The sequence below is a fragment of the Epinephelus lanceolatus genome, chromosome 3, assembly GCF_041903045.1.
Source record: "Epinephelus lanceolatus isolate andai-2023 chromosome 3, ASM4190304v1, whole genome shotgun sequence".
Lineage (NCBI taxonomy): Eukaryota > Metazoa > Chordata > Actinopteri > Perciformes > Serranidae > Epinephelus > Epinephelus lanceolatus.
The window spans coordinates 20605959-20750137 of record NC_135736.1 but is presented as its reverse complement, the minus strand read 5'-3'; the positions used below and the strand labels follow the sequence as shown (position 1 = coordinate 20750137).

The 144179-nt window shown below is 40.7% G+C and overlaps 7 protein-coding genes across 9 annotated transcripts; 2 read left to right on the top strand and 5 right to left on the bottom strand.

Annotated features, from left to right (window-relative positions):
• Positions 1-1220: 1220 nt before the first annotated feature.
• nt5c2b (5'-nucleotidase, cytosolic IIb) lies at positions 1221-26248 on the top strand. Of its 2 annotated transcripts, XM_033623874.2 has the most exons (18): positions 1221-1359; positions 4683-4802; positions 10251-10324; positions 16968-17085; positions 17436-17531; positions 17622-17713; positions 17914-17971; positions 18579-18672; positions 20311-20364; positions 20489-20572; positions 20761-20802; positions 20965-21072; positions 22326-22392; positions 22487-22657; positions 23043-23094; positions 23432-23492; positions 23776-23952; positions 25613-26248. In XM_033623874.2, exons 2-18 carry the CDS (start codon positions 4690-4692, stop codon positions 25880-25882), a joined length of 1731 nt encoding a protein of 576 aa, XP_033479765.1. In that variant the 5' UTR covers positions 1221-1359; positions 4683-4689; the 3' UTR covers positions 25883-26248. The 2 variants fall into 2 exon arrangements, with proteins under 2 accessions (XP_033479765.1, XP_033479766.1); XM_033623875.2 differs by lacking the exons at positions 1221-1359; positions 4683-4802; positions 10251-10324; ... (1 more) ...; positions 17436-17531; positions 17622-17713 and having other exon boundaries at positions 17915-17971; positions 18417-18672.
• An 8206-nt stretch (positions 26249-34454) lies between these two features.
• cnnm2b (cyclin and CBS domain divalent metal cation transport mediator 2b) lies at positions 34455-91150 on the bottom strand. Its single transcript, XM_033622998.2, has 8 exons — positions 89469-91150; positions 49824-49967; positions 47278-47415; positions 44778-44947; positions 43332-43425; positions 39542-39604; positions 36526-36704; positions 34455-35082 (listed from the first exon to the last, which is right to left on the bottom strand). The coding sequence occupies exons 1-8, from the start codon at positions 90952-90954 to the stop codon at positions 34801-34803; spliced, it is 2556 nt and encodes an 851-aa protein (XP_033478889.1). The 5' UTR covers positions 90955-91150; the 3' UTR covers positions 34455-34800.
• Positions 91151-92014: 864 nt separating this feature from the next.
• On the bottom strand, positions 92015-97579 carry as3mt (arsenite methyltransferase). Its single transcript, XM_033622995.2, has 11 exons — positions 97445-97579; positions 97091-97139; positions 96641-96768; positions 96399-96549; positions 96104-96240; positions 95935-96004; positions 95723-95804; positions 95512-95643; positions 93831-93970; positions 93619-93741; positions 92015-92730 (listed from the first exon to the last, which is right to left on the bottom strand). The coding sequence occupies exons 1-11, from the start codon at positions 97459-97461 to the stop codon at positions 92623-92625; spliced, it is 1137 nt and encodes a 378-aa protein (XP_033478886.1). The 5' UTR covers positions 97462-97579; the 3' UTR covers positions 92015-92622.
• A 1139-nt stretch (positions 97580-98718) lies between these two features.
• wbp1lb (WW domain binding protein 1-like b) lies at positions 98719-120665 on the bottom strand. 2 transcript variants are annotated; one of them, XM_033624536.2, is made up of 4 exons: positions 120260-120665; positions 108837-108939; positions 104879-105040; positions 98719-102419 (listed from the first exon to the last, which is right to left on the bottom strand). In XM_033624536.2, the coding sequence occupies exons 1-4, from the start codon at positions 120344-120346 to the stop codon at positions 101584-101586; spliced, it is 1188 nt and encodes a 395-aa protein (XP_033480427.1). In that variant the 5' UTR covers positions 120347-120665; the 3' UTR covers positions 98719-101583. The 2 variants fall into 2 exon arrangements, with proteins under 2 accessions (XP_033480427.1, XP_078022236.1); XM_078166110.1 differs by lacking the exon at positions 120260-120665 and adding an exon at positions 114654-114796.
• A 643-nt stretch (positions 120666-121308) lies between these two features.
• poll (polymerase (DNA directed), lambda) lies at positions 121309-127434 on the bottom strand. Its single transcript, XM_033622908.2, has 9 exons — positions 127384-127434; positions 126550-126693; positions 126099-126396; positions 125715-125832; positions 125211-125549; positions 124543-124716; positions 123193-123321; positions 122367-122535; positions 121309-122263 (listed from the first exon to the last, which is right to left on the bottom strand). The coding sequence occupies exons 2-9, from the start codon at positions 126662-126664 to the stop codon at positions 121902-121904; spliced, it is 1704 nt and encodes a 567-aa protein (XP_033478799.2). The 5' UTR covers positions 126665-126693; positions 127384-127434; the 3' UTR covers positions 121309-121901.
• Positions 127435-127661: 227 nt separating this feature from the next.
• On the top strand, positions 127662-130007 carry dpcd (deleted in primary ciliary dyskinesia homolog (mouse)). The gene is made up of 6 exons (XM_033622909.2): positions 127662-127758; positions 128454-128534; positions 128641-128765; positions 128935-129068; positions 129242-129344; positions 129763-130007. Exons 1-6 carry the CDS (start codon positions 127695-127697, stop codon positions 129865-129867), a joined length of 612 nt encoding a protein of 203 aa, XP_033478800.1. The 5' UTR covers positions 127662-127694; the 3' UTR covers positions 129868-130007.
• Positions 130008-131976: 1969 nt separating this feature from the next.
• On the bottom strand, positions 131977-136336 carry fgf8b (fibroblast growth factor 8b). Its single transcript, XM_033624793.2, has 5 exons — positions 135584-136336; positions 135455-135491; positions 134686-134866; positions 133085-133191; positions 131977-132804 (listed from the first exon to the last, which is right to left on the bottom strand). Exons 1-5 carry the CDS (start codon positions 135640-135642, stop codon positions 132508-132510), a joined length of 681 nt encoding a protein of 226 aa, XP_033480684.1. The 5' UTR covers positions 135643-136336; the 3' UTR covers positions 131977-132507.
• Positions 136337-144179: the final 7843 nt, after the last annotated feature.

The window sequence follows — 144179 nt, the reverse complement described above, 5'->3', positions numbered from 1 at the left end:
TGGCCTTGCTTTGGAAATGGACAGAAAGTATTAGTCAATGGAAATGAAGACGAGGGTGAGAGGCATTATTTGAGATACAAGATTATTTTTTCAAGTCTGCCATCTTTATACATGGGTGTTGGTCTTTTTATTTAATTATTTTTATTTATGTATTGGTCTCATTTACTTATTTACTTACTTATTTGTAAGTTTTTTTTTCTCACACTGACTATACATTTATTGGCATTGACAAAGGATGTGTTAACACTGCAAAAATAAAAAGAAAGTTTAAAAAAAGAAGAAAGAACTGTATGTGGCCCCTGAACTAAAATAAGTTTGACACCCCTTGTGACTTTATTAAAAAGCTATTAACCATTAAATTGCATCATTAGTATTAATATAGTGACATTGGAGGATCAATTAGTTGCTTTTAAAAGAGGCCAGTTGGTCAGATATTAATGGGTTAGATGTTACTGTGTTTCTACAAGCAGACATATTTACTTGTTTGTCTTATCACAAATATCAAAATTTGTGACCGCGCCAAAATTCTACAGAGGAAGGGCTATGTTTTGGTAACAGCTGCTATTAAAATGTTAAAAAGTATGGCAAAAATTGTTAAAGCTGAAACTCCTATTTGAGTCCCAGAATCTGGTCAGTCACAAAATTTGGTGCAGTGCCTGTTAAGACTTTATACAGCACTCGAGGACAACATTTTCCTCAATCTTCTCACTTAATTTAAGAGGGGTTAGGTTAAGAATTTAAATGTATTATTTCCATCTGTGAACATGAGCTACTCTCTCTCAAGTCAGAAGAAGTCACATTTGTTTTAAAAGCAATCAAAAGTCATAACCAAGTGAACTTAGTCACATTACTTTGATGAAGTAATTAAAAAGTTACATCACTTATTATATCTTGGCAGGGTAATCTGTAATCCATTTCAGAAGTAACTTTCCCATCACTGGTTTCAGTTGAATAAATGAATGTCAGTGATGTGCTGCAGGCCCACTGACAGCAAATCAAATCTTGCAACAAGACAAATGGAAGCAATCAGGGTGTCTCTCTTTACCTTTATCTAGTCAACTGATAACGGATGCAGTCACGTGTCTCTGCCACGACGACACATAGTCCCGCCCCCTCTTGACTGACAGCAGCGAAGCCCCGCCCCTTAAACGTCTCATAACAACAGCTGGTAGCAGGGAGAGAAAGAGAGACAGCAGAGAGCAGCCACAGCAGGAACAAGTCATCTGCTGCCTGGCTTTACAGTGAAGACAGCAAGAAGAAAACACAACGTTAGAGAAATACTTCCTCCGACTTTCACACATCTCAAGGCGCATGCTCAGACTAACTGACGGTGCAGCTATTTTATCCAGGAACTCAGAGGTGAGTACAGTAACGACAGTCATAGCTAAACGCAGTCAAATCTGCCCCGACACTTTGTGGCTTTTGTTTTTTGCATCAAAGCCAGCTAACGCGTTAGCTTTGTGTCCGTATCACTTTTTTGGCTCGTCCTTTCTCAGCAATGTCAGATAAAACAAGAGCAGGACGACAGTTAGCTTAGCTTTTTACAGTTCAGCAGATAACGGGACGTTGGTTGGAACGTTAACAACGGTTTCCTTTGCTGTTAGCTTGTACAGATACTTTTACAGTAGCTTAGGCTAATCTCTCATCGTCTGTTTAGCTGAATATTTACACAACTAAAGACTATTCAAACGTACCGGTATATGACATCCCATAATGAGTGACAGTCAATGTTATGCGTCTGAGACAAACGTCGACCCCACTCTCATGAGACTGACCCGAGGCTACAAAGCCTGTTATAAGTTGTGTTGAGCATTTTTTCCACTCACTGTTTGTACTGCAGTCGTGCAGGTTTGCTCTCTGCTTGGCTGTGAATCTCTCCAAGCCAGAGCTCCCTTCAGACCCCAGTGGACCAGTTCATACTGTGGGCCAAGGTGTCATAAAGGCATCAAGAATAATAAATATGCATTAAGTAGAAAAACTGAAAATAGATTTTAACACTGTGTAAGATATGTCATGTCTAACAAAAAGGCTCCTGATATACTTTATCCTACATTTGGCATTCTGCTCTGAGTCATATTGCTGTACTACACTACGATGTCATATCTTACTCTAAATTATACTATATGCTATGTTATTAGAGCTGCAACGATTAATCGATAAATTGTCGATTATTAGATTAATTGCCAACTAATTTGATAATCCAGCTTCTTAAATGTGAATATTTTCAGGTTGCCTTACACCTTTATGACAAAAAATTGATTAACTTTGGGTTGAGGGCAACACAAGACATTTTAGGACATCACCCTGGGCTTTGGGAAACACTGATCGACATTTTTCACCATTTTTAGACCAAACTTATCAGTTAACCCTTTGCAACCTGAGCAAATTGGCCTTGATTTCTTTTGAAGACATGGGGAAAAAGTCAATGAGTGAATGAAAGAAGGAATGACCCCAAAAAAACTGGAAAGAAATTATTAAAAAGAGAAAATTAAAAACAAGAAATTTAGTTAAAACAAACAAAGAATTATCTGAAAAGAGTGTTTACAAATTAAAATAATTCTGTAGCATAATTTTAAAAATATAATAATAATAATAATTACTATAAATATAGTTTTCCCTAGCTTTTTTCCATTTTTTTAATTAATTATCTTCTTTCTTTTTTTTTTTAATTTGTGGGACTTTTTTTACTATGTTGCCCATTGCCTTTTTCCTCATGTTTTTGAAAGAAATCGCACTTATTTGCTCAGGATTCAAAGGGTTAAATACTTGTGAAAGGCGTCTGAAAGCAGCACAAGAAAAGTGATGTCCCTCCAGGTTTCAAAGGGTTAATCAAAAAGATAATCAACAGATTAATTGACAATGAAAATAATTGTTCTATAGTATTGTACCATATCATTCTATAGTATTGTGACATATTATACTGTTTTATGTTAATATGTTACACTGACTCTCACATTATATTCTATTATATTAATGCAGACAAAGAGTAAGCACCGTAACTTAAAAATAGTGAATGTTGTGTACACTGTTGACACAGACATGTTGACTCTGCTGCTGTTGATCACATTGCTGTCACTTTACCATGTCAGTTTCTATTCCCCTCTTGTTTTTATTGTTATCATTATTATTATTATTATTATTATTATTATTATTTCTTTCCTTGTACCACTGCAATGATTGAATTCCCTGGCTGGGAATCAACAAAGGTTCATCTTGTCCTATACAACATTAGAGTTCAGAATGTAAAAAAAACAAACAACATGTTGATGAAGCATTTGTTTGCTCTCCTGTAAAGTGGCAAAGTCAACACTGATGACAGTGTTGTGATACCCTCATGCAGTGTTTGTTGACAACTTGCCTTGGCCTCAATGTGCAAGTCTCATTTGCATTTGTGCTGGCACCAAGTGCAAGACAGCTGACCTCGGCCTGTTCCTTCCTGCAGCCCAGCCTCTCCAGTGACAGTAGGGGAGTGATAGAGTGTCAGCATGGGGAGGAAAAAAAACACTCACAACCCTGGCCACAAAAACAAGAACAGGCTTTCATTCAACTAAAGTAGAAATTCATGACTCTTTCCACAGATTTTTGTTTCTCTTCCTTGACCTTTGGGTTGATCCAAGCCTATTTGTGTGTCATCTGGTGCATTAACCAAACAGACATCATCATTTTATTTGGGTCTTGCTTATTATGGCTTTACTATTTGACTCCACCTTGTGAGTGAGACAAGATGTTTTTGTGCTCGGCTGTACTACTGTAACATGGTACATTAGGCAGGATATGCTGGATCTCAATAATTTGTTCCGTCTCCTAATGAAGAGAAGATAATATACACCTGTAGTGATCTTCCAGAGCAAATGCAGCACAGACATAGTGAGAAAGTGAAAGAATAAATCATATGAGGTATAACTAGAACAAAAATAGAATTAAATGTAAAATAGAAAACCTATTAAAAAACACACTAACAAAAAACATCTGGAGACAAAAATTGCAATGTAAAATGACAGTTTATGTTACAGTAGCAGCAGGGTCAGCAAATCCATGTTCACAGTGTACACCAGACTGATGATATGATTAATTAAAACTGTGGCGCCTAGTGCTTGTCTGTATTAATATAGATGTTTAGTATAAATATAACATAGAATATGATGCAATAATCAGATGAGAAAAAAGATGGAATTGAACAGAGTACCAAATATAACACACTATTAATACTGTACAGTAAAATATATAACAGAATATATCAGCACACAGTTTTTAGTAAGGTATACCTAATAGGCGTACAATCAAGCAGTCAATGAAAAATGAACCCAGTGACCTCACTGGTCTGACCTCCTATGTACTGTACGTACTATCTAACCCTTCCTCTGCTCCCCCAACGTGACCTTTATTTGCAGTTTGAGGGCACAACCTAATTAAATGATGATGAATAAACTGGTTACTTAACAGTTAATATCTCCTCAGTGTCAGTGTTGAGCACAGCACACTCGTGTAGACATAATAGGTGTAACTTCTTCAAAGTTATTAAACATTCAAAGTTTATACTGGTTGTAACTGGGATTGTCGTCCAGTTAATCTTGTTCCTCCATCTTAAGCTGGCACAGTTGTAATAAAAAGTGACTTGAATGAGATCACACCATTTAAATAATTTAACTGTGTTTTTAATGTGTTGCTTTCCCTCTCCCCAGACACTGAATGGTTTTAAAGATGACCACTTCATGGAGTGACAGACTGCAGAACTATGCAGACTTGCCTGCCAACATGGACGGCGTGACGATGAAAAAATACAGAAGAGAGCCATACCACAGGTAAGACACATATGTAGAGGCATAAGGTGCATATCTGATTATGTGAACGGGAACACACATCCAGGTGGGGTACTTGAGTGTTGTGTTTCGACAAGTGAGCAGCTAGATGAAAATGAGGAAAAGGAGGAATCATTTTTGGAAGTTAAAACTTGCTTACACGATTATTTTTTTATATACTTTATTAATCCCCCTGAGGGGAAATTCAATTTTTTCACTCCGTTGTCATTAACACACAGGTCCGAAAGACACACACATGCACAAAGTGGAGAGATGTCAGAGTGAAGGGGCTGCCTTGGTCAGGCACCCCGAGTGGTTGGGGGGTTTGGTGCCTTGCAATTTCCTTTGGGATTAATAAAGTACCTACCTACCTTGCTCAAGGGCACCTCGGCAGTGCCCAGGAGGTGAGCTGGCACCTCTCCAGCCACCAGTTCCCGCTCTATATTTGGTCCGGACGGGGACTCAAACAGGCGACCCTCCGGTTCCCAACCCAAGTCCCTATGGACCGAGCTACTGCCGCCCAGTCTCGAACAAAGTAGCCTCTGAACATCAAAGCCCAGCTTCAAAGATTGACAAGTAGTACATGTTATTTCCATGTAGGCCATACATCCATAGAGTTTGTTTCCATTTATCAAAAAAGGGTCGTGCTGTTGACAACAATTGTTCAACAAATTGACTGTGGTCATTGACGCCTGGACAGAGTCAGGTCCACTGCTCTTTATGGCTTCCCTAATCACAGTCCTAAATATCACTGAGCAGTCAGAGAAATGGAAAGTGGGTTTCTGTCTTTTTACTTCCCCCAGAACTGACCAAAAGTATGTTTGTCTTATTATTATTATTATTTATTAACAGTGGGTCAAATTCAAAGTGAATGGATGGCCAAACATCCATCACATAGATTCAGAAATGTATTTCTTTGCTGTGAAACAGCCATTAAGACTGTCAACTTTTGTACATTCTCTACATTGTTTCACTTCTTTATTGTGTTTTATAATGGAGTCAAATGTCACTAACCAACCAGACAACTTGAGTGTCGTATTTCCTGATATGTACTGGCTTTTACTTGGACAGCAGTAGTAGTTTCTCTTCTTGTTCTAAAGGCATTGCACTTGGTAATCATTGATTATTGAGGGTTTCTATTATTGTGCAGTTATGTTTATCCAATTATTTGCAGCCTTACATTTCCCATTACCTTTCATCAAGTGGATACAAAGCAGGTTTTGCTGGCTTAGAGTTCACATATGCTCCACTGGTGTTTTGGGTGTGGTTTTCTGACTGCTGTGCTAAATTTCTCTCTGCCTCATGGCAAAATGGCACCAGACTGATGCGGTCCCTGGGAGTGAGTGCATGAATCCAGAGCTTGTAGTCGGCTTGAAGGCAAAGATGATACCCTCCTCACGTAGTTGTTTTATGAACTCACACAATAGGAGAGTCATACCATAGACAGACTTCCTTGTTCCTGCACCTGCTGACTGGAAACGCCCTGTCGTCACAGTGGTTGAAAGGCTCATGTAGTAAAGCATTTAGTCTCTGTGTTGCGGTTTAATGTTTAACTCAGCCGAGGAAATGCATGTCCACTGGGCACTGCTGTTTTCATACACCCTTATATAATATGTCGTGCTCACAGAGATTATTAAACTGCCACTCATCTGTCAGCTCTGCGTGTGCTGACAAAAGTCACCCAGTCGGTGATCTCTCCACACCCTCTTCAGACACACGCATGCAAACAATGACACGTGCACAGTTAACAAAGGTACAAAGGTGCTTTTGAGCTTGTTCCGACAGTGTTTGTGTTGATTTTGGCGGCCACTGTGGACAAAAGCAGTAGTGTTTCCTGGGATGAACACTGCATTCCCCATCATGTAGAGATATTGATCTGGATCGCACGTTCATTCATTTGGAAAGCAAATGAAGGAAAGACGGAGGTTATTTTTTTAATATGTAAAACCACATTTTGCAGTGTATTTCATAAATAAAACATAGATATGCCACTCTAGAAGGCAAAGGGACAATTCAGGATCAGTTTTGAGTCCTTTCAAATCCCTCATTTGTCTCTCGCTGTTGAGTGGCCGACCAGTGTTGTCTCATGTTTTAGCCCGCGCTCTATTTCTGTGCCCTTTAGCTTTTTCCTCTTTGGTCAGATATTTTCTATTCCTCTTTGCTGATCATGTCCCAGTATCAACTATAGCCACAAAATGTAATGTCAACAATAAAATTGACGAAAGAGGAAACTCGTTGCTTCCTTTTAACTGGCTAACAAACTACTCACTGCAACACTTTGCCTCAGAAAATGTAAACACAGACTACTCCTGTCTGGGTGCTGTAAATTGTTTCGTCTAATTTCACTGGGTTTAGGACCAGGAAACAAGCACCAAGAATAGCTATATAGAAATAGCCAATCATCTTGCTGACAAAGGCATCAATATGAAACCGAGACTGTTTGATCAACAGTTAAAATTCCTCGTAGCTGCTTTAATTGAATTAACCAAGGGTGTTTGAACTGTTAAGTAATTCTTTTACAATGCAAGAGACCATCAAAGGTGACCTTTGTTTATCTCGCAGACAGACAAAGACCATTCTTTCAAAGTAAGAGCTCAGCTGTAGCTATGCAGCCTGACAGTGAGCGGTGTATCACATAGCAGAGGGCTGACGACTCTGCCCAGCACAGATAAACTTTCTATCTCAGGGAGTCGAATCACTGTCTGCGTGAGATTAGAGAGCAGTGGAAAAAATCTGGCTGATTGTCGCACAGCTGCGCTCAGATGGAGCAGAAGTTGTTAAGGGATTCTGTCGTAGGTGTGGTGTGGCCTGTGTGGGATATTTGAGGCAATAGTGTTGTCAGCGGGCCCAAAGTCGAGGCTAACTGTGGTAATCAAGTCACCCCCACCCATGGACGAGCTTAGGAGAGGCATGATCTCACTTAAGTTATGACTTATGGTTGTCCTTTACTGCACCTCCCACATGCATAGGGCAAGAGGTCAGATGTGAAATGACAACAGCTCAACAAAATAGAAAAGACTTAGGTTTTAATCCCTCTTTGGAAAAGATCTATGCTTGAAATAGGGACAGTAAAATAGTACATTTGTTTTTATTGAGGCGTACCTCTGCTTTAGACAGGCCATATTTCAAAAACTCGTTTTTTTCCAGAGTTCAGGGGTTTAGATAGAAAATCCAAGTGTTTTGGGTTTAAAGTCGTTCATTTGAACTTGTTTTTCTCGTATCATATGACTGATTTTCAAGATTTTGGTCTCAAATTTTGATCTCAAATTTCTGCAATTTAAGTTTTTGACTTGACTTGAATTTTAAATGCATAATAACCAATTGAATTTGCACAACTTGAACATACTTTTTTCAATATCTGACACCCCTTTTGTGAGAAAAAAACATTTTGTTATGAAATGAATGCCATGAAAGCAATTTACTAGTTATTAAATTCCATAAACAGGTATTTAGTAGCCTGTTATCGCCCCCATAAAACACACTGAAATACATAACGGAATCTAAATAAAGAAAAACCTGCTGCCCCTGTGAGAGGACTTGTGCTCCAAGTGTTTACATTGAGCCAAATCTCAGTATGGTAAGCAGCTGTTGCTCGGGCGCTGGGGCTTGCTTGATTCTACCTGACTTGTGATTGTTCTGGATGTCTTTGAGGGCCCACAAACATCATGCCGCACAACAACAACGCCTGAACGACAGCACACAACAACAGAGAATGACGCGGAATGGCCACAATCATTTTTGCAACAAGTCAGAAAATTTCTGAATGGCAAGAAAGCAAAGAGAGAGAGAGGAGGGGCGGGGGGCATTGTTTGTGGGCCAGAGCTGCCCTGTGTAGCTGGAGCAGGTCAGACCGACGGAGAGTCAAACTGAGGTTTAATTCCGCACAGAATGCATCGCCAGTCGTCTGCTGGACTTACATCTAAATGGGAACTTGTTCACTATGGATCTGCTGCCAGGTATTTTACAGCTGATACTAGAGATTGGTGAATGCGGGATGGTCGTTGTCGCAGATTAATGACAAGATGGGTTGCTTTGCAGAGTCAGTCCGTTTGAGCCTGTGTGTCAGATTGATGTGCTAGTCAGGAGTGATGTAACTTTTTTTTTGCCTGTAGCCATTTACATCTTACCTCTAGCATGGCTAAATATTGACTTGTGTGGAAATATCTAGGAACATGACTACACATTCAGTTCACTCAGAGATGTTTAAGATAAGATACAGTGAGTTTGTGCCAGCAGCCACAGTTGTGCCAGCAGCGTGTGTCTTTTCTGTTGAAGCCCGTGTCAGCCAGGCTGTGTAAACATTGTCTATCACTGTGGCCGCTGTGGACCCCCAGTCTCCTGATTGATATATGAGTCAGCACAATAGAGCTGTTTCCTGGAATATTGACAGGCTCAAAGCTTAAATCTAGGATTTCACCATCCCCCGGTTTAGTTAACTTCCTGTGGTTTCAGAAGACATGGTTTGAGATTACTCAAGAATTTTAAGGTCGTGTTACTGAGGTGCATTCGTGTGCTGCGTGACTGTGTGATTATGTGGTGCAATTTTAGGTAGAATTCAAATTCAAATTCGATTTTTGTTTCCGATGCATGATTCATTGCTACATTTTTTTTGAGTGTGGTCATATCTGTATGTTGATGTAAATGCAAAAAGAATGTTTTGTCTCTCAGATGAAGATTAATTAAATTGTTAAGCACAGTTGTGTCACTGTACGTTATGTTCCAGTATTATCAGTTACTGTCACGACTGATGATTTTGCCGCAACATCAATCATTTTGCCTTATCACTGAGAAATACCACCCAAATTGTAACACATAGTAACCTGCTGTTCATACCTAATGTATGATTTCAATTTTAGAATTCCTGCAATGCTAAAACTACCATCCTTTGTACTAAAGCAGCAACAAAAAGGAGACTGTTTGTCATTTGATGTGTTTATTATTCAATATAAACAATATAGGTGAAAGCCAAACTTTAATACTGATTTGATATAATTGAGGCCAGATGATTAAATAATGTACGCTTGACATGGCACCATGTTATGAACTCAGCTTGTGGCACAGTGTGCAGTCAAGCCATTAAGTGAGTGCCATTGTTCTTGTGATTAGCAGAAAAGCGACGGGCCGACTTGAATGCATTTTGGATGAAAGCACTAAATGTCAACATTAATATCCGGTGTTATGAATGAAAATGTCACAGCGCGTAAACTTGTGCCCATTTCATTGTGCATTTAATTGACTTATTGAGTTGTAGCAGTATGTTTGGTACATTTTCACATTACCAGCTTTTTCTGAATACTGAATAGACCTATTATTACGGCCCACAATCTGGGGTTATAGTGGGTCCATTCAGTTAGTGACACAGCTTCTTTTGAGTCTGCCAGAATAAATGCTAATCTCATTGTTGAATGTGGCATTGCAACTAAAACATTTACCTCAACTTGTTTCCTGCAGAGTGTTTGTCAACAGAAGCTTGGCAATGGAGAAGATTAAGTGCTTTGGCTTTGATATGGATTACACTTTAGCAGGTAAGTTGAACACACACTCACCTAACCAGTCACCATCAGTGCTGAAACTGCTGAATGTGAGATTTTTACACTTCAGGCTCTGGCAAACACTTTGACATTATCTCTAACGTTTAGTAGCTCAAATAAATATGATTTAAACTGAAAAGACAATTGATACATTGAATAGTTATTAAAATAATCAGTAGGTCCAACACTATGCACAACTATTGGTACTTTTAAATGTTTGGTATGCAGTCAGACTGGGCCAGAGGGTTGCACAGCAGATCCTGTGTTTATATGGATTATCTGTCCTGTTGTCATATTAATAATAGTCCAAATGAGCAAGTGTGACTTGATAAATCCAGATGGATTAAAAGGATTAGAGGTACATTAAATGTATTAATGGAAGTCAATTGAAAAAGATGCCTTGATTAAAAAGAGAAGAAAAAACATTTTGTTAATGCTGGGGTCCATTTGGATTTTTAGGGATTTTCTGGAATTTAAAATATGTGAAAACAAATCTCTAGTTGTTCATTTCCTTGTGTGTTTTGTGCGGATGTTAAAGTCCACCGTATCCCTTCTTGTCAACTTTATATTTGGCTACCCGACCATCCCCCCTGGAGCTGCGGCTTGTTGTTCACAAAATATTATTTAGGTCAATGCCGGTGACACATTGAGCACACTATCACACTTAGATAACAAAATGTTAATCATATCTCCCTGGTACACAAAGTCAATTGTATGGAGATGTTCTTTTTCCCACTGACCTGCACCGGGGTTGAAAATATCCTGATTTTTCATGCCACTTTGTTCTGTGACTCAGCTCCAGTTTTTGGTCTCGTCGTCTCTATAAATAACTCCTCCCTGACTTTGAAAAGCAGGTCACGTTTGTTTGTGGAGTTCACCAGTGATGGCACCCTTGAGAACGGGGATCACTCGAAGTCCCTCTTTGGCACTGCACCCCTATCCCTGTTCAGACTGCAGGAGATTTCACGGACGCTCAGCTGTTGACATGACTCTCTTTATGGGTGCTCATAACCAAGTGTTAATGTTTGCTAGAAGCGTGGCTATCATGTATCATTTGGAGGGTGTTCAGGTTTTGACCACAGAGGCACTCCATCAACGCCAGGGAGCTGGTGGTGTCACAGAATGGCTGCTGCTTAACCACAACACCCCAGCCAATTTCAGTATTTGTTTTTAGGGGGTGTTTAAGTTCGTTCAAATGCAAAGTGCCTAAAATATGTGCGTTGTTGTTTTTTTTGTTTTCTTTAGCACTTACTTTCTGGATGAAATTGACATTGACATTACATCCGGCACGTTATTGATGGTATGACAATATGCAGAGAACCAATTTGATGATTTTATATGTCTTGAAAACTGGTGTGAGGTGTGAGAAGAACATACTGATTTCTGGCAGGGCTGTACCCGACTCAGAATTATGCCAGGTGAATCAGATTTGGCTGTTCACTACGAATATTCGAATGTTCAGTCCATTTCTTTTTTCATACGGAGTTTGAGAGGGTCCAGTGGGATAGTGACACTCACGTTGTACAGTAAACAAGCTAACCACACTAACGACGGATCACGAATGTGCAACACCATTTTTTTGCTGACACCAGATTTCAGACAAAAGCCAGTGACTGTATCATAGAAGGCAGAAGATAGCATTACTTCGGAGCCTTACTGGGCAAAACCTCTCTTCCTCTGTGCTGCAGCTGCCTGTACCAAAGAGCAGCATGAAAGTGAAGAGCGCTCACTCTGCAGCAAAATTTGTGGGTCAAAATGTCCCTGATCAAATCTCCAACTTTCAGGGGGCAGTCCTATTTTCAGGTTGGATGGCAGGAGTACATTTAGTGCTACTTTCACATGAATCAGGGAGACAGCAGACAAACGACACCTTTTAAATGGCACAGGAAAAATAAGCTGTCCGACAAAATGTCAGGGTGGTAAACCAAAACAGACATTACAATATATTGCGATGGTGACGTTGTATTGTTAACAAAGACTTAAATAAAGCAGAATAAACTGAAGTATTTCATGTTTATTTTTTATCTAATTATTCTAGTAACGTATAGTAAGTGTCCAGATTAAATTCCTTCGAAAGAACGGCAAAAAGTTGAAATATTTAAACTCTGAAAGGCAATGCCGTCTACCGTCACCATTGTCAGTATTCTCTGCCTGCCTAATTTTACCGTCCTGCTCTCATCCACTAAAATGATATCCTGTTTGCCGTCTGCCGTCTGCCTGATTCCATGTGAACACAGTGCAAGTCGTGTATTGGGACACCTCAGACGTTTGTCACGGCGTCTCCAGACTCTTTTACGCCTGACACAGTGTGAGCCTGCTCTCATCTGTGAAGAGAACAGGGCGCCAGTGACAGACCTGCCAGTTCTGGTGTTCTCTGATGAATGCCAGTTGTGAGCACAGGTCCCACTGGATGACGTCAGGCCTCATCCCACCCTCACGGAGTCTGTTTCTGACAGTTTGGTCAGAAACATGCACACCAGTAGCCTGCTGGAGGTCATTTTGTAGGGCTCTGGCAGTGCTCCTCCTGTTCCTCCTCACACAAAGGAGCAGATACTGCTCCTGCTGCTGGGTTGATGCCCTTCTACGGCCCTGTCCAGCTCTCCTCGTGTAACAGCCGGTCTCCTGGTATCTCCTCCATGCTCCTGAGACTGTGCTGGGAGACTCAGTAAGGATGTGCCATCCTTGAGAAGCTGGACTACCTGTACAAACCGCCTCATGCTACCAGTAGTGACAAGGACACTAGCAGAACACAAAACTAGAGAAGAATCAGTCAGGAAGGATAAGGAAAGACCACCTGTCTGTAGCCACCACATGTAAAACCATTCCCTTTTTGGCTGTCGTCTTGCTTTTGTCTCTCCATTGCACCTGTTGTCACTTTGATTTGCACCAAAGCAGGTGAAACTGATTCACAATCACTTGTGCTTCTTATATGGACACATTAATATCCCTTAAGTTTACTGACTTGGTGTTTTACTGTGACCGTTAAGTGAACCCTTAACATGTTAAGATCAAAGGTTGCTGATATATTTACAGCTGTTACAGAGCATGCATGCACGTCACACGTTTTGTAGTATTTCCTAAGAGTGTAACTAAATCAACATGGTGTGAGAAAACATTGCCTCATCTGTTCTCTGTGCTCCAAAATGGAGCAGACAGTAGCCTGCAGAGAAATGTTGCTCAAACACACAATTAAGCCCAGATTGCATTGAGAGATACACATAGTTTTGTCCTAGTTTTCCAACAGACTTTTGGCTGGAATGTAGGTCCCCGAGGCTGTGAGGCTGTAAGTTTTCTTCTTTTTCCACAATATGTTTGACGGTGTCATGAATCTGTGACAAAGGCCTACATTTTGCACATTAGTGGCCACAGACAAATTAAGACAGTAAGTTGCTGGCTTCAAATATAGATTGCTATGTGACATGGTTCAGATAAAGACACTTTATAGGATTTGGATTTAGTGGTCTATTCGTAGAAGGTTGCAGGTTGTTTATCTTATGTGTGAGGGGTGTACGTTACATTTAGGCCTGAGGTGACCTGGCCTATAAACTCTTGAGAGACACCACAGCAGTTGGAGCAGCATGAGTATAATTAACTGGCAACAATCTCATCAGAGACTCAAGGTAACAGATCCCCGAAGCTAAGGCTGCTTCTCACCCCAGCTCTAAGTACATGATCATATATGTGTGTGTGTGTGTGTGTGTGTGTGTGTGTGTGTGTGCGCGCACGCGCATAGTGACAGTGTGAGAAATGTGAGAAGGGGATTACAGCAGGGGAGCAAAGACCCCTATAAAACAGAAATGCGAGAGAGTCAAGGACGCTGTAAGCAACAATAACACAACTTCCGGTCTGCACACAAATACTGTAACTCTGACCCCTTTTAATAACATCTGTTGATGATATGTTCTTGGATGCCTCGTTTACTGGAATATGCAACTTTCCATGACTCCTGCTTCCAGTGTGGCTTTCATGGAAAAAACAAAATCACTGTGGACTTCTGCTCAAGCCTTTAAACATGTGGAATAGTGTGGGACGTTTAGAGTTACGTTTGAAAGGAATACACTGTAGGCCATGGGTGTCGTGTGTCTCTGTGGAGTTTGTAAGGGTAGGGGCTTGTTTTTCCATGTTCAGAAGTAAGATGCTTTCGGTGTCACTAATAGAGCTGCAGCTTACTCATTTTTCATCAACAATTAATCTGTCAATTATTTTTTTGATTGAACGATTAGTTGTGTGGTCTATAAAGTGTCAGAAAAAGTCACAAAATGTCAATCAGTGTTTCCCAAAGCACAAGATGACATCTTCATATGCCTTGTTGTGTCCACAACCCAAAGATGTTCAGTTTACTGTCACAGAGGAGTAAAGAAACCCAAAAGTATTTACATATAAGAAGCTGGAATCTGAGAATTAAGACTTTTTTTTCTGGGGAGATGTTACGTGAACAGTTACGTCAGTTGGAGGCCTCCACGTGGGAAAGACAGACAGGACGCTAGGCCAATCATTGAATTCAGTCCGAATACAGTGATTGGTTGGAGTTTTCTTAGAACCATATGAGAATGGTACAATTATGGGTTTTTATCTCTGGTGGAATTCCCTTACATTTTAGTGTGCCATCAGCTTATTAATAGCATTTTAACCTAAACAAAGAAAAGCGTAAAATTTCCAGAAAGGTAAGTGTCCCTTTAAGATATGAACATTTAATATAATAGAAAAATACTGACGGGTCATAACTAAGTTTTGAGAAGCTTGTGAAAAAGATAATTTTAGTTTAATTTTTGCCTGTTAAACTCATAATAAGCAATGCCTTTTTCAAGGTTTATTTTGACACATATAGTAATACTTAGCAACATTGAATGTTGCAGGGAAATATTTAAGATTTGAAACCAAGTGTTCAGGGGCTTCAGTGGTTTTTATTTGGTTGTCTTCAGCTGAGTAGTTGTAGTGCAGTAGTAAGTGTCTTGACTGTGGCCAATAAAATGAGACAATAGTCTTGCCTAATTATTATGCAACAAAAGTACTTCCTCATCATAAATGACTAGCATGACTCACTTTACATAACCCAGATTGAGATTTTATTGTTGTGTGAGCAGGAGTTCCACACCAATGTCCCAAGGTCAACACGTGAAAAGCCACCCAGTGAAACAAAGAAAGAGAGAGTGATGATAGCAAAGGTGACAGAGGGGAAACTGCTCTTAAAATAGGTTCCTTTATAGAGCCTCAGAGCTTCAGGAAGATTATGACAAGCGAGGGACGAGGCGGACGAGCAGGACGAGGAGGGAAGGCAATTTAGTTGGTGTATGCTACTGCTCTGGGCACAGGGCCCAGACCCTCAGTTTGCTGGGAGACCACAGCGGGGGGCAGAGGAGGGGGGAGGTTGAACTGCGAGAGGTTACGTGATCATAATGCAGAAACAGGATCGGGCTTATAGAGTAGGGGTGTTGATGAAAGGACAAAGCTTTACTGAACTCTTTTTGTGCACGCTCATTATGCTTCTGTTCGTAACCCAGCATTAGACACAAGTGCACGCTCACACATTTTGCAGAGTAGGACGCAGATGTTTTCCTGTTTGTCCTACAGTGCTGTTCCCCCCACTAACTGTCCTCTATCCAAGCATCATCAGCCAATATTTCTTCCCCTCTAGGGGCCTTCCACCTCCCCACTGGGAGTGCAGAAAGAAGGCAACAACACAAGCGCATTCTCCTTTCGTATTTATAACATCTGACATATTCTTTTCCCAGTGTCACATAGCATTTCAATCCCCTGCCAGCCTATTCTGAGCCCTGTGTTTTTATTTTCAGAGCCCTCCCCTGCCTTGGTTTTTGGTAAATAATTGACTCTGGCGGTGACAGGGTTGGGGGGGGTGGCTCGTAAGTCTCAGCAGGGCTCATTAGAGCTGCTGCTGAAAGTTGAGCGACTTTTTATTTTCACGCCTGATCCTGTTTCTTGGTGGATTTGCGTGCAGAACATGGAGGCCCTTGTTGCTGGTGGGGAGAGAGAAGGGCAACATGTGTGTGTGAGGGCGGGGGGTACACTGGAGAGTGAGAACATGCTGTTGTCAAAATGCTGAGACAACATCACAAACTCTCAAGTAGATGAGGCAGCCTTAGAAAAGTCTCATGTAGGTGTTGTGTAACTAACATGAGTAAACTCCACTGAGTGTGTGTCACCTCTATGGAAACGTTGTTTGCTGTGTAATTATAGCTTCACCCACAGGTCATGTTCCTCAACTGTATACATCATACAGAGTTTATCTACATTTTACATGTATAATGCCACATTTTTCACAAGCTTTCCTGTCAGCCTGTCACATAATTATTAGATTATTAAAATTGTTGTAGATTATTTATCTGATGATGGATTGAGTAATTGTTTCTGTTCTAATTCAGTTTGCAATGACTAAAAATTACTAACAATAAAGCAGTTGTCAGAATTACCAGCTTGTTAAAGGGGCTTTATGCGAAAATCCAGAGTATATGAGTTCTAAACACTGTTCTGAACTGCACTGCACAATAATTTTAAATGTTGTCACCAAATTCTGTGGCTTCTTATTGGGGATTACACACCAAACTGCACTGCTGTATCACATGTATTGTGATCTTCCATTGGGTTAACTTAGTAAACTGTGTGTATGTTTCATTTCCAGTGTACAAGTCACCAGAGTATGAGTCATTAGGTTTTGAGCTCACAGTGGAGCGGCTGGTTTCCATCGGTTATCCCCAGGAGCTGCTCAGCTTCGTCTATGACCCATCCTTCCCCACCAGGTCAGTCCAATCACACCCCACCACACAGACATCTTGACGGTGGCCGTCAGGTTAATGACCAACTGCCACTTTTATTGCCTCATCTCTTATCATTTTAGTCCCTTTATCGATCTAACCTCAGTGGAAATAGCCAGGATATTAAGCAAGGCTAAAGGATTGAGATGAAAAGCCATCACCCGTTCAAAGTTCACTTTCATTCTAGGAAAATATCTTTCAGTGTAGTGTGGTGATAACTGTAATGACATCACAAATGAAAGCAGTTATAATGCTGGATGTTACTATCAAGAGATAAGAACAGTTGAATTATTTATTGGAGACTTATATGAGCATTTATTTCCTCCTACTTTCAGGGGCCTTGTGTTTGATACCATGTATGGAAACCTGTTGAAGGTTGACGCCTATGGAAATATCCTGGTCTGTGTCCATGGATTCAACTTCCTCCGAGGGTAAGTGTGTTTGACATTCTCCACCCCCGTCCTCTGAATGAGATTTATATCACATACGTTATTTCAATTTTGTGTTTCCTCTTTTTCCAGCCCTGAGATCCGTGAACGGTACCCAAACAAGTTCATCCAGAGAGATGATACAGAGCGCTTTTATATCCTTAACACACTCTTCAACCTGCCAGGTAAGGTCTCTGAGCACAGAGGAGAATACCATTGGGCCGTTAAAGAGAAATTAAACGGGCAGGAAAGAGCTCTATCGTGATTAAAAGCTGAGTCTTACGTAATGGGAGGTTCTAGCCGAAACCTTTCCGTGCAGGTTAACGACAAGTTTGATCTGCTTCATCACTGATGACTTCTCCTTGCCTTTCTGTTTCCTTCACAGAGACCTACCTCTTTGCTTGCCTTGTGGATTTCTTCTCCAACTGTGACAGATACACAAGGTAAGGCACTGTTGGTAACACTATCTGTCATGCAACAAGTTTCTGGGCACCGCATGGTGACACAAAGACCGTTGCAAGCCAAACTGGGTCAAGAGCGAGCCCTACAGCATGGGAGGGTCCAGGTGTCTCAACCGCTAATCTAAGCTAGTTGTTTTAAAATGGAAATCAAATGGGTGTTCAGCCAAAGAACCTGTCTTTTTCTATAACCATGATTTATTAATGTCTTCTACTAATTGTAGAAAAGCATGGATTCTTATCAGAGTGAGATAGGAATGAAAAAATGCTCTCACTAACTATTTAAAAACAATTAAATCTTAATGTAGCTGTAAGATAATCTGTAAAATGTTGCTGTAAGGAGATATAATGGCCTGTAAATTTGTTGAGAATGTAATCTGGAATGGCTGCATGTCCTTTGTCCTCTGAAACCTGGTTGTTGGTCTTTTAGGGGGAGAATGCTTTCCTGTTTGGCTGGGGACCCCTCCAACAAGGGAAGGCTATCCCATTTAAAAGCAAACAAAAAACAAATGTCATGTTTTTGAAAACCTTCTGTAAAGATGTGGCCTGTCCGACGGCTGTGTACGTGTGTGTCTCTGCTCCTCTCCCCCAGCTGTGAAACTGGCTTCAAAGATGGCGACCTCTTCATGTCCTATAAGAGCATGTTCCAGGACGTCCGCGACGCCGTCGACTGGGTCCACTTCAAGGTAAGACACTTTTGATGGTTTTGACGTCAGTATGTCAGTTAATAAACTTCACATTCATGCCTGGGTGCTGTTCAATACGACCACAGGGTGTGATGCTCCATTCTCGGAACCCAACGGCTGTATTCGGTGTCTGACTTCCGGCAGACGGCAATACAGCCTCTGGGGGCAGACCCCCGATTTTTTGGCATTCCGGTTTGAGGAGGCAAATTTCCGTTTCCGACTTCCGTTTATATATAAGTAAATATGCTGAACCATTGCGATGGATTCAGAGTTTGCAGTGACGCCAATTATGTTCCGCCTCATTAGTTCACCGCACGGAGCGTTTAACCTGACAGCTGCAGCCGGCTCAAACGTGATTGATCAATATCACGCGGACTACAAACAGCCTAGCACCGGAAACCAGGGCTCTTCCGCTCTTCTTCCGGAGGCAAGATCTCCGGGGGTTTGCCTTCACTGAATGTAGAGTCTGTATATAGAGACTAGTGATGCTCCTTTCTGAACATGAATCTGCTCAGTGCTGATGGAAATCTGCAGCCGAGACCCTCCTTTTCTCAGGCGGTGTCCGTTTAGTCCAAGCAAGAGTTTAACTGAAACTTTCATATTAGCATAAATAAACTCTACTTAATGGGGAAACTCACCAGAGTTCAACTAAACCAAATAGCTCAGGTGGAAAAGCAGGCTAGGAGTTTTATACTGTGACCATAAAAGTAGAAACTCAGCCAATATGTAGACAACTTGTCAAGGGAAAAGGCTCACCGGATGTTAGCTCCCTCTGGGGCTATCACTATCCACGATACTCAAAACAACATTGCAAAAAAACAGCCGTCTGAAACATCTGTGGTTGACATACAAGATGTTGTTGTTTCCAGGCCTATAGCATCAAGAGCAAGGTTCTAGGATGGCTTAATAGACTTTTTCTTAAATGTTGTGTTTTAATTTTTAAAGCAGCCACAATAACATTGAAAAAATATCTAGACATATGTGTACACACTTAAAAACATGCAGTATGTACGTACTTAAAGGGGCTCTATGTTACATTCAGAGCATAAGAGTTATCTACGTACGGTTCTTAACAGGGAGGTGTCTGAGCCAGTGGCCAGCAGCTAACGGTGCTAACAACAGCAACAGTGCTGACAGAGCTAACAGTTAACGGGGGCGAACCAAAAGGTGGGTGCTATGCTTCCACAACTCTGCCATCCCAATATCAGTGGTAACCGCCCTATGAGCACAGTGCAGAGCGGCGGTATGTACACCCTGATCACAGCAAACCACAGGGAAGCTCAGATACACACACTGAAAGAGCGTGTCTTCATTCACTGCACAGGACGCCATCACTCCACTTTATCTTTACATAGCAAATATTGGTTTTATGTCGCATACAGAACCTTGAAAGAAAAATCTTGTGTTTTAGATTTTTATGCAAAGAAAGATCTTGCTTTGCTATCACTGCTCCCTTTCCACTTACACATCCTGTATAACCCACAGCTAAATGCCACAAGTCCTCACGTGTTGTGCGTGGGCTGTTTCTGATGACTGTTACTTAACTGTTACTGAATGAAATAAAGCAGCAGTGATGCTTCTACCTCAGGAAGATGGTGTCTGTGCAGACTGTGTCATTCAGTGTGTCTTACATTGCAGGGTACTCTGAAGGAGAAGACTGTTGAGAACTTGGAGAAATATGTAGTGAAAGATGTAAGTACTTTGTATTCATCAAGGATACTACAAGTGCACACACTCACAGTGTACCACATTCTTGGTCGGCTCTGTGAAGAGGCTGGTTTGTAAAGATGCTTTTCTTCTTCTCTGTTCCCACCAGGGGAAGCTGCCTCTTCTTCTCAGCAGAATGAATGAAGTAGCCAAGGTTTTCTTGGCTACCAACAGTGACTACAAATACACTGATGTGAGTACAGGCATGCAAGTATGTCTTAGTTGTAGGGGAAAACATTAAGATTTCAGTGGTAAGACAGATGATGTTGAGTTAATTTAAATAGATTAATTTCTGAGATTTTCTCCTGGTCTGTTGGCAGCTGTATGATCTCTGAACACCTCAGCGTTTAACTTGACTGTCTGTGTCTTGTGTTTTCACAGAAAATCATGACCTACCTGTTTGACTTCCCTCATGGCCCCAAGGTAAAATAAAGCTTTCTCACCCCTTCCTTTTGATCACACTTTGACATGAATGTGCAGGTGAAGGTGAAAGATCCGTTATGCTCATATGTGTATGTGTGACTCAATTGCTTGTGTGTGTGTGTGTGTGTGTGTGTGTGTGTGTGTGTGTGTCTTTGTATCCAGCCTGGTACCTCCCACCGGCCCTGGAAGTCTTACTTTGATCTGATCCTGGTGGACGCCAGGAAGCCGCTGTTCTTTGGAGAGGGTACGGTGCTCAGACAAGTCGACACGGTGAGCAGACACAGAACACACAGCTGTGACAGAGAAGACATTAATAATAGCTGCACTGCGTTTGAACACTGACGCATCAGGACATGACGGAGCCCAGCTGCACGTCAGCTTTTTAAGATAATGTGGAAAACTGTGATAAGATGGTGAACGTTTCAGTCAAAGGATCACCGCTAGATTTAGGATTAACAGACTGGCCATTTGTCGTCTTTTGCAATAAATTGGTTGTATTTTTTTTATGCCACCGCACATTAGACATTATGTTTTCGGGTTGTCTGTCTGTCTCATTCTTGTGAATGTGATGTCTCAATAACGCCTTGAGGGAGTTACATCATAACTCAGGAACAGAAGGGGAGACACTTAATTGATACTGAATACTGATACTGAAGATACTGAATTGATGACATTAATCTTGAAACTGCTGATTGTGTAGATCTTCTATGCTGCTGGGGGAAAGATGTGTGTCAAGCATCCATGTTTACAGAGACATGGATGTAAACTGTAAGAGAAACATGACTGGTGTGCAGAGGCATACAACCACAAGGCGGTAATTCTAGCTTGGCATCTAAAGAGCCTCTTTTTTTTGTCAGGGTGTAGGCAGTATTTTCCTATATGACAGGACTGTTACACACACCTGACACTACTTGAAACACCTAAATTAAAGACTGGACATCACATTTGTGTGTCTTGACGTATGGACACAATAACAGCTGCACAGTCTGACAAAAGTAGACGACAGATTTTGAGAACTGCTGCTGTTAGTCAGCTTCACTCGCTCTATTCAGTGGGGAAAATACTGAATAAATGTAACATGGCAAAAAACATCTTGCGTGACTCATTATGGGTTGTCTTTGTTTGCCAGGAATACAGGTATTTTTAGCTGGATTGTATTTTGAAAAGGACAGGAGTACAGTATGTGCTAAAAAGAGATCGCACAAGACTTGCTTAACAATTGGAGCTGTTTACAAATACTTAATGGGTTTTAACATAACAGGTATTCCCTTAAAGCTTAAGACTAGAACATATGCAGGAGGAGAAACTTCTAACTGTGTTAGAAAAAGGAAAAGTTTACAAATTGGATGCAGCTTTCAAGGTTAACCAAATCTAAGCTTAATGTCTTAGTCTTTAAAAGAACACTGTCTGCATGTACAAATGCGTTCATATGGCTTTAATCATCTTTATGGAACTGACTTCTCTGACTGTGCCAAGATTCCTCCGTAACTGTAATGTAACAACATGTGTTTTCTTCATTTCAGACAACTGGGCGTTTAAAGATAGGAACCTACACAGGGCCTCTGCAGCATGGTATAGTCTACTCTGGAGGTAAGACTTTCTTTGACCTAGTATTTAGTCGCGTGTAGCAGTTTTGACTGATGAGATTTTTTACATGATTTAATGCCACGTCGTCCTCCTTTAGGTTCCTCTGACATTGTATGCGACCTGCTGGGGGCCAAGGGGAAGGACATCGTCTACATTGGGGACCACATTTTCGGCGACATCCTCAAGTCCAAGAAACGTCAGGGCTGGAGGACATTCCTGGTTATACCTGAGCTGGCCCAAGAGCTGCATGTGTGGACTGACAAGAGCTGTGAGTCTGTAGGCATGAATGCATAAACACAGGCCTACAAATGTAGTGACATGTAGAGATACCAGTTTGGCTGTGTGTACGTATATATGTACGTGTATATGTCTCCGCATTCAGACTTATTTTTAGTGGTGCTGCAGTCCTACTGGTATTAGAAAACAGTCAACAGGGACCTGACCTAGAACAGCAGCTGCAATGTCAGACCTGCGTGTTTCAGAAAAAGACACAAGCTGAACGTGATAAAGATCAAATAATCAGTAGGGACAAAGTCAGAACACTGTATCTTGATAGTCACGTTCTCACAAAGCGCTGACTCTTAACGAATGACAGAACACTGTATACGCACTGTAAATCTACGTGAGATTCACCCTCTTCTCATGTTTTCCAGCACTATTTGAGGAGCTGCAGGGCCTGGACATTTTCTTGGCAGAACTCTACAAGTAAGAACTCTGTCCTTTAGCCTCCCCTCCCCTCCCTTCACCTGATCCCACCTCCCTCCTCCGCACGTCTCTCGAACCAGTTCTGCTGCTCTTTGCATTAACAGCGTGTGTTTGTGAGAAAACAACGAGGGTCATTAGAGTAAAGTCCAAAGGGTCGGCTCTCGGAGATAAGCGGGTTCACTCGTGTTATTTATAGCCTGGCACGACCTGCTGTTGCCCCATCTCTTAGACACATTACCTTTCAGCAGACTGATATCAATATCCCCCCCCCCCCCCCCCCCCCCCACCCCCACCCGCTCACCGTCCTCATCATCTTTCTCTCCCCGTCCTTCCTCAGACATCTGGACAGCAGCAGTAACGAGAGGCCAGACATCAGCACTATTCAGAGAAGAGTCAAGGTACAGCCTTAATCAACTCCGTTTCTATGACGACAGAAGACCTTTTCACATGCTTTTAACACTGACTGCCTAGAAACAGCTGAGCCATCAATGCCCATATTTACAGTATGTCTGATACAGTCTACTATAGTCTAATCATTAACAATAATCCACTTCATCAAAGAGCCTCCTCTCTCATTGCCTGGTGAGGTCATAGCTGACTCAGCATCAGTGAATAACCACACTGAACTTTTTAAACATGGTTTTTCACACTCACCAGCGTTTTCTCTTCTTGCCTTTTTAGAAAGTGACACACGACATGGACATGTGCTACGGCATGATGGGTAGCCTTTTCCGCAGTGGCTCCAGACAGACCTTGTTTGCCTCTCAAGTGATGCGTTATGCCGACTTGTACGCAGCCTCCTTCATCAACCTGCTGTACTACCCCTTCAGCTACCTCTTCAGAGCTGCACACGTGCTGGTGAGTGTCTGAATGTCAACTGAGGGAGCTGAATGAAACGATACACCCTCAAAAGGTTAGGCACAGTTTTACTAATACTGAAAGTCTTTTTCATACAATCAAGATTCTAAAACATTTCTTTCAGGCCATGAGTCTTTAAAGGTCTCACAAGAGTCTCATTATTTCTCCCTTACTGTGTTAAGACTGTTCATATCAGAGGAATTCTCCAATATCACACTTTAGCTCAGTAGTATTAATCTCTGGATTCTTTAATGGTCGTCCCTGCTCAGGGCCTTCCTCCTTCAATCATCTCTTCCACCTGTCATGTCTTTTCTTCTCTGATCATTCAGGCCTCCATTAAAGGGGAACTCTACTGATTTGGCAAATCTGTATACTGGCCTTGGCAGTACTGCTTCATATGTGAAAAAAGTTGCATAAGGCCCCGATCACAGAGTGTTTTGGCAGCCTGTGGTGGCTTTTTTAAATAAGAGTTAAGTGTTTTGCGCCATTGAGTGCCTTGCAGTTTTGCAGCAGCAACTTTAATGCCGGCTTAGAGCAGCAAAAGCACCCAATGTCATCTGTATTTTTTCATACGAGCAGATGAATAGCGAGGGGCCTCCTGGTGTGGCGATGACAACAAGTAGTAGTGTACATAGTTTTCCATGACTAAAATAAGCCTTGAACCAGCCATCATCCAGCCGGAGCTCCTGAACCAGCTGGTGAAAGGCTACTCCCTGTGATTTCTCCTCTGTCTGAGGGTCTCATGCACCCACACGGATATCTGTTTCCCTGTGACCAACATACCCAATTTGGGAACTATCACCCATCTTCAATCAGGGCCAGAGCAAGTGCCCCCCGCCTGTCCATTTCTTATGTAGATTTCAAGGCACAGATCTGCAAGTCTACTTCACAGCAAATTAGCTGTTAAGATAACGACAGGTGACTCTGTGGTAACCTAGCAACAATTAAAAAAAAAGACACAGCAAGCTGCAAAACGAGCTCTGTGTGATCGAAGCCTTAAGGCACTTTTGGATCCAGGGGGGAGCTGTGTTAAAATCTGAATAACTGCCCCAAGTCATGTCACGTAAGTCAGACATTTGGGGCTGAAGACGACACATTTGAAAATGACTCCGAAACAAAACCCCATCTGTGTAACCTGCTCCTCTTCTGTCTGAGGTTAGCAGCTTGAGGTTATAGTTACCACTACCAACTGCTGCACTGTGCTCATGAGCACCAGGTGTTGACAAAGGGGAAGAATGCATGGGATAAAAAAGATATCTATGGTTGTGCTGCATCAGCTTTGTGTTCATCATGGGTCTGGCGATGTTAAAGAAGTGCAGTGCTACATTTTTAAACAGGAGATATTAAACGCACATTAGGCTTTTTTTTTTTGGAGGCTAAGTAGTCAGTGGTGGATATGTCTGTTATTGGTATAGATGAGGTCAACCTGGGACTGAGCAGGAATGATTTTATCTTCATTATGGAACACAGAGAGGCTTTTTGGATACATGATCTCTAAAGTTTACATCAGAGGGGAGTGAATTAAGATTTTACCTGTTCTGTAAAACACACTGATGAAAGGCCGGGGCAAACTCGCTGGTTAAATAAAGAGCAAACTCTTCCAGTAAGTCTGCTCTTGTTGCCACGTTGTTTTCTCACATTTCTCCTCCCTCCTTCCCAGATGCCCCACGAGTCAACGGTTGAGCACACCCACGTGGACATGGACCTGGAGTCGCCGCTGGCCACGCGCAACCGCACCCACTGCAGCGACTGCAAGGACCTGGAATGCAAACGCAACCAGCTGACCCGCTCCTTCAGCGAGATCAAACCTCCCAACCTGTTCCCTCAGACTCCTCAGGAGATCACTCACTGCCACGACGAGGATGACGATGAGGAGGAGGAGGAAGAAGAAGAAGAGGAGGAGGAAGAAGAAGAGGAGGAGGAGGAGTAATAAGATAGACAGAGAGAGAGAGAGAAAAAAACGCGTTCCTGTTCTTGCCCTCTCATGTTTCCCAGTAGAGTCGGGTAGTTATTGCTGTCAGAGTGAGGTAGGGAGGAAAAACATCTCCAGGATGTGTGTGTGTGTTTATATCAATACTGTATGCACACACATGCACACACACACACATACTGGAGATTTCTGAGAAAAGTAAAAAAGGACCAGTAGCAAGACAGATCATATGACTGTCAGAAGACTGTATGCATGCTTGGTCCTCTAAAACCCAACTTTTACTAGCTTCATTTAAAAAAAACTAACAAAAAAAACACATTGTGACTTTTAATGAATTAAATTTGATTTCTGTATAATTTCCCATCAGACAGACAGAGCATCACATGTTTTAATATGTTTTAAAGCTGACCGGTGAGACCTGCTGGTGGATTACATAGATGCTGATGCTTAATCCATCAGATGCTGGTCAGTAAACTGTAATCGCCTCGCTGATTGATGCAGTATGCACGCCATAATCAAACAGAAAGCACTGTTCAGTCCCGGCATCAAAAAAAGGATGCACATACTGTATTGCAACACATTTTTTTATGCAACGTGGGAACAACATTCAGTTTTTCATATTTTGAGTTTAATTTTGTCTCTTTTCTTGTCGTTGTAGAGGAGTTCTTTAGTCTAACTGGTATGTAAGGGTGTGTGTGTGTGTGTGTGTGTGTGTGTGTGTGTCTGTGTAACGGTAAGCTAAGAATCCGTTGTACTAAACAAAAGCACAGAAGCACAGAAGCACAAGCCAGTGTTATACATATGCATTTTATTTCCGTTTGAAGTTTGGCGGAGAGAACACCTTGTGGTACACGAGTGGCTCTTGAACTGATATTTTGTTACCAAGCAACAATGAGGACGGAGTATTAAAACCGTATTTTTTATGCCAGCAGACTCTATGACAACCCTGAACTGCAGCACAGTGCAGTAAATAGCTGGAAATAGCTGTCAGGTGAACGGTTTCACGGCACAAGCAGCTAACATGCATTATTTTATCTGCTCGGTTTTATTGCATTTGACTATTTCAGAGGGTTTTATTTTGGTAGGGGAGCAGTTAAAGCAGCAATGTAGAGATGTGTGAAGTGATCTCAGTCAGGTGTGTAACAGGAGCGTTACAGTGGCCTCAGTATGCAAGGATGTACTGTAAAAGCTCTGTTCAGTAGGTCTGCATAGCTTGCTTTGTTTATCTCTTCGGTTTTGGGGCTTTGTTTGGTGTTTCTGTTTTTTAATCTGCTGACCGTGACTCATTAGTGTCACCCTCTGGGAGAAATGTGTCAACACAGAGTGTGTACAGTGTTCTTCTGTTGGGCCTGTGAACACTGTGAAGTGACCTTTTCGTGATAGTGTGTGTTCTTGCTGCGTCACCACTTCAGAACTGGATGAAGATCTCTGAGTTTAAGCATTTGACGTTTGTATGAGCTATTCTGCTTCATCAGGACCGTCTTGGTGTGGTTTCAGTGACAGTACGTGCCTTTCCATCCATCTGTTTTCAGTTTGCAAAAACCTAAGTGGAATTTTGAAATGTGAAAAGGTGTTGAAATGTCCCCAAAAAGTGTTTACTCCAGCAAAATGGGACAAAGTGCAATGAAAACAAATATTGCCAATAAAACATGACATGTGCTAAGGTAAATTTGACTTGTTGCCACTGAAGAAATTAAAAATGAAACATGTAAAAACATCACCTGATGAGGAGACTATAATGCCGTGAAGTGCAGTTACCCCCAATAATGACATTTCTTTGCAGCTGGGAGGCGTGTTCATTCTTTGTAACGCAGGTCAGCATGTCACAGAAGTCATAGGACTCTGTTCACTGATTGTCTGCTCGTTTTTTTTTTGACCGCAGTTGACCGCTTAAAGTTAAACTATAACCTTGAGAATCAAATGGCTGCAGGTCAAAGTGGCAGCTGCAATCTGCACTTCACTGCTGCTTTGTGTGTTTTCATTGTAACCCTCCTCAAATATAACTGAACACGTGCTTTTTTAATTGTTGCATACTTCTCCTCTGCAGTGGTTTAGTAGTGCTTGACTGGAGAAGAGGCGCCACCAACTGTTCAAACCAACTAACATTTGCAGAAGAGTATTGGATGGATGGAAACATGCATTAATTGACATTTTCTCTTGCTTAAAATTTTCATCAAACCTTGCAGGTGAACAAACAACCCGCCAGCTGTCATCACAATTTAATTTAAATGTTAAATCCTGATTAGTAAACGGAAGCATGTGACATCACCTTTTTCCAACTATGCCCCGCCCATTTTAAACTAGTGCAAAGAGCACACAGAAAAACAAACTCATATATTTCATGTGAAATAACAAAAACTGTTCAAACTTAGTCAGAAAACTGTCATGTATGACTATCATCGCCCACAGTGAGGAGCAGATTCAGGGCCTTTAACCGAGGTCCTCTTCAGATGCATCAGTGTTAGTTTGCATTAGAGAGCTGCCTGAATTTAAAAACATGGTGACTTGATCTTTTATTTTATTTTCTTTTTTAACCAGCGCATCCTGTCTGTTAATGTTAACTTTGCTCACCTTTATATTTAACGCTGTATCAGTCGTGTACGTGTTTGATCGGCCTGTTGATTTAGGCCACAAAAGGGAAGAAACACGCCATCATTTTTGCATCATTTTTGGTTTTGGCTTGACGTGGTGTGCAGAAAGGTGAATGTGTTGAACTGGTGATTCGTTGGATAAAAGCTTGTAGGACATTTAGAAACGTTTTAACAGCTGTTTGTTCTCTTCTTTCTTTCTTTACAAATGAAGTATTTGTTTTCTCAAGTTTGATTTTGTTTCTTGAACATAGAATAACTGGAAATGCTACACGAGGCAGCTGCGTTGCTAATGGGAAACAGTCGACTGTCTTTTCTTTGCATATTCTGCGTATGCATGTGAAGATAAGCATATCCGTTCTGCTAAGGTGGTTCTGGTAGCATTGGTTTTATTTCTATGTGGACTGCATCATTTTAGGAAAAAGCTTCTATTGACATTTGTCAGTGTAGTTTACACAGGCTCAGAAAAACCTGTAAAAAAAAAAAAATAGAAAAGCTTACAATGAGGGGAAATGTGAATAACATGTTAAGTACCGTAACAGATGTGTTACCTGTAATCAGCACCATGGGGTTATTTTTATTTTTCTAAGCTAGTGTTTTTAAATGGTCTCAGTTTACAGAACTGTAAATAGACATTTCCATTTTCTTTTCTTATCTGTTTTTCAACTTTTTTTTTTTTGGTTAACTTTTATATAGTACTGCAGAAGTCTGTCGCTCGGACTTTGAACTAACTAAAGCCTGGTGAACAGGTCACAGTGCTTTAGGAGATTTGTATCCATTGTCATGATGCCTCGAACGCATCCACATTAACAGCAGGTGCCAAAAGAGTCACCTTTCATTTTCTAAACTAAAGTAATCTTTTGTTTTATTATGCATATCGATTCACGTTCTCCCGAACAGTGTTTTGTTTGTTTGTTTCCAGAAGTTATCCTACAGACTGTACATTGAGGTAAATTACATAAAAATGTAGAATAAAAAATAGTTTTTCATAATTTTCTTGTTGTTGTGTTGTTTATTTTTTGCTGCTGTGCAAGACTGGATGATAAACCAGCTGCAGTGTTTCACCATGTGGCAGGAAGTTTGTGTCATTTTGATTCATTCTCAATTAGTTTGTAAATTATATATATATACTGCTAAAACCAGTGGTGAAATGTAACTACGTACTTTTACTCAAGTACTGTGTTTCAGTACAAATTTGAGGCACTTTTTTTGTGTATATTTATTTTCTTGCTACTTAGCTTCATTTTGGAAATCAATATTGTGCTCATTATTACCTAACATGGCACACTTGACTAAATGCATTCTTAATCAAGACACTACAAACAAAATGCTATTTGCAAATATGCGTTTCACATAAACTGTGAGAAACAGGAGGTTAACTCAGGCCCACGGCGCTGTGGATCAAGACACAGTTGTAACATACAATAAGACAAAGAGATAGAGGCTGTGGATACTTCTAGAAGATCATGTTTTCATTGTCCTGAGACTTATGTATTGACTGCTGGTGGACATGCATCTCACACACAATCTGAGTTCAAAGACAGTGATGACAAATTACCATAACTCAACACAAATTCATGACATGCAGCCAAAGAATGTTCCTCTTTTTATTTCTCTTACAGTGTGGAACATGATGATGTAACTAACCTAACAGCTATTGAAGTCTGAGTCTTTAAGTGATTGAAACATCTCCTTATATGTGGAAGTGAGACGAGATGTGACTGGTATGCTAAAACGTAGCTTTACAGTGATGCAAGATCTTCAAAACTAACTGTAGTGTTTGTCGTACAGCAACATAGCTGACTTTAGCCACCACAGGCTACACTTGTCTTGTACTGAATAAGGGTGTGTTTCATTGCTCATAAACTCAACTTTAAACTACTTTGGTGTGAGTATCAATACAAAGTGTGCATCTGTTATCCAAAGGAAACTCATATTTAGAAACTGGCTTCTTTTTTATCACTAAAGAATACAGAACATTTAGGAGCAGCAGAGCTTTAGATTGAGTACATTGAGTCACCAACTGTCTGTCTGTTAATCATTCACTTTTTTATTAAACCACCAGCTGGAGGAGGCAACGGGAACGTCGTCAGGTAGAAGAAGCATTATGGACAGCACATGTGTACAGTAGCAGCGTTGGGATGGACAAAAGACCAGTTCAACACAGGCCTGCAAAGCATTCACATAATGGAAGGATGATACTCTTGTGTTCAGCAGAGGATGGAGTGTGTGAGAGAAGATGATAACAAGTGTGTGTGTATTAAAATGATGGAGTCACAGCTGATGCTTCCCCCAGTGTTTCCTGTTGTGCGTTTGGGCTTTTGTTCTACCATCATGCTTCTTGTTCTCCTGTCAGGCACTGAGTCTGTAAAGCAGAGTATGAATGTCCCGAGCACAGTTTTTACAATCCTGATCATCATTCGTCGCTTCGTCTCTGGAGTGACTGTCCCAGCAGAGCAGGAGCGGGCCTGCTGCATAGGAGCACTTTCAAGTAAACAATAAACAACAGCGAACACAGCTGCAAACAATGCAGACGTACTCTGTGTCTGGTTATACAACCGAGACGCCCCTCGTGGCTGAGCAGATGGAGAGGCTGTCCGTCCATGTGTGCTGCTTTCAGGGGCCATTACACACACACACACATTAGATTACATGTGGAAACAGCGACCACCAGTGGTTACAGACTGCAACTGAATATAAGGAGGACTCAGCTTTAAGACACTGATGTTGCCTGTAAGGTGGCGAGGAAACAGCCAGCGTACAGTACATGTAATGTTAATGATCAGGCCTGGAAGTGGAATCAAAGTCACGTTTTAGTCAAAGAGATAAAAATCTACGTCCCTACAGATATGAAGTAAACAGAATTACTCTACACTAAGACTTTTGTAGCTTTAGGAAAAAATTTCAAGCACATACAGTATCTTAAAACTCTTTCCTGTCTTTATGAGGTAAAACAATAAGGGCGAGCAAGTACTAAAGCAATCACATATAAAATACTAATAAAATAAACATTAAAAAGACTCGAAGGAATAGTTTGACATGTACACTTATTTGCTTTCTTGCCGAGGGGTTGAGAAGATGGAAGTGACTCATGTCAGTGCACTAAATATGAAGCTGGAGTCAGGAGATGCTAACTTAGCTTAGCATACAGACTAAAGATGACCAGCTACTCCAGGAATTCACTGCCACAGTCCAAGAGACAGTCGTATTAGACATTTAAAAGCATAAAAAACACAACTTCTTGTAATTAGAATCCTTTTTTTTTTTGCTGTTTTTTTTTTTGGGGGGGGGGGGCGGCAGTTTTATAGTTATATCCTGTTTGTTACTTGTTAATTAGTGTAAAACATCAAGTTGTGGTTTTACAGGTGTTATGTGCCAGACTTTCTTGGCCCCGAGCAGTGACTTCCAGGAGTAATTAATGAGCCTTAGAGATGGTGATGGTCAAGCAGCAACCTCCGGGGCAAAAAAATGAAGCCAATGCCGAAGTGCCAAAAACTGCAGTTCCGCAAATGGCCACTTGAGGATGGCTCCAGCGAGTCAGTCCCCACAGACCCCCATGTTCGAATAAACATGTTTACAGCCTGGTTCAAAGAACGGTTGGGATTGCTATAGATAATCTTCCTCCATCATGACACCTGTACAAGGGTGAATTTTTATTTAACTCACCTGTTTACGTTTTATATACAATGGTGACAACGTACATTCGATGACAGCTAGGTGTAGCGGTAGTGCTGTTTCTCATTCAGACTGTTTTCAGGTCAAATGTAATGTTTTGTTTGTTTAAAAAGAGTCGGATGTTCAGTTTTTCTGTCGAGTACATTTTGTTTCAATGGTTTTAAACCTGTAGTTTGCTAGAGAAAATTAGCATTAGCCTTCGTATTATCACAGTTAACGTAAATGCAATGTGCTAATCAAGCTAGCAGCTAGTGTTAAGAGTTATCACCACCCTCTCATTGACAGGCCCCCTGGAATGCTGCTCTGCCTTGCAGCCAGTTTTCCCAGTGGCCACTTGGGGTATTGCAGCGAAACAATTCTCCACCATTATAAAAGAGATGTCTGTGAAACTGTTGACACGACACCTCAAAGTGCAAACAAGGTAAATTATGACTTTTTTTATTTTAAAAGTTTGATCCATGGTGGTTTTATATTTCTAAAACTTTTCTGGGGCCGAGAAAAGCGATTTTAAAAACTGTGATGTCATCACAATGCGAAGTCTATGAGCCAAATGTGAACTTGCGGGCTGGGCCAGCGGGAGAAACAGTGGGCTGTAAACCCTGAAGATGAAAACTTTTTATGGTGCATGTGCCTGCCATCCGGTGTTGAGTTATTATAAAAATCTGTCAAACTCTCAGCAAGAATGCAAATCAGTGTATTTCCCAAAATGTCAAACTCTTCTTTAATTATGTTTTTTTGAAATTGTGAAAGAAATAAAAAATAAATGGCTACAGAGTTTCTAATGTAAAATGAAATCAACATAAATATCTCTCTTTAATAGCAGCCAACATTTTTAAAGAATATTTTAGATTTTGATTTGAATTAATTCAATAGTTATTAAGAATGGATTATAATCTGCGTTGTGTGGGGAGCCAAGTAAAGTGTCGTCTCTTTCACATTCACCGCTGTCAAAAAATAGCCTTTATCAACTGAACCGCCGGGTTATGTTTTATAGACACACACATGCAAGTAACACACATACAAAAAAAACAAACAAACAAAAAAAAAGCCACGACACATTCACACACATAAACAGTGGAAAAGCATAGCTGTGTATCATTCATGGACATGTTTAATGTCGAGGTTACTTTTTGTGACGTTGATGATGCTCAACATGTTAGATGAGGTCATTAATACTGTGCAATTATCAAGTTTGATTATGCGTAAAATTGGCAAAAAAAAAAGACACATAACCTCCGCATGCATAGGTGCCATGTCACTTTCACCTCCCCCTCCCCCTCCCCCCACTACACCGTGGTGAATAGTCTAAGCATCGTTACTCCCATATGAACATAGAGCAGACGTCGTGTTTGAGGTCAAAGGATGCAAAAACATGAAAGAGACAAAGAGAAAGAGAGACTGACTAAGGACAGTTTTGCTTGTGGATGGCTGCAGTTTAGCAATTTTTCAAAAACAAAAACAAAAAACAAATATACATATACATACAATACATACATACAAATATATCTGTCAATTTATAATACAGTGATTCTTTTAATTCATAATCATCTCTTAAATAAATTGCTTTCATTGCACTTTGTTAAAATAATTAATTATATGATTTCTCTTAAAGGCAATAGTGTGATTTTTTTAAAGGTGAAAAAGATAGTGTACCATAAGCCTGATTTAGGATAATAGTAAAAATAACAGGATCTGTAATATACATACTGTATCTGTAAAAGACCCTCACCTCCTCATATACATGAACGGATGTTCGTCTACATATATGTAGCATGTCCTTTTTGATATGACACGAGAGCGCCACGCACGGCTTCGTGTACATGCTCGCGCATGCTCGTATGCCAGTTTATGTCATATCATGTCTCCACGCATACATATATATACATACAATATTATAAAATAAATAAATACAGGAAAACATTCTTGGTTCATGGTTCAACGGTTTCTTTCAAAGCGGTTTTTGGTGCAGTCTTTGACCAACTGTTCACTCTGCTTGTTTGGGTTTGGGATCAACAGTCGACTGAGCCTCCCTGAAAGATGCGCGGGTGGGGGAGTTGCATTTGTGCGTGTGTATGTGTGTGTTTGGAAATGTGTCGGTGCTTGAATATGTGTGTGTATGTCAGCAAAAACAGTCTGTGTCCAGTGTAAGAAGGGGGGACCAAAGTCTTTGGCCTGAGGAGAAAATACAGCGAGTGTGTGTGTGTGTGTGTGTGTGTGTGTGTGTGTGTGTGTGTGTGTGTTTGTGTGTGTGTGTGTGTGTGTGCGCGTACGTGTGTTTGTAGGGGAAAGGGACGGGGTTTGCATGCACTCTGTCGTCCTCTTGTCCAAGTCACCGCTATGAAAGTGTCAGATTGTCCCAAAATAGAAGCTCAGTCGCAGGTACTGTCCGAGTGCACCCTCTGTAAGAGGGTGTAGTACAGCAGGGATTCTGACAGCGTTCAGGTGGGGGCATTTAGGGTGACACAGCACCCGTCTTCCCCACTGCCCCTCCATGAAAGGGTCTCACTGACTGACTGGGGGCTACTGGTTGGAGCAGAACCCTCACTCTACCCACCTCTGCTTCCCACTTTCCCTCATCTCCATCTACGCCACCGCTCCGCGTGTGTCCACGTGACAGGGTGGAGGGTCTGGGGTCTCCACCAGGCTCGGCAGGGGCTAGATGGGTCCCTCGTTGTGGGCGCTGTGGTTGCTCCTGCTGAGGCCTACACAGTTCTGCTGCTGGTTGAGCAGGTGGGATGTCTCGTTGGCCACGGATACGGACACGGCAGGGGTGGTACTTGTGATGTTGGCTGTGGTGGTGACGACTGTGGGGGTCTCCACTCCATCGTGGAGCTCTGTCAGAGTGAGCTCAATTTTAGTGAACTCACTGTCTGTTGATTGGGGCGTTTTGTCCATCCGTGACGCCATTACAGCGTTCTGGTACTGTTGGCGTGTAACCTAGGAAACAAGAGAGGACAGAGGCATGATGAGGTCAAATGTCACAGCAGAGGGTTGTGACCGACTGGGCTTGTGAGGCTGGTAGGCAGCTGCTTCAATCACTGAACTCAACCGCTGTATGTTTGGGACAGGCCTTTAATTGCTTTTGCACAAAACTCTTACTCAGTTCAGCAAAGGGGGGGGTTCCCTACTGGACTATGGATTCATCACCCTCCTTAAATCATACCATCTCTACAGGGTCTAATCACCAAATACTTCACATTTTTTCATTCTGATGTGCACATGTAAATATTCTTTTTACTGTAAAAACGAGTCTATCCCGATTGAAATAAAAATGAACTGCTTGGTGGAGTCGGAGGCAAACAGCCCCAGAGTGCGGGTTATCATACTGTGTACATTTGCTTATCTACGATATTGAATTAAAAAAACAAAAACCTCAACTGGACGTTGAATCTAAGTGGCGACTTTTTACACATACTTCCATTAACAAAATGGTTTCAGGTTTCAATTATAGTAATAAAACATTTGTTCAACCAACATTAACCCTTCTGTTTCATTCCTTTGAGGGTCATTCTGACTGGTCATATAAATTTGGTAATACCACGATATTGTGACACTGCGATATTTTATGAGATTATCATACTGTTGCAGCCTCAAGGTCTTTGCACACTGAGTCAGTTTTTTAATCTGTCATCAAAGAAAATCAAAACCTACAGAAACCTTGCACACTGAGTCCGATGCATGTTTTACACTATGCGAGACAAAATGAAAAGACACATTTCCTTGTTTGTTTCTCTCCACTGGAGTTATGTATCTGTCACCACAGCTCCCTCTCTGTCTCCACATCATGTGTATGACACACATCCTCCTCTTCATCATCTTCTTCTGCCTGAATGTGACTATGTGACCTGTTGGATGTGAGCTATCTGGGTTAGGAAAGGATACTGTGCGACCTGGTCCTCTGTCTTGTCACAGATGTGTTCCACTGCCACATTTTCTTCATGTGGTCTCTAAAGGCTTCTGATGGATGCGGAAAATGCAGAAAATCAAACTTCCTCTGAAAATTTTAATGACGGACTAATGTTTAGGACTCAGTGTGCAAATGTGACACACTGTGAGGTTGTATTTATTTTTAGACATGCGACAATTTCAGACTAAAAAAAACCCGGATGCTTTAAAATTTCATTTATTAATGAATTAATTTGTTGATTTGTCAGTCATAATACTGTATGTCAGATCTTTAATCAAACATTTTTATGAATCCCTTTTTAAAATTTCAACCTTCAACTCTAATCTATTAATAAATGACACTGTAATCATATGCAAGAATCTTCTGTACCAGTTTTTATGTATATATGTAGAGAAGAGCCTCAGGCACTGCGAGGCTCTTTGCAATCATAGAGCCTCGCAGTGCCTTTCTTGCTCACCTGTGTGTGTTCTCACCTTTATATACTGCAGGTCTGAGCGCGCTCTGACTGAATAGTCAGGTACGTAGATCTGCAGAAAGGAGTTGAGCTGGTTGTTGCTGCTGCCGAGGGTCGGAGTGATGGCGTCTATACGATCGCTCCTGTTCAGGGAGTCGGAGTGGTTGAGTCCAAACGGCCGTGGAGGAGATTTATTCTCTGTGAGGAGGTGATAGTAGAGGAGAACACATTTAAAACCCAGAACATGGGAAATACACACAGAAAACTAAGTCTAGATATAGAGCAACGTAGATATATGTTCCCTAAAGGGAAGACAAGGGGGGGAATGAAGAACTAAAACCAGACTCAGTGCTCTGTAATATTGAGACTGTAGGATATTTCTTATTAGATGTGGTATAGAGCCATGGTGGGAATATCAAAATACTCCTTTCTTCCTCCATAGCAATGTTGTGTTTTATGCCATAGTTTTTATCTAACAACAAGTAGCAATACATGGAGATGCCATCGTTCGCATCTCAGGAAAATATTTCTAACTGTTTAAAACTACAAAAAACTACATTCATACAGCACCAAAGACCTTCTGTCACAGCCTACTCTCTGCAAAAATTCATTATGGGGGAATCCTCACACTTCACATGCTGGGCTGCCATCAACTCTGTCCTCCTGTTGTTGTCTGTTTCTTCTGCACGGTCATTTCCACTAAAGATCTCTGGGCAAGAACAACTGCTTGTAGAGATTTCTTATAGGCACAATTTCAGAACAAGGTCCGGACTCTGCAGGGTTAACTTGATCTTGTTTGGCTGTGAGAATTTACAGATCTCATTTCATAATCGTTTTTAGCCACATCAGCAGCATGGCTCTGGGTGGCAATGTCGGCCTGTTGTTCAGCCGGTCCACCACTTTGGTCCAGACTGATACTCTGTGGTACCCAGACCTGAGTCCTAATGAGACTTTGGTGGTCCTTGACTTTACCTCTAGCACCACCATGAGGTTCACATTTGAGGTTCTCAAAGAATGACTTCACAACTATGTTCAATGACAGATAATCATGATCCCCTCATGATGAATTCTACTAACTTGATGATCCTCTGACTTTTCTTTCACCATCATCAGATCAAAAATTTAAATTTGTCCAATAAACATTGGTTTGTGACTGAATAATCTTGGAACCTATCGATTCAACAGCCAATATTTTGGGGGTCCGGTGTGGCCAGGCCAGATATCTGGGCCAAGACTTCCTCTTATGTGTGCCGGACATTGTTTACTAATCATAGAGATATCTACATATGAAGGCATGTTAACAAAAAAAGTTAATAAAAATCTTAATTTTCATCACAGGATAGCCGATGCATACTGAGATTGCATTTCCGCCAGTGTGTTCCACCTCTTTTGCACATAACTGTAGCCCGCTCAAACATGATTGGTCGATAGCACTCAAACTACAAATGGAAACCTAAGCATTTGCGATACCAAAATCTTGTCCCATTGCCTACATTCATATGTGGATATCAGATATCTGAGATTAAATAATACCTGCGAAATGACTAAAATTCCCATCAGCCTCAAGTGTACTTTGTTTAGTGCTAACTGACAAATGTTAGCATGCTAACACTCAGAGACATTACATCATCCTAACATCATGTTAGCATGGTGATCTTTCACATCCCTGCTGCTCGAATCTAATATACTTCCAAGTATGTATGACACTTGCTATTGATCCATACTGTTGTTTTGTCTGGTTAACCTGTTAATCATCACAATAATAAGTACAGTACATCATCTGTTTGGATTCTGAAATAGCTTCAGCTGCTCAGGAGCTTCAGCAGCACCTCAGATCCTGTGTACTGCTGACATTTTTCAGGTCCTATGCTAGACACGAGCACAGATTCTTGCTTTGATGTATGGAAATCTAATTTCTACATAAAGTCTTTAGGTGAAGGGAGTTTCATGCGGCAGCTATTGAGTCGGTGGTCTCCAGTGATGCTGCTTCCTTCCATGTGCTACCACATAGAAGACTTGTTCTTTCTTTTTGTTGTTTTTAATTTTTTAATTAAAGGCAGATTATGTTTTCCACTTCTTAAAGAAGCCTAGTGAAAATCACACACAACAAAGTGGAAACGGCTTGGCCAACGCTAATGCTACTACGCCGACTGGAATGTATGTAATCCCATGTTGGAATACGTGTGTGAGTGTGTGTGTGTGTGTGTGGACCGAGCGCAGTGGGCAAAAGACCTGGCATGTGAACTTTCGCGGATTAGTACTCCACTTTCTAGGGGCTGCAGAGGCCAGGTCAATCCAAAAAAAAAAAAAAAAAAAATGGCAGCGTGTGTCAAGAATACACATGTAACGCATTCATGTACACGCAGACACACAAACGTGCACAGCAGGGTGCAAAAACACGTTTAGAGGCGCACTGGCGGTCACTGCTGAAGAGAAGAAGAGGCTATATTTGTTCAAGTGCATTTCCGGATGCATGTGGGTGTGTTTGTGTTCGTGGCAGTAATGTGTGGAGTGTGTGTGGCTTGGAGTACATGTGAACACATGTGTATGTGCGTGTCTTTGTATGTGCGCTCAGTGGTGTGTCCGGCAGGGGGCTGTAACTGTAGGTCTTGTTTATGTAGTCGGAGGGTTAAAGGTTAGGGGCGAGCGGGGCGGAGCCTGGGTTCGCTCTGGGGCCTCCAGTCTCCAACACCATTCAGCCACTTGACTAATGGCTCAGGGGATGAGGGTGTTAAGTCTCAATCTGAATGTGTTTTCTTCTCTCCCTCTTTCTCTTTCACGCATACACACATGAATATACAGTACATGTTGCATTCAGGTACAGACAGACTTTCAAGCGTGCACCCATCAACACCTCTTGTGACCAAACATTCATGTAAGTTTAAACAAAGCATGCGGGTTAAGCTTTAAAGACGATCTTCTGTTGTTCAGCAGAAACATTATTATTATTTTCAGCTCTCACATGTAATTACTGATATTAGTATGGTATGATATGTGAGGATGGGTGTATGTATAGATGGAAAATGCCACTGTACCTGGAGATCCTGCTAATGATTCAGCCCTACTGACCACAAATGTACGAGACAGAGAGAGAGGCACTGGGGGAGACAGGGAGGGTACGAGAGAGTGACAAAAGAAGAAGAAGGGAGAGTCCGTCACAGTTGGGAAACAATCAGTGCACATATAAACATAGTAAATTCAGATTCAATCTGTTAGTGAAGCGTCAGCTACACGTGTATAACCACCCATGTTTCCAGACACAACAGGAGAGCACTGCCAATCAGCTAAAGATAAGTCAAAGAAAATGCACATTGTGTCTTATCATGATGTATCTGCTCTGTGACTGCTGAGTGCTGCACACATGACAGGGAGGTCATTCTACTACTTCACCAGTAGGTGTCTCTCAGCTCTCACCACCCATGTGAGTCACAAGAGTTGATGGCTGGGAATAGTTCCTGTACTTTATGAATGAACTGAGAGGATCACTATGTGACGCTTTCTCATGATGTCACTGCAGGACAGGCTCATCAGTCTTGTTGTTTATAAACATTGTTTTCAGCTATTACTTAAAGACGGTCTGAGACTGATCTGTACTTGGTGACACAAAGGATAATGTGAAGGCGGACAGTGGGCGGACAATTTTTTGTAGTTAGAATAAATAAATGACTGTTGATGGGGTTTTTTTTTAGTAAAAATGCATGTGTTTTGGGAGTACTGAGCATACAACTGGATAAATAAGACTTGGAATATATTGCACGAGTTGTGTGAGAGTTTGTAAACGGATGATTTGTTATAGTTTTACTGTTCGTCCTCAATCAATCAATAACTCAGTATGTTCCCTGTTTTCCATTGAGGCATGCAAGAAAACAGTTTTCTTCACAAATTCAAGGTAACACAGCATGACTAATTCATATATTATAAACATGTTTCTCTACAAAACCTTTTTTAAATTTACTACAAGGAGCCAATGCTCTCAAATCTTAAACAATGTTGTCACAAGCACAAACAGAAGCAGCTGTACAATAACTTTGCTTAAACAAAAACAGCATAAAATTGGCAAAATTATTATTCAATCAAAAATAATAAATTAAAAAATGGTATTTGGTGTCCAGCTCTAGTTGTGACCATTTTTTTCTGGACATAAACTACTTTCAGTTTCAATATGAATGACCTCTTTATACACTGCAAAAATTCAAAAGTAAACACATTTGTTTTTGGTCCCATTTTTCACAGGTTTAAGTCAAAGATCTAAGATTTTTTTTTCATTCACTCCATAGATATATTTGTCTCCAATCTTGATCATGATTTTTTCAAAATTCATGTTTGTGAGCGGCGGTATAGGGGTGCAGTAGTTAGCATTGTCGCCTCACAGCAAGAGGGTTCCTGGTTCAAACCTCAGGGTGGGGAGCCCTTCTGTGCAGAGTTTGCATGTTGTTCTCATGTCACTTTTCTCCAGGTACTCCGGCTTCCTCCCACAGTCCAAAGACATGCAGGTTAACTGGTGACTCTAAATTGATTGTAGGTGTGAGTGTGAATGGTTGTCTTATCTTTGATAATCCATCCACCTGACAGGTGTTTTGTATCAAGATGCTGATTAAGCAGCATCATTGCAACACAGGTGTGTCTTGGGTTGGTGACAACAAAAGGTCACTCTAAAATGTGCAGTTTGATGACACAACATGATGCCACTCCTAAGTTTTAAGGGAGCATGTCATTGGCATGCTGACTGCAGGAATGTTTGCCAGAGCTGTTGTCAATAAACTTAAAAAAAATCAAATTCAACAATAGCTTCGTCCCCAAGGCCATCACAGAACTAAACAAAACTCAAAAATGGCAGTCACGTGTAAATGTGTAAATGTGTCTGTGTTATACTGTATGTTATGTGTTGAGAATCCATGTGTGTGTGGCAAATGTATGTTGTATCTGTGGGGTATGTGTATATGTCAGGTTGGCAATCAAGATGCATGGAACCATGAAGAAAAGTTTCCTAATAGGACAAATAAACTAATCTATCTTAATGTTCATTTCACCACCATAAGATGTCTCCAATGACGTTTCCATTAATTTGGCAGTACAGTCTCACAACACAAGTTGTTTACAACGACAAAGTGCAATCGGATCGAGACCCTGGTGAGGAAGACTATGGAGACATATTTGTGTCTTTATTACATGTGAGAAAATAAATGATATGAGAGGGGAAAAAATGTTTGAGAGAAAAAAAATATTTGAGAGAAAAAGTTTTCACACTGATAGCAAAAAATAATATTTGAGACTAAAAAAAGTTTTGAGAGAAAGTATTTTGTCATAGAATATAAAAAAAAATTATTTGAGATTTAAAAAATGATTTCCAAGAAAAAAAACTCTCAAAAACCTTTTTTTTTACTCTCAAATATTATTTTTTTGCTATCAGTGTGAAAACATTTCCTCTCAAAAAAACCCAAATTGTTTCTCTCAAAACATTTTTCTTCTCTCTCTCAAAACCTAAGTCTTTGCTCTCGTGTCACGATTTTGCTTTCGCTGCGAAAATAATGTCATGGGCGGGGCCACGTTCCTATTGGCCAGTCTCAATCGAATTGACAGCTGGGTGAGGATCGTCTTGGGAGTCAAATTCAACTGAATCATTCATCCACCATGATGGATTCATGACCGACTCCCAAGACGATCCTCTCCCAGCTGTCAATTTGATTGAGACTGGCCAATAGGAACGTGGCCCCGCCCATGACATTATTTTCACAGTGAGAGCAAAATCCTGACGCAAAGACTTAGGTTTTGAGAGAGAGAGAAGAAAAATGTTTTGAGAGAAATTTTTTTCAATGTTTTCACTGATAGCAAAAAATAATATTTGAGAGTAAAAAAAAAAGGTTTTTGAGAGTTTTTTTTTCTCTTGGAAATCATTTTTTAAATCTCAGATTATTTTTTTTATATTCTGACAAAATACTTTCTCTCAAAACTTTTTTAGTCTCAAATATTATTTTTTGCTATCAGTGTGAAAACTTTTTCTCTCATATTTTTTTTCTCTCAAACACTTTTTTTTCCCTCTCATATCATTTATTTTCTCGCATGTAATAAAGACACAAATATATCTCCATAGAAGACGAGCATACAGATAAACTTCCCTGAGACAGTTTCTGACAGTTTGCACAGAAGTTCTTCAGTTGTGCAAACCAGTTGTTACATCAGTTGTTTGGGTGGCTGGTCTCAGACAATCTTGCAGGTAAAGACGCTGGAGGTCCTGAGCTGGTGTGGCTACATGTGGTCTGCTGTTGTGAGGCTGGTTGGATGTACTGCCAAATTGCTGAAAAGACTTTAGAGATGGTAGTGAAATGAAAATTCAAATTCAAATTCAAAAATTCAGCTCATGGGACACAGCGCTGGTGGTAATTCCTGCAGTCAGCATGCCAATGACACACTCCTTTAAAATTTGCAACATCTGTGGCCTCGTGTTGTGATCAAACTGCTCATTTTAGAGCGAACTTTTACTGTGACCATTCCAAGACACACCTGTTTAGAAATGCTGCTGTTTAATCAGCATCTTGATATGTCACACCTGTCAGGTAATCTGATCACTAGCAAGGATTTTAACAAATTTGAGACCAAAAGTTGATGTTTAACTTAAACCTGTGAAAAATGGGAGTGAAAACAACAGTGTTGCCTTTACATTTTTTGTTCAGAGCTGCAGTGCATTCTTATAGTTTACTTAAAAAAAGGAATAACATTTTAAACCAAGATTTTCCAAACATTACACTGATCAAAAATCTTTGAAACACCCTCAGAAACTTGATTTTATTTTGGACAAAGGCCAGGTGTGTTGGTCGGAGATCTTACCTGGCGAGGCTGTCAGAGCCATCATCCCATAAAAGGAGAACGGTCCTGCTTCAAACTTCATCCCCTCTTTCCCTGCCTCCACCTCCACCTTCCCCTGTGACAGAAAAATCCAGAGATGACAAAGAACAAAGAATTCAACAAACCATGTTCTTTGACTTTATCATCTTTCATTATTATTATTATTATTATTATTATCATCACACTTATTTAATTTCTAATTAATCCTCAATTGCACATTTTCCAGTTTGGAGCATTAGTGCTTCGTTGTGTTAATTATCCTCTCTATCTAGGATTTCCGCTACAGCTTTGCACTAACACTTTCACCCTGTCCAAAATCTGCCTCTGTTCATGCTCAGATATATTTATTCATCCTACCCGTGAGTTCAGAACAAATCCACCCCTCCTCCCCCCGCCCCTCTTTCCTTTCCTTTTTAGAAAATCCATACTCTGTTTAATAACTCCCAATCTGCTCCAAAACCTCAAGGGCAGTGACCCCACACTTGTCCAACCTGGATCTCATTTGAGTCAGGGCAGTAACACATATACAAAGTATATAGATATAAGACTTTTAACTCTACTTTAGCGCCAGTGATTTGGGAATCCTCTTGATCTTGAGCCTTGTAAAGACTTGATACTCTCCCTACAACCAAAGAGGAAGACTCCATGTTGGCACCGGCAACATATTCAGAGACAGAGCAGACATTAAGACCAGTTTTCAGACTGTAAGGCTACATGAAGGTCAGCGGCACTTGTTTTGATCTGCTTTTGAATAAATAATTGTAACTCTATAGCAGGATTTCTTTCAGGTGTCTGCAAAGAGAGAGTGGCAGGGAGGAAAGAGAGGGACGGGTATACAGTAACACAACTGATGCATGACTGTCTTTACATTGTGATGTACAGTGCAGCAGCATAAAAACATAATACATATATTTCACTTTCTATTTGTGGTGTTTTCAAGTTAAAACTGACACTACTGTCATCATTTTCTTCATCGTAACCACAATTTTAAGTATAATTTAAAGTGTTATAGTGAGTTTAATATTTTAGGTTAAACATTTGTATTACTACTGAGCTATTAATCGATGCTATTGTTGCTTGCTTTAATCCAAACTACTCTGCAGTACAATCATACCATGCATAGCTTTTTAGGATGCGTGGCCCCTGTGGGAACAAACCTGCAGTACAGCTCTGTTAGATGAATGGCTATACTGTGAAAAACTGTGGGAACAAGGAAAACAATAGCTACTAACAGCAGCACGCCCCTGTCTTAAACGTGTTCAGTGTAATGTGTTGTGTGTTGTTAGGGTACAAATACTGTTATTAGTTCCTTAATGAATGAATGAAACATTGTTCTCTGGTAAGTGAGCTGAATAAATTTTGAGTCCAGAGGTGGGTCCGATATTCTGCAATGTGCCCTTCACTTTACACCTCATCGTGTCCACACACCTGCAGTACGAGGATGAAATAATCCACGGGCTTGTTCCTGTGGAAGAGGTAGTGCTCGGCCGCCCGCTTGTTCTTCTCATCGTATTTCAGCTCCTGGATGACGTTGGGGTGCTTCAACAAGCGCAGAAGAATCTTTTCTGACATTTGCACCGGTGCGAACGGCTCGACCTCTGAGGAACCAGAGAGAGACAGAAACAATGACTGTGTGTAATATAAAACATGAATTACAGCCAAACACACACATAGCGCCAATATCAATATCTAAGAATAAAAAAAACAGTCAGTGATATTTTGGCTAATAGTATTTTACTTACATTTTACATACAACAACTAATTGAATTTTTCTATAATTATGAATTCAACATTTTAAAGTGTTGGAGTGCTGGTTGGACAATACAAGCAATTTGATGATGTCACCTTCTGCAGTAATTGTGATGGACATTTTATCAACTAAACATCCAATCGACAAAACCGGCTTAATACAAGAATCACTTGTACCAACAGATTCTTTCCTAAGTGGCAGGAGAATTTGTGACATTCACCAATTCTCGTACTTAATAAGATGTGAACACAATACACAAATTGTCCAGACAAGTTGTTTGAGACAAAAACAAACTCGTTTGACCTAAGAATTATAATGCTTTCGTTTGAATGACTGTGGAGTACAAACATGCTACAGACACTTTAAAATCACAACAAAACAAAACAGAATAAACCTGTGCAAGATCAAAATTCTGTTCAGTATATGATTACCATCCCAGCTTGCGAATTTACCAGGGGTGTTTGACTTTACTGGCATATTTTGGCCTGGCAACGTATGGGCTACAATTCAGTCATGTTGCTATGTCACTTAGACCAGGTCCCATCTAAGTCATGGACCACTTTGCTTTAGAAAGATGTTTTAAAGCATCTAACTTGATATCAAACTATTTACTTTTAATTCTGTGACTGATCTTATGTGGTAGCAGTAGTCTACTCTTGATTTTCAGTTTCCAGTCATCTGATACACCTACAGACACTGCTAAATTTGTAAAATTTTTGTCTGCTGATTTCTAACAGCAGCACTTGAAGCTCTGCAGTATGAATTTCTTCTTTTCACCTCTGTGTCACACACAAACAGGGCTGAAAAAGTGGCCTTATTTAGGGATCATGGATGATGATGAAATCTCATGTATGCACTCTTCCTCATGAAATGCTAGCATATGTCAAAACAAGCAATTTATGACAAGTTCATGCTGCAAAGAGAGTTTGGTGAATCTGACTTAAACCCTCATTTGAGCAAACCTCACAAAAAAAAAATCGAGAATTTTAGGATAAGAATCCAAAAAAAGTTGTTGCATAAGGCTCAATAAGTTTCTCCATACTGTAACTCTGTCTCTGTGTATATGACACCTACTGAATGTCTGTTCATCCTGCATGAGAGCTCCCTACTCTGTTGTTCTTCCTGACATTTGTCTCCTTAAAGGGTTTTTATTTGTGCAGTTTTTGCTTATCCAAATCCCAAGGATGCATGTTATTGATTGTGAAGTCATTTGGGCTGTATAGATAACATCACCTTACTACGTCTTAAAAAATGTAAACATATTGCCCTAGTCTAAGCTGCTACTACATCTGTCTGAGTGAGCTAACACACAACCTGACTAAAGAGTCATTTATAACTTTTAAACACTGTCTCCAGTTTGACTGGTCTACGTCCTCCACCCAATGGGCCAATCAGCTCCTTCAACTGAGCGGCGGTGATATGTGTCAGCTGGCTGCTGGCTCCACCACCAGGAACTAAACTCCCTAATAGTCTTTAGAGGAACTTAATCAACGCTTAGCTGCTAGGTCAAAGTTCTGAAGCAAATCCAACTGCAATGAGGTGTAGTCAACTACTGCTGCCGCTGCTGCTACCGCTGCTGCTGCTGTAGTAGTGCTCAGACGTTCTGCAGCCTGTTCAGAAATCCATTTCCCAAGGGAAAGTGGGTGAAATATTTCACATTTTACACTAAGTATGTCGACTTGTGTGAGAACCCCGATCATAGGCCAAAAATGCTGGACGTGATGTCACTGAGGAACGCGTGTAAGCAAACAGGGTGGTGTTTTTAAAGCTGTGAGCTAAGATCCCAACATGTAACCTTCAGTGCATGACAAGCAAGCAAATAGACAGATGAGGGTTTTTTGTTTTTTATCTGGGCGCAGTCTGCACAGACATCCCGTGCCGCGCTCCCGAGAGGCCTTCCACCGCTTCACACACACATGCAGGCAAACCAACGCGCTTGTTGTGAGTCCTCACACAACTCATTCGCTCACACACACAAACAACAGATACTCATTCTACACACATACTCACTCCTCCCTGCACTCACTTGCCCAAAACTCAAGCCCATACGGGCACATGCACACACAAACAGCTCATACACACACACACACACACACACACACACACACACACACTTTACCCACAGTGAGGGGCTGAGGGCACACTGGGGGAAGTCAAGCAGCAACGCAGCCCACTTGCCTGTTGCTAGGAAACGCAGGGTAGCCAGCAGAAGCTGAGGTGATATTTTAACCTTCATTTCATTGTCGGTAGGCTTGAAGGCCGAGAAATCCTGCTTCCTTTCCCGATGGGTGATTTTCTTCTTCGTCTTGTTGTCAGCTGAGGAGGGAACATGAGAGTCAAGTGTAAGACACAAACTAAAAGTTTTAGTGCAACAGCAAAAAGGTCGGTCCACGCCACTCCGCAGACAGTGAGCGCGTCCTCCCAGGTCACAGGGTGACTACACTGGAGTTACCCAAAGCTTATTGCTTTTTCTGGAAATGTAGCTGTGGCGTTCTTCTCGGAACTAAAAGAGAGCTATAGGGGGCTACATTGTTAGCTTACCACATTCTTAGCATTACTTAAAGCCATATGTATTAGGGCAACAAATAGACTGGCACGTACTCCATGTCTGCAGGCCTCTACCAGCAGAGGTGTAACAGTACAGTCGGCTCATACTATATTAAGAAGTTAAAAATTATGTAAAACAAATTGTGACTGTACAAAGGTATTAATTCCTCCATTACAAAAAGCAAACAAGAAAATCAGATCTAATCTAATCTTAAATGAAAAACATGTAGACATTTATTATCTACATAGAACTAAAAAAAATCCTCATTTTAAGCATCTTTCAGCTTTTTGTTTCGGTAACTCTTACTGATCTCATCAGCGTTGTTCCCAGACGCAGCAGGCAGATGTTTACTACAACAAATCTAGAAAAACCAACTGTATGCTACCTGCTCCACCCTGAGCAGCAGACAAACAAAATTAGCTAAAGTAGCTAGTGAACATTTTGTTGCTAAAGAGCATGTATTTACTCAGGAGTTAGTGGAGAGCAGACCAGAGATACAAAGACAGATAAGATTGCACTACGATGTACTTGAAAGACAATTTAAAGTAGCCTGTTTTGTTTTCTTGTCCACTTGAGGCAACAAAACAAGCTGTAAAGGCAACACAGACATACACTGCAAGTTGTTAAAGCTGTGTTTGTCACCAGTTTCTTCTTTACATCTCAAGCAAGTATGGCGCAACACTACCATTAATTTGCTAAATGCTCCACTATGTTTAACAGTTAATGTTGTCTGTCTGCTGTCTGGTAATGAGCATGTAGGGTGCAGTTGGTTTATCAGGGGTTTTAAACAGCTGCCCGCTGCATCTAGACACACACTCAGAATTCAAGGGCTGTAAAACCAAAACAGTGCCCTGAAAGAAGCTAAAACACTGAGTTGATAATTCTCTGAGGGTTCGACTCTACAGTACGATCGACACCTTTCACATTACATGTAGTCATTTGATACTTTGTAACATATAAACTAGACTGCTGCAGCTTTAATTCTGCACTTTAATTAGAGTTTAATGCATGCACACAAAAATTAGCACCATTGGCAATTAGCAACTGATCAAATTCAGCTATAACTGACGCAAAATTTAGTTTCAATTGTAGAAAACAAGTGTCGCACAAATTTGCACATATGCATTCTTTTATTTTGTTTTCTTTCCTTCTTCAAGATCAGTAAGCATTTTGAAGAAGGCCCCAAGGCCAAAATGTCATTGAAATAAAAGAAATGCATATGGAGCTGTGCGGGACACTTGTTTTCTAAAATTGAAACTAAATTTTACGTCAGTTTTAGCTTAATTTGATCAGTTGTTAATTGTCAGTGGTGCTAATTTGTGCAACACTTGTTTTCCACAATTAAGTCTATTGCCCGTGATCAGCACCTCATCATAATTTTTGGTGTGCGTTACTTTCATTTAGTTTCACTATGACTTTTGTCACATTTTAATTCCGTGATATATAGCCCTATGATCATAAAACATTTGTCAGTTGCCTATAGCAGCGCTGGTGTTTATTTGAAAGCCCCTGCAAGTTTACAAAAACATATATTCAGATAGTTATACTGCATAGGGTAGACCAACGTTAAGTTAGTTGAAATCAGTGATACTCAACTTACAGCCCAAGGGCCAAATCTGGCCTGTTCACTAGGACAATAAACTGATTCACACTGTGAGTGTTTTTTGTACTCTTAATGTAAATAGGTTGCCAGAGTGCATAAAAAAGCATTAAAATAGCCAAAAAAAAAAAAAAAATGAGTGGAGGTTCCCCCGGTCCCCAGACAGAGGTCCAGGCTGAGCTAAGAAACACCCTCATGTAGGCTACACCTCATCTGTGCAGGGCTGCTGCGACTGGGTTTGCCTCTTGGCAAAGAAGGACAGAAAATTCAAAAAGTTGAAAATGGGCAATTAATTTATCATATATACTGATAATTTTTTCTCTTTTTTAAATAACTGGCCCCGGCATTCTGTCATTTTGGAAACGTGGACTCTGGGCAAAGCAAGTTGAGTATTGCTGGTTTAAATGATCATTTAAAGCATTTGAGCATTTAAACAGAGCCCCACTGCTGGGCTACGATAAGTTTATAGCAGGTCATGGATTTTAGACCGGTGCTGATACTGTGATAGGCTGGAGATGCCTTTAGGTCTTACAGCCATGTGACAGTGACAGTGTAAGCTTCGAGATGGGAACCTACTGTACAAGTCAGTCTCGTCCAGGATCTCTGACTTGATGATTTCTTCAATAACGTCCTCCAGCGTGACGATACCCAGCACCTCGTAGAAAGGGTCTCCCTCACCCTCATTGTTCACCCTCTGAACTATGGCCAGGTGAGATTTTCCTAGCAAAACACACACACACACACACACACAGAGGTCATAAAGTTAGGGTCATATAATGATAAAGGGAGTTTAATATAGGTCAGGCAGTGATGGTGGTACAAGGGGGAAAAAGGCAAGCACACACAGGGCAGAACTTTAACTTGTATCACAGATAAATACTTAATAAATAGTATTTTATACTGTGAACTAGGAACAACAAATCACTCATGTTAGATAGTGTTGTGAGTGTCACAAAACCGAGGCTGCAGATTGTATTTCAGCAGTGTGACAGTCCAGATCACTCACAGAGAAACTGCTCTCTGGGTCAGTTACAAAGGACCAGGGATGCAGGACAATGGTAGGTCAAGTGATTACAGTGCCAGCAGAAACTCAAACATCCAGACAGACAGACTGACAGTCAGACAGTTATTAATTTCATCATGTGAGTCCCCTCAGCCCTCCCACCCTCCACATCTGTGTTCCCAGGACCCTCCTGTGAGCTGTACCATCTGAAAAAAAAAGAGAAAAAACTGCAGTGTATGCAGAGAATACTGTCAAGCAAAACGCTAAACAAATTCTTTGCCTTTTCTCAGCTTGTGATCATTTAAAAGGAATTTTCCAGAGGCCCAGGCTAATATTAGCCCCTGCAAAATGAAGTTTCCATTCCGCCCCGGCGATATTCTCACCGAGCGAAGGAACAGACCGGGCGAAGCCTCCACTGTGTGATCAGATTGTCTCGAAATGGGCCGTTTGCATGCAGATACACCTTGGTGTAAATAATGGAGGACGTCAGTGTGCTTGTGTGTACGTGTGCATGCACGTGTGCCAGAGTGCATGAATATTTGGGTGAACGAGCGCGTGTGAGTGTGTGTGTTCTTTTCAGAGAACACAGGTACATCACTGAGTCAGTGCTCACATGCTGTTTCAGCTAATGCTGGCTGCTTTGCTGCAGGCGAGCGCAGACTGACCACCGAGAGTGTTTTATTGCACTGCAGCTCCCTGCTTCCTCACAATGCCATGGCAGCACACTGATGTGCGGTGTGCAGAGCCTGAGAGTCTTAATGTGAGAATGTTGTGAGCATTAGATGTAGAATTGATGCTTTCAAGAAATATACTCCGGTTTCACCTAATAGGCTGGCAGGGTAAGATCCCCAAAGAGCCGTATTAATAATGTAAACACCAGAAATCCACCGTGACAAAGAGTCTGCAGGTGGCGAGCAATATTCAAGTCTTGTCTGAGAAAAAGAGGAGTCCTTCCACTTCTATTAAGATGTCAATGACATCTTGAGCACGCTGCTTCATCACTGAGGGGTTGGGTTTAACTAGAGCAAACACAAATGGAGCCTCAGTGGGTTAAAGTAATCAGGTCTCAGAAGTCCTTGACCAAGCAATTACTCTAAACTGCCCAGAGAGGGAAAGGCAAATGGAGAGGCCAGCAAAGCACAGTACAGTGAAACAGATCAATGTTCACTTCCTTTTCTTTAATGGCATCCACTCCACTCACATCAGGTTTATAAACAAAGCTTCCAAATTTAGGTTTCTGGGCAAAGAATGTTGAACTTAATGTCACTTTAATTGGTGTGAACTGAACATGAAATTTCAGGACATATGCCAGTGAAATTAGATAATATAACTTAAAATGATTTGTTTTCAGTACAAATAATTATTGTACTATTATTTATTGTACAGTAAATAAATAACAGCATAGTCTGCAGTATTTGCTTCTTGTCATTTAAAGGAATACATTCTACACTACTACTGCAGCTGGTTAGCTTAGCTTAGCATAAAGACCAGAAACAAGGGAAAACGGTTAGCTCAGCTATGTCTAAAGGCACCTACCAGCACCTCTAAAGCAGCAGTTTCCAACTGTTGGGTCGCGGTCCAAAAATGGTTCTTTCATTTGGACTACAAATGAGTCAAGTTAAAAGAAAAACAGAAACGCTTTTTTAAGTACAATGAATCTCCAGCACGGAGCTTTTATTTTGAAGTGCCATTTCCTGCTGAAGAATATGTGACTAACAGACAGCGACTTGAAAGAAACAACAAACTAGCTCGATGACATGGCCAAATGCAAGTGTGATGCTTAACATATTTAATTGTGTGGACCTTGAACTAATGACCAAGGAAAAATCTGGACCCTGTGGTTGAACCAGTTGGGAACCAATGCTCTGAAGTTCACTAATTAACATGTTAATGTACTGAGCTATTTCCCGGCTGGGGACAGTAACTTCTGGAGTCTCCTCCGGCTGGGTGACAACCTCATGGTGATGACAAGATGCCAGGAATAAAATAAACCAACAAGATGTCATGTGTGCTTTAGAGGTCTGATAAGCCTGCTCTTAACCTTCGGACACACCAGGCTAGGTGTTTCCCCTGTTTTTATGCTAAGCTACGCTAACAAGCTGCTGGCTGTAGCTTCCTATTTATCATACAGACATGAGAGTGGTATCGATCAACCTATCTAACTCTCGGGAAGAACGCAGAAAGGCCTTTTTTGTTTTTTACCAAAGCGTTGAACTATTCTTTTCAGAAATTAGGTCAGAAGCAAGGATTAAGTTTGACCAAGTACTCTTAAAACAAGGATGACATACTAGCTTTGTCCAGAGCGTTCAACCTCTTCTATTTCAACTTAAATTATTCTAACTAATATATATTTTTTGTTCATGTTTAATGATAATCACAACCAAAATTACTTGTGGTTATGATCTCCACTTCTACACCCACCTGCTATCATTTGACGTAAGGCTCAAACCAAGGTCACATGATGACACCAGTGCAAATCCTGTGAGATGTGGTTAAAAGCTCAGAAAAAAAGCTGGTTTTGTAAATGGACCTTGGGTTGAGATTACCTGAAAGTTCAAGAATGAACTTTCACGCTCAAGAATCCACAATATTTAAAAACAATATCAAACTGAATATTTTGTGATCAAGAAAAACAGTTATTAATATCTAAGCCAGACTTCCCAAATGAATTTAACACTATATACTCATTCAACCCATTACAGAAACGTCAGGAACTGTACAACGCAATGCAATCCAACATCACAGACAACAACCTAAACAATTAAAAATGAAATAATACACCTCTGACATAGTGTCAACAAAAAGTGCGCATTGTAATAATTTATTTAAGTGTCTTTTGCAGGGGTGTGGTGTTTGATTGAATATATTGTAAAACTGGTGGAATGACAGGTTCGGCTTTATCAAAGGAACAGGAACAGCCAATGGGAATGTGTGTCAACATAACCTCACCTTTCTGACACTAAACGAGGCCCAACCTCTGACCTTTCTGTTAGCCAACTGATAAGAGGTGGAGGACATCGCTGAGATCACACACACAATCTGTTCTGCTCTTCAAGCGGCCATGTGCTCGCACTCATAAACACACAAACATAACAGCACTGCTCACTTGTTTGACAAGTTAAACTAATCCCATCAGGATGTTTGTCCACATCAGTAACACTTTCCATCACCTCCTTCTACAGACCAGTGTACTCAGGGTTAGCTATTAGAGATGACCCGTTTTAAGAGCTTTAACAGAGGCCACACAGGTCACTAGTTTAAAAAAAAAGAAGAGAATGACAGAGGGAAAAGAATGAATGGGAAGCAATTCAGAAGAGAAGCATGTTTTTACAGAGTTTAAGAGTGTTTATTCTAGAGTCTGTCTCATGGGCTATACTGCAAGGAGAAAGAAATGTTCAAGTTCCATGGAAGAGACAACAAAGAGAAAGTCATATACTCATCGTTCCCATTGCACAGCTCTGTATATTTTCTATGGAAATCACTCAGCTACATATTTAAGTAGTGACATGTATCGAAAAAGTATTTTGCCACGCTGGTGCCGTGGTTCCAGGGATGGCAATGTCAGGCCGTGGTCGACTGAATGACCACTTTGTTCCAGAGTAAAACATCTCAACACATGTAGCTCTTGAGAAAGTTGAGTCAGGAAGACAATACTTTTCACGCTCAGGCTGTAAGTTTCTTTCACTCCTTGCACGTATGTTCACTCACTCTCTCAAGGTGACATTGTCTGGGAACTTCAATTGAGTCATCAGCTGATTCACAATCAACCAGTAGCACAGCGACACACCTTCTCTGTCAGTCTATCATCTTACTGCTCCTCATTTTAAATATGGTTCATTCTCTGCCGTAGTTCATTCTTGCTGCCGATGTTCGCACCCTCCACCTCCCCATCACCACCCAGTCTTTACGAATTCATCGGCCTCACTCAGCAGTCAGCAGCCTCAGAGTCATCAGCCACCACCACCACCAGTGTCTGAACTCCATGGGGGGATTTACGCTGCTGCCGCTCAGATGTCCCTCAATCACAAAATATCTCCCTCTGGTGTGCAAGCGCCAAAGACTTCTGTTAAATCTTAATCTGCACACTCATATTCTGTATTAAATATTATCTTTACTTCATTCTTCTGTCTCTCCTGATTGAACTATTGGATGGGTAGGAACTAAAGTTTGTATAGACGATTCATGATGCCCAGATGATGAAGCCTACTAACTATGGTGAATCCCTTGACGTTTCTTCTAGCACGACTAGCAGGTCAGACGTATCACTTATCCTGTGAAATATATTCACATCTCTTGAACTGATCTGCAGAAAGTTGGTGCAGACATTCATGACTACCAGATGATGAATCCTAATTACCACAGAAAGGCTTATTCATGTTTCCCATGGTTTGAATAATAACTTTGATGATCCCCTGACTTTTCCTCGAGTGTCCAGCAGGTCAAGGCTTTTCTTATCCTGAGATAAATCTGATCATCTACTTGGAAGATTGGCACAAACTTATGTACAGACATTCATTGTCCCCAGACCTTTCCTCTAGTGCCACCATTGGTTTGACACTTTTTCAATTACTGTTGGATGGATTTCCATGAAATTTCTTTAAAAAAACAAACAAAAATAAATTATGCCCCCCTCAGCATGAACTGCAATCACTTTGTGATCCCCTGATTTTTCATTTCCTGTAGTCATTAGGTCAACTTTTACTTTAGTTAATGACCAAATACCTGCAAAACTAAAGACAATAGTGTTAATGAACAAATGTTAGCATGCTAACTACCAAAGTTAGATATGTCTGTTAGAATGTTAACACTGTCATTGTGAGCATGCTAGCAAACAGATGTTGGCATTTAGCTAAAACCACCACAGGGCTACAGTGCAGTCTCACAGACCCGTCAGCATGGCTGTCATCTTTACTCTTCCCATCAACAAGACTAAACCTCTATGAGTCAGTAGGATTCATCCTCTGGTGAACATTAAAGGCTAAACAAAATTTCAAGGCAATCCATTTGCCAGTTGTTGAGATATTTCAGTTCGGACCAACATCCCTAGAGCCATGGTGCAAGCTGCCAGATACATGTACTGTACAACTTCCACTGTATTTTTCTTTTTTTCCTTCACAGTGTTTTTTCATTTATTTTAGGATGCATGTCGGTGGTAATGTATCATCTAACATATGCCAGTTGTAACTGAGCAATATAAGTCAAAAAGGCAATGAAGCACATCAGACTACAGAATATATTATGAATATTAGTCTACTTAGTGAGAGGAACAGACATCTTAGTTGAGAATCACACAGCAGAATTGGACTCTTTGTCCAATTCACGCACTTTTCAAGGTGGATGGATAGACAGATTTGGATACTTTGTTACTCTAATTACATTACATTTATTTGCAGATGTCTGTAACAATTTACAAAAAGCCCACTGAAAATTTTAATCAGCTTGTTCAGCTGATCATTACGTGCACTGCATGCTTCTAAAATGATGGTAGATTTAGGAGTAAGCTCCTCTTCTGGTGTTGTTGTTGAAAGTCTATGTAAAGTCTATTTCTGTCTCTGTCAATGTTACACACACACACACACACACACACACACACACACACACACAAACACACACACTCGCCTTTCGCACAGTAGCTCCACTCCAAATCGTTTTGTCTCGCAGTCCCACAAGATGAGTGCATACTTTCCAGTTTCCCACAAAGACAAAATACCACACAAGCGACAGAAAAAAATGCAGCTTCTGTCTTCCATAAATATATTACGAGACAATGACAGCCTGTTTATTCATAGCTCCTTAGCTGCTGTTATGGCAGTGGGTTTTGTGAGGGGGGACTGGAGGTAGAGTGGGGAGGCTGACCCCCTGGACCCTCTGGAGCCTGGAACTTGGCGGCGGTCCACGAGGAGAGCGTGTCCTTGCGAGGACCAGTCGTCTGGGGTCCTATAAGCCACCACTGACATCTGGGGCTGTCTAGCTGGGCTGAGGCTGAATGCATGCTGGGTAGTCCGGCACACAGGCACGCTGCACACATCAGGGTCGGGGGTCAATTCACTTTCAATTTCATCCATTAAGGAAGCATGTTTTCTTGGGTCAAAAACTGAAATGCTTTAGTCATTAGTAGGTTCTCGTGTGATTTCTACAACATTTCTGAGAATAACCGATGTGTCATTAGACCTGTAAATGGCTATTTCAGTTTACATCTGTAATTGGGTGAAGTAAAGACACACGTACACACACATACACAAAGGATTATTTTGTTTCCCCTAACAACACAGCAGCAGATGACTCAGGTACCAGGAAGTGCTTAATCTCACTGGAAAAAGAGTCAGGGACCACAACGCATTTGTTCAGTTGTGTGGGTACTATAGATGACGATAAACAGCAAAAGAGCTACCCCACAGGGCCGTTGCCAGGATTTTAGACATTACTGAGGTCACCCCCTAATAGCTTTAGAAAACATGCTTGTGGCGTTACAGGAAAAGTTCACCAAACTCAATAGGCTTCATTCTCTGGGAATCATGAATGTCTGTTTAACATTTGTTTTAATCCATTTAATGTTTGTTGAGATATTTTAGTCTGGAGACAGGCTGCTAGCGTGGCTAAAAATATTTGTGTCAGTCTTTTAAAGTCTCACCATGTGTAGTTTTATTTACGAAACGCAAACTAGACTTCAGGTCCCTTAATCCCCAGGAAAAGAATACACAGATCTGTGTCCCCAGTGATAACTACAGTCCTGCTACTCTGATATTAAGGGCATTCACTCTCTAAAGAGACGGGTTGTACTGATGGGCGAAAATAAACGTATCTTTTTGAACTACTCTTTTTAGTGTCCATGTATGACATCAGCCTATCGAACTTTCCAAATGGTCATGAATCCTCAAGGTTTTCCACTCGCCCACTTGCTGTTATCATAGGGGTAATCTTCATGGTGTCTGCTACAGTGAGTAAGCGAGAAGCAACTGACAAGGACTTAAGCCCAGACAATTTGCCTGCTACACTAATTGAACAGGAACCAATGAGCCGTTCTCTCGAAGTGGTACGTCTGTTGCTTGCCCAGGAGTATCAACAAATCAGAGCAGTGAAATCACATTTCTTTTAAATCTGTTAGGCTTACATGGCCTACCTACATACATGCATGCATGGGCTCATTACTACTAAAATGTAATACATATAATAGTCACAGCTTAGCAAAAAATGTGATGTGTTACTGTACATCCCCAAACAATATTTTGTAGTAATACACACCCAGCTGTTGCCTGAAATACATAATGAAAAAACTTCTTTATATTCCATGAGTAGCATTAGAGCAATCAACTTATCACTTCAACTAGAATGGACAGCTAACAAAATTGCACTCCTCCTCCTGAATGTGTTGTATTTAATTGCTCAGAGCATTTAAGCAACACATCAATGACAACAAAGAGCAAAGGAGATGGACCACGAGAGAAATATGATGGGGAACTAATTTTTTGGATTATTTAGACACCAAATGAATACAGCACAAGACTGCTGAGGTACCTGAGGGTGCTTTGGGAACTAGAGTTGTCCTGCTTTGGTCTGAATCAGGGACTAATTTTGTTAGTGGTGGTGGTTCGTGTTCTCACGGCAGCATTTACAAGCGAGAAAGCTGCTTTTCATTGGTCAGAATTTCCATGTGAGAAAAATCCAGGAAGTAAACAAAGAGTACACTTGCAAGATAAATGTGACACTTTCTAATGTCACAATGGAGGGACAACTACGCAGGTTGATTTTAGCGCTGGTCATTGTGGACTATATTGCTGTCATTGTTCATTTTAGGCAAACCATACAGTTTGAAAACGAGGCGCGGCTCCAACTAGAAAACAATGTTCTGATACATCGGGTGTACAATGCACACATTAAGGCAATACAGGAAGAGGTGCACATTAATAATCCTCTGGAACACGTTCTCACCACAAACAAACCGCACCACAGTTCATTTGTAACCGGACCGAGACCACCTCTTCAAGGAGGTCTTGGTCTGGTTGTTTTGGTGCACACCTGAGTGTGATTGCTGTGTCTACACCTGCCCAAACGAACTGCACTTAGGGGGCAAACAAACTTGAGCTTGATCAAAGCGAACCAAGCAAGGCAGGTGTGAAAGCACCCCGAGACGTCGACTTCCTGTCCTTCAAAGAACGAGATTGTTGGTCAGTGACATTTCTGGAACAGCGTATTGAGTTTACATAGCCTACATATAAGTGGGATGCTGAATCAATGCAATACAAGAAATGTTTTATCTTTAAATGATGTAAACTGAAACATGACGACAGGTAATGCCCTGAAGAGAAGTTCTGTGAGGCGGCAACACTAGCTGTCAAACATGCATGTACTACAACGAAGTGTCGCAGAGAAACTGACACCATATTTTGCAAAAGCATAAAAACCAAAAGATTTGAAGGGTTCGATACATTTCGAGGTATCAACTCGAAGGAACTTAAACTGTGAGAACAATCTGTCTATCCATTAGGGGTGGGGGAAATTTCCGAATCTTAGATGCATCGCGATTCGGACGTGGACGAATCTGAATCGATTAACAAACGTCCAAATTTCGATTATTTAAATCTGTTAATTAGAGTAATACAGAAGGTTCTAAATAATACGGAACTAAGAAGCTCGGTACGTGTCATCTCCAGGACACTCTGGGATGCCCACCTGGAGCAGACACGCCGACACACACGCAGAGGAAAACAAACATGGCTGACCGCCACCCACCTCGCCGTGAGATCCAAACGGCTCCTTCTAATTTAACAGCTCCTTCTACAACGTTGACGGCGGAAGCGAACTGGACAAGAGCCACGTTATATGTAAGCTGTGTTGTGCTAAAATAAAATACTTTGGCAACACAACAAACATGAGAAGCCATGTAACTCGATTCCACCTGACGGAGGAGTCAGGGAGACGGCAGGCTGTTGTTGCTGCGGCAACTAGTGGCGCTACCAACCAGAGAACAATCGAGGAAGCAATTAGAAAGCTGCCACCCTCATCGGAAAAGGCGAAGCGAATTACGAAGGCCATCGCGGCATTTATTGCCAAGGATTTGCGTCCTTCTTCCGTTGTGGAAAATCAGGGATTTTGAGGACTGCTGCATACACTGGAGCCCAGATACACCATCCCATCCCGACGCTATTTCACCGACACCCTACAACCAAACCAAAACAGAAGTCATGGCCTCACTGTTGAAGGCAGGTAGGAACGCAGTTACATGTGATGCGTGGACGTCTGTCGCCACTGAATCATTTGTTACTCTAACTGCGCATTTTATCTTGTGATTTAAGATACTTGTTGTTACCTTTGGTTCCATACAACGAAGTTGTAACTTTCCAGTTTGCACGCATTTCCATTTATATGCTTAATAAAATATAATGGAAATGAATTCAACTTTTTCTTATTACAAATGCACTGTTTTTAAAAATTGCAAGTGTTGAATGCTTATTCAGTGAGACAAAAAGAAATGTGTGTTGTGAAAAAGTGCATCAATATACATAAATTAAAGATGCATCAATATAATAATCGAATCGTAGCCCCTGAATCGTAATCGTTATCGAATCGTGAGGTGCCCAAAGATTCCCACCCCTATTATCCATCACTGACAGGTTGATCTAATACATGGCACACAATTGTTGCAAAGACATAACAACCAGGGGATCAAAAGTAATTTAAAGTTTAAATCAACATAACTTTTAATGACCAGTGCGCCACAGTGTCTGTCACCACAGTAATAAATACTGTGAGAAATACTCAACTGAGGATACAAGAATTCAAGCAGCAATCATTTCAGTGGGCTCATTTTACCCTGTAGATTGACAAAGGCCCAAATTAAAAGCACTTCAACTACTGATAGCTGCACCGAGTCGAATCCTACATTCTTTCATCCACCCATCCATCTATCTATCCATCCATCCATTCATCCGTAATCCAAGGCCAAGCCTGAGAACCTCCACTCAGGCCTACAGAGACCAAGCCGTGTGCTCTTTTCCACCATTCCCAGCTTATTTATGGAATGCAGCTTTGTCATATTTTTCCATAGCGCAATTTTCCCCTATAAATAGGCACGTAAGGCTCAGAGAGTTGGGGTGGGAGTATGAGGGGTCAGTATCTGTTGTGGACACTCATCATTGCCCCCCTCCCTGTCTTGCTCTCCCCCTATTTTTCCAAATATTTGAGCACTGACAAATATAGTGCAATGTTAGGGTGATGGGAACCCGTTGGACAGTCTTTCTTTTTAATCTACCTCCAGTGAAATTTTCCAGCCATTCTGACCCATTTTTCCATTAACATAGAGAAAAACTTTACCCTGATGCCAGCGACATGTCGGCTATTTAAGGCTCCTTCATTTACATAAACATTTGGTTTGAATACACACGCAATAAAATAACATCATGCCATGACTTGGTCTGGAGAAATGAGAGGAATGTGTGTGTGTCTGTATGTTTGTGTATCTATCAGTATTTCTTCTTCTGCAAATATTATAGATAAAACAGATAAATTAAATAATATTAAATAAAGAAACAAGAAACCATATTTAGCCACTTAAAGGAGAAGTACAACTGCTCTACAGAGGCTCTGTAAAATTCTGAGGAAATTCTATGAGTGACGTCACCCAATTTTTTGGTTCCCTTTTAAACTTACACACCTGTCAATGTTCAGACCAAACATGGAGCAAAGTTTTCGTGTAGTGCCATTACAAACAAAGTCAAAACAAAGACACGAATAAACATCTGTGCAGTGTTTTAACTTGCCGTGTCGCAAAAGCTTATCAGTGTTGAGATTGAGTGTGTAGAGGACAAACATCTTTTTGGCATCTGTGGGCACCTTGAGCTCCTTGACTCAATAGCCCCTTTTCCCCAGCAGGAACTTTTATCAATTACCTGGAATTTTGAAAAACCTCTGCGCGTTTCCACCGAAATTACCCGGGCAAAAAACTTTCCCTTACCCCCAAATTTACCCTGCAAAAAGTTCCTAGTAGGGGGTAGGACTTTTCAGATTACCTGGAATTCTTGAGGGGCGGGGCTGTTTGCCGAGGAACACTGATCAGTGGAGCACACACTTGCAGCGTTCTGCACTTTCTGGCAGCAGCCACTGCAAACTTTATCTCATTTCTACAAGCTTCACTTTGTTTCTGTTTTGATTAAAGGTAGGGTCTGGAGGATTTTCCAGTTGCTGTTTGTAAACACACATTCAAATTCGGCCCCTCCTATCAGGCTCAACTCTCCCGGGTGTACGGAGCCCGGAGGTACGGAAGAAGGCTTCACAGAAGAGGTTCAGGCAAGGCTCGCGCTGGTGCACGCTCGGACACGCTCAGGCACGGCACCTGCGCTCTCTCATTGGCTGGGGAAATCTCCGCCCAGAAGCGGTCCGAGCTCACAAAAACATCAAAATACAGTTAAAGGGCAGGAGCTCTGCAAACAGAGTCACCACCACACATGAGTAGAAGCCCATAGGTGATGATTAAGCAGGATTTCATTTGTATATATGTCTATATTTTGTTTTGTTTGAAAATCCTCCAGATCCTACCTTTAAGGATGGGTACCGAAACCCTGTCCCTTAGCCCCGGGGCTAAATGATTAAAGACTGTAGTATTGATAAGCGCTAACGGTATCTGTTCTTTTGTGCCGGCGCTGAACCCTCCGGTGAACAGCTGAGTAGCTGCGGTGGAAACAAAGTGACGATAACTTGAAAATGACTCGAGTTGACGGCAGTTACACTCGTTACTGTAAGTGACATTAAACCTTAGCGAGTAAGAAGCCAATACTTTATCAATACATGTGTTCAGCAAGCATGAACATGTAAACATGCAGACAGTGATATTCAATATGCTCTGTCCACAGTCTCTCATCCACCGACACTAACGTTATGTCTTACACAAGGACAGCACACTGGTTCAGCTGTGAATTGTTACTACTAAGCTCAAATGACAGCTGTCTGTATGTAGACTAACTTAGTTTGACACTTACTTTTAAACTTAGCTGCTGGCTGAGACAAACAGCACCAACTCTCTACCAGCACGTAGCCAGCCAATCTGGAGGAGCCAAATACAGGGCACACGCCGAATCATCTACGTCATCACGCTAATTTGAAAACATTATCCAGAACTTTGAGGTGCGGTGGAAATGCAGACCACACAGATTACCAGGAATTATTTTACCCAGGTAAATAAATTCCTGGTAATAAAAGTTCCTGGAAATATTGGTGGAAAAGGGGCTAATGTCAGGACTGTACAGAGACAGAACGAAAAGTAAAGGGCTTGGAGAAAAGTGAGCGAAGCCATAGGTTGGTTGTACTTAGCGCTAACATTAGTCTCCTTCCCCAGTTAGTAAACACAACTTAAGCACAACAACACATATGATTACTGTCACACATGTATACTGCCAGATATTAATATATACTTTCAACATATTGTACCACAGTAGCCAGAATTATAACTATAATATTATTACTTTCATTAATGTTGCTGTAAGCTACTGTCATTACCGTCTGTCCTGCATCTCTCTCTCTCTCTCTCTCTCTCTCTCTCTCTCTCTCTGTCTCTGTCTCTCTTTCTGTCTCATTGTGTCATACGGATTACTGTTAATTTATCATGTTGATCTGTTCTGTATGACATCTATTGCATGTCTGTCCGTCCTGGAAGAGGGATCCCTCCTCAGTTGCTCTTCCTGAGGTTTCTACTGTTTTTTTTCCCCGTTAAAGGGTTTTTTTTGGGGAGTTTTTCCTTATCCGCTGTGAGGGTCATAAGGACAGAGGGATGTTGTATGCTGTAAAGCCCTGTGAGGCAAATTGTGATTTGTGATATTGGGCTTTATAAATAAAATTGATTGATTGATTGATTGAACTGTTAGCACAGCTGGCTTTACTGACATACTTCTGCCTTCTTACCAGCAGCCGTATTCGCGCAAGTATTGCAGGGTGAAAAATTGCTTTGCATTTGGTCTGAACACACCTTAAAACATTGTGGTGTGAGAGCACTAGGTTGCATTTGTTACCTGCAGAGATTAATCCCTTGAAAAGAAATTTGCCCCAGAATAGGAGAAGCTGGTGCTCCACACTCTCGTTAAGACACAGGCAGCTAATATTGAACAAAACTGAACAAGCTAATGCTAATATTAGCTAACACTACTTTAAACATTGCAGTTAGCCTTATCTGAAACTTTTTTGCCTCGTTTCCACTTTCGTATGTGACTGGTGTCCGTAGATCTGTAAATGTACAGATGATGCCTCTAGTGTCCAATACAAGGAAGTGCATTTCATTATGGATGATAGAAACCTGATAGAAACTACCTGTAGCCATTGGAAAGAGGCTAATTTTGTCCTTCATTCACCATTCAGTTGTTTGGAATATGCACTTGGAACATTACCGGGACAGAAACAGGATCTGCAAGGTATTTTGGCATGTTTTGTGAAATATTGAATTAAATAGACGTGTGAATGGCTGAACGAGTCATAATGACAATCATTACAGCTGAAACTTGCTTCTAGAGGTTGCACCAAAGCAAACGTCCCCAGGTGTCGATCACTTAGCTGTTTACTACAGATTTTTTTCTTAATCACTATGAACCTGTTTCCAGACAGGAAGTTAAACCAACCAGTCAGCCTCTTTAGAGTTAGTCGTGAAAAGAGGAAATCAGAAAACAATAACGCACTTTCTCTGTAGTTGCCTTAGAGAGAATACACAGAATACAGAATATTTTTCCTGTTTCCGAACGTTTGTACTTTAATGTTCTTTTTGCTTGTTTGTTTTTTAATAACTATAATGTTCCTCTACATAGAAACACTGGCATGATTTAACAATGCAATGTGTTGTATTACTTGTTTCATTAAATCTCTCAATATTAAAAGGCTGCTTGAGATTTGATAATTCAAGACAACCTCTCTTCTTATTGCTCCTTGTATCTAGGTGAAGCTGTGAGAAACTGTGTCATCAGCTTTGTACAGGGAATGTGACTTAATACTATTTTTCCCTGAGCATCAGCAGTCACTTTGGCCCACTGTGCCAAAAAAAGGCTGGCATGTTAACAGTTGGGTCACAGTGTTTGTTTGTGTGTCTTCCTCCTACACAGTGTTCTCACAAATTGCTATAGAGCTCAGGTTGTATTAGTAGTTATTATTTCTCCAACCTATGCAGAGTAATGCTCAGCATGGTGAGGAAACATATTCTCAAGTCCAACATCACAGCATTTATTTTCTTAGTGACCTGTAGCTGTAAACATGTAGGATGTCATATTCTCCTTTGAGTTAGAGGGATGGTCTGCAATTCACTGGCCATCCAGCTAAACAGCACATGCACACATGCACATGACACATGGTCACACACTCACAGTTAACCAAGCTCAACAGTCCTTGACAAGCAAACACAAGGAATTACAAATGACACATTGTAGGTCTATTTCTTCACACCACATTCATATCTCGTATTTCCTCTACTGAATTCTTAATTCACTATTTCAACAGCAACACATGACAGACACAATATACTGCTGACACTGAATACTATTAAATGGATGATTGAATTGTAACCATGTACTGCATTCAGCAGCACATTCTTCCATCACATGTACAGATACTTTGCCAGCATACTATTAAATAGGAATTCAGTAAAATTACAACCGGCTGCATGCACAGTGCAGGCGCCCATCATATCTGCAACCAACACTACTGCCAACACTACTTCACTGTCTGAGCCAAGGGATGACATGCTTTTAAGTAAGTTTTGATTATATTACGGGGGCGAATATATTTTATGATATTTCAGTTGACCAGCACAGACAGAAATGTTAGAATCTTTAAATAATCATTTTATTTCCTCTAGTTTCTTATATAACCCTGATAATCCACATTGAGCACCTCTATTTAATGATAGGACCACTGGCAGTGTTCAGATTTTTAACCTTATCCCTTTTACCATGATAGAGGTCAGTAAAGCTCTAAAAGGACTGAATCTGAGAAAATTAGATAACTTAGAGCCTGTCTAAGAACCACTATGTCACATTTTCAATCTAACACTATCTACAAATAAAATCGCTAAGGACTAGAAAGCCGCCTATGTTGTTCCACTCTTGAAAAAAGGTGACCCAAACAATTATAGACCAGTCTCTGAACTCTCTGTCTTGGGTAAGGTGCTTGAAAAGTAAAAATAAATAAATAAATAAAAGAATACCTGGCTACCAACTCTATACTGACCACATTTCAATCAAAAAACATAGTACTATTACTGCTGCCATAAATGTCATAAATGATATAACTGAAGCACTAGATAAAAAGCACTGCTGTCTTTCTCTTTCCAAAGATCTCTCTAAGGCCTTTGATACTGTTGACCACAATATTCTCATCAAGCGTCTGACAGATATTGTTTTTTCTGAGCTTGCAGTTGGGTGGTTTGCAAACTATCTCACATACAGAACTCAGGCTATTGAGTTAGAGGGTGCCAACTTGAAGGTACTGCAAGTCCTCAAGAGGTACCACAAGGGTCAGTTCTGGGCCCTTTATTATTTACTATATATGTTTAAATGCAATGGGAAGAATACACCAAACTATGTCTTTCATTTCTATGTTGATGACAGTTTCCTTTACTGTTTTGCACCCACCCCTGCTAAGGCTTCTGCATATCTTCAGTACACACTTGATAAAGTACAAGAACATCTTTATCAGCTGCAACTTGTTCTAAATGCAGAAAAAAATAAACATATGTTGTTGTTTTTTTACTACATCAAGACCAGTGAACTCAACACCGTCTGAAAAATGCTACCAGAAATGGTCATCAAATTGATCTGGTATCAAATTTTATATACCTAGGATTTTTAATTGATGACGACCTGTCTTTTGAGGTGCATATCCAGCACATTGCGAAAGCTTTTACTTCAGAAACAAGCCTTGCTTTTCTTTTTGAGTCAAACAGAAGTGGTGGAGTGTACCTGTTTACCTGTCATTGCTTATAGGGATGTGTTGTATATCAATGCCCATGCTCGTTGTCTTTACATGCTGGATAGCTTGTATCATGTTTGCTTTGGGACTCATTACAATCTGTGAATCTTTTACTCACCATTGTGTTTATTCTCAAACGTAAACTGGCCTGCTTTATGTACACGCCGCCTCAGTCACTGGTGTGTTTTTATTTATCGTTGGCAATATTCCTACCTACTTATCTTCTCTTCTGAATACCATGTGGGATGTAGCTTGATTGAGTATGCTAACTGAGGAGTTTCATCTATTAGTTGTTCACTTTAAACCCTACTTTTCCACACAGCCCACATTGCCAACCCCAATTTTTTAAAATACCTTTCCCTACAGGACTTAAATATAAACATTGCAGGCAGTGCGGTTGCACTGGAGCTTGTGGGGTGGGGGCCCATAGAGAGAATGGACCTTCTAAGGATGTGCTGAGTGGAGAACGGGCCCTTGCAGGTGATACAAATTGACACCTCTGAAATATGCCTGTGTTCAAAGAGGAACTCGCACTAAATTAAAAATGACATCATTTACATTTTTACAGTATGCAGTTGAAAAAACAAAGCAATCTTATTGTTGTTTTCTTTCTTTTTAAAATAACAGCAATCTATAACAAAATTGCTTGTTCTACATGAACTATTTAAATCATAGCTATAATAAATGAATGAATTAATGATTTATTGGGCGCCTCCGGAGCTCACCTGGTAGAGCAGAAGCACTGTTTATCAAAGCTAAGTCCTCCCCAAAAGGCCTGGGTTCAGTTTCAGCCTGTGTTCTTTGCTGCATGTCACCAGGGCCTGATGTAATTACCGCACTACCAAACAACCAAAATGCTAGTAAAAAGGAATACATTCTGCTGTCCTTCTGTCATATACAGATATGCAATGATGCAAGCCGAGTGAGCTGTCATGCCTTTCAAACATAAAAGTGCCATTAAGAAAAGACAATAGAAAGGAACAGGAGGAGAGCGTAGCAAAGCTGTGTGTATGTGTGTATGTGCATGCTTCATACTGTAATTAACTAACATGCACTAGGACCAGTCATAACAGTAGGTACTGAGGCCCATTATAACAACCTTTTTGCCACTGTTTCCCCGTTTGTTAACTTGCTAGCTGGCCAACTCACCACACGGCACATTTCACAATGTATTTGACAAGTGAATGGACCTATTTGGCAAGTTAATTAATTTTGTTTGCTCATCATATGGTAAAAGGTTTGTTTCTGTATGACATGGTAAACACAGCCTGAGCAAGAAGAGCAAAACCTCTTATATTTCCATTTTAATCGTGTTATTTCCTCTTATTTCACATGGAGAGTTTCCACCTTGAATACTTCCAGAATTTCAGCCTTAGAGGACTGTAACTGTTTGAAATCTCCAATGGATCTGATGGCTTGTACATTCCTGATATTAGCACATTACCATAAAGGAGGAGGAAAGAGAGATGACAGCTACCAGCCTCTACACTGATATTAGATTGTCAGGTTCATCAGACAATTCAGCGACAGCAAGTAATGGCACATGGCATGGGGGTTATGGGAAATGGATTTGCATGCATATCATGAGACAGGGTGTTTCCAGTGGTGACAGGACATTGTCTTCTAATCCTTAAGTCATACACTTCATACAAAAAGAAACCAGCAAGGAGTAGATGTGTACCTGCTCACTTATTTTAACCTTTTATTTAACTCAGCTGCTGCTGCACTATAAAGCAGACTTATTTCTGTGTGACCTCAACCAGTCTGGGGCTTGTGTTCAGTCGCTGATGCTTCGCTCCCTTGGCCTTTGGGTCAAACAATACAGTTACATGATCAATCAATTCAATTTTATTTATAAAGCCCAATATCACAAATCACAATTTGCCTCACAAGGCTTTACAGCATACGACATCCCTCTGTCCTTTGGACCCTCACAGCGGATAAGGAAAAACTCCCCAAAAAAACCCCTTTAACAGGGAAAAAAACGGTAGAAACCTCAGGAAGAGCAACTGAGGAGGGATCCCTCTTCCAGGACGGACAGACGTGCAATAGATGTCGTACAGAACAGATCAGCATAATAAATTAACAGTAATCCGTATGACACAATGAGACAGAGAGAGAGAGAGAGAGAGAGAGAGAGAGAGAGAGAGAGAGAGAGATGCAGGACAGACGGTAATGACAGTAGCTTACAACAACATTAATGAAAGTAATAATATTATCGTTATAGTTCTGGCTACTGTGGTACAATATGTTGAAAGTATATATTAGTATCTGGCAGTATACATGTGTGATAATAATCATATGTGTATAAAAACATTAGAAGTATGACTAATGACTAATGATGGCAGCAGCAGCAGGAGGCATCTGGCAGGACCACGGCAGCAGCACAACCACACACGTCACGCTATCTAGGCACCGCTGCGATACGAGTTAATCTGAGAGACAGTGGAGCACAAAGGCTCCGGAGAAAATGATATGAACTAACTAGAGTAACACAGAGAAGTTAAGTCTGCTCACAGCTCCTAACTGTCATTAAGGGGCCTTGGTCACGAGATCACTCTGCTGCTACTAGCCAGTGGTGTTTCACTACACACACACATACAGTACAGTGAGAACACACACACACACGCGCGCGCACACACACTGTTGGAATGACATTGTTGTTCATTCAGAGAAGCAGCTTGCTGTCGTAGCTGGCTGCGTTTGTTGTTGAAAGGTCCCCTGGGTGGAGATTCCTTTGGGCCTCAGTCATAAGGAGAGGCATCAATGGGAAACCAGTGGGGATAAATGAATGGGCCTGTGGTCAGGTGCTGCTCTGTTATGTGAGTGTTGCAACTGCTGAATGGTGATCACATCACTCAACGATGACAACAACCAGGGGTGTTTTTGAGTAGTACAACACATGAAAGCAGATCTGTGTCTGCTAGGGTTTTAACTTTAAAACAAAATTGCGTTCACATAATCAACAGCAACTAGTTTGTCATTATGTGTCATTTCTACTTCTTTCACAGTTTGGCTGCTCACGTGATATATAGCATCTATCTCTACACTATCAGATGTTAGTATGCTTTCTTTGACAACGACATATTCAAACTCTATGCACTACCTTGGTGCAACAGCGACAGAGGGTCAGAATTTGCAACTCCAGTCGGTTGCACTTTGAATCTTTTAACACATGAAATGAGTAAAAACATTGGTTTGAAATTTATCATCACTTTATTCATTTAAAAAAATGCAACATTTCCTGCGTGACACTACAATTTTGTAAAAGAGAAGGTCAATATCAGTCTCCTTTCTGTGCATGAAGTTTGGAGCTGGGATGGAGAGGTGTTAGCCTAGCTTAGCATTTAGACTGGAAACAGGGTGAACAGTCTGGGTTCCAAGTGAAAAAAGCTCATTAACACCTCTAAAGTTTACTGTACTGAGATATATTTTTAAACTTGTACCTCATTTGTTCAATTTGTGCAAACTGAAATTTGTGGGGACGTTATACTACAACGTGACAAACAACAGCTGGGTGCAGTGACTGTACACACATCCCTTGTCAAGTCTCATCATCACAGTGAGGTGGATAGCTTTGGTACCATTCTGCCTTTAAAGAGATCACAATCAAAACCTGTGCCCACCAACCATGTCTGGCAACCCTCACTGTAGCTGAAGAGGCTGCACAGATATCCTGGGTAGATGGGTAAATAAAGTAGCAAACACTAAACAGTTACAGCACATAAATGCCGCAAAAATCACAGATTGCATTTTTTGTTTTGTATTTATAGGTTTATCAAATAAAATACATGTTTTTGCTACTGACAGAACCAGGCAATTTGTCTCCCTCTGTTTCTGGCATTAATGCTAAACTAAGCTATCCACAGATTGATGCCAGCTCTATAGTTATAGCATGACAATATAACTTTTGAAAGCTGAATACATGAGCAACTAGAATTATCACCTCACTGTTGTGTGCCTCTGTGAACCAGTCACATTGCAGCTACAGTTTACATCCATGTCTGTCCAGACTCATATGTAGCCATGGCAGCTGACAATGTTTCAAATATGGGTGTTGCCGCTAAGAGGCTACAAATCCTAAAACATGGATGTTTCACACACATCTTCCCCTCAGCAACACTGGAGATCTGTACAATCAGCACAGTTTCAAGGTGGACACCCAGGATTAGTGTCACCAGTTAAGAATCTGGCCAAATGTCTCCCCTTGTGTTCCTGTCATATGACGTTGAATAATATAATGACCAGAAAAGTGTTTTTGCAGAACATTATGATGTCACAGTGAAGATGATCTTTGACCCTTTGGATATGAAATGTAATCACTTCATCTTTTTATCCTGTGGGACATTTGTGTGAGATGTTATAATTAGTGTGTGAATTCTTGAGTTATGGCCAAAAACATGTTTTGTGAGGTCACACTGACCTTTGAGTTCACCAAATTTTACTCAATTCATCGTTGAGTCCAAGTGGGCGTGTGTGCCAAATTTGAGGAAATTCCCTTAAGGCATTATTGAGATATTGTGTTCTCGAGAATGTGACGGACTGATGGACAGACAGAAAACCCAAAAGCAGAACACCTCTGGCCACAGCTCTCAACAGCATGGAGGCATAATAAAATACAACCATGTGCAATTCAATACACGCAGGAGTTTGTGCCTAAAGCCTTACATGGTCTGGTATGACCCGTAGCTTAGGGTAGCTATTGTTCTGATGTTAGCCAACCTTAGATTTTGTTGTGTCCTGAAGTCATGACTCTTCTCTTCTTGAACTGCTGCTACACATTGTTTTAATATGTTATAGATAAACATTGTACAGTTTTTTTGGTATAAGCCAAATATCTCAAACATGTAATACACCAAGGGAGTCTTAATGTGTTTTATATTAAAACCTCTCTCTTCCTGGGAAACCTTAAAATAGTTTTGATGACTCATCTTGAACTTGGGGCATCTAAACAGATTGATTCAATAAGTTATGACTTGGGCGACAAGTTCACGTTGCCCATCAAGAGTGTGGTTGAGGTTTAATTTTTTAATTCTTCCCTCATCATCCTCCTCCTGAAGTCTGCTACAGCTCTGCATCTCTGTACAGCTCCGTATCGTGCCGCATTCGCTAATCCACGTCCGCTTTGAGCAATCCAATCAAATTTGAGGGATTTGATTTTAAGCCCTCTCATAATTACACTCTACCTACTATCCTGTTTCACTTAAAAACACATCACGCTATGGAAGGTAAAGACACTCCAACTGCCTGTAAGCTCAATGCTGTTTGCCTTTATATACAATATGACACATTATACACAAACTTTACTACAACACAAGATTTAGCTCACTTGCCAGGTTGTTATTAGGTGCAAATTTTGTGTGCAGTAAGCCGTTGATCATTTGATCGGATCTTCCACTAATCACAGGGTTGGCGGTTCGATCCCCAGCTGTGATGTGTGTATGCGCGTGTGTGAGTGGGTGAAAAAGAGGCAAATTGTGAAGTTCTTTGTATAAAAGTGCTGTGCAAATACAGCCATTTGCTATATAACTCATTTAAGTCACTTCTTATTGTGAATTATTGTTTGCAAGCACATACTAAAGTGTGATACTGTAGGAAAACCAGGGTGTAAGAAATCACTGATCAAAAAATGGATACACCCACTAAGTGTTTTGCACCATACTTCTAACAACAAACTTTATAAGTGACTATCAACATCATCCTCCGCAGCAGTAATATGTCACACAGCACCGTCACTACTGCAGCCCAATCATCTGACGCACTCTTCACTAGTGACACAGAAACAGCGAGCTAATTAAACACCTGAAAACACGCATTTTTGGCACCCAGCACTCGGAGCTTTAAAACTCATAATTAATACCTCAATAAAAACAATTAGCCGTGGCGAAATCCTTAAAGCTAGAATGAGCTAAGTAGTCTATAAAAAAAGCTCCCGTGCTTTGTGCAATAAGCTTTGAGAATGTGGGTTGTTGAGGAAAACACGAAACATGCAGAACTTCCAGTATCCTGTGTTGTTTTTATTATATTACAGGCCACATGTGTCACCAGGATGAGAATAATATAATCCTGTTTTATATATATATAAATATGCACTCCAGTTGAAATATTGATAAAATCTTAAGAACAATATCCTGCTTATATCTCATTCACACCCTGTTCAAATGATGATTTAGTTATGGCCTTACATGGTGAATTGCTTTGTTTCACACTTTTAATAACTGTAGCTTAAAGTCTTGTTGTTAATATATCAACATTTTGATAGAATATAAATCAGCTGGTAGTTAAAGGGAACCTCTTATGCTTTTCTGTATTGTGTGTATGTTGTATTCTATAGTGTCACAATGAAGGATGTTCAACAAGTGGCCAAAGTTTCAAATAAAGATATAAACCTATGTAAAAGTTATCCATGCCAGCAAAAACCTCAGACCACTCTGAATACTCTGTTTCAAACTGTTTTTCTGTTTTGGCAACAGTATGACATCATAGGGTACCAAACTTCTTTATATGGTCATCTGCCACAGGCACGCTTCTCCAAGTGTTTACACTGTGTAGCCCACGCTGCTAAATGAAGCTACATGCTTACATCAGGGAGACATGTAATTTTAGTTGCTGATGTTTTAAATTTTTCCTCAATTTTGCAACATATTCCTGCTGGAAAAAATTGTTTTGAAGCTTTTATTGGTGATTTTTCACAGTAGAAATTCAACTATACTCTGTTACAGTCATTCGACAGCTGCAGTGACGGTGCAGAGACACCAAGCTACAGAAGACCTGGGAACACTTAGCAATCAGGACAGACCCAGGGTGTCTACACGTATCAGACAATTAAATTTAATGCCTTTTATGACCCATTCAAGACACCTTTAACCAAATTTAGGACAGATTTTTGGACAAATAATGTTTTACTTATTTAAGCATCGTAGCATTGCAGGCAAGTAGTATATATGTGGTCTTGTGCAGAGTAGGGGTGGGCGATATGGCCCTAAAATAATATCACAATATTTCAGTATTTAATTAGCAAATTAGTTATTATTAATTTAAGAACATGGAATTGCAACAAAATAAGGGATCTAGTTTTACAGTTTGCCTTCAAATATTCAGTAAAAACTAAACAAAAATTATCTCTCATTTCTTTAGTTTGTAAACAACAACAGTAACTCAGTGAGATTCAGATTCTGTATACAATATTAACAGTTCAACAAAATAAAATCTACCACTAATTACAGTTTTGAACAGCTCCCAAATACAAAAAAATGTACCCTGGGATCTATATATATATATATATATATATATATGTAAATGAACAGGTGGTGTTATGCTCTGCCATTTCTGCTGTAATCATCACGCTGTAACCTGTGACAGGCTGTTATGATACCAGAACTATTAAACATTCACATATATGTCGTTTTTTGTCAAGCCGCGAGCATCACGTAGATTTACATTGCCAAAGGTTTAATCACTTGACCACACTGACTCCCGTGTGTGCACGGCAAGAGAGGAGAGGGAGAGATGCTTGCTGCTGCCAGAGGAGCCGCTGAATGAGTTCCTTCTGCAGGGAGGGTAACTCGCAATAACTCGCTAAAAGAGTCTGAGAAGTCTGAGAGGGCTGTTAATAAAACATTCAGGACGCTCAGGCCTAGTGACGCCACAGTTTATTCCACACTACTGAAGCTGCTCCTCTTTTTGGAACCATGTCTGTAATAAATTCGGTTTCAGCCATGCTTGTTGTTGCCGTTGGTAGCAGTACGACTTCAATATGTCAACAAGTAGTATCGCGAGTATCCCGACATGAATTTTTCACAATATTAAAAATTATAGCGGTATTATCGTGAACGAGATGATATGGCACACCCCTAGTGCAGAGGTAGGTGTTATGTAGGAATATGGTCATTAGAGTGAGTTAAGTCAATCTACATTTTGTCAACAGGTAAGTGCAAATATGAATTAAAATGACAGTATTATAGTTTTTAAAGATTTGTAACATTAGAAATGTGGATTTTAACATAACAAAGACTTCACTCATTTTCACAAAAAGTAATTTTAAAAAATGGATTAATGAAATCCTCACAAATTCAAGTTTAAGACTATCTAATGACTTTTAAGGCCTTATTGTTGTAACATTGAATTTAAGACACTTTTTAAGAACCCTGAGACCGGGCTTTTTCAGGAGGGTGTCTTATAGAAAAAGCTCGCCAAACGAAGCGTCTCAGACAGAGCACAGACAGTAGAAGGAAAATAAAGTGATTTTTTTTTAACTATTAAAGCATGTAAATATGTTAGTAGAAACCCAAAATACAAGTATGGATCTGAATATGAGTTTAATAGTTGCCCTGTAAATCTCAGTGGAAAAGAGCTGTTAAGGTCCCTTAAACTTATTGACCCTGTGACTCTCACATTGCCATAAACATGTCTCTCACAACATGAGGTCCGAATTAACAATTACTCATAAATATACCATGTTGCTTTACACATGTCGTTCTTATCCCAAAATTGAAAATCCAACCTAAAATAGAGTAGCTATTCCAACAATTTTGAACACAAAATTCAATATCTACAAACAGCTGTCACCTGAAGCAAGAAATCAGGATGTTAAGATTTACTTATACTCATTGAACACAACTCCCTAAATAAGCACAGCACAATCACTGAACAAATTCACCATCTGCAATGGCTGCAAACTGGACAGGAATAATAATTGAAGCCGGGGTGTCAGCTGTGGATGGGGTTAAGGCTCAGAGCCTGGATCTGAATCTGGAGGGTCAGCTGGAGCAGTGGCAGGGGCCTGCAGACCATAGTGGGGCTCTACTAGCAGTTTCCCCCCTTGCTGTTAGCTGGGAGACACCAGAGAGGGAAAAAGTGCAGGCATACTAAGAGAACTGAATGACCTAAAAAAAAATGCATCTGTGCATTTACAACAAAAGCAGCACTGGCAGATATCTGGTTTCTCTCTGGTTTATTTCCGTGGATTTGAAAAACAGTGTATTTCAACTGCTTTCTCCCTGTTTACACTTAACACATGTCTCATCTGTGTCACAAGACATGTAAGAACAAATCTGAATTGGGTCTTAAAAGACACCAATGTGACACTTTTTGGAGTTTGTTTCAATTAAATTTTAATTGGTGACTAACACCCTGGGCCATAGTTTCCACATGAGCAGCTACATCCACATTGGCCTTTTGTAAAAGTAGAACAGGAGTGGCACTAAACTACACGATGACGGTGTGCGTTTCATAAAGTCATTAAGAGACTAAAATGTCTGCAGTGTGGGACTATTTGTATTTCTAAGATGAGGAAAAAGCACCTTGTAGTTCCTAAGATGCCGGTGGAAAGAGCAACCTTCAGTTTAACCGATACGAGGTGCCACTTTGAGTGGAACTAAGATTATTAATGGAATAATGACAATCTATATAATCCATACATCTTTTGTTTGCACTGTTATTTTAGTAAAAAAGTAACTGTGGCAGTGTGAGGGCATGAAATGGTCACATGCACTTTTGAGAACGACCCATTGGCTTGTGCTAATAAATACTTACAAGTGGCTGGTGCCAACTTCTCACAAACCAAATCAGGGGTGTGAGAATTTTCCACATGTCAGCAAAACAAAGACTTTGATTAGTTTCCCACAGACATCTAAAATCTATAAACTTTCATTAATTATAAATCATACAGCATCATGTGAGAGTAAGTCTAAAGTCTTGATGGTCAATCCTTTTCGGTTGCTATATGCATTATTGATGTGTTTCATGTGGCCGGCTGAAACAAAACACTAGCACTGCTGAAGTCTCAGAAAAGTAGGCTCCATCAGCTGATTGTAAAAAAGCGCTGGTGTCTTTCGGGCCTGTGAAGGGCCCGTCTTGGGCTTTTCCTCCTGCCAGTAAATGGAGAGACGGACAGTGTGCCCGGTGTTATCAATGAAGCCAGCCCTCTTGGCTCTCCAAAAAGTGCAGCTTGGAAGGCGTCCATGGCAGGGCATTAGGCCTGGAGGTTTGTGTCGTTTGTAATTTATAACACTGAGGGAAATGGGCAAGAGGACAATATGGAGAGAAGAGGGAGAGAGGGAATGTGGGAGGAGGGGGATGGGACTGCTCGCTGCACAAGCAAGTGGCTCTGCTTCCCTGAGTGTGCTGCACAGAGCCTGGTTACTAGGCTGACCAAGCTGGAGGGCTTTCTGTCCCTCTGAGGCACAGCCTGAAAGGGCCTTAGTTTTCCTCTTGAGTTAGTCAGAGTTAGACAGAAACTTTGCATAGTACACATATAAGTGCAAATGCAGAGGAAACTAACTGTGAGTAGAAAGACGTGTTTGGTTTTAAGAATAACTGAAATATCGACAGCTCTACACTGTGCGAGATGCAATGAGTCTGACTGCAGCTTTGATGTACATCAGAGACTCAGAGGGTGTCAAAGAGAAGCCAGTATATCAAAATGGATGACTTTCATAAAGTATAACTACCCCCTTGTTTCACCGCTGCACTGTACCTCTGCAGCTCAATAACTTAACCAGTGTGACAGCCTGTTACTGGGAGGAAAATGGGCCCGACGTTCACAGCAAACCTGACATTTAGTGGAAGCTTCACAAATTTGCACATTACAGCCCTCACTGCAACATAGCAATCATCATCATCATCATCATTCTTCTCCTCCTCCTAATCATCATACAGCGACGCTAATAGCAGCAATTTCCCTTCATTTTATGAGAATGACATAATGCACAACACCCAAATTACCATGATAATATCTTAAAGACATAACTGTAGTCAAAACAAACATGTCTGTTATGTTTTCCTCTCATCAGAGACAAAATGAATATGGCTTTTTTACTAAAGACAGTATCAAAGATTTGCAAAAAAACAAAAACTGAATTAACCTTGATTATGTCCTTTACTGAGATAAGATCTGCCTCTGACTGCAAAATGAGCATCTCTGAGTTGGCTTGTCTTGGTAACATTACAGATTACACTCATGGTTAAGTGGGTTTTAGCTCTGGGAGAGTTTTTGATGTTCCCAATGCTGATTGAATGGTCTTGAATCAACTTTATTTCCTTTGGAGTAATGAGATCTGCCATTAAATTCATGATTGCCTTGGACCACTTAATGAACACTGTGGATATCGACAAGGGTCTCACAAAGCTGGAGACCACAAAACCAAGGATTCAATCTGTAGTGTGATCAGCAGTGACAACTCAAGAGATGCTCATCTGACATTTAATTAAATGGAATATGTGAGTTTTCAAAAGGATTTTTTTTTTCAAAGGAGCCTGAATATGCTTTTCCTAATTTTCTGTCAGATATATAATGTTACAGTGTCAGATGTTCAAATTAAATGTGGCCAAATACAGATGTAAATGTAAAAGTATTCCCTGTGAGCAAAAACCTCGTTTTTCCTATATTTGAGACAAGCTGACGTCAGCTCATGGCTGCAGGCTGCAGTGATGCCGAGATACGGAAGACCTGGAAACACTGACCAATCAGAGCAGACTGGGTTCAAGACACAGGCGCTGAAACGGAGCCTCCTCAAAAGGAGGATGAATACAGGTGTTCAAGCTAGAGTTGTACCGATACTGATACCAGTATCGGAAATGCCTCCAATACTGCCTAAAATGTGGTATCGGGTATTGGCGAGTACAGCCTATGACCAATCCGATACCACGTAATGCCTCACGTCATTACGCAGGCAAATGAAACGGAAATGGAGCAGAGTTTAAAAAGCATTCTACTGTAGCCTTTAAAATGTCTTTTTTCACTAAATTGTGTGGCTGCACTTTAACCCGTGTCTTGATCTGTGTCAACACTAGATAATAATAATTAAAAAAAGTTTTATGGCATTCATTCTACTATTATGTATTTATTTCTTAATATTTTACATAGAGTTTTAGGAGTTGAGACATACAACAATTCATATCTCATGCATTTTTATTTTACGCGCTGGTATCAGATCGGTACTCGGTATCGGCAGATACCTAAGGTTCAGGGATCGGAATCGGTATCGGGAAGGAAAAAGTGGTATCGGTACATCTCTAGTTCAAGCACAGACAGTATAAGGAAAATAAAGTGTTTTTGAACATTAAAGCATGTAAACATATTCAAGTAGAACCCGAGAATACAAGCATGAACCTGAACATGAGCATTAAAGGTCCCCTTTAAGTTAAAGAAACTGTCAGCACATGCTTACGAACCTCTCTTTAACTCCAAAGCTAGCTGTTAGCAAATAGTCTTAAGCCTCTTTTACACATGCACTGCAAACCTGAGTATTACCTAGACATTACCCAGAGAAGCTGTATGTCAGAACCAAATGTCTGAATTGGTTGGATCGTATATTAAATGGACTTTATCCTGTCAGCTCCCTTGTACAAAGTCTGCATTGTCCGATTGAGCCCATGTGTAAATAGAGCAGGTAATTGTCTCAAGAATCCAAAGCCAGCGAGTTGGCAAGTTGATGTTTCTATCATGCGGTTCACGCAAAAACGGAAGAAAACAAACATCCAAGAGTGAAGAAGAAGGTTCATTTATACAAAGAATGCAACGCAAATGTCTAACTGGAGAGATAAAGAGATCCAGGAACTTCTGAAGGCAAGGGCCAAAATCGTCCTACAAATTCAAGAATGGCAAGAGACTGTTGTTTATGAGCAAATTACAAACAGGCTACATGGCCGCGGTGTAATCCGCATCATGTCCTGCCTCCTGCACGCTCTACCCACCTGAACCAAATGGAGTATTTCCAGTGCAAACACTGACTCAGACAGTCTCCTGTTGTGTGCTACATGTATGAAAGGGAAACTGAAAGTTCGTATAAGAAAACAACTGCAGATGGCTGTTATGGTAATAGCTCTCCTATAATGTCAGTTATAAAGTCGAAATAATCTGTTAACACCTTGGCCCTTCAGAAAGAATAGAAAAACACACACACACAGGTCCGGTGTGATCTCTGTTTTGGGAAACAGCTTATTAAAAGGAACGTGGGGGTGGTTGCATTCTAGATTGCGTAATAACAAATTTTCCTCAGTAGTGCATGGCTACAGATCCCTGGCAACATGTGCCTGAAGCCGACTCAGCTCCTTAACTACATCCACAACACAACGGTACCAAAGCCTTTCTTCAGGAACAGGCATCATCAGAGGCTACCAGAAATGAAGTGAGTCGCAACTGAGTCTACGGTCAAGTTATTATGAAGAAAAGAACCTTTGAAATGCAATATAGTCCAATATAGACAAAGATAAATGTAGAATACAGACCACTGTTGTGATTTGCGTGTGAGAGATTTCTGACCAGAAGAGACCTTAGTAATACAGACAGACCAGTATATCTGATACAATAAATTCCTCAGATGTATCCTACTCACTTCCTGGGTACAGTATGGGACTTATCTTAACTTACTCTGTTTTGGTAGACATTCATAGCAACCCATTGTACCTCTAATATAAGCATTCTTTTGCCATCCAGAGGCCAGGTGGCCAGATCACAGAGGTTTAGATCAAAAGTCTTCCATGAAAGAAATTCACACAATTTGCAGTTCAAAGTGAGGTTTCACAGCACCTCATCTTCGAGGCAATACAGAGACCTTCTTGTGATTTGTTTTTAGTTTAGACAGTCACACGTTGTATTTTCTGATGCACTTTTAGTCGGTTGCACACTGGTTTGCCAAGTGGGCCAAATTTGGAGGCAAAATATTTTCCACCTAATGCAAAATATAGCAGGCTGACGCCAACACAGTATTGTCTGTACGTTGAATAACAAAGCAGGAGTTGTAGGGAAGCATGTTACCGATCTGAAGACTTGACCACACACAAACATTTCACCTTTCCGCCTGGACATACACATCACTGAACAGCAAATCTGTGGTGTTTTGTGTTCTATACATTGTTTGGGGTGCCCAGAGGGAAATACATGTAAAGTAAAAGTCATAATGCCAGATCAGACAGGCTTTGGGAATGCACTGCGCCTTGATTCACACTCCTCAACTGTTGTACTAATCGGGTCTTAACAGCCGACTCCATGTTGTACCAGAATCTGAGGAATGTAGGCCAATTCAGAAGCCAGTCTTTGAACACAACAAACTCAAGAGTTTGACCTGGACAATATCTAAATCACCAAAAGTCAATCATGTTTTCAGTCATTACTATTTTACATTCAAATTGACGACCCAGGTTTTTCATTCATTCATTTATTACACATCACATGTGGAATTTCTGGGCGGCACGGTGGTGTGGTGGTTAGCACTCTCGCCTCACAGCAAGAAGTCCGTAGGTGTGAATGTGAGCGTGAATGGTTGTCTGTCTCTATGTGTCAGTCCTGCGATAGTCTGGCAACCTGTCCAGGGTGTACCCTGCCTCTCGCCCGATGTCAGCTGGGATAGGCTCCAGCCCCCCCGCGACCCTCAAGAGGATGAAGGGGTTAGAAGATGAATGAATGAATGAATGTGGAATTTCTATAATCAGCATAATGTACTCTACTATGTCGCTATATTCAACATAAACATCCTATATTAATGCTATATTGAGAAATTTAACACCATTAACTATAAATAGCATCAACTTTATATTACTGCTAAGGATTTCCTAGAGCAGAGACCCTTTTTCGGTCATTGTGTAAACTGATGGCCCTTTACTTAATGACATATTTTATGGATATTTCATATACTTAATGCACAATAACAGTACAACCCAACTGACACAATGTACAATTAACCCAAATAGTGAATGCAATAACTACAGGAAGTTGTGTACAAGGAGCGATTTGAGATGATTATTTCTTGAAAATATTGCATCAGAGATGAGTTTTCCTGATTTTTTTTAGGAACTTTTTATATGATTCTTTGACTGTAATATGTATTATTTTAATTTGTAACAATCATACATATTCTACAGGATTCTTTTATTGAAAAATTCAATGTTTTTGTTTCCCTGATGCTAAGCTATTGCTCTGTTAGCTTGTTGTTTGTTATAACTATGTAGTTTTCTAATGCAGGACAGGGCTGTTTAGCAGAGAGTGATGGCTCTACGAAGGTAGCTTGTGTTCAGGTCTTCACCGTGCCCTTATCCTCTTAAGAATTATTTTAAAATATTCTTTTAAGTTCCTTTACACGACCTGCAGCGATGGGCAGGACCCCCAGGTTAGGAATCACTGTCCCAAAGCAGACTAAACAAATGTTTTAGACTGATTTTCTACCACTAGTTTGCATTCAATTTAATATAAATAACAAGTAAATTGTGAGGTTCAACTCCACTTGGATCTAGCTTGACAACACACATCAAAATAAACATTCCATCACCTTAAATATTCGTCAAAATGATGTTATTGTGGGGTGTGGCAGCAGCTCTTAGAAGGGAACATTTTGAAAACTCTCCGTGTTGTGCACTGAAGGATACTCTGACATCCTGAGCTATGTTTTCATGAAAAACAAACCGAGAAGACAAACAATAAGCAAACATGCTATCAATAGATAATGTCAGTCTGGTTGGTTGTTTTTCATTTGAAGTGAGGCAAAGAAGTCTGGAATCCTGGAAACCCCACAAAGCTGCACGTACTACTATTGTTCACTACTATAACTGTTCAGTCAAACGATTGAACATATGTAATGTGGAGGGGTTGCTCGTAATAACACTAAGATTATCACCTTATTAATACCCAAGTTCTACAGAGTGTTTTAGCATTTTGTTTCTGTTTTTCCGACACACAAACTGCACACACAAACATCAAGAAACCCACTAGATGCTACCTGTCCCACATCACACAGCACACAGACATAGTTAGTGACTAGCTGGTGAACATACCTAAGTATTCAGCAGGTAAAATGCCACATACTTCCCTTATGGAGTTGGTGTGAATAAAAAGAGTTTTGGAAGGAAAGTTAATACCGACTATATCGCCAGGTGGCTGGAAAAAAAATACTCCAAATGAATTCAAATGTCACTACATGTCTGCTGGATGTATGAAACTGACTTGACAAAATAGGAAACTGTTTGCTAACAAGACTGCCAACAACAACATTAGCATTTGCTGTTAGCCCAACTGTAACGAAATGACAATAAGACTTTAAGGCCTCAATCAGACGGAGCGTGTTTTGCAGGTTGTTGAGCCTTTTTTAAAATTGTTGACAGGCATCTGTCCTTAACTTAACCACTACTTTGCTGTGAAGTAAACTCACAAATCTGCATAAAAAACTGACAGGCTGAGGGGACCTGGGGACTTGACACAGGGAAACAGAGATTCCCTCAGAGAGCGAAGAAATCACATGGAGTATCCCCATCCTGTCCAGGAGCTTCTCCTTGGTGATGGTCAGTTGAAGGCTTATTTTAGGACGAGTTGGAGACAGTTTGATAATGTGCTGTCAATTATTGGGCCTAATTAGGGTATGTAAAATATAAGAAACTATTTGAGGCTAGAATTTGTTCAGATATGTCTTGCAACTTCTCTAGGGCGATGATAAAAGTGAGTGAATGGTCCTGCAAAAACATAAGGCGCATACAGCGAGAAAACGCAAGGTGCTCAGCAACGCAAAAACAGCGAGCAAGATGCCTCACTCTCATTAAAAACACTTACAAAAAAAAACGCCCCAGACTGCTACATACTCTGTCTGATCTGGGTTTAACTGTGATGGATCACCTACTGTACTTCCAGAAAGGTTTCAAGTCTGTGCAAAACTATGCTTTGGGGGAAAAAAAACTGCTGGCAGTAATATAACGTATTCATCATTCGTAGTATAATGGGCTAAAACATGCAAAACAACAGGTGGTCCTTTAAATTGAAAGTCAAGAGCACAATAGAGGAAAAGTAACCATGCAACAGGTTTCTACAACAGTAGTTTTTGCCTTCGCTCTTAAAGTGCTACCAAAGAAGCTGCATTAGCACATATGAGGACTCACTTATGATAAATGATACACAGGTGCTAATTAAAAAGAAGAAAACGCTCATTCATAAACTATGTCGTCAGGGTTAAGTCTCAAAAGGCAGCACAGGTGACTGGACAAATCAGCAGGGAACACGACAGCATTCATATGAAAATAAGATGTTATTCTTTTTAAATTGACAGCATGTATTAATGTGTTGTAATAGGTACATTTATATCTAAATACATCCTGTACAAGAAAATAAATCTACCACTAATGCCATCTCCTGTAACACAAAGTACAGTGAAATGCAGACAACCTTTAATTCAAGGTAATTAGTTCTGATAAAGTGAGCGGCTGGCAGGAGAAGTCCTGCTGAGTTCAAAGGGGTGTCCCTCATCAGGAAACATTAAGTGTTCTTACCAACATGATGCCATTTAATCCCAACACTCCTTGCAGCATTAGCACCAAGGGTTACCAGGCAAACACACACAATTTCTGGACATTTGCTATGATACGCTCCGCACAAACACTCAGGGAGAATAACAGCATTTTGAGCAAGCCACAAAACTGCTGTCAGTGTTTCAGCAGGGCCGACGGAAGAAAAAGAGTTTCACTTTAAGACAAAGTACTGAGCAGAGAGACCGTGAAGGCTGTTGAATCTGAATTAAGCATAGATTGGCCTATATTGCAGCGATCGGGGGAACTAGTTCAAGACGTGCCAGGCCTCATGTAGGCTCTTTTACACTGGGGACCATACTCTCAAACAGGGAAGCATATATATCCGGGGCTGTGAGGTACTAGATGAACAGATAACTTAAACAGACAATTTTGGTCATTTAACTTCAGAATATTCATCGACAGGTTTTCAGAACTTTAATTTGTAGCTTAAAAAGGAAAAAAAGGACAAAGGCAACATAACTATACATCAGTTTAGTTTGCAACAGGATTTCTACAGGTATCAGAAACTAAAACTGTAATGCATTGTAAGACCTTTTAAGGATAATTTTAACCTAATTTAAGACTGATTTTTGGACACTTCATCTTTTATTATCCAAGCATTGCAGATAATATAACGGTTAGTATATATGAGGAAGGTTTTATGTAGAAACATGATTATTAGAGTGAGTTAGATTCATTTACGTTTTGCCAACAGATAAGTGCAACTGTTAAGTTAAGACAGTATTAGGTTCAGTGGTAGGTTTAAAGATTTGTAACATCAGAAATGTGGACTTCCATGTAGAAAAACTTGACTCATTTTGACAAAAAGAAATTAAAAGATGAATAAATGAAATTAGAATAAATGTTAAGGCCATTTAAAGACTTTTAAGGCCTAATATTCATAAAATTGAATTTAAGACTTGCAGACACCCGGTTCAAGCTAGTGATGAGAATAACTGAGTTTGTGTCTGTTGTTACCAAAACAAGAAGACAACTGGGTGAAAAGGTTTCCCTTGCCTTTGTTGGGTCAAGTCCCAGTCCCTCTCTGGACTCCCATATTCAAGTTAGACAAGTGGCCTGCCTTCCCCAGGGGCAGAAACCACACATAACCTGCTTCTGAGCTCTCCAAACATCCATACAGTAGATCTCTTCCTCCTCTCACAAGGCTGGTTACACTGCATGTGAGCTAGTGAGTGAATAACTTTCACTTTCAGGAATATCACACATAACTCAAAGTCAGACGGGCAGCTTAAATTCCTGTTTCTGACTCAACTGCTTGGTTTGGTCCCAAATGGCACACACTGACCCACTCATTAAGCAGTAAACCTGCAGCTTGACAAGCAGCCCCTGGATGACAGTAATTGTTGCAATCGCAGACGGAGAGTAATTAATGAAGGGGTCAGAAGTTTCCAGAGGGGTGTCTGCCTGAATTAAAAAGCTCCCGCATGAATCTGAACCTAACCCCTTAACCCAGGGCCTGGGTTCAGCTGGGTGAAACATCTGCATGTGCGCTAGAGGTGCGACGATTAGTTGATTAATCGATTATGGCTCATTTATACTCCCTTTATGTACAAAAAAACATAAAACATGCGATTTCAAGACGTCACCTTGGCTCTGGGAAATTACACAGGGCAGGTTCCACTACTTTCTGATATTTAATTGAGTTGAAAATGTCTTCTACAAATCCACACCTGCAAACAAAAACCACGTCGCCTGAAAGTTAAGATCCAGTGCTGCAACACAGCCTCTAATATAAGCGTGTTGTGGGTGTTCTTTCGTTTTTGTAACAGACTTTAGACGACTATGCAGCTCCGCAAGCGGCATCAAATTAATTAACAATGACTTACAATACAAAGCACTTTGAACTGAGTGTGCGCTGCTAACAGAGCCAGATTGACGGGAAACTTTGGCCCCACAGCCCTCCCTACAACAGTTGCTTATGACTTCCATGAGAGGCTGAAGGCGAATTCCCTCTGGCGCAGGGCCAGCCACAGAAACAGTCTGCCTCAGCCACTACACACCAGGACTGGACCTATATGATGTGCTAAACGTCAGCAACATAAATGTGAACATGCTGCGTTTTGATTTTTAGTGGGAGGGAACAAACAGAATTCACAAAATAAAACCTAACTTGAGTGAACAGATACACCTGAGCCCAATATAAGTGTTTGTTGATTTTAACTTGATGACCGTGTTACACTTTCTATGGGTTTTAAATGAACATTATTATGCTGATTTACAATTCAGGCTATTATTCAACAAGTGTCAGGCTAGCATTAGAGCCACATTACTTGGACAAAACTGATACAATGCAAATAATAACTAAAGGTTTTGATATCACTGTATAACAATATGCTGTATATCAGGTACAGGTTAACACCTTGATTGCATCATACACAACAGAGCCCCACTGTCCAAGTTCACTACAGGATTTTCCTGTACAGTAATGTATAGACTCATACATGTAACCCCTCTCAGTCCTCAGTTATGACCCACTAGAAGTATGTGGCAGTGTATTTTTTGCAGCGACTCTACGCTCTGCCTGTATTTTCTTTCTTTCTTCTTATTTTCTGAGTTTGGGATGTTTATGAGTGTGTATCCCCACGGCACTAAGGTGAGGTTGTGGCTTTATTAAAAGGTAACGACCAGGTGCCAGACCATAAGCAGTAGGCATCCAAGAGACATAGTGCCAAAATACAAAAATACGACAAAATGAAAATTAATCTGAGGTTGGTTTTTACTTTCATCTTCAGCATGTGTATAAACAGTAACTGACCTCCCTGCAGAGTATAGCTTAAAGGATTTCAAACTGAAGTGTGCACAAAGCTGGAAGAGTGAAAACATTACTCTCATTTAGATGTGTAACACATGTCTAAATTAGAATTAACCTCATCCTGTGCCTAGACCCAACAGCAGTAAACACGTCAGGAACATACTGGAGCTAGCAAGAGGAGATAAGACCTGATGCACCAGGGCACGTGATGAGAAGAGTAGGAGCGCGCACACACACACACACACACACACACACACACACTGCAAACCACAACAACCTGATGCAAACTGAGGAGTGTCTCTAAAAAACTGTGAATGAAGCTCATTCCATAGCCGTGTGGCGGCACTATAAACCTACCACTGAGGCTATAAGGCTACTTTCGAATAATATCCCATGCTATGTTACTTGCTGAACTTGGTTTAATAGTTATTTTAGTTTTCGCTTAGCATTGTTAACTTAGACAACAGGACCATGTATCATGGAAGCTCTTTTAAAGGGACAGTTCACCTTAAAATCAAAAATATATATTTTTCTTTTTACTTGTAGCGGTGTTTATCAATCTAGATTGTTGTTTACCTTCTCTCGGGTATAATGGAGCCATAGATGACACAGCTTGTGGTGCTCAAAGCGCCAAAAAAATAAATTTGAAAAACTCAGCAGCAATGTCTCTTGCAAGAAATCATTACCTGGTTACTCAAAATAATCCACCGACCTTGTTGTGGGCATTTTTCATGTAGGAACTATTTTCTTACTACTTAACTACACCTGGCAACCGTATCACCGCTAAGAAGGAAGCGTGCATCTTCTGCTAGCTCACCTCGCACCAATGAGGTAGCTAATGTTACAGCTCAGTAGAGGAGGGCACCATTTATGTTTCTCACGCTGCCACGAGCATGAGCTTCTCGTGAGTAGCACACCTACTCCTGCACAGTGGGTGAAGGTCAGCAGAAAGAAAATAGTTCCTACATGAAACTGCTCACAACAAGGTCTGTGGATAATGATAAATAACCAGATCACGATTTGTTGAAAGAGACATTGCTGTTGAGAAGTATTTTTTGGGGCACTTTGAGCACCACAAGCTGAGTGCCATCTAGTTACATTATATTGGAGTAAAGGCAGACATTTCTATGGCCGATACCTCCAACACTTGAAACTCACGCCAAAACAATCTAGAATGATAAACAGCACTACAGGTAAGAGGAAAAATGTGTATTTCTGATTTTGAGGTGAACTGTCCCTTTAAGAGTTAAACTTCAGTTTAGGTATTTCATCATGATATACTTCTGTTTTAAAATAATACCAGAATCTGATTGTGTTCAAATCAAATGACAAAGATGTAGTAATCTGTAATTAGTCACTGATTGTGCATCAGCACAGCAAATTTTGTATCCACAGTCAGAGATCTCACTGCATCCAATCACTTGTTTAAAGAGCTGAAAACATATGTATTTGTATGTGTCATTAAATTTAACATAATGTTGCATTCAGTGACTTTTGATTTTAGCTGCTGGCTGTCAGCTGATTCTTCTATACATCTGTTTTTTATACCTAATGTAGTGCTTAAACATCAGATGTTCACAGTCCACATGGACTAATAGAATAATTAAGGTGACAAATACTGCAAGGGTTATATTTGCTGATAAGATAATTATTAAAAATGCAGCAGAATATGGCACACAATGTTTCCTGCCACTAGTGCATGTCAGTAAATAGTCAACTGTGATGAAAACAAACAAACCCCCCTAACTAGTATATTATGCAATGCTAATTTGGCATGGAGAACTTCACCTAATTTCTGGTAATGGAGCTGAATGATTTGCTCTGTTTTCCTCCCAATCCTCTTAAAGCAAAGTGAATATTCTAATGAGCACGCAATGTGTTAATCATGCTTTCCCCCACATGTTAAGTATTGATAAATCAGTTGCTGAACAGGTGTATCACTGGGTGACTCCTATAGCTGCGTATGTCGGCGTAAAGAAAGAACACACTAGTCTCAAATCCACACACAGTGCCAGGAATAACTTAGTCAGAGGCAACAACAGAGAGGGGGGGTGGCTATGCAAAACATCAGGTAAACTGTGGGTGAGGTAAACATCTTTCTCAAACTCCATGTGCATACACACACACACACACACAACACATGGGGGGCTCGAGGGTGTTAGAGGCTGTTATTCATTATCCACACGACTGCATTCCAGGGCTCGACAAAAGGAGTTATCGCCACCATCATTCAGAGGCAAGCACACCAAAGGTAGAGAGGGATTTAAGCAGGTTCTCAAACAAGATGCCCCCACCTGATAACCTTAGCACTGCCGTTGCACCATTCCCACATGTCCTAATGCATTCACAAATCAGAGAGGGAGAGAGGAAGGGGAAAGAGTAAGAAAAAGTGAATGAGAGGGCAAGGTAATAGGAGGAAAGCAGGAGGAGAGAGAAAGAGAGAGAAACCGTGTGAACATTAACACTGAATGGAAGCGATGGAGAGAGATAAGGACACCTCCGCCTCCCCTTTACAGGAAGTGGCCAGCGAGGCTGTGGCAAGTGCACCTCACTACTGGTGTGGCTGCTTCAGTGCTCTGCTAGGCAAAACAACCCTTTCTTGATTTCTTGTGGAGTCTTTAAGGAGACACAAATTGTCCTCCCCCGTTTATTCCTGAAGATCAGGTTTTAAACTTGTAGGCAAGGGCGTAGATTTCGTTTCAACATTGGAGAGGGACATATGAAACGGGGGAGGTTGGAAGTCCTTTCCCAGGAAATTTGGAGCATCAAACACTTAAATTTATGTTTTCTGGTGAATTTCTACGCACCGGTTTGTGCCTTTCTTGCATCAATTTAAGGCAGAAATGTATTTAATTTAATCAAAATAAAAGTCCTCTGCTACTTTATGTTTTAATTGTGGGGGATAAATGCACATGCTCTAAATATGGAGAGGTCGGTGGCCTCTGCACCCCCCTCTGAAATCTAGCCTGTGCATTTAGGACTCACTTACACACCTTGACCTTTTAATGAATAGAGCAGCACATGCATTCAGTAAAGGACAAAGTGTGTAATTCACCTTTCCCTCATTCAGTGGTGGGGAGGGTGGACAGGTGAAAGGCCAACCATCTTGAGCAGTGACCTCTGACACTTAAGGGTCAAGAGAGGTTAAACTGAAAGAGAGCAGGCTCGCTGATACCTTCATCTAGTGGGACAGCATGAATTAAAGTGATACATGAGAAACAAAGTGCACTCTATTTGGTTGTCTCACCTTTTTTAAACTCCTCCAGCATTGCATCCAACTTGGTGTCATTGAACACAAAATGTAACGGGTGGCTGTAAAACTTTGTGATTGTTTTGAGAGGGGTGCAATCATCTGGGTCCACAAACGCCAGGTCCTTGACAAAGAGCAGATCCACTATGTTGGACCTCTCGCCCTCGAAGACTGGGATGCGCGTGTAGCCGCTCTTCATGATCTCGGACATGGTGTTAAAGTCGAGGGTGCCATCCCCGGGGATCATGAAGCAATCTCTCAGCGGCGTCATGACGTCCTCCACGGTCTTAGTCCTGAGCTCCAGCGCGCCCTGGATGATGTTGAGCTCCTCCTTCACCAGGTCGTTGTAGGGGTCCGTGACGCGCAGCATCTCCAGAAGCTTCTCCCGGTTGTACACGGTTCCTATCTCCTGTCCCAGGAGGTAGTCTAGCAGCTTGCTCACCGGGTAGGACGCAGGGAAGGTGAGCAGCATGAAGAACTTGGTGAGGAATATGGTGTTGGCCCCGACAGCGAGGCCGTGTCTGGAGCAGATAGCCTGGGGCACGATTTCCCCAAAAATGACTATTCCAATGGTGGACATGACCACGGCTATCAACCCCGACCCGGCGATATCATCCAGCAGGATGGTCAGCGTGGTGTTGACCAGCACGTTCCCGAGCAGAAGCGAGCAAAGCAAGTAATTCCCTTGGCTCCTGACCGGCTCTATTTTTTTGGCGTAATTCTTCTCCTTCTCCGTGCCGCAGTTCTGGACTATCTGGAGCTCCATGGGGTCCAGAGCCATGAGCCCCAGGTTCAACCCGCTGAACATGCCCGACAGGCACAGCAACATGGAGATGAAGATGACCTGGAGCCAGAAAGGCAGCAGAAACTTTTTCTCCTCCACCACTATCACTTTGGTGTCATCCCCATCGTGGTAGATCCAGGTGTTCTCCGTCCACGGGTCGTGCATCCCGGCCACGGCCGGTGTCGCGGTGGCGATGCAAAGGTAATACGCTTTACTCCTCTCCGTCTTCCGCAGGGGTTTGACCTCAATTTCAACTATTCCGGACGTCTTTCGATTCAGGATGATGTTGGGCAATATAATTATATCCGAAGTCCTAATACCGCAGGGATGCAAGCCGGACGAGTCCTCTTGGCTCTGGTTATCCCCCGAGGAACTGTCAAGGCTCCCTACCGTCCTGCTCCGCTCATGTTCCGTGAAAGCAATTTTGGACCAGGTCTCGTTGTTGATGTTCTGCCCGTACACCCTTAATTTCACCCGAGACCGCTCACTCACCCGCAGGTAGCCTTTATCCATGAAGGAAATGTCGTCCGTGTCCTCCAGTCGGAGCCCTATGATGACGGTCTCCTCGGACCCTTCCTTGCCACTTGTCGGGGTGACACAACAGCCAGTGACAGTTAAGAAAATCATCGCCAAAGCTCGGACCCGGTTAAGTGACGCCATTTTTGCAGCGGTGGGTGCCTGGGATAACGGCTCTGCCATATTGATAACCGTTGGCAACCGACCGCCTGAATGAAAAGGGCTTTTAAAAATCAGAGCCAGTCGGAGTCCGCCTTCATCTCCGCCGAGGGTTGCCGTGACTTGTGCATCGGGACCTGCTCGTTCCCACTACGTGTCCGACACTGATGACTCGCGAGCGCAGGCTTACGGGCCAACTCGTGCCTCCCCTGATGTCCCCGAGACAGGCGACGGCGGCGACCAATCAGGAGGGGCCGTTGGCCGTGGGGCGGGGCGTCTGCAGCCTCCTTGGCGAATCAAATTCCAAAACAAGTGCACCTCATGTTAAGAGACAGACAGGACTCTGCTCGTGACTTTTTTAACATACATCCTACTACATGAGACTCAATGTACATGATTTAAGTGCATTTAATTTAAATTGACATATAAATAACGATGGACACAGTAGCACGAGCTCCTGCACAATGTAATGCAATGCCATACAACTGAAATAATGTCACATTTAAATTGAGACTGTCAGAGGTGTTTATTCAACTTCATGGTAATCTGTGAGGCACTGTGTGTTTAATTGGCATTGCATTGCACATTGATGCTAAACCACTACTCCTTCACTAGTGTTTCTCACACTTTTGGAGATGCAAACCCTTAAAATGAAGTGTTATCTCCTTATCACCTTCTATCACAGGTTTGGCATTAATGTGGATGTGAGTTATAGGTCTAATTTAGTTTAACCAAATAATAATTTCTCTTCTAATATTTTATTTGAAGGATTTTAAGAGAAGCGGAGAGGGAAAAGGATTCTGTGTTTCACCAGAAAAAGCACAGTTACAGAAATGTAAAAAAAAATGTTGCAAAATAATATATATTTCCCCTTTATCCTTCTTTTATGCCTTTTAGGACTCCATGGGGTGTTGCGACACCCAGATTGGGAGCTGCTGCCTACAGTATATAGTTTCAGAGTGGGTGTGTATTTGTCAGTGACCAGTGATAAAGGCCTGTTTCAGCAGACTTAAAGGCACCTCATGCAATGCAGGTGTGCATAACCCACCATATGATATCTGCAAAAATGAACATATAACATTCATCTGATTGGCAGTATTTATTGTCTTATAACAGAAATAACACATAATAATTAACAGAACTTTGCAAAGCTCACACTGATGCATAACCTGGTAATATACTGCTAAAACAAATCAATTAAATTCGAGGTATTACAAGAGAAGTACAGTCATTTGTAAAGGCAAAGGTGGGAAAGTCCTGATAAAGGTGTGGATGGCACAGTTTAGAAATTCAAATGTCTAAGACCATAGACAAGCGCATTATGAGAAGAGGCACCAATACCGTTCAAGATTATGTACATGTTTTGAATTTGTTAGTGTTCTGATTTTGCCTTAATACAAACCAAAAGTCATTTTATTTCAGCAATATTATTATTTGAATAAATTAAATTCATGTATTCAGTCTTTTCTCGTCCCCATGTTGAGGCGATAAACAGGCAAGTGTGCACAGAGCATCAATAACAGATGTTCATGCAGCAGTAATTAATTTCGATTGCTGACATCTCATTCAAATGTTAATAAGATGCAACATAATGACACTGCATAGGGTATAATTAAGTGAGTGCTGTCATACTGTGAACTGCTGTTACACAGTATGATGCTGGGCCTTTATTTGTCAGTGCTCTTCCCACCATCACTTGCAGCAGGTAGCAGACCGTGTGCTGCAGCATCCCCCTGTGGCTGAACCTGGACCTTGTTTCTCCAGCTGAGGGGCCAGCTCGAAAGGATCCACAATGCCTGGCTGTTGCAACACATCAACAAGGTAGAAATCAGCGGGATTTCACAACCTACATCCAGTTCTATTTAAAAATGACATACATAATAACTGTATTTCATCCAAGACCATTGGTAGGAATGTAGAGAATTTTTTGAATAGTGAACTCTCTTTTTCTGATTATCTAGCATTAAACACCAATTAATGTGCTGAACATTTTATGTAATAGCAGAATAAAAAGTTGATGCAGTGTTTACTCCTGGTATCAGTGTCTCTTTTATCAAACACTGGTTGTTCATTTACAGCATGTTTTTCACAGTAGCTGTGCTTTCAACAACAAGACCAAAGGCTTTTTACTACTATTATCGTCCGAAGGTTAAACCCAGGGACAAATTTAGATAAATCACTGGGATTTTCAGTTTCCGTCTTTGCTTCACGAAAACAAAATGGAGATCCCTCAACAGCAGAACAACATGAGTAACTAAAGGATTAGTGTAGTCTTTGAAAAACATATAGTGGTGTTTGTAGATGTCTTTGTGCACAGAATGACCATGAGAGCCGATAAGATGGCATTCCATTAGCTGAGAAGAGAACATTCCTTCCTGTTCAAGGTTCCCCAGCATGACTCCACAGTCTGGTTATGACTCCAAGACAGCTGCTTGACCTTGTGCGAGAGGATGTGTGCGTATGTATGTTTGAATGGGTATGTGAGTGTGTGTGTGTGTAAGGACTTGCAGCATGCGCCCTGGTGCACACATGCATGTGTGACTATGCGCAGTTTAGACAGTGGGGCTCTCTGGGTGTGTCACACACTTGAAACTGATAGGCCGAACACACTGACCTCTAGTGCTCAGAAAGAAAAAAAAAGACACATGAAGACGTTTCCACATTCAGGAATTCAATTGTGACACTGACCTTAGGTTTGACTCCACAAGACTCACTTGGGCCTCCCGGTGGCTGGATAGTGAAGTCCTCCCTAAATCTGGAGTGGGTCAGGATGGAAGCCAACTCTCCATCGACCTCCACTACTTCATTGACCTGTGAAATACACCCACATCTGACATCATCTGCATACAGTGCATGAGCTGAATATACTGAGCTGTTCTTTCACTGCAGGATGTACAGACCTTGAATGTGTACTGACAGTCAAACTGGAAGGTGTCCTCTACTCCTGTCACGCTCCCGTTATATATGACCTGACAGGGCTTGGTGTTGCCTTTGGGGACCTTAAACAGGCGGTATGTGACGGAGACAAACTTGAAGTCACCTGTATTGCCAGAACAGATAAGAGGGAATGAATAAATGCATCAGTCAACCTAAGCAATAATCTACCGAAAAATTAACAACTGATCTGCAAGTTGCACAAACACAAGTTAGTGATAACAGTTTAGTAGAACCCAATTTAATGAATTTTAAACATTAACCAGAGCTGTGCAGCGTTAAACAAAGCTCCAGCTTTATTTATCTAAATTCTGAAAACTTGAATCTATCTAAAACAAGATAATAATTATTTATTAAACATGATTTAAGCATTTACATCACTCACACTAAAAAAAAATCACAAAATCAAATCTATTCAAAATGAACAGAAGGGTTAATAAAATCACATATTTTTGCATATGGTGTTGCCACTATGTAACAAACAATAATGTTAATGTGATTTTTAAGAACTGCAAATGTGGGCTCCAGGTAAATCTTTGAAACCAAACAGACAAAATGGTGGCATTTAAGGTTTCAAAAGTTTTTCTGTAGTGTCCAAATTCAGTTTGAGTGACAAAAATCTGGAGCCTATCCCAGCTGACATTGGGCGAGAGACGGGGTACACCCTGGACAGTTCCACAGACTACCACAGGGCTGACACATAGAGACAGACAACCATTCATGCTCACATTCACACCTGCGGTCAACTTAGAGTCACCAGTTAACCTAATGTGCATGTCTTTGCTTTTTGGGAAAGCATGCAAGCTCTGCACAGAGGGGACCCCCCCCACCTCCACGTTTCAGCCAGGAACTGTCTTGCTGTGAGGCGACAATGCTAACAACTGTACCACCGTGTCTCCCCTACATCAAAATATCCATTTTCAAACTCCCACACAACTCATGCAGATCTTAGTCTCATTTATCCAGTCATCTCCTCGGTTCTTCCCAAACACAAGCATTTTGCCAAAACTGAACTATTTAAAATTGAACTGAAAATGAAACTTATCTAAGCCCTCTTCAAAGCCAGACTCCTATACTACATTTTTTTTTAGCAAAAATGCCTGTGTGTTTAGGAAGTACTGAGCATACGACTGGAAAAATAAGACTTGGATTATACTGCACGAGTTGTGAGAGAGTTTGTCAATGGATGTTTTGATGTAGTTTTGCTGTCCTACAGACCCATGGTCCATCCACACAGGTGTTTTCACTTAATAAGGCTATTAGACCTCTCTGTAGGCGTGAGCACACTATGTTTGATTGACATCTGCCTCACTCTCCTGTAGAGTTTATTGCACCTATCAGGCAATAAACTCAAGTGGTTAATGAACTTTGGTTACCTCATATAATTCTTTGCTCTCTTCAACCTAAGCAGAAGTCTAATTAGCAAGAATAAGTGGAAACACCTGTAAGGCCTTTAAAGAAATATGTTTTTGGATCAATCTTGGCTGAAACTAAACAGAAGTACATAAGTAAAAGAGTTTAAAATTAAGTTCAGTCTTAAAATACATTGTATTAGTGGCACGCCATTTATGTAATTTTAGTTTAGAAATGAATGCTCATTACTGCGACCCACTCTGCAATAAAAAAAATAACTAAACAGTATCAAACCCAGAGCGTCCTGCAGCTCTTTGTTGTCGACAGTGATGATGTTGGCTGTAACCAGCCGTGGTGTGCTGAAGCCCACTTCTTCAGCCAACTGCAGCAGATCCTTCCACCAGAGCGCTCCACCAAGACACTCCCCTGCCAAGATAAATTACACAGTGATAATCTGGCATGTGTCTGTGAGCTTTTATGGCAGTAGGATATTAATTTGACGCACCCCACAGGACTTTGTGATTTTTAATTTCCTCTGTTAGTCTTCCACTGCTGTAGACGTCACTGAAGTACAGCTCACCACCATCCTAAACATCAAATACTATATCAAACATCAATATGTAGTCAATTGTTTTCCCTTCTGCTGTAGCATTCTCTTCATGTTTTGTGCAATTTGACTATAAAGTGAGGCCAAAGCTCAAGTCGAAAGCAGTGTACCTTGAGTACACTGTAGGCTTCAGCCAGTACTCGCTTCTTGTCTGGAGAGAGATTCACCACACAGTTGGAACTGTGGCAGAAAAACAAATAACATTTCAACACAATTTCTCTAGAATGACACAGCATTTACAAAACAAATGAAATGAGAGTGACAAGAAAGACTTCTTACATGATGATATCAAATGAGCTCTTTTCCAGACCCGCTTCTGTAAGGGCCTCTATGTAGCCCTGGACAAAACTGACATTTGGCTTCTTGTAGCTGAACTTTTTCATGTGATAGTCAATATATGTCCCGGCCAGTGCAAGCTAGGAGAGAGCACACTGTTGCATTTCAAGCTGAATTTGAGTCTTAAGCAGCACTTAGCCTGACTACTAGCCTTCACTAACAGTCCAATGGGAGCAATTTTTACTTTTCCGTATTGATAATTCACTGTGCATTGCACTGTAATAGTGATGTACAGTACCTGGTCCTCAGTCATGTCAACGCCAGTGACATGGCCCTTCTCTCCCACCAGCTGACTCAGCATGTAGCAGTCTCTCCCACTCCCACTGCCCAGGTCCAGTATCCTGCAGCCTTCCAAGCACTCTGGCACCACCAGACCACAGCCATAGTACCTGAGGGAGAAGGACGTCCACTGTGAGCATCTGTGGATCAGTGTAAATACATCTGAAGCAACAACTGAGAGTGTGACAGCAGCCCAGTGACCTGGCGGTGACCTCAGGGTGCACTTTCTTCAGAGCCTGGCGGATGAAGGCAGGGATGGGCTGGGCTGGAGCCACACAGGCATTGCTCTTCAGGTCTGCGGAGCTCTTCAGCCTCTTGCCATAGTAATCCTGTTTGAGCGCAGGACAGAAAGCTATACTTGCTCCTCATCATACAACAGCTTGTTATCAGTTAGCACATGGCAGGTAAGTACAGTAAACAGTGCAGTAATGACTGGATGGATTTCCGGTGGACTCGTAACCCATAGTAACACGTCAAAGCTGTACTTTGGTCAATAAAGTAACCTTGAGACTGAAGTATCACTGAAGAACAGTAACGTTACTTAACTACAAACTATCAATATTTAAAATGCTAACGTTTTAGCTAACATTAGCTAGGCTAGCTAAAATGACATAACAGTATCGTAAGTGATGCCCGTTAAAGTTACATTACCTTTACGTCCACGTGAATGCTGCTGTCAACGAAGCCTTTTGCACACGACCTTAAAAAAGAAGTTACTGTAAGTTAGCTAAAGTTACATTTAGTTAGCTACATGCTAACAGCTAACTCTCACTGGTTGCTAGCTAAAGCACATTAAGATTTATAACTTTATTCCACAGCTTCACAGTGACACGTTTTTATTTATTTAGCTCGTCATTAATGTGTCGTTGCTATAAAACAACTGTCACAGTATCCAGTTAAACGTTACAGGTAAGGGTTACTCTATTCATAGCTACTTACTCCAATGCTACATAAAAATACGGTGAGATAAATAAGATACGAGACATGTTTTGAGGGTGCCCTCACCTGTTTTCTTCAGCCATTGTCAAGAGAGCTGACAAAGCCCACTGTTTGAAGAGGAGAGCTTTCAGAAGTTGTTTGCTCTCCGCACAAAGTGAACATTACAGTGTGCACTGCACTTCCTGCTAAACAGCACACCCTGTCATTCACTGCCTGGAATCACAAGACTATGATGGATGGATGGATGGATGGATAGATAGATAGATAGATAGATAGATAGATTGATTAAGGGGCTGTTCTGTAGTTACAGAGGAGGAGGGGTGCTTTTAACACTTACCTTTCGATGTCAGAAAGTTAAAAGCTACGAGGTGAGGACAAAATCCTGAAGCTGGAAAAAAAACTGTACAAATTGGTTTAATTTTGAAAACTATTAATCTTTTGAATAAAATTCAAAATGAGATGTTATTTTTATTTATTTAATTATTTTTTTGGACGAAAGTTCATCACACATGATGTGTCCAAGAAAATCAAATTTTAATTTCTGTTTTTACAATTTCCTGCCATGATAAATGGTGTCATTTTGGCAAATGTAAAATCATTTTTATTTTACCACTGATTTTTCTCTGAAAAACAGTGGTAAAATAAATACAAGATACAACTGTTTAAATGTATATGCCCCTCCCCTAAGCCAAAATAAAAATTAGAGTCCCTCCCCAGTGCTAAAAAAATTATTTGACCCCCCCCCCCCTCCTCATAGGTCACATTCCCTAAATACTGAGAAGTACAAGTGGGGGAGAACGGGTCGGTTGGGACAGGGAGGCCAGTTGGGACTGTGCCTTTTTAGCAAGGGGCAACTTTGCCTATGCAATTCATCATGCTCAAACTCATTCACCCTCTTGACTTTCAACCTCAAAGTGGAGACCTTCTGACTATTCCTCACATTATTCCAGTTTTGAGATCTACAGCATATAAGTAATGTTTTGGTCCTTGTTATTTTTTTCTTCTACCATACTTACTTAATATACTTTGTTTTTATTTGTGCCATGTGAAAAAAAATGTTGGAAAGCTGATCTTCTGGCATATCAGCTAATGCTAATGTGTGCTGTCTGAATTTTTGTTAGAAGCTAGCACAGTAGCCCAAAGGGCCCTTAATTATGCATAACTTTAAGCCTCAATAACATGTAAACAGTTGAGTTATATAAATAGTCACCCCCGAACAGTTGTCATAAATGTTCAAGTAACCTGTAAGTCATGTAAGGTTATTTCATGTCCCATATAACCCTGCTCTCCCCTACAGCTTTCCACAAATGACAGAAACTCAGTCGGTCAGTCTTGACAGCTTAAATTTAAAAGGGCATGTTTATTAAACATACATCCATCTTGGTTGTTGTAATAAATTGCTTATGATCAAAACATTCAAAGAATATGTGCAAAACCACCTTACACACACTGGTGAGGAAAGAAAACATGTCTTTGGCAAGATGCCCCTGATCATTAATAAAAGATCTACTGTGTTGTTAGTCAAACGTACCCTTCCAAAGAAATTAAATCTTTTCTTAACAGAAAAATAATACCCATTATGAGAGAAAAAAGTCTGTCCATAACAATAAAGCTAATGATTTCATAAAAATTATGAAAGCAACTATTTGGTTCACAAACATGTTACAGAATATTATACACATTTCAAATATAAAGTGGTTCTGATATTTTATACAGTTACAATAATTTTTCTTAAAGGATTCAGCCGATATGAAAAATAGCTTGTCTTGGTACCACACGTACCACAATCACACATAATCACTTCCTAGCTCACAAAAAGCATTAACATATAAAGCACTTTAGAGTGTGTTCAGGCATTGATGGGTGAGATTCAGTCATCTTACTGTGAACGTTACAATTTAACTTGTGCTCAAAGTTTTGAGAGACATCTTCCGTTGGATTGTTTTAGGGTTTACATAGAAATCTGTGAGAGCAATGGCTGAAACATTTGTGCTTTGCAGACACTGCACTGTGTTCAGCTTTGAGGGTGCTCCAAGAAAATCTGAACACACAAAGAAAAAAAATACATGACACAATGACATGTAGCATCGCCAAGTTCCAGTTGATTTCAGAGAGGGCAAACAAAATATCACTGAATCTGTAAAAGTTTCACACAGCACATTCATTATATAACCAGTGGCATTTTTCATGGTACATTCATCATCAATCAACATCTACTGAATTACAGCTCCTGTAAAGGTTAAGAACTAAAACATTCAAGCTCTTAAAAGCGTTTCAAACTGATGAGTCTTCCTGAGAAGATACATTAACAGAACTATGCGGTCTTTGTTTCTATCCACAGTGCAGTATTATAAATATTGCTTGTTAACTTTAACGACTTGTCCATCATAGAAAAACACAATTCTCAGAAATATCCCGCTTTGCAAACCCTTGTTAACAGATATTCAGGCACCTGTCAAACTGTTATTCTATCACCTTATCTGCTTCTTTGTTTCCTTGTCTTTGCTTTTATTGTTTTGGTTTATTTTTTTAATCTAGATTAATTTTAATCATTTCTCATTTCTCAGTCCCCAGAGAGGTATTTTTCCACTCAACAGGCCGCAACTGTTACTGACATTTTGTTCTAAAATTGCCCTGTTGGGTTAAATGCTTTTATTACAAACAATGTGTGAGCTGTTTGATGGTATGGTATTATTTACCATTACACCCGGGGATGAATATCCCTTAAATTATGAAAACCCAACACTCATACACTAAATAATTTTTTTTACCTAAAAGTGTAATTTCTTCTCTCAGATCAATTGTATTAGAGTGGCAGGGTCATCCATTGGTTAAAAAAAAAAAAAAAACAGTTACCGAGCCTTTTTAGTGAAAATCACACTGGTCCATTTGACTGAAATCAGCCTTGGACCCTTTAGGAAGCTGCTATAAATGTTTCATCAATGAAGACCACATCAAAAGCATGGTAAAATGTGCTACTATGAAAATCCAACACAAAGAGTGTGACTGTTATAATACAGTATGGCTGGTGAAGGTGTTAATCTACTGAGATGACTGACACAAAAGTTTGAGGTCTGATGTTGCCCATCTCAGGTGTAATCTCTAAAAAGCTTTATTTTCTTTTTTTTTGGTTTTAGTACCTGCTTTCTAATGGTCTCTCAGTTTCACTGAAAACATTGTTCATCAAAGTTCTGCATTTTTTTGGGATAGGCACCTACTAGAAACACTTATTAAAATAATTTAAAAAATGATTTTGTACTAAGTTAATCTGTTGCATTCCCTACTAACAAGTCACAGAGGTCCATTTCTTACAGATGTCGCAACAAAATCCTAAGACACTAAATCATGTACTGCAATTTAAGACTGAATTAATGAAAGCGTTTTCTGTTTTCTTTATTTTTTTAGCTAACAGCTTCATTTATAAAGATAAATACACTTTGTGCAAAATAGGAAATGCTCACATGAAGATTTGTAAATGCACTTATACTCCTCTATCACTAGCGGGGCAGATAGAGAGCAACAAAAAACAGACACAAGGCAGAGCGGTTTTTAATCGCTGAAAAAGCACTTTAGAAGTATGAGTAACTCTAACGGGACGTCCCACACAGTCTTGTACTAGTGTCCCTACAGTATCAGTTTGCATAAGCACACACTGTGGCAAATCTACATTGCACCCATCCAAACGTTCCTGCTATGTGTTTTTTAACTACGTGGTTTCCTGCCTGCAGAGAACAGCTTTGCAGAATTGTTGCAAGCACCTGGTGAGAAGAGCTGCATTCATCCTGGGCAGTGAACGTCCCATCCTGACGTCACAGCTTCAGCGATCACGTCTTTGACTGTGTATCAGTAGCTTCTGTTGCATGAGAGGAAAACTAAAAGGACTGTTGGTGTGCAGTGTGAGAAGTCTCGATTGCCACAGGCTGTTAAAGGGCTTGTTCCGCCCAAACATACACAGGTTAAGGCCACTGTTCCAGTGTGAGGACGAGCAGGCTTTCTCAACCTTTGGATTTCAGTCATATTTAGCTGAGATTCCACTTCCTGCTCCCACACCTGTTTAATCAAAGATGCGCACATTCATTTAAAATACTCACTCAGAAACTATTTAGACACAAAACACTTGCTCAGATACAAAAGCATATGTGTCCATGCTCTGTCTCAAGTGCTCTCTCCTTCCCTCTCTGACACGAAGGTGTGTTGTCTGTGTTTCACCCCTGCGGCTCAGTGCTGTTGCTGTGGTGCGGCCCCTCCTGCTCGTTGATGGTATGGAGGAGGAGGCACACCGGAGGGTGGAGCGAAGCGCTGCCTATCTGGTGAGCCAGCTGAGGAGGTCCTGGCGGCCCACGTGCGACTCTCCTCTCCACCCCGCCCAGCACGGGCTCCTCCTCCGCGCTGTAGGAGGCTCGATGGCCGCAGCTGTCGCAGAAGTCGCCGGTCTCCTCTTCCCCCTCCTCCTCTTCGTCATCTCCCTCACGCCCCAGCAGGCTCTCTAGCTCCCTCATCTCCTTGCCTTCCTGGCCTGTCCCTCCAGCTCCACTAAATCCACTGCTACCACGTGTGCCGCACACACACACCTCAATTCCAGAGTCCCCTGTGAATCGCCTCCTCCTCCCATTGGGGAGTCGGTCTTTGTCCTCAGCAGAACCCCCCGACAGCTCCTTCAGGAGGGGGTCTTTGCAGGAGTCGTCCCCACTTCCACTTCTTTTCTCTTGGCTGGTAAGTCCCTCACTACTGAGCCCGTCTGACGGCAGTATCATGCCTGACTCTTGTGCTGTCTGCATGGGCTTGTTGTCAGGCTTTGGCCTAAAGTCTAAAGTGGTGGGCTGCGGCTCCTCTATGCTGGGTCTGCAACACAGAGTGTCAGAGACCGGGGGCACCGCACTGGGCTGGATGGCTGGACAGTGTCCCTCCTGCTGCTCAGGAGCCAGTGGACTAGAAGCCACTGAGGATGGGCCTGTGTGTAAGGCACTGTAGGGAGGGGGAGGAGTCGGTGGCCGGTTGACCACCTCCTCATAGTCAGGTAGGAGGTAGTTTGGCAGAAACCCTGAAGAGAATAAGAAGGGAAAAAAAAAATACATTTGCACATTAATTTGAAAAAAAAAAAGACACAACTTAATACATTTCACAAAGCAAGCAACACTCGCATGGGTTCGTTTTTTCCTTTAAATAAACACCACTGTATGACCCCTAGAAATTTCAGTATGACCTCACTGAACTTCCCAGACCACTATTCAAACATTCCCAAAGCAATAGGGGGAAATGTGACAAAACAAGCTAATTTCTGGGTCAATTCTGTGCTGAAGGCTGTTGCAGCACTGTGCGAGATGGTGTTGCAACACTGGCGAGGTACCAAGAGAGCAATGCTGGCCGTTTCCTGAAAACTGGGGCATGCAAACAGGGAAGGTTCTGACGCTGTGTGAAACCAGGGATACATGTCAGTGCAAACATTACATTTGAGCCAGGGACCACTGCTTTGAGTCAGGCACAACTGCCTTGTTTGTCACTAGTTTGATGTAACCAGAAGACTGCTGATTAGAAACTAACAGCCTTGAAAAGGGTTATCGTTATATATTTCTTTCCAAGAAACACTGAAGGAAGCTACGGGGCTATATGACATCATCACCTCGGTAGCAGGCCTGACGCAGGTGCACTACAAGTCATACTCTGCAGCTGGTCGGCCTAGTAATGAGGTCAAGCAATAAAAATGTATACAAGCAGTACCGAAAAGTGCTTCTGTACCTCAAAATCTTTTTATTTATTTATTTACAAAGGGGATGATTAATGCATGCAGTCTGGCAATTCTTTGTCTCGGTAAAAAAAAAAAACAGCTCTTCCAAGCTGAAATGTTTGGGTGAGAGGGGTGAAGGACCTCGCTCGAACAAACCAGACAAACTATACACCTACACTTTTCAACAATTTGGATTTAAACCTGATATTCAGAGCACAAGGCCTTATTTACTCACTCAGGCTGACAGCAGTGATAAACAAACCAACATGAAAAAATAGAATGCCAACTTCTGAGAAAGTTGACACTCTGCTCATTTTCCAGTTTACCATTATTATCAAGATTTTATAGTTTGACTGACGGTAACTACAAATTTATTTTTAGTGTATAAAATTAACTTGTTTCTGTAATTACAAAGCTAACACTAGCTGGCGTTAATGGATGGTCAATGAGTAGTTTAAGTACCAATAAACTGAGTAGTGTTTTTTGTTTGTTTGGAGTTTTTTTGCCACTTGGGGGCAGTGCCACCGAGCTGTAAACACAACATTGATATTATCACCAAACTGAATTGTTAGCAAACAGTCTGTCTATCTTCTCAGTCTACACACATAGAGCAACATTAGCATTGTCATGTTTCTGTGCACCTTACAATACTAGTCGAATATTCCGTCTACTTCTAGGTCTATTTTGATCTTCAACTAACTTCTGAGAGAAAAAAAACCTGTAGCTGCTGTTCGGTGCTGAGCAGGGCCCTGTTTCAGAAAGCAGGCTCAGTCAACTCTGAGCCTAATCCCAACCTCAGAGTTGACTGAGCCTGAGCTGAGAAACTCTTGAGCTTTTGTCCAGAACAGCTGATCAGAATTAGCTCAGTTAACTCTGAGTATGTTCAGCCTGAGGGAAGCACGTCTGCTGTGAGCACCACAAGCCATCATCAATGGAGTGCAGATGACATGATTTTCAGTGACAGAAAGCGGAGTTAAAAGCAGAGCCACTTATTTCAGACCCAACTGAACTGGAGAATTTAATGACCGCATATGTGGACTTCGAACATGTCTTAAAAAGAAATGAAAGAAAATTGAATACAGCAGCTGCAGCTAAACAGCGTGACGTGGCACGGGAAAAGATTGCAGAGCGTGTTAACTGCTAATGTGAAGTGACTTTTTGTAATGTGATCTAATCTAATATAATAATAATATAATCATCTAATATACAGAAATTATTTAATATATAATTAGCTATATTTTCTTATTCTTATTCTGTAATCTGATGGGGCCCAAACACACTTGGCAGCAACTCAAATTTTTGCTTTAACTTACTTTATTCTTGCAGTGTTGGGCTGAGGTTAACTGAACTGATGACCTGCTGTAAAGCAAACCTCCTGCCAGCCATTATCACGGAGTATGTTGCCATAGTAACTGACTCAGGGTTACGCTGAACTGGCTTTGTGAAAAGGAGAACCCAAGAGTTTCCCTCATCTCAGGCTTAACATACTCAGTTTTTACTAATCCCGCTTTCTGAAATAGGGCCCAGGTAGTGGACAGTGGGGGTATCAAAACTTTTGGCTTGTTCCCTCTGGAGACAAACTGGATGAGAACAGTGAGACTGAACTCATACAGTAAAGTTGTGAGCTGGAAAACCAAAAAGATGAGCGTAGAGACACTGAGCTGAGAAGAAATCTGCAGTCTGGTGAAAAATCTGTTGTAGGACAATGTTGATTAGTGCATCTTTAAGTACTCGGTATTCATTCAGAACATGTGTGTTGGAGTGGTAGCTCTTACTGAAGTAGAAGGGCACAGAGGGGTAGTTGTGTGCTTCACGGTAAGCAATGAGGTTGATCTCGTGCTGCCGCTGTTGCTGCTGCAGCCGGTGTTTGGTGCGGCGATGGTGACACACGCAGCAGCAGCTCAAAATGAAGATGATGGCCCACACCAACCAAAACCCTGAAGAGAAGGGAACATCAACACTGTCAAGTTATGTTTACAGTGGAACTCCGACTAAAGAAAATGTGATTGTTGGCTTCCTATTTTAAAACCAAACTCACACGGTGATGAATAGGTTTAAACAGGGACTGGGAGGACTGTGCTTTACAGTATCCATAATGTTAAACTGTACCAGCTTGTGATGATGTAACATGACGTGCCTGCTGCTAACACAAACATTACACTGCAGATCAAACCCTGCCAACATCTGCTTCCAACATAGTGAAACATTTACATGCTTGTTTACTGTGTTGCATTATGAATTTTATGGCACAGAATCAATTCAGTCATCCTCGAGAGGTCCAAGTCCGTTCTTATCTCTACAACAAAGCACTGACAGATATCTCCATGGAGCAACCCCATGTATGACACCAGAGCAAAACATCCCAGCACGACGTGATTGTTTAAGAACAATCTGTACTTTTTCCATATGACATCAAGTCCTCATTTGCTACAAAAGCATTATTTGTGGAACAGTGCTATCTAGAATCCAGTCTAAACAGAAGCAGGGAACAAAAACTGGCTTCAAAAACTCCCCAGTTTGTGTTTACTGTGTGTCTGAAAGAAGTGGGACGCCACTACATCACCACAAAAAAATGTGGGAACTTCACTGAAAGGACGACAGAGCGAACAGCTTGTTTCTCTGTAAAATAAGAGTGTGAATGACACAATATGGTACTCAGTAAAGTGCATCTCTACTGAGCTGTCATCAAGATATACCAAATCAGCATTTGAGATTCTCAGCTTAAGTTGATAATGGCATAATGGCCAATTAATCAGTCTAGCTATAATTCCCTTATGGTTGGTACAGTGTGACAGTCAAACCCTGGACTACATGGTATATCTGTTTAAACAAGCCCATCACTGCTAAATGTCATTGCCTGCTGCTAACTTTTTCAAATGTTTTATAATTTTTTATGTTCTATGTAGTGTCCTGAAAGGCGCTGATAAATAAAATGTATTATTATCATCATCATCATTATTATTATTATTACAGAGAATCAATGACCTCTATGAGTATACATTTTAGTAATAAAACTACATAACATAAATAGGCCCTAATTGTGACACAAAGAGTATGAGTATGGTTTGGGATAACAAAAGAGCATAACTTACTTCAAAGTGCAATAACATAGTTACCGTATATGTGCATTTTATTTGTTTATAAATCACTGTGACTCAGCGCCCAAATACATCTCTGACCTGCTTGTGACATATGAACCTTCTACGACCCTGAGGACATCTGGGGCTGGCCTACTGACCGTCCCCAGAGTCAGAACAAAACATGGTGAAGCAGCATTTAGTTATCATGCAGTACAAACCTGGAGTAACCTCCCAGATGATGATTAATCATTTTAAATACTCATTTTATCTTTGCACCTCCTGTCTGCACTTTTGTTATTTTTAATGGTGATTTTATTTTTATTTATTAATTATAAATCATTTAGCGTTAAATTTGACCTTTTATATCTTTATTCTTTTCTGTATCCTTTATGTTTTATATTTCATTGCTTTGTAAGGCACTTTGCACTGTGTATGAAATGTGCTATACAAAAAAAAGCTGCCTTGCCTAGTTACATCAAATGGTTCATACATGAACGTATACGCCTCCAAATGATCTGGAAGTCAGTTACATAGAAATGGACCGCACCATGCATTTGATCCGACTCTAAAAGCAGAACATTCTGAAGCTTTTTTAACCATGCATCTGACTATCATCTATGTGACATGACTGATTCACTGAAGAAAAAACTGTTTAATTTTTCTCTGTGAGCAGGCAATGATCAAATGCATGATTCAGAATGTATAACAGGTTTCAACCTTAATGGTGACATATAAATAAAGTTAGCAGTATATGTGAGTTACCATAAGTAACTAATTACATGAACTCCCAGTGACTTGATCATTTTATCATTATGAGCGTCAGGACATTATGATACATCCCGCATTAGTTCATGCATTGAATCATGACAAGTTCTGCATTTCTTCTGCCTGGGTTTCATACTCTTATTATACAGTGTTACGTAATAGGGTAAATTAGGTTATCTATATGTAGAAAGAACATTTTGCTGAGTTTTAATTATCCACTAAATCTTTCACAATTAATGTCCGAAATTAAAGACAAAATGTGTCATTAAACTACATCCAATAATTTAAGATTACAGCTGTGATCGTATAATTTCTGCCCTTTAAATGTTAACTGTATTTGTTGCCATCATGTGAGCTTAATGTAATTGATGTAAGCGAGGAGTTCTGCTCTACATCACAACCTGGTGCTGCTACAACACCATGGACCACAGCTAATCCGTCAGCACATGCAGCACGATTACTGCATTTTGGAACCACACTTCCTCTAGTATACAAAGATTACACTCTTTGAGTGTAAAACCCTTGTATCCACGCTACAAGTATTTGCCCCTGTCAAATCATCAGTTCCTGCTGTGGATCAAATCCTCGATAAAAAGACTTTGTCATGGAAGATTCGGACACAACGATTTAGAAGGTTACATGGTCACGTCGGCAACACTGTTGGAGCATAACTAGGCATAATGTCCGAACATGCTAAAGATCTTATTCCATGGCTGCTTCATGAAACAATGAGGCTACATTGCCGTAGAATTTTAAGACGCTTGACGAACAGAATTTGAGTAAAGTAAGACATTTAATACTGCACTCATGCGTTCTTACAGGACATCACATGATCAAAAATGGGAATGAGGTACAGCTAACATACACATACTTGAAATTACAGTTTATTTAAGGTGTTTAAACATTTTCACAAACTGGAAAGAGCTCCAGCAAATGCACAACATTGAGTAAGCAAAGAGCTGTAGATAGTTTTACTGTAGAAATCTATTTTGTTAAGATGAAAAAGCCTCTGAATTTGTATTTAAACCATTGGCCAATGCTCTGGCAATCAAGTCTGATATCATCAATTGGCCGCCGCAGGAAACTCTTCAGTTGACCTGGCACCCTCAAGGGGACATTTGATCTGAAGTCCAAAGCGAAGCCAAACCAGGGATGATCAGGTCACGTCATCAGGCACTTCCCACAGAACACCCTTGAATCTGAAGGAGTTGAGTGACTTTGACCTCGTTTTATTGTCCATATTTAGTAGCGGTGTTGCCAGTGAAGGTGTGGGTGCACATGTTCAGTCAGAAATTTTATAGTTTAGTAGTACTCCGTTTGGGGACGTTCAGTCAGTCATGCCACAGCTGATGTACTTCATACCTCTGTCTTGGCTGTCAACCTCTCCACCTGGACGAGGCTTACTTTCACACAAGTCTCATAAAAAGTAAGACACCTCTTACAGGTTAGTGTTGTACCATGTTCTGTATGGGGGTACTCTCATCTGTAACACAGGACATCTTTCGGCAGCTGAAATGGTGGAGCCACTGGAGCTGAACTTTTAAATTCTACGTGATCCTTGAAATGTTTTGGGGAGCTTTGGGTTCAGGGGTTGACGTTGACGAATCTGTATGAATGTGATCTGGTTTATCATGTTTGACATTCACCTTTTTCAGCTCTACATTCTTCCTTGTTCCTGTATTCACCTGCCTCTGCACGTCAGTAACAACAGAATGAACCAGGTAGCTAAATCATGCTTGACTACTTGTTAAGGTCATCCTCCCATCCCTCGATTGTAGATGGCAGAGGTGGGATGACCCTATCCCATTTAAGGTTTGACAAGTTGTGTTCCCACATCACTAGAAAAGGTAAAGAGAGAGGATAAATTAAGTAAAAAGAGGATACTTACACCAGAGCTCATAGTAGTAGCTGCAACACTGAGACTCCCCGCAGCAGTGTCCCGACTCACAGATGTAGCTCTGGTTGTTGACACCTTCACAGTGCAGTAGGCTCTGCAAGAGAGAAGCAGTGTTGCTTTAAAAGGAAAGTATTATCAATACTCCATGTCAAGGCATCCGGTTACACAGTGCAGTGCCAATAAAAAATAAAATAACAGAGCCTCCCACCAGGTTTCATGTTTTATTTTTGAATCACACAGTGTGAAATTACATTTGTTCTGTTTGAAACTGATCAACAGGAAGAGTGTTTGTTGCCAAAGTAAAACGAAATCTCTACATTGAGTCCGACTACAAAGTAAAACACAACTGGTTTGGGAAATATTTGGCCTCATCTCACTGACATGACCTCAATCACAACTGGTTCAGTCAATTGCTGTCAGAAGCTTCATAACATGTATAGCTGAGTGACAAGTATGTGATAAAGGAGAGACACATGATTTTATATCGAGGACATTGTGTACTTTCAGCCTCTTCAACACTACACACCTCAGTTGAGCGCGGTAATGATGAAAAATGAAATGGTTAACTAAGGCTATAAAATCTTTTAATTCAATTTTATTTGGTTTCAGTAATTTTCCTGGTGGAATTAACTAATTTCGAGCCTCTCAATTTTAATTCAAATGTTTCAATCTAGCTTTATCTTATTTTATTCTTTTCCTTTTTAATTTCATGGTCGACTACTCAAACCCTTGCTGTTACCTAGTCCACACAACTGAAGTGGTTTGAACCAACCGTCATCGTTAGAGCATCATGTTCTCACAGGGTCCGTGTACTTTGCGGCCATTCGTTATTCGTTTTGAAGTAGGTAAACAAAAAAACAGGAAACGATCCTATTTTCCTTTTTCGTTTTGAAGTAGGTAAACAAAAAAACGGGAAACGAATCGTCTCTTGTTTCTCGTTTGGAAATTGGAAATCAAAAAACGAGTCTTTATCTGATTTTCTATTATGCGTTTATTAACCACAAGTCAGGAAATAAAATATGACCTTAATTCTTTTAATCAAACTTACTTTGCCTTAACCCAGAAACCATTCATATTCTTCTCCTTCTTTGTTTGCGATGGCAGACTAGACTACGGCGCATTGCTGCCCCCTGCTGATATTACGGGTTTGCCACGCTTGTGCCGTGCCCCGTTATAGCAGCCTACAAGCATGCTGTGTCAATAAATCAGCTCAGACACTGTTGGAAATGTAGTATTTAGCCTAATAACATCATGCAACAGCAGTAATAACGTCAGCTTTAGTGAAATGGCTCTAGCTCTTCCGGTAAATGTCATAAACTCTGGACACATTTCCCTTGTATGTTGACATGATAATGACCGCATTTCCCAGATCGCTCTTAGCTAAAGATCTTTCACTAAGAAGGAGTTGTAAGATTGAGCTGACCCACTCTTAACACTATTTGTCGGCTTTTTTTTTTTTTTTTTTTCCTGGTGCGCTGCTGCTGCGCCGTGTCTCCAGTTCAAAGTGGTGATTTGCTAAATACATTCTACAATAATAAATTACATTAACTTTTGGTCTATAATATTGTTGGCTATATTACGCATTTTAATAAAAAAAACTTAAGAATAAAAGAAATAAACACCGAAATAATTAGTGGAAACTTTTTTTTTATTGATAACAATAATAATAATAATAAGACGAAAAATAAGTAGGCTGTGTGTGACTTGTGTGCTGATGAAGTGGTGGGTGATCGGTCTGCCTGACATCGACTGATTTAGTTTCAGCACCGCGGTAGTGGCCAGCTCCTGTTAAGATATAAACAGAATGAAAACGGACAAGGTAATTACAGAACTTGTCTTGAGAAATAGCTTTCAAATTGAATCAGAGATTAAATGCATTTTCAATAGAGGCAACTTTTTAAATTAGGCTATTGCTTTCTTTTCACTTTCTGCATCCATTTAAGATTTTACTTGAGATCACTCTTTAAGAAACTCTTAACAGGAGCTGGCCACTACCGTGGTGCTGAAACTAAATCAATCGATGTCAGGCACATCGATCACCCACCACCTCATCAGGGTGGCCCACACAGCCTACTTAATTTTCGTCTTATTATTAGGCTATTTTTCTTCTGCCAGACTTCGGTGTGTAACTTGTGCCACAGCTTGGAGCGCACACAGGGTCTTCATAACACATATAGATTCAAGATTCAATATGCACAGTAAGGACACACGTTTCCCTGCAGAATGAATTTCGTGCTTTTCTGTCACCAATTAACGCCAAACAATATAAATCTGAAGTATGAATTAGATCAAAATATATAGGCTACGGCGCGCACTGTTTTAACATCTCCTTGCTTAGTGTAATATTAATGTGCCTGCCGCGGCTGGATCTGTGAGCGTTTGGTTGCTAAGAAGACTGTTAAGAGTGGGTCAGCTCAATCTTAAAACTCCTTCTTAGTGAAAGATCTTTAGCTAAGAGCGATCTGGGAAACGCGGCCATTATCATGTCAACATACAGGGAAAATGTGTCCAGAGTTTATGACATTTACCGGGAGAGCTAGAGCCATTTCACTAAAGCTGACATTACTGCTGCTGTAGCATGATGTTATTAGGCTAAATACTACATTTCTAACAGTGTCTGAGCTGATTTATTGACACAGCATGCTTGTAGGCTGCTGTAACGGGGCACGGCACAAGCGCAGCAAACCAGTAATATCAGCAGGGGGCAGCAATGCGCCGTAGTCTAGTCTGCCATCGCAAACAAAGCAGGAGAAGAATAAGAATGGTTTCTGGGTTAAGGCAAAGCAAGTTTGATTAAAAGAATTACGGTCGTATTTTATTTCCCGACTTGTGGTTAATAAACTTGTTTTTCGTTTTTCGATTTCCAATTTCCAAACGAGAAACGGGAGACGATTCGTTTCCCGTTTTTTTGTTTACCTACTTCAAAACGAAAAAGGAAAATAGGATCGTTTCCTGTTTTTTGTTTACCTACTTCAAAACGAATAACGAATGGCCGCAAAGTACACGGACCTCACAGGTGGGGATAAAACTGATTTTGGCTTTGACAACAGCATAATCTAGATAAAAACAATTATTGTGCTGCCTTCTGTTTTGCAATGATGCTCTCATTTTGTTATGTGATAAATCCAGCACACACCTTTCCTTTACAGTGGTGCACTCAGTGTTGCTGGCGACAACTTGGTGACTCTCTAGTGACTTTATTCCATAAAGCAACCGGTGACAAATTTAGTGATTAATTCAGACCATGAGGGGGAAAAGTAAAAAAAAATACTTTCAAATATATTCTAATCTATTATCATGCATCCTCAGAGTAATTGCAGTCCACTGCTCTTCTGCCAAGAGCACAGGGTCTCTTCCTCTTGCGCCATGTTTATATACAATCCATTAATTATTTAATTTATCTATTTACTTTGTTTCCCAGTTGAATTATTTAAATTTAAAGAAAATCCACTGTTAAAAAGACTTTCTTTTTTAAAGTTAAATAAATCCATGTATCCAAAGTCAACAAGTCATAGTGTTAAATAACTGTTATCTCAATACTGTGCAGTATAATCATGACTATGAGATTTTGGCCGTAATCAAACAGCCCCACTTACAACTGATGGTACTTTTTTGCATCATTTCTAGAGTGTCCTCTCTTTGTTTGCATTTTGTCGCAAATAGCACTGACGACATTACAGGTAACACTGACAATGTCTCTGTTCTATTCAAGTGCCCCAGTGAGCCATGACAGCGTGGCAGTGAGTCAGCACGCACGATACAAGGACTCTGAAACTGAAGCAGCTCTAATCTTATTATTTACACTCTTCTTTTTCCTACAGTGACATGGCAACATATCTCTGATGACAAAGACCTATTTCTGATTTCATTTGTGCTGGAGCTAGTTCATCATGTATGTTCTTCTTCAGTTTCCTGGAAAGGTCACTGTGTCCCAGTTTCATGCATAAATACATATTTCTAAGCAGGTTTCATGGTGTGTAGTATGTAAACACTGAAAAAATGGCAAAAGGGAGTATGCTCAAAGAGAGTCAGTATGCATACTGTTGACGTGCACTACGGTCCTACAGTGCAAACCACAAAAGGAAACGTAGGCAATACTCAAGGCTGTGAAGGAACTAAAATTAATCGGAAAGGTTGTGAAAAAGAGAAACCCTTTCTCTTTAGGAAATGTAAAGGGTAACTTTGGTAATTTTTCAACCTAGACCCAATTGTTTGATTTTGTGTCTAACTGACTAATGGGAAACACAATTTTTGAAACTGGTCCAGTATTGAGTGAGAATGCTGCAACCAGCAGCGGCAACACCGGTTGCAATTTTCTCTCTGTGGGCAATTGAGCACCATCAATTTACCTCCACTAAAAGTGCTTGTTGTTGGCACTGACAGGCTCAGATTATTATTTTAAGTGTCTTGCAACATTATGGAAAGGATCTCTTCAGAGACCGACCTTTTTGTTCAAGGATGAGATCCTTTTGTTTAACCAGAAACAGCCCTTAAATCGCCATTGCCAAACCCACCAGACTCCATTTAAATAAACAGTAATTTAAGCATGTATGGAGCCAGCACATTTTAAAATTTAACAGGGTGAATTAAAGGTCTGTTTCAACCACACCAGGTTTGGTGATTGTTGACAGTGGAGAGACGAACCATGACAGCTATTTTGAGTTTTATTTTGCTTCTATGAACTTTTAATTAAGTGCGTTTTACAATAATAAAATTACTGTTTATTTCAATGGAGTCTGGTGGGCTAGACTATACCGTTTTCTGGCTGTTTCTGGTTAAACAAAAAGGATCTTACTGTTCAACGAAGAGGTCTGTCTCTGTAGGGATCCTTTCCGACACGTTGTCAGACACTCTGAATAATAATCTGAGCCTGTTAAGGGCAAAATCGAGCCCTTTAAGTGGATATAAATTGATGTAGCTCAATTGCCCGCGGGGGTTACACTGCAGCCTGTTAGCAAAAATTGTTGTGCCAATTAGTCACTCAGATACAAAAATATGGAAAAATAGGGTCCAGGTTGAAAAAAAACCAACGTTACCGTTTATTTTTCAGAGGAATTCTATAGTCATATTTGATGTCTGATAGCAAAGGTATTATTTCCCGTTAGTATAAAAGTATGAAGTTTGCTGATTTCTTATATACTCACCACAAAAAACAGTGTGCTATGAATATTAGTATAAAGTGCATACTTTTTACAGTGAGTACAGGACTGTAACAGTGCATTTGTTACATGTCCAGCCCTGATCTTTGAGCAATAATAATAACACTGCAGATATCTTGTAGCCAACATTTATACTTAGCTATGGAGTAAACAAGTCCCAACCACTTGTGCTGGTAAGCTGCTTGAATTTCATCAAAGGCCCATATCAAGTGCAAATTTCTGAATCGCAGCCAGCACAAAACCACTCAGTACGTTGCTCCAGATCTAACACACAATTTCACCTTAAAGTTTAGCTGACGCCTGATCAGAACTAGAGAAAACCAAAAGATGTTCCAGTGCACTTTCATCCAAAATCAATGTGTCTCCAACAGTATGTTACACATTTTAGCTGTTATTATAGCAAAGTGCCAGCTTCGCCTGATCAAAAGTCAGCCTGACTAAGCGTTTCCATCATACCAGTGAAAAGTTGTGAAAGGACTTGGACAGAGCAGCATACTGCCAAAAGACAAGGGAGCACTGTAATCGAAATCCTCTCAGGAGAAAGGTCTATGTATTTTTCCAGGAAGATCCCTCAGATTCCTTCTTCTAGATTAGCTTAATGATTAGCTAGCTAAAGTTCTATAGGATAGCTTTGCTCTCTATAGATTACCAGTGCAGGTCCCAGATTGTGAGGCATGATGATCCAGGGTCCAAAATCCCAGACAAGTCCCTCCAACCTCACGGGTCATTATCCCACAAAAGAAGTCAAACAGCTCTCAAACATACTCTCACTCTCTCTCTCCCTGCCTCCCTCTCTCTTTCTCTGTCCACCCAACCTACACACACACACACACACACACACACGCACACACGCACGCACACACACACACACACCCTCACCCCACTCCAATCCAGGCCCAAACAGTGGACAAGGATTGCCTTACGGAAATTTCCAAGCAGCAGCGGAGGGCGAGCTCCTAGCTGGGGCCGCTGCGTGATAATACGGCATACAGAGCGGTGAGACGTGTGTGTGTAAAGTGTGGAATGAACGGCAAGAAAAGCCCTGAGAAAGCCAGACACAGAGCAGTAACACAGGAATAATTCGTCTCACACACCAGATCAGCACAAACCAAACTGCTAACATCAAATGTGGCCACAAAATCAAGCCTGACAGATCAGTCACTTCTCAGCTGTTTCAACCCTATCAACATGACATTTAAAAAAAATAAGAGAACAGCCGCAACATAAAGGGGCTTAATTGTCTGTGTAATAAAACCACGATGTTCTGTTCCTCCACTTTGTCTCTGATAACTTCAGCTGTTTTCACTGACTCACTAACTACTCTCCACCATATGCTCTCCACTTGGCAGGCGGAGTGCTTTTTGCAATTCAACGCAGATAACCATCTAGTGTTTGGGTCTTCAGCCTGCGTTGTATAAAGATAGCCGAGTACTGAGGGGACTACGTAAACAGGCTTTCATAAAGAAAAAGTGCTCCATCTAATCTCTAACCATCACGTGACTTCAGAAAGTAAAACTAACTTGTGCAGCAGGAAAAATGAGGTGATAGGGTGTCAATCAAACAGCTTATCTGAGATCACCCTTGAGTGGCTTTTATAGTGCAAGGCAGACCGAGCAAAGAATCTGGACAGACGAGATTCCTCTGTCTCCCATCCAGACAGGCAACAATGAAACAATCAGCCTCTCTCATGCTATACTGCCAGATTAAAGGGAGATTTGGTTACTGTCCCAGAAATGATCGCTGCGTTAGAAAATAATAAACCTTTATAATGAGAAGCTGTTGAAATGAGCAGACAACGAGAGCAGTTCAAAAATGCCCTGGTGACTATCGAATGCTGCTCCTGGAGATAAGTGGCTACAGTTCTTGGTTAATTCTGACGGCACAGTCAGCGTTGATCCACTTAGCACAGGCCTGTAGGACTTGGCAAGTTAGCCGATGCACGTAAAGACCTCACTGACCCCTTATTTATTATTCTGTCCAACAATGAAAGGTGCTCTTTCATAGTCATCAAGGTTACGCAGAACAAAACACCACTCAGGTCAGGTCAACAAACACAGGCAGCCTTCTTTACCAAAAAGTTCAAACATACTGTATGTGTGCCAGCACATTTAGACACAAGATTCTGACAAACTCTAGCTGTTACTATCAAATGACTAAAGTCAAGCTCTGACATAAAACTATTGGTGCTAAGCACAAGTTAAAGCTGACATGACCGGTGTCCTGAAGCCAGACACTTCAGGCAGGGGTCACAGGTAGGGTCAAGCTAAACATTCATGATAGACTTCTGAGCTATACCTTGCAGGATTACCATTACTTACATTTCACAAAGACTGGTTCTATCCATTAACATATTACAAACATTTTGTCCATAAAAAACTTTATATAAAAAGCACAGATGTACGAACCAGAGGTAGAGTGGGGTGGAAGGGTTAGGGTCTTCTGAGGCCACAAATGTTTTCTCAAAAGCCTTGAATCTTTAAGGGTTTTAAAATATCAAGAGTGTGGACACAAAGATATTAAGGACCCTATTTACTTTGCATTGTTGGGGATCCATGATTTGCAATAGTAGCTGTCCAGATTATTATGGCATATGTAAATAGTAGCAGGTTTCTAAGCTCAACATTCATTGTGTGAACTCTACTCCAGCACAGTATGACAAAAACAGGTCTCAAGGTGCTGTTTATGCCAAATTCCTATTGTTCCTTTGTTATGTAACTTACAAACAGTAACAATAGACACTTGTTTGCCTCTTTTTAGGTGGCAGGAGTGAAAATTACTCATCCTCAACATTTGTTGTGTTTTGGCTCTAGAATGATGACGACAGTTGGAGAACGATTAGATACAAAATAAGAGTTTTTTTTCCCCTTGGCAACGACCATGTATTTCCCAAATGAGGTGCAAATGTTTAGACATTCTGTTATATCAAATGGCTTAAAAAATAGTGCATGTAAGCTGCCATAAATGGGGAAAAAATCTCCCCAGGGGGACGATGCTCCTGGACCCCCCTAGGTTTGGGCTGAGTCCCGAATGTTTACATCATCTGGCTCCGCCCCTAGTGAAATTTGAAAATGGCTAAAGAAATAATGGTCCTTACTTTCCTGAGTAAAAGAGAACATGGTATTTTAGTTTGAGATGTGTGTTTGAGTGTGTGGTGGAAGGTGACAAGGGTCCCTGACTTATAGGTTAGCTTTATTTTACCGTTGTAATCAAATCAGCTTTACAAGCTCTTAGGGCGCATTCACACCAGAACAGTCCGGGGGACTCAGTTCGATTGGGCGGGGAAATGCCGAAAAATTTCACACCTTCATTCCGTTCGGTTCACTTTCACACTGCACTTTTAAAGCTGCTTGTTTGGGGGCGGTGTTGTGCGAAACGACCACCAACCAGGAAGAAAAAAAGCACGAGGAAGAAGAAAACCCGGCTCATCGACCAAAAACGGACCAAAAACGGAAATTCATCCCCTTCAGCCGGCTTGGTCGCCACAAAAACACCAAAATGCACTGCACTCTACGTCACTTACTCTCTTTGGTTCGCTGGACAGTCTGTTTGCATTTCCCACTGTAAGGGAATCACACCAAGTGAACCGAGACTCCCAGTTTTCAAGCGGACCAGGGTTCGCTCATTTGATCTGCACCAGAGTTCGAATGAGCGTTCACACCACCCCAAACGAAACAAACTATCCGTGGAAGTGGACCAGGGTTTGTTCAAAGCGGACCAAATAGCACCACTGTGAATCTTCCTTAGTCAAAGTATTAGGTGAAAAGAGAAACAACAGTCAACATCTGTTTAACATTGGTGCTATAAACAGCTGAATGAAGAAAGAAAGAAACTGTAAAGGTTTTGAGACAACAGCCCCTGAATGCATCACGGTGACAAAGTTCCACAGGAAGTGGGCATTTTTTGACAGATCAAGTATGAAACAATTCATATGTTGTGGATGTACCAGCTGATAAAACTAGAAGAAATATTACATAAGCAGGCTGTAGATAGAGTTTACAAAGGATGCCGAGTTAAATAAAAAATTATATAGAGCCATTGACCTTTGAGAGTGAATGGGACCTTTTTTCCAATTGTGGACTGAATAATGAAGTAGATAATTCATGCTGTGAATTGCTACTGAGAACAGAGCTAATGTCAAGTGTTAATCATAATGTCTGACAGTGTGACCAACAAGAGATCATTGAGTGTTTATGATAATACTGTGACACAGATAAAATAAAGCTGACTCTGTGGCATATGAAGCCTTACAGGGTGAATGCAAATAACAGATATAGCTCAGGGCCATGTGATGCAACTACAGTCTCCCAGCAGCCGAGGGCCATCAGCCTTACATGCACCAACAAATGACATACCTCTGTTCCAAGACATAGTTTTACCACTTCAGTTTTTCTGAAAATAATGATAAATACCTTCCTTCAAGTATGTGTTACATAACTATGATTTACGCTCACACATGTACAACAAATAGATAGACACGGCATGTGATATTGCACATGATAACAATGGCCACTGCTGAGAAAAACAAATGCAGAAATACATCTTAGTCCATGAGTTTGTGACTTTTGTGCCTTGATGTCTTAGCACGACCACAGAGGAACTTAAAAAGCCAGTACTAAGCGAACGAACAGAGATATCTGAGCACATTAGATGCTAATAAAACTAAGAGGAGGAAATCTAGTAGAAAAGGACTGATTGCGTCCTGATATGGGTGACACCAGATAAGCTTTCTCCCTTCTTTCTCACGGTAGCAACTGCAACACAACACTGTAGCATACCAATGATTGCTTTGCATTTGTATTTACTTCCAGTCAGAGGAAAGCAGATGGGGATGGTTAATGATGGCCTAAATCTAGATCATCATGAAAATGTTTTTGGCCTAGCTCATGAAGACGTTGTTCTGATGCAATGTTGAGTGTGTACTCAGCAAAAATGCAGATGCAAGAATGCAGAGTGTTGTTTCTGTATCTCTTTACTCACGCTGCTGGAAGTCAAACACGCTTGATACAACACATTGCTAAATCTGCTGTGTTTCCACATACAGTCACAAAGTACTATGCAATTTTGTAGATTCATACTCATCATGCCCCCCTAAAAATATATACCTCAGATTTAGTGCTTCTCAATGCACTGCCTTAAGCATGCCCTTTAGGTTTTCACTGAGCAGTCCTAAAAATAGCTGTTAAATAAATATACCCTATATTATGTCAATTGCTGATAGGGAGCAGTACTGGACCCTATATAGCTACAATAAACCACCCACTCAAATCATGCATGCATAAGCGTCGTCATAAAAAACATAACAGTATGTAATACTGAAACCAGAGCTGTCTCCAAAACATGTAGCATCAAAAAGGCAGGACTGCTGAGATTGATTTCTGATTTCTACCTCCTCAGAGGTTTTAGTGTAAATTCACTCAAACTGAAGCAGTGATTGAAGAGCGACTTGTGGACTTTTGCGATGTATAACTGCAGTACAATTAATTCAGAACTAAAAACTGAACTCTGATCCCCTACAAATCCATGTGAATGTTACTACTGTCACATTTAACAGGCTTTCATTATCTGCAGAGGTGTGACTTATTATAAAGGTGAAAGGAGAAAGCCTGGAGGCTGCACTTCAAAGTCTGCACTACATAAGAGGACACAACACATAATAACACAGTAATTATCATCTTTAAAATACTGATTTATACAAAGGACAGAACTGCCAGATGAGCTGATGCCTAGGTCAAATGACAGGAGGTGGTTATAACAATGTAACTGTCAACACACTGACAATAACAACTAACATTATTTTGACAAACAATAGCTACTAAGTCCATTAAGTCCTAGCCCTACTTTCTGTTTTGCTAATACAACAGTACAAGTAGCGTGCTAGTTGTCATGTCTACCTGTGTGGCTGCATTTATACCTGAAGAACTGCTTCTAATGTTTATGCAACTCACTTCTGGCTAAAAGTCAAACCTTTACCATAAACACAACAGAGCAAGGCCCTCAGTCACAAGCGTCCCACCAATGCTAGTTAGGTGCGTTAGCTATCGCAGCTAGCAATGAAGTTAGCATGTGTGCTAACATGTTTGTTGACAGCAAAGTAGAGTTAAAACAAGCTAATGCCTAACGTCAGTAGAGATAATATTATGTAATGATTAAAGGGCTTGTTTTTTGTTACAGCATTAAGTGTCAGGTTGGACAGTTTGCTAACTTAGCCGGGTGACTAGCTAGCTAACAGCCTTGTTTTTGTCTGTTCAACCTTACCCTGTCTGCTGCGGACTCGGTGGGGGTGACAGAGCCGACCGCGTGCAAAAACAATCCCATTTTAACTGCCGAACACGCGCCTCTCATTCCTCCGCGAAGTGGCTACAGCTCCGGCGAAAAAACACACACATGAAGACGCTGTTGTTCACAAACTATGTCCGAGTATCCTCAACTACTTCGCGGCCCCTGTGGTGCTGAGAGGCCGCTGCATGCGCCGCCTCCTCTGCGTACTGGACATTTCAACAAGGCACGGTGCTGGCGCAACTGGCTGCCGTCGGTGCCACTGGCTGATACAGCTGTTACACAAGCCGTTCCCTCAGCACAGCCAGATTGCCTCGGTCTGCTGGGTGTGGCGTGGTCACCTCGACCCGATCCATGTGCGCAACGTGATGGGCGTTCAGTTGCGTGGATCGCCACTGGTTTTGCGGACTGATGCGTGATTGGACAGTCCGGGCCAGCTGGGATGGGACTGACCAATCACTGATCGGTGCGTCTCTGGTGCATGGGCTTGTTATCTTCCTGGGTTCCCCTTCTCGTGTTTATGGGAACACATGTTCAGAAGACATTTATTGCCTCGTGACCTTTCAACTTTCTTATCCTCCTGTATTACAGTCTGCTGGTAGTCAGTGTAAAAACAGATAAGTGAGTGGAGAAAGCCCAGTGAAAGTTGTAGTATGGCAGTCAGTTTATACTCCAACTAGAACTGTCTTCCAAACTTTAGTCCTAAATGGACTTGTACTTGACCACTCAAAGGACTTTTTACACCATGAGTCACATCCACAGACACATTCACACACTGCTGGCGAGGCTACCATACAAGCTGCCACCTTCTACTCAGTATTTAACACACTCACACAGCCAATGGAGCAATTTAGGGTTCAGTTTCTTGCTCAAGAATACTTTGACATGCAGACTGGAGGAGCCGGAGATCGAACCCTTGATCTCCAGATTAGTGGACAATCCGCTCTACTACTGAGTCGCAGCCGTCCAGCAACAATTAACAACTGCACAGTTCTGATCACCGAAGCAAGACACAGGAACAGATCTGCTATTATTATTACTCTCTGGTGTATTTTATTATCATTACTCATTTCTCAGATAAATACAGTATCAAGCATCTCCAATATTAAAATGTCTTTAAAACAGCCGGTTTACTCAAATTGCAAAATCACATAGTTTCCACTTATCTCTAGTGGCATCTAGCCCTGCACATAGTCTTGGATTTACCTGTTTAAGTTTTGAAATATTCACCTTTGAAACTTTTGCTGCCAGCCTTATCTGATGGACGTTTCACAAATCGATATAACACTTAACAGCAACTTATCTTGTAACAATGTTCTTGGTTAGGAGTGTTAGAGGTGGACATCTCAAAACTTCAGCACATTCCACTTAAACAGTCTACGAGGACAGATACAAGTGTGGTTAAGCAGGAAAACTATGTTGCTATTGCTATTTGAGTGAACCCAACCCTTTAAACTGTAAAATAAAATTAGCATTCAAGTCATGATCTATTGAGTAGTAAACATTCTTAAAACTGTTTGTTGAGCATGATTGCAGTGTTCATTGTCATCATTCATCATCATCATCATTCTTCTATAAAACCAGTTAAGGCATTCTGATTGGCTTAGTGATTGGCAACTCATCACCAGTCCCTTTCATAAGGCTCCCTGTACGGTATGCCTATAAGACTAAATACATCTTTCTCTGTCAGTGTAGGTAAGGGAGTGCCGCCATGCACCTTGACACTACCCTGTCGCACCACATCTTTGTTCAGCGAGTGCTCCGATAAGCTCATGTGTTTTGTCTTTGCCAGGGCTCTCATTGAACGGTTGAAGTGTGCTGACCCGGTGAAATACATGATGGCACATGCAAACTCATTGTGGGGCACAACAATGATGTCCAGCCGGCGATGGCGGTGGCCGGGTCCCGGCAAACGGCACACACCCATGTATTTCTTCTGCTCGCCATTCTCCTCGTGGCTCACCAGGTCGTCTGTTAAAAAGCCTTAGAAATAAACAGTTGGGTTGTTTAAGGTTTCACTTCAAGAAAACAAACCTGCGAATAAGACATGAGAAAATCCTTAACAGCTAAGGAAGAAGGAGCTTACCACTGTCATGGAGGATCTGTAACACTTTGCTGAAAACCCCCTTGTGGGATTTGCCATCAGGGTGAGATATAAGTACATCAACATCTCCACATGTGGCCTTTCCCCGACGGTAGGAGCCACATGCCATCGCCACCAGGCCTGGGTCTATTGCATGGGTCGCGTCCTTCAGCTACACCCAAAAGAGAGACAAAATATAGGCTGTCATCTATCTGAGAGTGATGAGGGGTTTTTTTGGTTTTGTTTTTTATCTTTGGCTTCTCAATAATAGAAAAGCACAGTGTTTATTTTGTATGTTCTCTTGTATTCCCCATGCCACTGGCAAACAAGTAAGCTCTTACCTGTCTGCAGCCAAATACTGGGAGGTAGGCTTTCTAAAGCATCACATATTATTTTGACAAGCCTGAGGGAGTACACATGCTTTAGTCATCTATTTAACGTGCACTTTCTATCTGGCAGCTTTGAAGGAAAAAGAAAATCCAAGTAATACAATATGAAAACAACTAGCGTTGTACTCAACGCTCTGGAGTGAACAGGTATCTGGCTAACTTAAGATGCAGCTACTTTTTTGAGTTTCAAGAGTTAGTTTTCCCCTTTGGGATGCTCCACTTTGTGAGAACACAGTCTGCTTTTCCCATTATCAACCAGTCAAGGAAAGCTGACACAAACTTTTTCCTACCTCAAGCTTACTGCTTCCAAATTACTGAAGGTTAGAGGGAGAATCTTTTTCAGAGATATCTCACCTCTTTGTTCTTGACTTAACATATTAAAGTGGTGAAAGATGCAGTCATCATCACAGAATCATACATGGCAAATGAAGACGCATTACCACTTTCTCTATGGCTGCTGCTTCTTCTCTGGGCATGCGATCCAGAAAGTCGTCGTAGTGCTTGAGTCCTATTTTCTGAGTGCTGGTCAGGTGGGCTTTTGTGCGGATGTCCTCCAGTGTGCGGAATCCCTGGAAGACAAATAACATTTTAAAGAAATTCTTCAAAGAATACAGACTGCTGTATATTAGACAGTTGCCTTCTGTTTCCTTCTTTCCTTAGTTATCAACCTAATTAGGAGTAAAAAAAAATTACCCCACAGTGTTACTTCTACTCCTTACAGATTCTGATGAATGCAATGCATAATATAACAAATATTTTATGTTGAAGATCAGCTGTAGAGATGTCTGTCTTCTCACTAACAGAGTGGAACTAGATGGCACTGAGCCTGTGGTGCTAAAAGCGCCAAAAAAGTACATTTGAAAAACTCAACAGCAATGTCTCTTTCCAGAAATTATGACCCGCTTACTCAGAATAATCTGCAGACCTTGTTGTGAGCAGTTCAAGTAGGAACTATTTTCTTCCTACTAACCTACACCTGCATCACTGTGCAGAAGGAAGAGTGCATCTACTCATGGACAAGAGGTTCGTGCTCGAGATGTAAATATTAATGGCGTCCTCCTCGGCTGAGCTATAACATTAGCTAGCTCAGTGGTGCTAGGTAAGCTAGAGGCAGATTCACGCTATACTTCTGCCCAGTGGTGCAATTGGAGGATGTAGTTCAGTAGAGAGAAAATAGTTCCTACATGAAACTGCTCACAACAAGGTCTGTGGATTATCTTGAGTAACCAGGTCATGATTTCTGAAAAGAGACATTGCTGTTGAGTTTACGACCAATATTTCCAACACAAGGCACTTCACACCAAAACAATCTAGATTGATAAATAGCACTAGAGGTAAGAGGAAAAGTATGTATTTTTGACGTGGGGGTGTACTGTCCCTTTAAATTTGGTTTTTAAAGAGTTATATAAGAGTTAGATGAGAGGGTCTTTTTACAGTTTGGAAATAAACTTGTCCATGCTCTCTGGCGGATAAACTATGTATGGAAGACACTATTTCTTAGTAACCTGCCTTTCTGCAAGTCCTTGTTACTTATCAAACAATGTACACCTAAACACCAATATCTACGCAATAAACTGATATCAGTACTATATCAGCCCGGCGGATTTATCAGCACAGCTTTTATCCAGAGTTTCAATCTGGACCAATCTGGACTGTATTTCTATTATCTGTTACTACCCGCAGTTATCTTTTCACCAAGCTGTTAATTGTACTTTGATATGAGTAGCCTACGGGTAAATAAAACCTGTTACCTGAAATATTCTAATTTAATGTGTGTCTTTGTGTCTTACCTGTTGGTACCACAGCTGTGCAGTTTTAGCTCCTGCTCCCCAGATGTTAGTAAAAAGCTCCAACACTGGCACAGCCTCCCCGATGTGATCTAGCTTCCGCAGGTGACCGCTCTCCATGATCTCATCAATTTTGTCGGCCATGCTTTTTCCAATTCCCGGGATCAGACAAGCCTCCTACAACAAATTAATAAAGGTTCTTATTCATACCCAAAATAATTTGTATATTTGCCTGTCATGCAACAAAAAGTACTTGATACAGTATATCCAACAAACATACACATTACTGACACTACCAACAACATAATATTAAAGGCATACTGTGCAGGATTGTTGGTTAGTGTAAACCCAATCACCAGCGAAAGTAAAAGTAAAAGCCAACTCCAGACTGACTGTTTGGTGTTTCGCTTCACTACATTTGCATTAGTTTACCTTTTATATAAAGCCCTGAGCTCACATGAGCGCTGTTAGGGTACACACCCATAAACGTCCCGAGCAAAGAAAATAAGAAAAGCCAGGCAGAGGGCAGAGTTTCTGCAAAATAATACACCGCCACACACTTCCAGTGGGTCATAAGTGATGACTGAGAGGCATTACTTCTATATGAGTCTATATTTTTTTTTGGAAAATCCTGCATGGTATGTCTTCTGCAAGCATCTGCATTAGCCTACCTGATATGAGGTAACAGGCTTGTGGTAACTCTTCAGCGCGTTGACAGCTTTGGAGTAGCCCAGCGCCCTCCACTTGTCCCCCTGGTGTGTGTAGGCCTTGGCCAGCACTTCCAGTTTGTCTGTGATGTGTTTGTTGAAGTTGTTATTTTTGGACTGAGAGGACTGGGCACAGACCCACTTCCCTGAGACCACCTTCTGAGCAGTGGCGTCTGAACCGGGGTCGAGGCTGGGGCCTGGAGTCTGCTCTTTGGGGTGCTGGCCAGTGATGAGAGCTTCCAGGTCATTCTGAGAGACCCCATCTTCATCTCCTTGCACTTCCTCTTTGGTGTCTTGGAATGTCTGATAGTGAAATGGAATGTTAAACTATAATAACAATCCAACGCACACAGACTTGTTGTTTTCATGTGTTCAAGGTCTAGCTTCTGTTTTCCTATTGTGCCAAGTGATTAGTGACTGAAAGTCTGCAGAACCTGTAAAACCTGTAAACATGACCTGGAAACCTACCGTGTCTATGGTCTCGTCTTGCTTGGTTTGATCAGGCAGAGGCTCTACAATAGTTTCTACAGCAGGCTTGACACTCGGCAACTCCTCTTTAATGTTTTCATGCTGTGTTTCAGATTCCCTAAACGTGGAAAAAATGAAAAAACTTTGTAAGAGGACTGACTGAATCTTCTTACAAATATCTGCTGCCTCAATGTCCACACAGTTTTGTAAATACTTTAATTTTAAGGGGTAAATGTGACCTACAAGTGAAAAGTAGATAAATGTTGTTCACTATGGCTTACTTCTCTGTAGTGAACTAACGAGCACAAGTCTATGTATGTGATAAATTGGAAACATCATCAGATACACATAAGCATTCTGAAACAGTACTATTGGGTCACTTACCTCTTGGGTAAAAGAAGACTGTAGCTGTCAACATCCAGCAGTTGTTTCTCACTGATGCACAAACTCAACCACATGCATTTCACCAGATGGACTCCAGAGGGCATACAATCCACTTTCAGTAAACGCAGAGCCCTGTCGCTGTCCATGTTGTCATCCACAACAACATGAGTGACAATGGGACACAGTGAACTCTCTGTCTGTCCTCCATTCTGCTGAATTTGTCTTTGAAAGATCTGGCATCTGGCATTTCCTATTCCAGCAGGCAGGATGTACACTGTGATACCATTAAAAGTGTTTCCTGTGACAGAAGAGAAGAGCGCGTTACAATGAGCAAATATATTGCTTTTTCTGGCTTCTGCTTTTGTGTTTTTTTTCCTCGTGGTCTATGTCTTTTACGCAAGTTTAGAATTTCTTTTTAGGCCAATCATCCTAACTCTTCTCTCACACACACCTGTGACTTCACATTCGTCAGGTTTCTTCTTCACTGGGGGTGCATCCTTTTCCTGAAACACTTTGGCTCTTTTAACTTTGGGAAAAGCTTTCATAATCCCGTGACGAGGCTCCATCTTCTCTCTTGTAGGGGGGCACCAGTGGCCTGTGACATAGACAGCAGAATCATGATGCCCCCTGTCAATATATTCCTGAATATCTTTATATTATCTAATCTTATAAAACTAATACATTAATCTGTATGTAATTTATTATTATTTAAATGTTGAATCTGGTCATGGTAGAGGTTATTTTAATTACTTAAGAAAAATCTACATTAACAAAACAATATAACTGATAACATGACCATTTCTGTTGAAAGTAAAGTAGTAATCTGCAAGGACCTCAAATTTGTTTTAAGGTTACAGTACCAAAGTAAATGTAATTTGTGTCATGTCACCACTGCAATTTGATTGACGCCTTCATAGTATCAAATTTGGACACAGACTAGCAGGAAGTGGGAGCTGTTTGGGCTTGTCCTCAGTGTAAATAATATCCAGATAACATTAGCTGACACAGCAGTTAATTCTGCTTCGTAAAACAGGCTGAGAAATCTTTATGTGATATAACTATATACAAAAAATAACATACATTTAAAAAAGATATATAGTTAGTGATAGCTAACTCGCTTTAGCTTATTATAACGTTAGAACGAGGAAACGGTCGGTAATTAGACTGCTTTAACTTCTTTTTTCAGTCAATATTTAAATTAAGCTTTAGGTTATTTCAACATATCCGAATATAATTTAATATTTGAAGCATAAAACTCTTAAAAGTGTAATATTTTGGCTCTTACCCCTGTTCAGATGGAACCATACGTACACAAAACACGAAGAACCAAACCGGACAACATTCCGTTTAAATGTTTCACTTCCGGGTTATTATTTTATTATTTTATTTATTTTTTGTCTTTTTAGATGTAAATTGTATCTTATTATAAACTGACTGTACACAATACATCGAGTTTGCTTTTAATAACTTCTAGATTTATAAATTCGTGTTAATTCTAAAAATAATTTCCTAATTTAATACGTTTGTGACCTCGGTTGCTGTGGTTACGCTTTGAGTCCGGAAGTGGCTCTCTTCAACAGAAACAGCTTTAGAAACATGGCTGTGCAAAGCTGGAGTGATATCCTGAAATCGTCCAAGAAAACAGCTTTGATACACGATGGTGAGTAAGTTACAAAGAAGAGCAAGTTATTCAAATAGATAATAGATAGACAGCGTGAATAGTTGATCATTATTAGTATCATTTTGCCTGAATTAACTCAGACTGTTAGCTTCCCAGCTAACATTAGTATCACTAGGCAGCAAGCAGGTGGTACAACTGGTCCTTTAGCACATTATACATGTTGATTTAACAGAAATGGACGGTAAACCTCGCACATTAAAAGACGTTTAGATAATTTCTCAACAGCCTGTCGCCAGTTTCGCGCAATTTCTGTCTCAGAAAAAGAGGCACATTGTGACTCACTGCTCTCTGGGTGTCTTTACAGTCTAGTTAAGAGATTGTAAGATGTCTCTTATCAAGGAGTCTGGTTTACCTTTCTATTAGCATCTCTGCTGACTTTTTCACTGATCCCTGAAATAGTACCATTTATCTATTCTTAGTATTCTTAGTGGTTTCAGAATACAGAAATTATAGCTTTTTTATTTGGCCAAAAATTAATTAATATTGTAGTTTGCAAAATGAACAACATATTTAATATAATACTCACTATTCTAGCACCATCACATGTAATGTTACGTTAGCACTGACACCAGTTGATTTGTGTTAGAAACACATTATAGTATTTTGTTTTTGTTAGGTTTTTTGTTTGTTTTTGTCTAGTTTGTATAAAAAATATTTCCAAATTCCATATTAAGGAAAGAGGAAGATCCACTACCTCTTTACAGATGGAAAAGAAATGGCAGAGGAGTATGACTTACAAACAGATGAGCTCATCGGTAAGCAACAGGTCTTGAGGGTCACACAGCAGCATATAGCTTCTGGCATTTTGAATTTCAATGGCATACGTTTATGTGTCTTATCAAAATGTGTGATACTTTTCAGTACGAAAGTGGCGTAATAAAAGCACACTTGGAGCAAAGGGCCAATGGCAGGTAGAAGTTGGGGAGCCAATTGCGGGCCCTGTCACTTCTTTGGATTCGGATGTGATCAAGGAGAACTGCTCCAATGTGGGTTTCTTTTATGTTCTTTGTGACTGTGACTTTATAATTAGAATTTAACTGCTTCATTATCTGATGTGCATTTTTGTTTGTCTTAGTTCACTTTGATCCATTTTAAAGAAAAACTCCAGTAAATGTCATGTCTGTAAAATGGATTTGAATGCCTCTGCTTCCACAGCCTGTATTCATGCGTAAAGACACAAAGTCCAGCTTCCAGTGGCGAATCCGCAACCTCCCCTACCCCAAAGACGTCTTCAGCGTTTCTGTGGAGCCGTCTGAGAGATGCATCATCATAAAAACCTCCAACAAAAAGTAAATATGCATGAGAACACTGGGGTTCCCCTTCCATCTTTTCATTCACTTACCACACTTGTACACTTGTTGCATGTAATCCTTGTGTCCTCCCTATAGATGGCACTGTGCACAATGCATTCGCCTATACAGTGGCGTGACAAACCCATGACATCCTCTCTGTGTCTTCCCAGGTATTATAAGAAGTTCAGTGTTGCTGATTTAGATCGCAGTCAGCTGCCATTGGACAACTCCGCCCTCAGCTTCACTCACGCCAATAATACTTTAATTGTCAGTGTAAGTCCAACACAACAATTAAAATCACTGATGTTATGTTACCCAGTGTTTTAAATATAAAGATGTAAGCATTAAAGCTTGATTCTTTTTAACATGTTCTCACCTTAAATGTTGCGTGAAGGGAACCAAACCAGCAATCTGAATAGTTGCAAAAGTATCTTAAGAATATAATAATTTAAGTTTGTCTATTGAAGTATTTTATGCAGATCATGAGGATTAGATACAAGTCCAGAATTTGAACTCCATTTTTCTCTCTTTGCACCTGTCACTCTCCTAAGTTCATGACATTACAACAATATTTTTTATGCTTTTTATGCTTTATATCTTGCACGCTCTTCCAACATGATCACAGTGACGGATTTGCAGGAGGGAGATGGAGAGACTGTTGAAGTAATTATTTTTCTTCTCCCTTGTCCAGTACAAGAAACCTAAGGAGATCTTAACCCTTGAACAGGAGCTACTGAAGGAGCTGAAGAAACTGAAGGGGACCAGCGAAGGGGACGTCGACTGCAAGACTCAGTGAATTCCAACTGTGGGAGCGGGAGGATGATTCTGTGTTGCATTCAAAGCAGAACCTCGCTGCGTTATTTTCCAGTCACATGTGAGCCCTTGTTTATTTTTCTTTCATGGATCCCTTCATTGAGAAGACCTTTGCAAAGTGCCTTGTCAATGGTTTAAGGCTTCTAATTGTGTTTACTAATGAGATGGTTCATTTATTGTTAGAGTTGTTAGTGTTGAAAGTTGCTCTGCCATCTATATTTGATACAGACATATTCTGCAAAACATACTATGTGTGTTTTGATGTCTCATAAACAGATTTATTAAAATTGTAGCTGACCTGTGACATTATGAATGGAATTATGAAATGAAGTATTTACATAAAAAAGTTGATTTGTATCACAACAGTGTCTATTTTTGCTTCTTGTTACCAAACCTACTCTGGAGCAATTTTGATGGGGGTCACATAACCTACCACCCTCCTTTCATTGATGTCCTTGTAAAACACTCAAAACACACAATGCCTCATCCCTGTTCGTTCCGGGGTCACTGTTACGAGCACAACCCATTTGTGTTAACTGAATACCCTCATGTTCCTTGCATGTAGTGGGCCACCCTGAAAGCCATTACTGAAACTCTGGTGAACGAGTGAGCTAGTGTTACTGTTTCCCTTTACAACAGAGGGTCACTCTGACTCTGGGGTCCATGGCTAAAAACTACACACACAAGTTAGAAATAGGCGCAACTGCTCCAAATGGATTTGATATTATTGTCTTAACAGGGACAAATATAAAAATGATATTTCGTGTTTCTTGATTCTTGAGTTCTATGTATATATGACATGTAGAGAAGGAAAAGAATCGCACAGATCCTCGCTTCAGAATGGGGTATTTGTCTACTTTTTCGTTTTAAAAAAACACACTGTCCAGTCAGAAATACTTAGACAGTGGATAAAAAAATAACAGTGCTGTTTAAAAGAGACAATGCCATTTAAATATAGCTTGTTTTAACCGTGTGATTCCTTGCATTTTTTACCACTTGTCCAAACCCAGAGAGCAAGTGCAAAAAGCAGAGACAAAACCACAGGTCTCTCTCGCCATTGTGCTTTGTCTTCTTCCAGATGGAAAGAACAGGAATACAAGAAAACATTTTGAACCCAGTCTGTCCTGTTGTTTTGCAAATTCTTGTGCGAGACTTTTTTTTTTAAAACTCTTGACAAAAATGCATACTTGATCAGGTAGTGTTTGAGTGTTCGGTGTGTTAATACTGAATTCAGCTTGTAAGAGGTATTCGCTGTTGAATACCAAAGTATTCATTCTGAGGTCTTAATTTTCGTTTTTTAGTTTAATGCTTTACAATCTTCAGAGCTGGAGCTGCTGTCAAAACAAATTCCCGCGGGCAGCAAACACCGACTAACAAATTGGACATCCAGCTCATGCACTGTGAGAGCAGCCGAGTCCCTCTGTTCAGGGTCTTCTTCCTCCCCTGTCGTTTGGCCTCTGATGGTCATGCTCAACTGCTTCTGGGAAGAGGGTTTCTTTTCTGCCTCCCTTTCATTCCCGAATGCCTCTTCCCAGCCATTCCCCCTCTTTCAGCCGATGCCACATTTTGCCACACAGGCCCCGACGCTTTCTCTGCAACTCCCTCTCCACAAACCTCCCCCCCCTCTCCTCCAGCCCCTTACCCCTCCCTGTGTGACTGGCTTCTTTTTGATAACTGACCCCTCCTCGTGTTATTATTCGAACCCACTATTGTATAACATGCCCTTTTATATGAGGTTTCACAAAGGGCCCATTTGATCAGAGGGTTACGGTGTGCGATCGTGAGAAATGCAACTACATGGTGGTAACCTTTGTTTGGGCCAAAATGGTGGGCTGACCTCATCGCTTTTAATGCATAGCTCGGGCCATTCAGGCCCAAGTCTCACTTGCTGAGCACATTGAATTCAGTAGCCTGTCACAGATATTGCCCCTCAGTTATCTGGGTCTCCAGCTTGAAGAAGAAGAAGAAGAAGAAGAAAAGAAAAACAACAGTTTTTGGGGGCGACCAACAATGTATGCTAGCTTTCCGTCCCAAAACAACCACACAAGAGAAAAGCTGAGCAGCTTGTGAACAGATTCTTTAGTGGTTTTAATATACACTCTACAATAAATATTTCCATCATTTGACACAATTTACATTTTTACAGTAAAAATATATTCATATATGTAGAAAAAAACAGGTTAAAAATTCTCCAGAATGGCCTCCTAAAGGCAGGATAGCATGTCAACTGAGACTCAGATGCTGTAACCACAAGGAAATCCACAGATAGCTGCCGTGTCTAGCTTCATTGTATTCATTTCTCTTTTAAACATTCTTTGTTGCAGAGCTGGCTAACATCTAACCAGAGGTTTTCATTCATGAAAACATCATACTTTAAATGCCCCTCGATTTAATAAGTAAAAATCTGTCCTACAGTCTGTCTGAATTGAAAATAACTAGCAGATTAGATAGTCAATGGTTACATACAATCCAGTACAAAGAATTACACAAAGTCCACAAAATGAGGCAAAAAGTGTATGGGCACTTGACTGTAAAAGTTAATTTCTCTGAGAGCACTTGTTTCCCCTTGTAGTGGTTCTTCTGCGCTGGTTCATCCATAGTTCTCCCTCAGTGGTTTTAGTCCTCAGCGGCCCCCTGGGCGCTGGTGATGGGAATGTTTAGTCCGCTTGCTCAAAGGGTGTGCGGGGACACGCAGAGGAAGGACATCAAACGGTCTCCTCTCACTCAGCAAGTGCCCCCTGGGTAGACGCTTCATGAAGTGGGCCTCCCTCTGGTGCTGCTTGGTCTTGGAGGCCTTCCTCGGACGGCCCTTGCGTGTGAAAGCCATGTACCAGCCCTCGTACTTGGCGTTCTGCAGTGCCGTGTAGTTGTTTTCCAGAACAATCTCAGTGAAGATGCAGTCTTTGCCTCGTCCTTTCCGCTGGGAGAGAAAAAGAGAGGAGGGTGGGGAGAAGTTGAGGTATCTTGGACAATTTCCAGGAAGCAGAAACATCGTCTTCATTCCAAACAATCAAATACCCTTTGAAACCTTGAGAGGGCTGCGCAGACAAACTCAAAATCAAATTTGTTCTGGCTTCGAATGCGTCTCGACAATATGTTGCCATAAGCTGCAAATCTGGAATAACATTTCCAGGGAAGAAACAAACTTCAAGATGTTGCCGCAGTTATACGCAGCCACAAAGCTATGAATTCCAGATTACCTTGCCGATCAGCTTCCCCCTCTTGTTCATACATATGTAGTATCCTGTCTTCACCCCTTTAATGCGGACACGACTTCCAAAAGAGTCCGTCTCCACCTCCAGTTTAGCTGCACAGACAAAACACATCACAAGTAATGAGATGACACAGTTCTGACATAGTGCTGCAGACTCAGGTTATGAAGTTACAGTGCGTGAGACAAATGTATTCTCTACATATGATGGAGACTGTAATAAAGTGGAGTTACATCATGTCATCATTAAATGTCACTAAATGGTTTTCGATCATGAGCAGTGAGCCAGAATCACGAAGATGACATATAAATCCCCTCTTAACCCTTTTATGCTCCAGTAGCTGCCTTTAACAAAGCATGCAGGCCTTCCAAAATAGCACCAAATGATAGTGATTTTGCACGGCGCGATTGTTGTCGGACGTCTGTAAATGCTGTGCTGTGATGCAGTTCAGACTGGGGATAAAGGAGAGTGAGAATACTGTGGTCAGGGACACAGCCACAAGCACAGAGCAGCGGTCAGATTTGGGCCGCTTACAAGAGTGACACCCACTTAGAATGTGTAGCCAATGTGTGCATGACTGACTCCCTCTCCCTGTGTGTGTGTGTGTGTGTGTGTGTGTGTGTGTGTGTAGGCCGAGAAATTTAAAAGACAAAAGAGCACACAGGAGAGGAAAAGGTATAAAGTGAAGATGCTGACTTCACCGCTCCTTATAAATTGAGTCATACATTGAGTTGTAAAGCAATGAAAATTCCTCATAAAATAAGCCTCCAAAAAGCAGGCAGCAGCAGCAGGCACAGAGACGGGGATGGATGGTGGTGGCTGTGGTGGAAAGATGGCTAGACACACCAAAACCTTTTTGGTGACAGGATTTAAGTTTAAGACACTTTTTCCCCCTGGTTGCTGCACAGAGTCTCTCCCTCAAGTTCATCATAACAGGTGTCAAGGACTTTCTACGCTGGCAACACACTAGAGAAATAAATCATCTCCATAAGGCCATAAAAGATGGCAACACTGATGCCACTAACGATGTTTACAATTGCTACTCCTGTTTCTCCTGGCTCACACACTTTCCTACAGGCTGCCAAAGACGACAGAATTTATACGGCTTTTCAACACCGCCCCGCGCACCGTTGAATTTAAACAACTCCCGTGTTTGTAATGTGCATGTTTCCTTCTTTTATTGTCTTCCTGAGGTTTAAAAAAGCAGTGAATTGTAAGAAAAGATGGCCTTTAGCTGTCAGCAGGTTTGATAAATCTGGCTATAACACACCAGGGCTTCGAGTAAAGTTGCTTCATCATTTCAAAGACGATAAAAAGTTCTCTGCTTGAATATATTAGCACATGTGGACATTTGTTCGGCTATTTTTAATTGTAGTATTTTTAAATACGTCATTATAGGTGAGTTTTGCTAGGCTAAATGTATACAAGGTTATGAGAAGGTGTATTCTCGCGATATTTTGAGTATTTGTCTCGTAAATTGAGTAGGAACTGCCCCGCATGCTGCTTAAATTGATTCACAATTAAGTTTTGTTTTTTTTGTCATTTAAAGTGTGTTTTTTCTCCTCCCCAACACTCTTTTAATTTCCTACCGTGTACGGCTCCGTCGTCTCCGTTGGCGTTCACCCTCTTGTTGCCGAGGACTTGGACGTGTTTCCCGCTGGTGCGGCTGTACAGCTGGTAGGTCCGAGTCAACCTGCGGCTCATCCGGTCCGACAGCCGGCTCTGCTCGGTGACATGGTGCTTGAAATTCGGAGGGGACTGCACAGTGTTCTGTCGGACAATAGGAAACACATGTCACGAAATATGAATGAATTACTTTTTAATGTCGCAGTTTTTTTTCTTTTCTTTGCAACTCAGGAAAGCCTCAACAGTGTGCAGACTAAGACTTGCCAGTCAAACAGCCGAGGCCCAGGCCCACAGTTCATTATGTCATTCATCACATTTAAATAATACATCCAGCTTTTTTCTTCTTTCATTTATTTGTTCATCTTTTTTTTTTCTTTTTTTTGGAGAGACTATAAGTGGACCCTCGGGGATGACATTTCCCTCTGATAGGTTGCTTTTACCACCGATGATCTTTCACCCTTTCTTGACTTCTTCTCTTTTTTCTCTCATTTCAGCCGCTCTCCATCCACATGTGTTTTAACAATTACTTTTTAGGCTGGAGCTTACCTCTTTTCAAGATGTTTGAATTGTTGCCAATTGCCATAGCACTCATAATAAAATGTTTTCATTGTTATTGCAGCCTATTGCACATGCAGAGACGCACGGCGCCTGCATACCTGTTAACTTTTACCTACTTAATTATAGAATTTACGCAACATTAATGCTTTTTATTGAAGTGAAAATGTGAGTTACCTGTGCGTAAAAGCAAAGCGCCGTGAACTGAAGTAACCTGAAGGGAAAACAAAAAAAAAAAAATTAAAACCTGTTGCTTGAATTTGAGTCACACAGTCAGCTATATTATCTTGACCGCTCTTTACTTACAGATAACCTAACCTCGATGTTCTCAGCCTCATCTTGTAATAGTTCAAATATTGCTTCATGAATACTCCACTGATTCGCTGCTGGAAGCTCTCGGAAATAAAGTTCCTCCTGATGGGGATTTCAGATCGGTTTTATCCCCCTCTTGTGACACATAGAAGGTGATAGCCGTGACAATTAAGAGATCCAAAACTGTCAGGGTCCCATGCAGATACAGGATCAGCTCTCCTCTCTGCTGAAACATTTAAAAAAAAGTCCAGAAGGTTTAAAGGCGCTGCGGTGCCAATCCAACGTGAAAGTCCGGAGAGAAAGTGTCGCTGTCACCAAACTGCCTCCATCAAATCCGCTCCGTGTCAATCACTCTTTCAGTAATGAAGCTTTCAAGTCGAAATAAATCCTCTCTGACATCCTATGGCAGAGCAGTGGCGATTATTTTGAGTTTTACGCACGGATCTTTACGCATCAGCGGTTATAGATGCGCGCTGTGATTTTCCTGAAAATGAGTGGTTAAATAAATATTGAATGAATCCCACGAGCACCGACACGGCTTTATTGGTCAGCTGTGTTGTTACGGCAATGATGCCACAGCTGTCCCTCTATAAGATGCATAGATAGTAAAATCTCCAACGTCAAGCTTCCTCCCACACGTGTGTTTCTTGCGGTCGCCTCCAGTCCACATACAGCATCTGTCTCCCTCTACATTTAAATACTTTAACTTGCGGGAAAGTCAATATCCTCGGCGAGAGCAGGCGGAGCGTTCGAGCTGGAGCCAATTTGAAACTGAATACTTATTAAAACACTTTGCCTGCACCTATTTGCTCACAGATCCACAAATACAGAATCCATCAGTAAATTGAATGTATAGAATTAAACAAGATGAAAGAAAGACATATATTGTCTCTCATAAACAAAGGGGCTTATTTTTGAGTTTAACATGCAGGTTAAAAATCTAATATTTCAGTCTTCTAAAATGTTTTTAACTAAGCATTTATCCACAATCACACACATTATTCACGCACACGTCGTGATATTACTGCATCTTCATCCATGTAAAATCACACAGCACTTGATTTTCTATAAGCATAAATGTCCACATGGAAAAATTCCCTGGCATGTACTTAAGAAAATCTACAGTTACATTAACTTATTCCCTGACTGCAGGTTAGAGGTTGTTTGGTGGTCCCCCAGGACAGACCTTGATGTACTTTTTCATCCTACATATGTAAGTAATATGTATTCCATGTGAACACATGACACAGAATGGTTTTCACATAACATCTAAAGCCTTCGCCTTGGATACAAATGCTCTCTCGCTCACAATCATTCTTCCATAACTTCTCACAAACCTGGTTTGATTTTCAAAAGTGTGTCCCGGGCCCTGGGTCTGCTACTTTCTCAGCATGGCCTCGTACACTACATCAAGCAATTATATTGTAATTATTCTTTGTGACAACAAAGCGGCAGGGTTTCCTGCAAGGGAACATGACTGTTACAGACTTGTCTGATAGGGAAGAAAGGGGGCGGCTGGAACATGGGACACTTTGAACTCTTGCCTGTCAGGAACAGACTCTCAACTTGATCAACTGTGTAGATGAACAAACACTGGGAGAAAATAGCTATGAATAAAGATTTTAAAGTAGCCTTTTCTAAGTAAATTAAGTGTATTTTTTGGATAACAGCCACACACTCTCACAGCTAATGAGATAGGTGAAGTATTGCATTTGAAATACAGGTAGTATAACTTTAATCCAGATTATGCATACCCCAAAGATGTTAAAGTGTTGCATTTCCTCCCTGACTCTGAGATAAAAATAATTGTCTTTCTATTTGGTATTGTAACAGAAAAATGTAAGATATTTGCACCAGATTTTAAATGTGTCTTAAAGGAATACTCACCCACAAAATGAACATTTACATATCAAGTACTCACCCTGTGTTACCTCGAATTTGGGAAGAAAACTTTTCTTGCCTCCACAGTGAGTGATGAAATTGAAGCCATAGGGGTTCATATTTAGCAGCAAAACTATTTCATAACATTCATTTACAAACTCTCACACAGCTGCTGCAGTAAAATCCAACTGTGTTTCAATAGCCACACTATTAAGTATGCCAAAAAGACTTTGTATCTCAATACATAGTATGTAAAATGCACTGTGCCAAAAATACCAGGATGTTGTAATGCATCTGGCTGCATTTTGCAGTATGCAAGCCAGCATGCTTTTCTGGTTATTCTGACCCACAATCCTTTGCACAGTGGAAGATGCGTCACATTGACTGAGCTGCAAACAGATGGCAGCTCACTGACAGCTGACAGACGTCGCAATGACGGATGACAGACCGATGACCAGTCAGATAGTAATAATAACAGAAATATTAATTGTTTAAGTGAACAACATAATCATAAAGATTAACGCCAACAAAAAAATGAAAATAACAATGACAGAGAAATGTATATGTAGTCTAATTTTACTGTTGTGAATATAAAATGTGAGAATGTATGCAGAAATAAAAAACTTAAAAGTTAAAACTCTCTCCGTGTTGACCTCTGTCTCTATCTGGTGAGACAGTGAATAACTTTTTGTTTTATCTCCAAGGTAACGCATATATGAACAAGGGGGTCAAAGCTTAGGGCACAATGTTATGATGAAGTAGTATGTCCTGAGTTTCAACAGTTCATAGCCTACTTTGTAAGGGCAGCTGCAGTACGTACTAAGAGTTAAAAGGATTCAGGACGCACCCAATGGTTCATTTATCCAGCCGTGTGCGCCGTACTTCCTAAACTCACTAATTAAAATACTTCAATGTATGATTAGCGCACCTGGGCAAGCACATGCATTTGAACTCTGCTCAAGAGTGTGAGAGTTTGTAAACAGATGTTTTTTAATGGAGTTTTGCTGTTGTTAAACATGGACCCCTATGATTTCAATTCATCAAGAATTTTCTCAGTTTTTTAAATCTTCATTCATCGTGGAGGCATGCAAGACAAACAAAGTGTTCTTTGTGAATTAAAACATGGGATTAGTAATTGATAAACAAATAGCCATTTTGTGGGTGAACTATTCCTTTTAATAAGTGAAGAAATATGGATGGGAATCATAGTATCACTTTTCCTGTGCGTGCTGATGAAATACATTTAGAGTTTCATTCACAAATTGTGAAAAAAATGTGACTAAACATAAACACTGTACTTTGCCATCTATATGACCGCTATAGATCAGAATAGAGGTGCTAATCTACAGTACAGATTAACTGATCTAAAGACTCAGATTAGATTATTGTCCTAATGAGCCAACGCCGATTTCTGGACATTGATTTTTACCTGTGATTGTTCATAAAAGCAGGCCCATGTTCTTTGTATGAACAGTATGGGAAAGTTTTGCACCCTTCACACAGCCCAGCTGTTTAAGAGTGAAGTATAACATATATATATAATTGTGTGAGTTTGGTCAATGTCTTAGCTGTAAATCAGTCATTTCAGCCAATGCAGGGGATTTAGAGGGTGAAAATGGACCTGCCTTATTAGTTCCAGCGGGACACTGTAACAAGTGATTTTGCCACCTGGAACAATTCAGCTCTTTGTTCTTTCATATTTTGACCCCTATGAAGCAATGATTGCACATCCTAAATCTCAAATCCACATGCATGATAATTAAAGAGACTGAGTTTTATGAAGACCACACAATGACTCATCAAACGTGCACGTTTGACTGTCTGAACCCGCAGATTAGTTCTGTCACGAGTCATTTACAGAGAATTTGATTAGGAAGAGGAAACCTGGAGAGATGGCTGGTCTTTGTAACAGTCTACTGTACATAACTCAAACTCAACTTCAGCGTCATAGACATTATTTATTCTAGTGCAGAAACTTTGCTTTTTATTCTCTGGGGTGAATTCAAGCGACAGAGTTTAATCAAAATATGCAGATAAATGAATCAATCCCATCCACCGACATGTTCATATCTGTCAACATTCCCTCCTCACACAGGCAGCTGAGTTTCATATGCCAGAAAGCTCGGCAATATTTCATCTTGAGATGGCTTTTTTATTCTCTCTAAGATATTTGCCAGCTTGCTTTCTTGTCTACTCTTGTCATGGTCTTGGGTCAGCCAAAGGCAGACAATGAAAGAAGTTCTGTGCCTTGATCGTTGGGAAAGCTGTCTATTTCCCACATCTTCAGTGATACTAGACAATAATAGCCAGTGGGGAAATATGAGAAGGAATTCAAATACCTTGAAAAAATAGTCAGTATATTATTGTAATTGCTGTTACACATGAATGATGACAAAAAACAAAGCCAACTTTAGACTTTCTTAGTTCTTTTTTTAGACAAAATGTGCAAAAACTGGTCTGCGTCTGTGCCTGATGATCCTGTAATCATGGCTTGTTCATTTGTGATTCTTTAAGATCAGTGTTTCATTTCTGTTTGCGTGGCAGTCACTTAGAGTGAATAGCTTTGATAAATGTTCTGTTGGAGAGAGACATGTTTGTGACAGCGGAAATTAATTTTAATTTCAAAAGTGCCACTGAAACAGAAAATTCGCATTGGCACCTTTACTGATTCATACCTGACTTATTCTACTGTTCAAAAGTTTGGGGAATGTGATTGTTTGCGTTCTTGCTGAGAGTTAGATGAGAGGATTGATCCCACCCCTGGCACACTAAGCAGACAGTTGGTCGTCAGTCAATATTGGGCCATCAGTGAGCGTCTCTTAGCCTAGTTTTTGCAGTGTGTCCTGCACCTTTGGTACTAGTTGGCTTTTTTTTTGGCAGATTCAGCAAGTTGAATCAGCGTTGGAGATGGCGGAGCCTGATGGTGAGAGAAATTACTCTGATTAGCAGTGCAGCTCAGTGCATGAGAAGAGAAACAGAAATGAGGAAAGTAAACAAACAGTTAAAGAGGTCGCGAGATCAAAACAAACTTGTTATACTAGGTTAGATCATTGTCACTGAGCTCTTTAGCATAAGAGGTTTTTAACTGTAATTTTTCACGTAAGCACAGTAAATATAATCTGTTATTCAAACGTCAGGTTGTTCGTTAATGTGCTAACTGGCTAACTAGCGTTGTTGAATCCATCCTGTCAGTCTTCCGGTTTCTAATACACACAGCCTGCTAGTATGGAGAATTATTTCCTCTAACTTACATGCTAGTTGGCCGTTGGCTGTAGTCTTTGCAGTGTGTTCAAGTACACATTTATGGCTGAGTCACAGGCAACACGAGGTGACACAACAGTCGGCCATCTTTGCCAAGATTTCTTTGATGTTGGCTTGGTATGTCTGGGCCTTGAGTCTACACTTGTTGTTGAGGAATAGTTGTAATTCCAAGTAAAACCATAACGTAGTTTTTGTATGGATCAAAGAAATTAGCTATAATGTGCTCATTAGTGAGCTTTAGAGATGGTGGTAGACACAGCTTTCTTTATTTATCTATTTATTTTTTTAACCTTTCGACAGAGGCAGGCTAGCTGTCTCCCAGTCTTGATGCTAAGCTAACTGACCACTTGCTGTAGCTTCATATTTAGCATATGGACATGAGAGTGCCAGCAATTTCTCATTTAATTCTAGGCAGAAAAAGTAAATAAGTGTATTTCCTAAAATGTTGAACTATTCCTTTAATTACACACAACATCTTTGCAAGTTATTATCATGAACCGATCTGCCCCACAATCTTCATTGCTTAAAAAACTTGACTGAGAACATTTGGTTCAGTACTGCACAGTCGATCTGTCTCCTTGACTCCACTTCTGTCTACAGCAGCCACTTACAATTTAGAAACAATTCTGTCTCTGCAAACGTAAATGGCATTCGGTTAAGGTGACCTGTCAGACATATTTGGCTAAAATTCTCCAGACTTTACATGAAAGGTTTCTCTGAAACATGATCAAAAGCTATCATTTTTTATTCTAGTTTTTTACATACCAAACTGTCTGCTGCCTCACTCCCAAGATTCTCTAGTGACCAGCTTTTCTGGCCTTTTAATGAGTTTGAGAAGAGTTGACACAGGTCCAAGTTTTGCCCCAGATCCCGACTCTTTTGCCTTTTCTCCTGGTCTCCCAATGCTGCTTTTCTCATTTGGATCACAGTTTGCTAACTAATACAAAGCCCCGGTATCAGCGAATGAGGCACAAAAACAGCAATCACAGGACGCTGTGAAAAAGAAATCACAGAGAGGAACTGTTTGGCAAAGATGCACATTGGTTATTCTTAGAAGAAGAGTGACTGAATGTCTGAAAAGGCCCCAGAGCAGACTACCATTCAGTGAGAGGTATTATTCCCCCTAGCTAATGTGAGACATAAAAATACACACTCTTGCATAAGGCAGAGCCAATGGAAAGGTAGACACCATAGAGAAAAAACAGAGCCAGTAAGGAAGACGGACAGAATATGAGAGTGTGTGTGTATGCAGGAGTGTGGAAAGAAAATGTGGGATGTTGTGATTCCCAGTGTCATCTGGTAGCAGTGTCGCTCACCGCCCAAACCTCAGAGGCTTTTCAGAAGAAAAACTCTTCAATCACCTGTTGTAATTATGCACTGCTGCGTCGTTGCAGCAACGTGAACCACATAATGTGCCTGTAACCACTTCACCACACTTACCTTCAACTGGCTCGAGAGTGTGCTGACAGTTTGTTCCTGGTGCGTTTGTAGGATGTCAGGGAGGATTAACGGCACACATTGTACTAATGGTTTTAAAATGACATTTTTAAAATGAGATGAAAAATTAACAGAAAATGACAAGTGACAGGAAAATGGAAACCACTCTTAAGAGGTTAGCCTTTATAGAGGATTTATAGGTTGTAACTAACCTATATTAATGTTGGCCAATTATTAACTAATGTAGTATATTAAGAACAGCTTTTGCCAGATTGTGACTAGTGTTTGTCCTCAACTAGCACTTGCTTTGTCTTCTTTGCACTTAAGCTCATCATTAACACTCCTCCAATGGACCATTTGACCTCTGACCTTCTAGAAAAAGGCGCTGGATCTGGACCAACATGTATTCGTAAACAGCTTATTAGCATTTAATTGCAGACTTGGCTTATTGCAGAAAACCTTAGAGACACATAACCATTTAAACCTACACATGACTTATTTAGTTTTGCTATAAGCCTATTAGAAAATTTGAAACCCTTGACCTGTAATTAATGACTTATTAACATTTAGACTTAGTGGTTTATTACCATTACTAACATGGCCGGATAAACCTGTTAGAGGCCACTGTTAAGCTCCACCTTCCATCTCCCTCCTTCTGTGCAATGTGTACGTCCATATTACAACAGACAAAATAATTAACAACAGATGTGATGGTTTATTACTGTTTATTAATGACTTCCTAACATTTATAACAGCAGATGTGATGGGGTTTTTTTACATTTATTAATGCCTTAGCTATATTTATAACTGTCGACTCTATGGTGTATTACTGTTTATTAAGGACTTACTAGTATTTATAACAGCAGATGTGATGGTTTATTACTGTTTATCAATGACTTCCTAACATTTATAACAGCAGACGTGATGGTTTTTTACTGTTTATTAATGACTTACTAACATTTGTAACAACAGACTTGATGGTTTATTACTGTTTATTAATGACTTACTAACATTTGTAACAACAGACTTGATGGTTTATTACTGCTTATTAATGACTTCCTAACATTTATAACAGCAGACGCGATGGCTTATTACTGTTTATTAATGACTTCCTAACATTTATAACAACAGATGAGATGGTTTATTACTGTTTATTAATGACTTACTAACATTTATAACAGCAGGCGTGATGGTTTATTACTGTTTATTAATGACTTACTAACATTTATAACAACAGACGCGATGGTTTATTACTGTTTATCAATGACTTACTAACATTTATAACAGCAGACGTGATGGTTTATTACTGTTTATTAATGACTTACTAACATTTATGACAACAGACTTGATGGTTTATTACTATTTACTAATGACTTCATAACATTTGTAACAACAGACTTGATGGTTTATTACTGTTTATTAATGACTTACTAACATTTATAACAACAGATGCGATGTTTATTACTGTTTATTAATGACTTACTAACATTTATAACAACAGACTTGATGGTTTATTACTATTTACTAATGACTTACTAACATTTGTAACAACAGACTTGATGGTTTATTACTGTTTATTAATGTCTTACTAACATTTATAACAACAGACTTGATGGTTTATTACTATTTACTAATGACTTACTAACATTTATAACAACAGACTTGATGTTTATTACTGTTTATTAATGTCTTACTAACATTTATAACAACAGACTTGATGGTTTATTACTATTTACTAATGACTTACTAACATTTATAACACCAGACGTGATGGTTTATTACTGTTTATTAATGACTTACTAACATTTATAACAACAGACTTGATGGTTTATTACTATTTACTAATGACTTACTAACATTTTTAACAACAGACATGATGGTTTATTACTGTTTATTAATGTCTTCCTAACATTTGTAACAACAGACACAATTTTTTTTACTGTTTATTGATGACTTCCTAACATTTATAACAACAGACTTGATGGTTTATTACTGTTTATTGATGACTTAC

Bases quoted from the DNA above. Each gene is read 5' to 3' on its own strand.
- nt5c2b (XM_033623874.2), top strand. From the start codon at position 4,690: ATGGTTTTAAAGATGACCACTTCATGGAGTGACAGACTGCAGAACTAT. The intron at 4,803-10,250 runs GTAAGACACATA...TGTTTCCTGCAG, and splicing joins AGAAGAGAGCCATACCACAG to AGTGTTTGTCAACAGAAGCT. The intron at 17,532-17,621 runs GTAAGTGTGTTT...CTCTTTTTCCAG, and splicing joins GGATTCAACTTCCTCCGAGG to CCCTGAGATCCGTGAACGGT.
- cnnm2b (XM_033622998.2), bottom strand. From the start codon at position 90,954: ATGGCAGAGCCGTTATCCCAGGCACCCACCGCTGCAAAAATGGCGTCA. The intron at 44,948-47,277 runs GCAAGTGGGCTG...CTGGTTCCTCAG, and splicing joins CCTGCGTTTCCTAGCAACAG to AGGTCGAGCCGTTCGCACCG. The intron at 39,605-43,331 runs GTAAGATCTCCG...TGTCTCCCCCAG, and splicing joins GGCTCTGACAGCCTCGCCAG to TGCCTCTCTCTCTGTCTCGT.
- as3mt (XM_033622995.2), bottom strand. The intron at 96,550-96,640 runs GTCACTGGGCTG...CTTCTCCCTCAG, and splicing joins CACCCTGAGGTCACCGCCAG to GTACTATGGCTGTGGTCTGG. The intron at 93,742-93,830 runs GTCTGTACATCC...TGTATTTCACAG, and splicing joins ACTGTCAGTACACATTCAAG to GTCAATGAAGTAGTGGAGGT.
- wbp1lb (XM_033624536.2), bottom strand. From the start codon at position 120,346: ATGAGAGGCGCGTGTTCGGCAGTTAAAATGGGATTGTTTTTGCACGCG. The intron at 108,940-120,259 runs GTAAGGTTGAAC...TCTCTCTTGCAG, and splicing joins CCGAGTCCGCAGCAGACAGG to AGCCTACTGCACTGTGAAGG. The intron at 102,420-104,878 runs GTAAGAGCTACC...TATTCTCTTCAG, and splicing joins CTCTGTGCCCTTCTACTTCA to GGTTTCTGCCAAACTACCTC.
- poll (XM_033622908.2), bottom strand. From the start codon at position 126,664: ATGGAGCCTCGTCACGGGATTATGAAAGCTTTTCCCAAAGTTAAAAGA. The intron at 125,833-126,098 runs GTAAGTGACCCA...TTCCACGTTTAG, and splicing joins AGTCTTCTTTTACCCAAGAG to GGAATCTGAAACACAGCATG. The intron at 125,550-125,714 runs GTAGGTTTCCAG...TTTCACTATCAG, and splicing joins AAGACGAGACCATAGACACG to ACATTCCAAGACACCAAAGA.
- dpcd (XM_033622909.2), top strand. From the start codon at position 127,695: ATGGCTGTGCAAAGCTGGAGTGATATCCTGAAATCGTCCAAGAAAACA. The intron at 129,069-129,241 runs GTAAATATGCAT...GTGTCTTCCCAG, and splicing joins ATAAAAACCTCCAACAAAAA to GTATTATAAGAAGTTCAGTG. The intron at 129,345-129,762 runs GTAAGTCCAACA...TCCCTTGTCCAG, and splicing joins ATAATACTTTAATTGTCAGT to TACAAGAAACCTAAGGAGAT.
- fgf8b (XM_033624793.2), bottom strand. From the start codon at position 135,642: ATGAAGCAATATTTGAACTATTACAAGATGAGGCTGAGAACATCGAGG. The intron at 133,192-134,685 runs GTAGGAAATTAA...TTGTCTGTGCAG, and splicing joins AGACGACGGAGCCGTACACG to CTAAACTGGAGGTGGAGACG. The intron at 132,805-133,084 runs GTAATCTGGAAT...TTTCTCTCCCAG, and splicing joins GGGGGAAGCTGATCGGCAAG to CGGAAAGGACGAGGCAAAGA.